General features: G+C 61.2%; 3 protein-coding genes across 32 annotated transcripts in view; all 3 read right to left on the bottom strand.

The window, feature by feature from the left end:
* The window catches only part of INPP5E (inositol polyphosphate-5-phosphatase E), a 23,387-nt gene extending 3,413 nt beyond the window's left edge, over positions 1-19,974 (bottom strand). Inside the window, 5 exon segments of the mRNA XM_058302729.2 lie at positions 188-312; positions 1,792-1,892; positions 3,600-3,723; positions 18,284-19,337; positions 19,908-19,974. Coding sequence (XP_058158712.1) covers positions 188-312; positions 1,792-1,892; positions 3,600-3,723; positions 18,284-19,083 — 1,150 coding nt within the window. The 5' untranslated portion in view covers positions 19,084-19,337; positions 19,908-19,974.
* A 314-nt stretch (positions 19,975-20,288) lies between these two features.
* Positions 20,289-65,857, bottom strand: SEC16A (SEC16 homolog A, endoplasmic reticulum export factor). Of its 30 annotated transcripts, none has more exons than XM_058302725.1 (32): positions 63,883-64,059; positions 57,135-59,651; positions 55,986-56,420; positions 54,105-54,244; positions 51,459-51,556; positions 49,530-49,659; positions 48,843-49,041; positions 48,249-48,423; positions 47,153-47,295; positions 45,946-46,007; positions 45,701-45,839; positions 45,075-45,320; positions 42,258-42,355; positions 35,169-35,250; positions 34,873-34,990; positions 34,583-34,694; positions 34,223-34,328; positions 33,494-33,634; positions 31,368-31,481; positions 30,917-31,085; positions 29,905-30,150; positions 29,298-29,431; positions 27,813-27,935; positions 26,601-26,681; positions 26,340-26,396; positions 26,091-26,202; positions 25,513-25,650; positions 25,088-25,182; positions 24,228-24,302; positions 23,606-23,665; positions 22,641-22,718; positions 20,289-21,985 (listed from the first exon to the last, which is right to left on the bottom strand). In XM_058302725.1, the coding sequence occupies exons 2-32, from the start codon at positions 59,580-59,582 to the stop codon at positions 21,950-21,952; spliced, it is 6,390 nt and encodes a 2,129-aa protein (XP_058158708.1). In that variant the 5' UTR covers positions 59,583-59,651; positions 63,883-64,059; the 3' UTR covers positions 20,289-21,949. The 30 variants fall into 30 exon arrangements, with proteins under 30 accessions (XP_058158708.1, XP_058158690.1, XP_058158683.1 ...); XM_058302707.2 differs by having other exon boundaries at positions 54,105-54,241; positions 63,883-64,029; XM_058302700.2 differs by lacking the exon at positions 63,883-64,059 and adding an exon at positions 65,744-65,857 and having other exon boundaries at positions 55,986-59,651.
* Positions 65,858-75,294: 9,437 nt separating this feature from the next.
* NOTCH1 (notch receptor 1) lies at positions 75,295-118,031 on the bottom strand. The gene is made up of 34 exons (XM_058302697.2): positions 117,935-118,031; positions 116,224-116,305; positions 100,016-100,278; positions 99,297-99,635; positions 97,494-97,616; positions 96,872-97,105; positions 96,459-96,614; positions 95,713-95,898; positions 95,212-95,325; positions 94,453-94,566; positions 94,143-94,376; positions 93,958-94,068; positions 93,593-93,785; positions 92,912-93,057; positions 92,514-92,627; positions 90,985-91,104; positions 90,605-90,757; positions 89,942-90,170; positions 88,444-88,645; positions 87,780-87,933; positions 87,519-87,703; positions 87,117-87,249; positions 86,405-86,662; positions 86,219-86,331; positions 85,127-85,698; positions 84,622-85,023; positions 83,071-83,219; positions 82,259-82,475; positions 81,920-82,007; positions 81,665-81,830; positions 80,912-81,207; positions 79,900-80,047; positions 79,224-79,321; positions 75,295-78,232 (listed from the first exon to the last, which is right to left on the bottom strand). The coding sequence occupies exons 1-34, from the start codon at positions 117,990-117,992 to the stop codon at positions 76,787-76,789; spliced, it is 7,596 nt and encodes a 2,531-aa protein (XP_058158680.1). The 5' UTR covers positions 117,993-118,031; the 3' UTR covers positions 75,295-76,786.
* Between the last annotated feature and the right edge of the window lie 19,684 nt (positions 118,032-137,715).

Below are 137,715 nucleotides of genomic sequence, written 5' to 3'. Positions count from 1 at the left end.
CCATCCCCAGCAGGCCCCGCCCTCCAGCAGGCCCCGCCCTCCCGCAGGCCACACCCTCCCCAGGCCCCCACCCTCCAGCAGGCCACACCCCTCCCACAGGCCCCGCCCTCCTGCAGGCCACACCCACCGGCCCCACCTCTTCCCGCAGGCCCCACCCGCACAGGTCCCGCCCCGCGGCCCCGCCCACCTGAGCAGAACCAGATGAGGTCTCGGCGGATGAACACGGACAGGTAGAGCACGCCGTGCGCCGCCGCGTGCAGCATGACGTAGTGGGGGCCCAGCGTCTCCTGCAGGCGCGTCTCCCACTCCCGCCTGCGGGGGCAGCAGAGCCAGCCTGGGGAGGGGGCTGACCCCAGAGAGCCCTCGGAGGCACGGGGGAGGAGCTCACGGGGGTGCAGGGGAGCCACGGGGTGCAGGGGAGCCCATGGGGTGCAGGTGACCCACGGGGTGCAGGCAAGCCCAAGGGTGCAGGCGAGCCCAGGGGTGCAGGGGAGCCCACAGGGTGCAGGCGAGCCCAGGGGTGCCGGGGAGCCCATGGGGGTGCAGGGAAGCCCAGGGGTGCAGGGGAGCCCAGGGGTGCAGGGCAGCCCACAGAGGTACAGGGCAGCCCACAGGGTGCAGGCGAGCCCAGGGGTGCCGGGGAGCCCATGGGGGTGCAGGGAAGCCCAGGGGTGCAGGGGAGCCCAGGGGTGCAGGGCAGCCCACAGAGGTACAGGGCAGCCCACAGGGTGCAGGCGAGCCCAGGGGTGCCGGGGAGCCCACAGGGTGCAGGCGAGCCCAGGGGTGCCGGGGAGCCCATGGGGGTGCAGGGAAGCCCAGGGGTGCAGGGGAGCCCACAGGGTGCAGGGAAGCCCAGGGGTGCAGGGGAGCCCACAGGGTGCGGGCGAGCCCAGGGGTGCAGGGGAGCCCACAGGGTGCGGGCGAGCCCAGGGGTGCAGGGGAGCCCACAGGGTGTGGGCGAGCCCAGGGGTGCAGGGGAGCCCACAGGGTGCGGGCGAGCCCAGGGGTGCAGGGCAGCCCACAGGGTGCGGGCGAGCCCAGGGGTGCAGGCGAGCCCACGGGGGCACTGCTGGGGTATGAGTGGACAGCCTGCCAGGCCAGGTGGCTGCCAGAAACCTGTGCTCAGTCACAGCGGCAGCTCCAAGTGGGTGGCAGGCTGACGCCCGCCTACTTGAAAAGGTTCTCGTGACAGCCGGCTGGAGCAGATTCCCTGCAGCACCCACCCCCACCCCAGGACACAGACACAGGGAGATGGTGGAGGGGAGTGCACTGGGGGGCAGCCCACGCCTGGCCCTTCCAGGGGCAGCACCTTGTCCCTGGGCCTGGCTCGGCTGGGTCCCCTGCTCTGGCCAGACCCCCAGGACCTGTGCAGCAGGCGGCAGGTGGGAGCTCTCGGAGGTACCTCGGAGCACTGGCCGGGGCCCCAGAGGCACCCCACACTCAGGCCCGAGGGGCAGGCTGCAGCGCGCAGGCGGGGGGCAGCACCTGCTGTGGACCCAGGACGGGTCAGCGGTGCCATGTGGGAATCAGGGCCAGTGTCCTGGGGAGGCACGGTGGCTTCTAACGACAAACTAGAGGTCGCTCTTTGCTGCCTGGAGGCTCTTAAATCACCCGTTGACCGCCCAGGGTTTCAGGTCTATCATTTATTTAAAACCCTCTGGGAGAGGACCAGCGAACTTGCAAGGTTTCTCCGGCCGCTGTCGCAGGGCCAGCCTGCAGCTCGCCGCACGCTTGGACGGAGGCCAGTGTCGGGACTGGGCACACAGGGCGCCGGCGGGGCCCGCAGCCGGCCTACCTGTCGAGCAGCCCTCCTGGACTCCGACCACGTACATGTCCTGCGCGAAGTCGGCCTCGGCGGGCAGCAGCAACTCGTCCAGGTTTGGGGGGAGCTCCTGCGGGGACAGGGGTGCTGGGCAGAGTGGCACGGACGCGGGTGTGGGGGCGCTCACCCGCCCTGGCGGCTCAGACCCCAGGCCAGGCTTCCCGCGGGGCAGCAGGCGCCGTTCCTCAGATGGCCGGGGAGGGCGGTGGTCTGCACGGGAGCCCGCTCCCCCTGGCGGCGCGTCCGCAGTGCGGCATTTCAGCGTCGCTTCGCTCCCGGCGTCGCGCCGGCCTCGCCACCAGCTCTCGCCACCAGCTCTCGCCACGGCGTTTCCATCTCCGCCCGCGCCCGCGTCCCCTCTACTTTCTGTCGCTCTGTGTATTCTGTATCGGGGACGTCGTGCACGGTTCCTGCCCGTCCTTTTTTGCCTGGCTTCTTTCATGCCACACACAGTCCTCAAGCCTCACCCAGGTCGCCGTGTGCACTGGTCCCTTCTTTTCGCGTTCAACACGGTGGTTCCTGTGCCGAACAGGCCGCATTTGGCCAAGGAAGCCCTGTCCACCCGAGGGGCGCCCGGCCGGGAGTGCCCCCAGCCCGTCTCTTTCTCTGAACTCAGCCTGGGCGAGGCTTGCCTCCCAGCCTGCCTCAAGGCCGCCCCTGCCACCTGCCGTGCCCAGGACCGGCCCCCCCAAACCCCCCCGTGCAGCCCCCTGCGCCCCTCCCTCCTCCAGCCAGCCCACTACGTGCCCACCGGCCTCCTTTGGCTGCGTCCAGGCCAGGCCGTGCAGAGTGCTGTGGGATTCGGGGACACCCTCTCGACGGGGCGGGGGGCCCCGCCTGCATCCCTCCTGCCATCAGCCCTGCTGGAGTGGCCGCCACATGCCAGGACAGAGCGTCCTCTGGATGGACGGGGCCCTGCACACCTTCCTCTCATTTGATTCTCTGCCCCCTTGGGCTGCGGTGCCGACCCTGCTGCCCCACCCCAGGCTGGTACCCCGACCACCCTCCTTCCCCCGGGCGTCAGAGCCCTCGTGGGCGCTGCACCAGTGCCTGGAGTCTCCGCAGGAGGACAGGCCCCAGCCTGCCGCGTTCCCGCGTCAACTCCTGCGACCGGCAAGACCGCCGCGACCCCGCCAGCGTCGCAATCCCGGCTGTACCAGGCCACCGAGCTTCTGGAAAAAGCCCAGCCCCAGCTCTCCACAGAAACCAGAACTTTGGGGAGGGGCGGAGGCCCCGCGTGCCCGCCCCTTTCCAGTCCAGGTGGAGAGCACCCCGCGCCCAGCCCCCTACAGCAGCCCAGCGCGCCCGTCCCCACGCGGACCTTCCCTGCCCAGACTGGCCAGAGAAGATCTGGGGGCGGCCCCGGGAGTAAGTTCAAGGGCACATGAACAGTGTCCGGAACAGGTTCCGCGGAAGCCGGTGCCTCCGACAAACGCACGCGGGGGACCCCCGGCCGGGGGGCTTCCCCCGGCCCCCATGCGTGAGGGCAAAAGGCCAGGCCAGTCCCCCGCCGCGAGAGGGCCCCCCGCCAAGAGCGGCGCCCCTGTCATTCCACCAGGAGGGCGCCCTGAGGCCCGGTGGGGGGGCAGGTGGCGCTCCCGAGCTGCCATGGGACGCACGCCAACAGGCACGGGCCGGCTGGGTTGGGAGGAGCCAGCGCAGGGGAGGTGGGCGGGGGGCAGGCGTGTGCTCGGCCAGGCAGGGCTGCGGCGGCCGCGGCGTGGGGGTGACGGGCGGGCCTGGGGCTGACGGAGGGCACCGAGCCTGGGTCTCTTACCTTCTGGCCCTGCATGTTCCAGGTGGCCACGAAGATGGCCACGTTCCGGTCGGGGAAGTAGCGGGCCAGCTCGTCCGCCCCCAGCAAGGCTCCGCTCGCCAGGAGGCTCCCTTCCAGGTAGCTCCTGCGAAGAGGGGGGACACGGCGCAGGAGCGCAGGCTGGAGCGCAGGCCGGAGAGCCCAGGAATCCAATGCTCCCGCCGGGGGGGGTGGGGGTCTTCCTTAAAGAACAAGCCCCAGGGCCCAGGGCCAGGGTCTGGGTGGGGAGGGGCCAGCGGCAGGGACACCCTGTCAGGGCATGACACTGGCGGGTTCGGTCAGTCTGTCCCAAGGCACGAGATGCCTAGCTGGGAAGCTGACCGCTCACGGCCAGGGGCATCTTGCTCCCTGCGCCTCAACTTTCTAGATATGGATCCTGTAGCTTCAAAGATTGGAGCCACTGCTCGGAAAACAAGCTCTGTTCACGGTTCTAGAAACCCCAACGTGAAGTCACTCTTCTCAACTGGGAGAGAAGGCGACACTGTGGCCTGTGTCGCTGGAACCTCTTACGGGGGCAAGGCCCCGGGGAGACCCAGGGAGATGCAGAGGGGTGTCCACACACCCCGAGAAAGACGCCTACGCCGACGCCTACGGGGTGTGACTCAGCCGCGGGGCGGAGTCGAGCGGGCCCTGGGAAACAAGACCCCGAGTGACGGGAGCCAGGCACCAAAGGCCACAGACGTATGATTCCATCGATTTGGAATGTTCGGGCTTGGGCAAATGCTAGACAGGAAGTAGACTGCTGCTTTCCGGGGACGGGAGGAGGGGGCTGGGGGAAAGCAGCTGCCAGTGGGCTTGGGGTTTCTGCTCAGGGCGATAAAAAGGTTCAGGAGTAAACAGTGGTGATGGCTGTATGAACTTGGGAAGGTGAAGAAGTGAATCAAAATGGTGCACAAGGCGGCGGACTTGGCCCAGTGGTTAGGGCGTCCATCTACCACCTGGGAGGTCCGCTGGGAGGTCCGTGGTTCAAACTCCGGGCTTCCTTGACCCGTGTGGAGCTGGCCCATGCGCAGCGCTGATGCGCGCAAGGAGTGCCATGACACACAGGAGTGTCCCCCGCAAAGGGGAGCCCCACGCGCAAGGAATGCACCCTGTAAGGAGAGCCGCCCAGCGTGAAAGAAAGTGCAGCCTGCCCAGGAATGGCGCTGCACACAGGGAGAGCTGACACAGCAAGATGACGCAATGAAAAGAAACACAGATTCCCGTGCCGCTGACGACAACAGAAGCAGACAAAGACGACGCAGCAAATAGACACAGAGAACAGACAACCGGGGTCGAAATAAATAAATAAATAAATAAATAAATAAATAAATAAATAAAAACTTAGATTAAAAAAAAAAAAGATTATTAAAAAAACACACAAAAAAACGGTGTACTACAAAAAGGCAATTCAAAACAAAAAAGGCAGTAATGGAACAAATAGACGTACAGAAAACCAAGAGTTAAATCGCAGAAATCAAGCCTTCCTTCTCAGTTACTACTTTAAATGTTAATGGGTTAAAACTCCCTATTAAAAGGCAGAGAGGGAAGTGGATGTGGCTCAAGTGATAGAGCATCCACCTACCATATGGAGGGTCCAGGGTTCAATACCCAGGGCCTCCTGAACCATGTGGTGAGCTGGCCCATGCGCAGTGTTGCTGTGCAAGGAGTGCCATGCCAGGCAGGGGTGCCCCTGTGTAGGGGTGCCCCATGCACAAGGAGTGCGCCCTGCAAGGAGAGCCGCCACACACATGGAGAGCTGACGCAGCAAGATGATGCAACAAAAAGAGACAGTTTCCCAGTGCCACCTGATAATGCAAGTGGACGCAGAACACACAGCAAATGGACACAGAGAGCAGACAACAGGGGGAAGGGGAGAGAAATAAATAAATCTTAAAAAAAAAAAAAGGCCAGATAATGACAGTACAAGAAAAGAAAATTACAGACCAATATCCCTTATGATTATGGATGCTAAAATCCTCAAGATAATACTGGCAAACTGAGTCCAATGGTATATTAAAAGGATTATACACCATGACCAAGTGGGAGTTATATCAGGAATTCAAGGATGGTTCAACATAAGAAAATCAATCACCATAAAACACCACAGTAATACAGTGAAGTAAAAAAGCACACAGGATCATTTCATTTGATGCAGAAAAGGCATTTGACAAAATCCTACATCCTTTCACAATAAAAACACTCAGGTTAGGAAGAGAACTTTCTAACCATGATAAAGAGCATATGTGAAAAATCCACAGCAAATATCATCTACAACAGAAGACTGAAAGCTTTTCCCCTAAGATCTGAAACAGGACAAGATGTCCATTGCCACCACTGTTACTCAACATTGTACTGAAAGTTCCAGCCAGAGAAATTAGGCAAGAGAAAGAAAGAAAAGGCAACCAGATTGGAAAGGAAGAAATCAAATTATCCCTCTTCTCAGATGACACAACCATATTTATAGAAAATCCTGAAGAATCCAAGGTTTCCAAAGAATCTTGTAGAAAGTTACAAGAATTAATAAACAAATTAAGCACAGTAGCAGGATACAAGATAAACATGGAGGAGTCAGTTGGGTTTCTATACACCAGTAATGAACAATATGGAAAGGACAGCTCCTACACTTTGACTTATTGGACTTACTCCACTCAGCTAACATGGAGTTGAAGAAGGTCAACCACCACAACATGGAGCCTAGAGTGTCTACAACTAGAAGCGGGAAGAGTGCATCCAGTACCCATGTGGAATCTAAGCCCTCACTTGACATAGGTGTGCAATGGACACAACCAATCCAATGTCCACAGAGGAAATGTGGAATGGGTGTGGGAACGGTAGCCATGGGGGCTGCTGGGTGTGGGGAACGGGAGGAAGAGATGAGATGTGGAGGCGTTTTCGGGACGTGGAGTTGTCCTGGATAGTGCTTCACGGACAATTACGGGACACTGTAGATCCCCCCAGGGCCCACTGGATGGAACGTGAGAGAGTCTGGGCTATGATGTGGACCATTGACTATGGGGTGCAGTGATGCTCAGAGATGAACTTACCAGGTGCAATGGATGTATCACGATGATGGGAGAGAGTGTTGCTGTGGGGGGAGTGGGGGGCGGGGGCGGTGGGGTTGAATGGGACCTCATATATTTTTTTTAATGTAATTAAAAAATAATAATAATAAATAAATATTAAAAAAAAAATTTGAGGACAACAGATAAATATAGTATGCCATTTCTGTACAAGTGCTAATACTGAAAATAAAAGTGAAGAAAACAGATTCAACATCCTGGCATCTTGAGCACCAACTCTGTAGAATGGAGTGGGTCAAATTGAGGGGTTTCTATAAGTCAAATTATTAGGTTACTATCCCATTTTATTACTTATGAAAATAACTTTAGAAGCTCTCTTACAAGGCAAAAGGTACCAAGTTAGTAAATATACTGCTTTCCAATATTTCAAAACCTGTATTAAAAATAAACACTTTATATACTTAAAAAAAAAAATATGGAAAGGAAATCAAAGAAACAATTCCATTTATAATAGCATAAAAGAAAAAAATACCTAGGAATAAATTTAACCAAAGAAGAGAAAGACTTGTATGTAGAAAACTATAAAACATTGCTAAGAGAAATTAAAGACCTAAATAAATGGACAGAAATTACATGATTATGGATTAGAAGACTTAATACTGTTAAGATGTCACTACTGCCTAATGTGATCCACAAATTCAATGTCATCTCTATCAAAATTCTAGCAGGGTTTTTTTCCTTTAACAGAAATGGAAAATGTTGATCCTCAAATTCATATGGAACAGGAAAGGTCCCTGAATAACCAAAACAATTTTTTAAAAGATTCATTTATTCTCCCCCTCCCTCCATTGCCTGCTCTCTGTGTCCATTTGCTGTGTGTTTTTCTGCTTGTCTTCTCATTAGGCGGCTCCGGGAACCGATCCTGGGACCCTCTGGAGTGGGAGAGGCGCTCAGTCTCTTGCGCCACCTCAGCCCCCTGGTCTGCTGCGGCTCTCATTGTCTCTCCTCTGCGTCTCTGGAGTGGGAGAGGCGCTCAGTCTCTTGTGCCACCTCAGCCCCCTGGTCTGCCGCGTCTCTCATTGTCTCTCCTCTGCGTCTCTGGAGTGGGAGAGGCGCTCAGTCTCTTGTGCCACCTCAGCCCCCTGGTTGCTGCGTCTCTCATTGTCTCTCCTCTGCGTCTCTGGAGTGGGAGAGGCGCTCAGTCTCTTGTGCCACCTCAGCCCCCTGGTTGCTGCGGCTCTCATTGTCTCTCCTCTGCGTCTCTGGAGTGGGAGAGGCGCTCAGTCTCTTGCGCCACCTCAGCCCCCTGGTCTGCTGCGTCTCTCATTGCCTCTCCTCTGCGTCTCTGGAGTGGGAGAGGCGCTCAGTCTCTTGCGCCACCTCAGCCCCCTGGTCTGCCGCGTCTCTCATTGTCTCTCCTCTGTGTCTCTGGAGTGGGAGAGGCGCTCAGTCTCTTGCGCCACCTCAGCCCCCTGGTCTGCTGCGTCTCTCATTGCCTCTCCTCTGCGTCTCTGGAGTGGGAGAGGCGCTCAGTCTCTTGCGCCACCTCAGCCCCCTGGTCTGCCGCGTCTCTCATTGTCTCTCCTCTGCGTCTCTGGAGTGGGAGAGGCGCTCAGTCTCTTGCGCCACCTCAGCCCCCTGGTCTGCCGCGTCTCTCATTGTCTCTCCTCTGCGTCTCTGGAGTGGGAGAGGCACTCAGTCTCTTGTGCCACCTCAGCCCCCTGGTTGCTGCGGCTCTCATTGTCTCTCCTCTGTGTCTCTTCTGTTGAGCCATCTGGCTGAGTCAGCGCTCCACGTGGGCAGCACTCCGTGCGGGCCGGCTCGCCCTCACCAGGAGGCCCTGGGCATCGAACCTGGACCCCCTATATGGCAGACGGGAGCCCGATCGCTTGAGCCTCATCTGCTTCCCAAAACAATTTTTTTAAGTTGTTAAAAACATTTCTTTCTCTCCGCACTGTGGTTTGCACTTGCTGTTGCTCTGTGTCCCCTCATCTTTCTAGGAGGCGCCAGGAGCCAAACCCAGGGCCTCCCATGTGGGAGTGACGCGCCCACGGGCTTGAGCCGCCTCTGCTCCCGCTTGTTGTGTCTCTCATTGTGTTTCCTCGTTGTGTCACCTTGTTGCACCAGCTCGCTGTGCCAGCTCGTTGTCTTGCTCATCTTCTCTCGGAGGCACTGGGAACCGAACACAGGTCCTCCCGAGTGGTAAGTGAACACCCAACTGCTTGAGCCACATCTGCTTCCCCAAAACAATCTTTTTTTTTTTTTGAAGATACATAGATCACACAAAATGTTCCATTAAAAAATATAAAAGGTTCCCATATAAAACAATCTTGAAGAAGTATGAAATTGGAAGACTCATGCTTTCTGACTTCAAAACTTATTACAGGGAGTGGATGTGGCTCAAGCAGTTGAGTGCCTGCCTCACACATGGGAGGCCCAAGTTTGGATCTCCAGTGCCTCCTAAAGAAAACAAACAGAAAATGAGCAGGCAATGAACAAAAACAACTAGCAGACCACAAGCAAAAAAAAAAACCCAACTTATTACAAAGCCACAGTGATTAAAACAGTGTGGTCCCAGCATAAGGCTAGATATGCAGATTAATGGAATAGGACTGAGAAAATTCCACGCATCTAATGGCCAACTGATTTTCGACAAGGATGCCAAGTCCACCCACTGAGGAAAGAAGAGTCTCCTCAACAAATGGTGCTGGGACAACTTGAAATCCATATGCAAAAAAGAATGAGGGTGGACCCCAACCTCTCACCATATACAGAAATTAATTCAAAATGGATCAATAACCTGAATATGGGAGCTGATAGAAAACTTTTACAATACTACACAAAATATCTTCAGGACCTTGTATAGGCAATGGATTTTTAGATTTTTGCAACAAAAGAAAAAAGATAAAATGAACATCAAAATGAAAAACTTTTGTGCATGAAAGGAGGTTATCAAGGGCTGTGGATGTGGCTCAGGCCCTTGGGAGCCCGCCTACCACATGGGAGGTCCCAGGTTCGGTTCCCAGTGCCTCCCAAAGACAACAAGCAAGACAGTGAGCAGACGCAACGGGCTGGCATGGTGAGCTGATGCAACAAGATGACAACACAACAAGGTAACAATGCAAAAAAGTGATGACGCAACAAGGAGACACAGTGGGAAACACAGCAGGCAGGGAGCGGAGGTAGCTCAAGTAATTGGGTGCCTCCTTCCCAAATGCGAGATCCCAGGTTCGGTTCCTGGTGCATCCTAAAAAAAAAAGGACAATATCAAGAAAGTAAAAAGACAACTGAACTGAATCAGGATGAGAGAAAATATTTGGAAACTCTATCTCTGATAAGGGCTTAATATTCAGAAGAACTCTTCAACACAGCAAAAAACAACTCAGTTTTTAAAATGGGCCAAAAAATAAGCAGAGAAAAAAAAAAGGAACAAGAAAAACAAAACCAAAATGAGCCAAGAATTTGAATAGACACTTCACCAAAGAAGGTATGAAATCACCAATAAGCACATGAAAAGACCCTCAACATCATTAGCCATTAGAGAAATGCAAATTAAAACTACAATGAGATACCAGTCACTGGGATGGCTATTATTTAAAAAACTGAAAATAACAAGTGTTGACAAGGACGTGGAGAATTAAGAACCCTTGTGCCTTGCTGGTGAGAATGTAAAATGGTGCAGCCTCTGTGGAAAAGAGTTTGGTGGTTCCTCACAAGGGCAGGAGCAGAACCACTCTATGGACCTGGAATCTCAGGCCTCGGAGCACACCCCCCCACCCGGCGCCGCGAGCCACGACGCAGACGCTGTCGGCACAGCAGGGCTCCTTGTGGCGTTATTCCCAAGAGCGGAGGAAGAGAGCAACCCAAGTGTCCTGGACAGATGAAGGGAGAAGCCAAAGGCGGGCTGCATGCTGCAGGGGACACCGCAGGGGACGGCATGCCGCAGGGGACGGCACTCAGCGGGGTACGCTGCAGGGGACGGCACGCCGCAGGGGACGGCACTCAGCGGGGTACGCTGCAGGGGACGGCACGCCGCAGGGGATGCCGCAGGGGATGGCGCGCCACAGGGGACGCCAGCACGCCGCAGGGGATGCCGCAGGGGACGCCGCAGGGGACGGCATGCCGCAGGGGACGGCACTCAGCGGGGCACGCTGCAGGGGACGGCACGCCGCAGGGGATGCCGCAGGGGACGCCGCAGGGGATGGCACGCCGCAGGGGATGGCACGCGCTATGACGTGACGGACCTCGACGACATCGCGCCAAGTGAAACGCGCCAGGCCAGGGGGAGGGCTGCCGCGTGCTCCTGCCCCGTGAGGGGCCCCGGGGAAGCGAGTTCACAGAGGAGGCCGCCGCGTCGCCGCCAGCGGTGAGGCGGGATGGGAGCAGCTGCCAAATGGGAGTGAGTTTTGGTGCACGTATTACCAATGCGATTCACGTCCAAGAATTGTTCGCTTAAAAGGCTAAAAAATGACTTTTATGTTATGTACGTTTTACAACCATTTTAAAAATTGAGAGTACGGCGAATTCCTGTGTCCATGTCACCCTTCACCCAGCTTCCCCAACTGCTAACACCGTACGAAGCCCAGCGCAGGGCCGTGGGGACAACCAGGAAGCGCGCCTGGGGTAGGCGGCCCCCCACCCAGCAGGAAGCCCGCCTGGGGTCAGGAGACGCGCCGCCACAGGCCTGTTCTAAGCCAGCCCTGGCAGCCCACCGCTGGCCGCCCCTCAGCGTTCAGGCGTCCTTTCTCCTGGCGCGCGGGCCCCCGTCCTTCCAGGGTGGCTTTACCGCATCTACGAGTGTCCGTGAACATGGCCTTGTCCACGACGTCCTCTCAGCTCCTTCCACCTTCGGCCAAGCCGGGCCCGTTCTGAACACTCCTGCGCTCAGGCCCCTTCCCACGGGGCTGTGACACCTGGGGGCCAAGGCAGGTCTCCTCGCCTCTCCTGGACCCACGTGGGGCCTGGCACGGGCCTGGCATGCAGTCGGGGCTCAGCAAGTGCTCACCGGACAAATGAGAGTGACCAGGCCACGCTGGGCTTCCCGGAGAGGGCGGGCTGGGAGCTTTTCTTTTTACAGGTAGTTTTACTTAAGCATTTCGACCATTCTGAAACACTCTCTACCTCCTGCACCGACTGCCCCTTCCTCACACCCCCTGCAGTGGCCCCCCGCCTCCTCCTGTCTCTACCCACTTGCTGCTTCTAGATGGTTCTTGAGCGGCACCCTCCACGTTTGCCCTTTGGTGTCTGGCTTCGTTCTCCCGACGCGTCGTCTCCAAGGTACGTCAGTGCCGCAGCGCGAAGCTGGACGCCCCTCCTTCCTACGGCTGGAGGGATGGACATTTGCTTCTCCGCTCATCTGTTAACTGACACGCAGGCTGTGCCTACGTTTTGGCTCATGTGGGTAATGCCCAGTATCTGTCCGTGTCCCTGCTTTCCGTTCTTGGGGCTCCACCTAGGAGGGGACTTGCTGGGTCACCCGTAACTCGAGGTTGAACTTTGCAGTGAGCCAGCCCCCAGCGTTGCACAGCGCTCCACCGCCCCGCAGCCTCGCTGACACCTGTCCACGGCTGACTTTCTAGTAAGAGATATCCTGGTGGGAAGGAGGCGCTTCCTCGCTGTGGCGTCGACGTGCGTTTCCCCGAGGGCCATGGGGACAGGTCACCTCGCAGTCAACACAGGCTTGGGTGCTTTTATTCTTATATCCCCGTCACTTTACAGAGGCCGGGAGGGGAGGGGACGGAGTGTACCTGACATCAGTTTCTGGAACCCCCCGAGTAAGTTTTCCAAACCTCTGACAGACTCTTTTCTTTCCATTTTGGTCCTTCATCTTCCAAATAAAGAGGCTGTATTCCTTTGAATGCCACGTGAGCTATGGCTCCCCAGTGAAAATTCCGGCAAGTTCTTAGGAAGTCACACAAGAAGTTCTTCACAAGCCAAGATGCAGAACAAGCGAACACAGGCCAGCGGGAGAGTGCCAGCTCCCGTGCTCGCAGTGGTGGGACGTGGCTGCCCACCACCACTGCCTGGAGAGTGCCAGCTCCGGTGCCCGCGGCGGTGGGACGTGCCTGCCCTCCACCGCCTCGAGAGTGCCAGCGGCAGTGGGACGCGGCTGCCCTCCACCGCTGCCTCACGGGATGAGCCAGGGTCTCCAAGCTGGAGAGCGCTGCGGTCAGTTTACACAGCAACTGCCCAGAGGACCCCGTGGAAGGCAGCACAGAGCGGCACGGGCTATTTCCAGTCGCGGAGCAAGAGTTCTTCCAAGCCATCAGCCAGGCGTGGCGGCTTGAAACTGCGTGTGCCCCAGGACCGAACGCGTCCTGAAGCCCACCCCGTCCTGGCCCGTGCCCGTGGAGAGGGAGGCCTCCGGGGTGACCGCTAAGATGCGGCCCAGGGCGGCCCGGAGGGTCTTGACCCTGTGACTGGAGTCCTTCGTGAGCCGAGTGGAATTGGGAGAGCGAGCCCCGCGCAGCGAGACGCTGAAGGCAATGGACCTCTGCCAGGGAGGGGGAGGCCGCCACGTGCGCAGCTGGGCGACGAAAACGCCAAGGACCAAGGCTCGCCGGCAGCCAGCCCCCCGAGGCCATCGTCCCTGGGAGAAAGCATCGTCGGACTTGTCCAGCCTCAGAACTGGGAGCCGACACATTTCCACCGTTCCTGCAAACCCAACGCGCAGCATTTGCTTTGGCGGCCAGGAAACTAAACATCCAGGCAACAGACCTTGCAATCGGGGCTTGCTCTCGGAATTGGTGCTAGAAGGCTCTCTGCCCTGCCCTACGTGCACTTCTTTTATTTTTTATTTTAATTAAATTTTTTTAATCTTATTCGCTTTTTCTTTTTTTCCTTTTTCTTTTTTGTTATTTTGTTAGTTTTTTTAATTTTTTCCACTATGTGCACTTCAAAACCAAGTGTCATTCTAGAAGAGGGGTCAGTGAGCAATCACCCCCAGGCCTGCCACCTGGCTGTGGACAGCACATGAGCTAAGAATGGGTTTTTTTTTTACTTTTAAAGGGCTTGGGGTGTGTGATGGTCAGGCTATTGTGTCAACTCAGCCAGGTAATTATGCCCAGTTGGTCCAGCACGCTCTGGGCCGACTGTAATACAAGGGCGTTTATGGACTTGAGTCACCACTGACTTTACTGCAGTGGTAAACCATAATCGCTGGTTACAGTGACATCAACCAGGGAGCTGGCCACCAGCAGTGAGTGATGCTCTATCCAATCAGCTGACTGCCCTAGAAGGCGAAGTGATTCCAGCGTCGAGAGAGAAGTTCCCAGCTCAACTTTGGACAGCCAATATCACCCAGAACTCGTCAAGAACCTTCACTGGACTTTCAGTGCAGCCCCTGGTTGCACCTGCCTGCGGAACCTGGACTTGTGCATCCCCACGGCTGCGTGAGAGACTCTTACAGAATCACATACTGTTGACAGATCTCTCTTGTTGATTGTTTCCCTAGAGAACCCTAATACAGAGGGGAATGAAAAAGAGTACTAATTTAAGACACGGAAAGTAGGTAAAAATCAAATTTCAGTGTCCCTAAAAAAGGTTTCATTGGCCAACAGCGACGCCCTTTTGTTTGGGTGTCGCCTGAGGCCAGGTTCCCTCCCAGGGCAGCGGGGACAGGTGCCAGACAGGTGCCAGACGCCGACAGCTCACAAGGCAGAAGCAGCCAGCTACGTGGCTCCACAGAACAAGTTTGCAGCCTGCTGCTCTGGAACCAACGGAACGTCTAGAAACGGCGACTGCAGCAGCAACGCTGGGCTAAGGCGTCTCCTCTACCTCCTGTCTGCGGGTCGTCTGAAGGGGCCTGAGGACCCCTTTTGAGACACGATTCTGTGCCCCTACTAGAGGCGCCTGCGTGATTCCTGAGAGACAGGCCTAAATAAGTTACCTTTGGGTGGGGCTTTGCGGGCTTGAGGGGGGCTAGGGATGGGAGGATGGGTAATATTGCCCAAGAAATTGGGGGGAGGGTGGAGCAACATATGAACAGGAGATTGTCAGGTATTTGGTTGAGAGTATAATGCTGAGAAAACCTTTTCAAAAATATAATAAGGAAAGTTACCTGTTTAAGATGCTTAAAGGGGATAATCTGATGCAGGACATACTCCTAGGGAATATGTGAATGCTCATTTTGCCACAGTGGGTTATATCATTGGATGGAGACCCATATAATGAGAGTGAAGGTATACCCACATCCTGGGGAGGACTGATGCCCTTAAATAGAGGGAATTGTATCTCTCAAGAGAAATGGTGGCTCCCAGTGCATTATGGCAGTTGAGCATGTCAAGCTCTCAACACTGTTGCAAGTATCTCTGAACATGGCCCTTCAAGCAATGAAGACTATCACTGTGGGCCCTAAGGGGAGGGGGAAAGAGGTATTGAACAGATGGAACCAATGTAACTGTGTGGGCAACAGAAGTGTTCCACAAGAGTATGCAAGGATGGATATAAGACATGTAAAATCACACCAAAAATATATAGGGGCTGATAGGCTAAAATGTAAATCATAATGTAAAACATAACATAACTAAAAATTTAGAAAATTGTTTAGTCTAAAATATAAACCACAATGTAAACACAAATGTTACCTTATTTGAAAGCTATTGTCTCAATATCTGTACATCAGTTTCAGTAAATATAGTATGAATATGTACAAAGATTATTGCTGTGGAAGGGAAAAGGTTTTATGTTGGATATGTAGGAGTACTGTATATTGTATATATGAATTACTATGATCTAAAACTCTTGTGAAGATAAGCTTAATAATTAGAAAAAAGAAAAGAAAAAGATAGGATGTAGACAATTTTTTGATACCCCAATTTACTTTTACCGTAATTTTTCCAAATTAATAAGTATTCTATATCTAACCTTTAAACTCATCGCTATGTTCCATTTTACTATTAAGGGAACCTGGAAATATATTGGGCTTCACTTTTGAAGAAGTTTTGGATCACAGAGAGGTTCAACAATGGCAGCAGAGGAATACTGGTGTGGGATGTTAATGACAGGGGACACATGGTTGGCAGGAGTTTTACAGGGCATATATCCAGGGTACATAAAAATGTTTGGATATTTTCATAGTAGCTACAATTAAAAACAACAACTGAGGGAGTGCTGAGTTCCTAGCCAGGGGCACTCTACCACAGTCCCTAAAGGAACAGCAACAATCCCCCAAGTGCAATGGCAAAGACCAAAAAAGAATGAAGGTCCAACAATGAGCCCTTGATACTAACGACTATGCTTGTGAGCCTGTGCACCTGAAATAAGAACAAGGCCTAGAGCTACAGGGTGCCTAAGAGTTACCTCCTGATAGCCTCCATGTTGCTCAAATGTGGCCAGTTTCGAAGCCAAACTCAGCATGTAAATGTGTTGCCTTCCCCCCAGCGTGGGACATGACTCCGGGGGATGAGCCTCCCTGGCGCTGAGGGACTACTACCAAGTACCAGCTGATGATGTAACTAGAAAATGACCTTGAATAAAAGGGTCAACTCGGACCAGCAGAATATCTCAGTCTACATATAATACCAGGAGTTAAAAACACTTTTTGACCTGAATCAAGGGGGAAATGAAAAGGACAAATGAGTTTATATGGCTATGAGTCTCCAAAAAAGAGCTGGGAGGTTATCAGAGGGGTTGCCCTTATGCACACCTCAGTAGAGTCCCAGAGTCAGATAAAGTAGATACAACCCCGGGTATTGGTTCTTCTGAGGGCTACAGAGACCCACAGGCTCTATGGTTATGGCAGATGGAGTTCAGTGCCATGTCAGTTGGCCCTTCTTTGGAGCTTGTGTTTCTTTGTGATGGGGCTGGACTCAGATGTGATCTTTTTTCACAAGCCTCTCCTGTTACTTTTACCAGAATTGTAGTTGGTGCTGGGGTTTAATATATACCCAGGGGATCTGAATCTCTGGACTGACCATATGATAGCCAGGCCCTGAGCCTCAACAGACTTCAGCTCCTACACTCTGGTTTATTGGACTTACCCCACTCAGCTAACATGGAGTTGAAGAAGGTCAACCACCACACCAGGGAACCAAGAGTGCCTACAACTGAAAGCAGGAGGATTGCATCCAGCATCCATGTGGAATCTAAGCCCCTTCTTGACATAGATGTGGAGTGGACACAACCATTCCAAGGTCCACAGAATGGAGGAATAGCATATGGATTAGGGTGGACTTACTGATAATCTATTCGTGAACTATTGTGATTAGTAATCGAAGAAAATGTGGCATTGGTGTGGATAAAGTGGCCATGGTGGCTGCTGGGTGTGGGGAATGGGATGAAGAGATGAGATGTGGAGGCATTTTTGGGACTTGAAGTTGTCCTGGGTGATGTTGCAGGGACAGTTACTGGACATTGTATGTCCTCCCATGGCCCACTGGATGGAACGTGGGAGAGTGTGGGCTATAATGTGGACCATTGACCATGAGGTGCAGCAGTGCTCAGAAGTATTCACCAAATGCAATGAATGTTTCATGATGATGGGGGAGAATGTTGCTATGGGGGTAGGAGTGGGGTGACAGGGGTGGGAGGTATATAGGGACCTCGTATTTTTTTAATGTAATATTAAAAAAATAAAGACAAAAAAAAAAATGGCTGAGGTGAGTTTTATCGTGTATAGTTTACCACAATAAAAAAAAAAGGAAGGAGGGAAAAAGAAAAAGACGTAGGTACCAGATTTATAGAGACTGACAAAGCAAGACAAAGCAAGAAAACTGTGTAGAACATGATCTCTGTATATGCCCAGAACAGGTTGAGTCTTTACTTCTATACATACATCCTGCTCGTAAATGGTACCGAAATAGAGGGAAAGTTCTGGAGAGACATGGAACATGCCAGAAACCACGTGTGGGAATTTGAGATTATTTATGAATTTCAAAAAGAGATTTTGATTACGTTTGTAAACTGGTCTGTTCCTCTGGGTGTGCTCGCCTTTGATTGTATTAGATTCAGCTGAGATGTCTGATTACCTTGTTAAGATTAGGGCTCTGATTCAACCACGTTGTTAGAGTATGACTCAGCGTTGAGTCCCAGCCCCCTCAGGCTGACAAAACAGCCTCTCACCCGAAAGTAGACCGTCAGAGAAGAACACGAGGAAGAGAGACGGGCTCCACAGACACCGCAGGGGCCCCAGGAAGAGAGACAGATGAGCCTGATGGTCTACAGCTGGCCTTGTACACAGAGCAGTGCAGCCGAGCCAAGAGAGGAGTGCCCCCGGGGAAAAAACAAGCCTTATGCCAGCCTACAGCTGAGATCGGAAGAAGGTGGGACCACGGGGCCTTAAGAGGAAGAGAAAGGCTGAGCCCTCGCAGACGTCTCCTGCCATCTTGCTTCAACACATGGCCAAAATGACTTTGGGGAGAAGTACCTCTTATGGTACCTTGAGGTGGACTCTTTAGGGCCTTGTGACTTAAGCTTCTACCCCAAATAAATCCCCTCTATAAAGCCAGCAGAGTTCTGGGCCTTTGACCCAGCACTGCCCTGGCTGGCCAACACAGGACGGTGCTGGGAGCTGAAAAGACACGCTTCCTTCTCCACAATCATGCATCTGAACACAACTTTTTATGAAAGAATATTCACGTGGTCCCTGTGCACCTTGCCCCTCAACGCTAAAGCCAAAACCGGGGGCCACCCCCCAGGTCCTACCTGCTCCGGACGTCCCGGGCGCGCAGGGGCGCCAGCAGGCTGAAGGACCTGGCCGAGCGCAGGGAGCAGTCGTCGCCAGCCAGGGGGCTGCGGGGCCGGCCGGGGCCCAGGCTGCTGTGGGCACGCACCAGCCGGGTCTGCACGCGGTGCGGGAACTCGGCGTGCTCCGCGTCCACCTTGCTTGCCGTCCGCAGGGAGTCGGCGGCGACGTCCAGGCCCGTGGCAGGCAGTGGGTGCGGCCTGCCGGCCAGCCTGGACATGCTCCCCACGGAGGCCACCTCTCTGTGCAGGCGGTCCAGGGAGCCGCCCGCCATCCCCGAGAGGCAGTCGGCCCAGCACGGGGGGCTTGCTCCCGCACTGCCAGAGGCGCTGCTGCGGGGCTGCGGGAGCTCCTGCAGGGAGCTGCGGAGGCCGGGCCGGGCCTGGCTGGGGGTGGGGGGCCCAGGGGCCTCGTCCTGCAGGGAGCCCCTGGAGGGGCTGGCCCCAGCCCGGGCAGCCAGGTCCTCCTGACTGGTTCGGAAACGCCTTCTCCGCCAGCCCTTCTCGTCAAGGGACAGCGCCCGCTGCAGGCGGGGCCTGGCCGGGGGCTTGGGGGTGATGGGTGTGGCCGTTGATGGAGCGTCGTCCGGGCCGACTTTGGCCAGGGAGCTGAAAGGGAGCACAGGGCCTCTCTCGGGGCCCCGATCTTGGGCGGTGGGCGCGGGGCCGGGGATGCCGGCCGCGGGGTCCGGAGGCTGTGCCTTGTGCATTGCACCTTCGCAGGGGGCGGGCTGCTGCCCGAGCAAGGCCTTGGACGGCATGGTCCCGCGGGCCTGCTGCGCCGCCCTCACAGCCAGGGACAGCCTGGCCTGGCCGCCAGAGGCCTCCTCCCTGGGGCACCGGCTCCACTGACCATCGGCCTGAGCCAGGCGGGGGCAGAGTGCCCCGCGGGCAGCACGCGGGAGGCGGCCCGCAGCCGCAGTGGCTCTCCTTCCAGCCAGCGCCGGCCCGAAGAGGCTGGGGTCAGGTGCTGCATGGCGGGGAGCCCTGGAGTCGCCGAGTCGCCCACACGCACCTGATGGGAAAACCGAGCTGCGAGATGCGCCGGGCGCTGCCCGCCGACGAGAAGGCCGGGCGGCCGCGGAGGCCGGGCAGGAAGGGGCGCTGCGGCCGCCGCCCCGCGGGCAGGAGGCGGGGCTGGCCGTCGGCAGGCGGGGCTCCGGCTCCGGGGAGGGGCGGGTGGCCAGCGCCCAGGGGCCGGGCCACCCTCCCCCGCGCGGGCCCGCCCTCCGCTCACCTGCGCGCCCACCACCATCCCTCGCTCGGGGCTGGGCGACCTTGAGCCAACCTCGGCCCTCTCGGTCACTGAGGTTCCCGGCTGTGGCTGGCGACCGAGGCCCGCGTGGAGGACGCCACGAGCCCGGCCCGGCCCCGCGCCCGCGGGCTCCCGCCACGCCGCTCCCGGGGTAACGACCTGCGCGGGGGCGGGGGCTCGGCCCGCACACCCGGCCGCGCGCATCACCCGGCGGCCCCGACCCCGCGCCCGGCCCCGCCCCGGGCCCCGCAGCCCGCGCCCAGAGCCCGCTCCCCGGGCCCCGCCCTTGGCCGCCCGGCCCCGGCCCTGCGCCGACACGGGGCTCCCTACCTCCGGGCACGCCCGCGTGTCCGGCCGCCGGCCCGGTGCCCCGCGCTCGCCGCTCCCTGGCAACGCGCGCTCGGGCGGGCAGCGGCCCCCGGCTCCGGCCGGCCCGCAGCGCCCCTGGCGGCCGGAGGACCGCGCGCCCCACCCCGGGAGGGAGCCGAGGTGGGGTCGCATTCCCCAGCGCCAGGGGCCTCCCCTACACCCTCCGCCTGGAAGCGACTCTACGCCGAGGGCCCTGCTGAGGGAGCGAGCCAAGGCCGGCGAGGCGGCGAATCCAGGGGCTTCCCAGGTGCCCACCACCCACAGGGAGCCAGCAATGCTGGGCTCCAGGCCGCCCACCTGGTAGCTATCTCCAATAAAAAGGAAGTCCAAGGTGAAAGGACCTGAGAGTGCAAAATAGTTTATTTAACAATTTGCAGTGTAACAATTTGCACTTAGGAAAAATAGCAGCTCCCACCCTGGAGCTTCTTGAATCAAAGTTGTTGGCAGTCTACACAATCATCAGGGCTGGCGGGGGCAAGCCCAGGGTGCCTGGACCCCTGCAGGTCCAGAAGTTGCAAGGCGGCGGGCGAGGGGGTGCCTCAGCCACTGCAGACTGCCCCGTGCAACCAGGACTGGCCTTCTCAAAGGAGACAAGAACAAAGGAGCCCACCGTACAGCTCTGTGCAGCTCTGTGAACAAACCGCGGGCCTTGCCCGGGTGGCCCAGCGAGCCAGAAAACGGGAAGGATCTGTGCTAGTTCCTCATTTATATAATTCTACATTTAAATTTAAAATACCAAACAGCTGTTTGTTCCCCCAGAAGAACCTACAGAAATTATGACCTACTGATTTTAAAATATTTAAGTCTTGTCTTTTCTTCACTCTCTTTAGATTTAACAAGAACGTGAACCGTTTTAAGAACAGTAAACAAAGCCCTAAAGCTTTTCAAGTCCAGTACAAGGAGATCTGCCTTACAGTGTAACCTGGCTGGTAGCTACTTAAGGGCAGAAGTATTAGATTCCAGAGGGTCTGTCGAATCATTTTAATCTAGTCTCTTCAAGATATTACCAGCTCCTTCGATGCTATAAACCAGGCGAGAGAAGGCCAGTGCTTGGGTCTGCACAAGAAATCCCTCAAGGGAGGATGGCATCGGCTATTTTGCGAAAGTCAATCCGCACAGTGAAACTAACCAGACTACTTACACACTAAACAGACCCCACACTGGAAGGGTTACCGTCCCAGGTTAACACCGGGCGATCACTCTGGGTCAGCTGTGGTCCTCGAGTCTGAGCCTGCCAGTCACTGTGGATCATAAAGTGTGCCGTGACTTCTGGGTGCCTGGACTGCCCTTTGTGGGTGGCAAAGCCAGTCCTTTTGGTGGCACGAAACCACCTGAGGGTCCTCAGTCGGCCCAGAAAATTCAGCAAAGCTGCAACTGTCTTTGTTGCAGGGGAGAAGAGCTCGTCAGCAACTGGGAGTCCTTCCAAACCTGACCACCTGCACAAATACACCTTGTGCTGCTGTTAAGATGCGGGACAGAGTGTAAGCACCGTAACTCCTCCATCCAGGGTGAGGGAGGGCCTCTGGCCCAGGGGGGTGCTTCCACTCCCCAAGCCAAAGAGGCACCCTTTGCGTGCAACTTAGAGGAAGGGTGGAAGTAATTCACAGTCAGGTCTGGAGATCCCCAGTTACTGGAAGTTCTTCTCTCCTGGGCAAAAACACTCCCAGCTTCAGTTGACGTGGCCTTCAGGTGGTACTAAGAATGGACCTCCTTAAATCCCGCTGGAAGGGTCAAAAATGTAACATTCTTAGTCATTCTTTCACGCAAAAGACCCACTCTTTCCACTGAGCGTTGTAAAGGACTGGTGGAATTCATGTGGCAGTAATTCATCAAGATAGGTGGTGAGGAGGGAATGGGAAAATCCAATCAGCTTCAAATTAATGCTGTCAATTTTGGGGCAGAAGAGAGCTCACAGGCAGTCAGTCCGAATTCTTGGTGGAGAAAACAAATTTCAGGGTTCTAAATGCGACTCTGGAACAGGGAATGCGCTGGTTCAAGGCTGGTTACTTCCTCTGGCCAGTCCTCCCCGTCCTCGAGGCCTGAAACAAAATGGACAGCACTGAGCCTATGTTCACTGCCCTGAGGGCAGGCCACCAGGAACAAACAAGACCACCGCACAGAGACAAACGGGCACTTGGTGTGTTCTGGGTCCCAAAAGCCCACGATAACCGACACCAGAACGAAGCCCAGGCACCGCCTGCAGTGTCCTGAGAGCTCAGAGACAATGGGCCGTCTTACTGCGTCAGGCCAACTTGGCAGTGTTGCTGGTGGCCAGGGCAGCAGCCAGCCCCAGGCCAGCACTCGTGCTCCAGAGCTGCACCCAGCTGAGGGTCCAACGGCCCTGGAGGGAGCTTGTCTCAAAGCTGACAGAAGCGAGGAAAGAATGGTTTCAAAGGCATATGCCACAAGACAAAGGTAATGGGAAAGGAGAAAAACCAGCACTCAGTTTTTGAGGTGGAAAAGCAGACAGCTGGACCAGCGGGAACTCGGGACCCAGCAGTCCTGAGGCAGAGGAGCCAGGCTGTCCTTGTGGAGGCCCAGAGGCAGTCCAAACGGCACCTGAGGCATGTGGTGGGGTGGGAGCTGCAGGCCTAGGGCTGGGGCACCCACCGCCCCACGAAGGAAGGCAGGGTTGCGAGTAAAAGAGACGCAGCTGGAGTGCCCAGCTCTGCTCTGATCGCAGAACGCACTTACTTGAGCGAACTGCGCCGGGTGGTACAAGGGCACTGCTCCTGCAGGGGGGCCCCCTGCAGTGGGGTGGTTGCTTGGAGCCTGGGGGCCGGAGGAGGAATGCATTTAGCAGGACATCACACCACTTTGTGTAATTTGTAAAACACATACAATTTCTAGAGAAGAGTTTAAAATACTTACAAATGAACCACAGAAGCTGACCTAGGATACTTCTTACAACACTGGATTTCATTATTTAACAGTTTATAGGAAGTTTATAAAAACCAAAGCAACATGCAGAGGAAATTCCTTTAAAAAACCAGAACATGCAAAAAGAAGGGGAGCATAGCACTGAGATGTCATGCCAGCAGCAGCTGAAGCAGTTAGTGGACTTTGTGACTTCTCCAGACCTAAAGTGTTTAGCTATAAAATCCAGTGTTTTATGTACGTAAAAATGTCGACCCTTCCTGTTGAGCCTAGTGTAGAAGTTCTTAGCTCCATGATATAAAGGATGAAGCGTTCCTTTATTTCCTGCTAAGACTGCCACAGGAGAGCGTTGCTGTTACACTCTTGCCTGGCTTAAAAATAAACGTTCTAGCTCTTGATCAGAAACAAAAAGTTCTTGTTTCCAAATAAGAGTACCCTGACCTGGACAGGTTTCTGAACACCAGCAAACAAGGGGAGCCCAACCTTAGGCTGAACTGAAACCCCAATTTAGAAAGAGCAGAATTACCAAACCCATTCCCTAGCTACGAACATTTTGGGGTCAGTTTGACCACTGACACATCTGGATATTTAAACAACCAAAACCCTTCAAGCCCATCGAAAGAAAGGAAAACTCCATCCTGCGTGTCTGACGTCTGACGAGACCGAGGACCCCGGGAGTCACGGAGTGCACAGGACAGAGCAGCCCCAGGACTCTCGGCAAGCGGAGGAGACGACGTGAGACCTTCGTGTTAAGTGAGCACTGCCAGCCACTTATCAAGTACCTGATTAAAATGCTGGCTTACTTCATGGGACAATGAGCTCATTGAACTACAGCGCGAAAGCTACAAAACAGCAAGAACACACACAATACAGACAAATAATAAAAATCAGCATGCATGTCACTGCCCCGAGCTCAGTTTTATTTTAAAAAAGCTACATGATGCCACAAGAATCCAAAAAACTTGAATGGGAAAGCCAGAGTTTGCTCCAGGACCCCAGCGTGGCATGCCGGAGCAAAGAGCTCCTATTCTTACGTGCGGTTAAGGAACACCTGTCCACCTGAGGCGGGCCTGGGAGGCTCTGCTCAGCCTGCGCCAGGCCAGCGTCCTCATGAAGTGACACGCAGGGCTTTAGGGAATGGGAGGTGCTAGGCTGAGGGAGAAGAACCTCATTTATGACTGTGAATCAAGCCCGCACGCTGTTGGCGCTCATCAACAATTTTGCTGAAACAGGTAATTTCTTTTAGGAACCCAACAATGCTCGGCCACAAAGGTTTCGAGGCAGTGCTGGGGGGGCTCTAAACTGCCTCCTCCTCCTCGTGAACGCACATCTTGAAGGAAGCAGCCACTTGGACCAAGATGGGCAGGGGTCTCAGGAACCCCGTGCTCTCCTGGCACCCCTTACCTGTCCTCCGTGGGGGCCGTCCACACTGGAGGGCGGGAGCACAGGGTCAGGAGGCGACGGCACACAGCTGAGAGCCTGCCGGGGTGAGGAGGAAATGCAGCTGCTGACCCCGTGCCCCCGGAGTCCTTCTCACGTGGGAGAAGGGCCGCATGGCAGACCTTAGCCCAGGTTTCACTCACGCCCTCCCGTGCAGCATTCCTACTGTGCGCAGGCCTGGAGCTGGCGACTGCGCTACTCTGCAGGTTCCTGGCACCGGTGCACCTGAGGCTGTGGGCACCGCGCAGGGAAGCCCCCCTGCGGCCCAGCGAGCCGGCACTACTGGGACTCCAACATCAAAGCGGAGGGAACTAAGGCTCCGAGAGGTTATGGGACTTTCTCAGACTTGAATAGCTAATTAACAGAGAGCCAGCACTCAAAGGCCAGTCTATATTTCATGATCTCCCCAGAAACATTAAAACACGAGAAATATCTTTGCTGTGATTTCAGTAAGACAAAATGATTATCTGATGGGGAAGCAGATGTGGCTCAAGCAGTTGAGCACCCACCTCCCATATGGGAGGTCCCGGGTTCGATTCCCAGTGATTCCTAAATAAGACAAGCAGACGATGAACAGCCACTGAGCAAAACAGCGAGCAGTGAGGAAACAACGAGCAAACAGGCAAGGGAGCCACGGTGGGGGATAATGTTATGACAAGTAATTCTAATTTGTAACTTTGTAGAGGATATTCAACAGGAAAGAGACCTCCAATTGAAATATTCTGCATACAGTAATGGACGTGGGCATGCTCAGGGTACAGAGCCGCTTTAGTGGGCAGGGGGGAAATTCCCACTGCTTTCCCCTTTCCCGTTGCGCGGCTCACCTTGGTTTCTGAGGCAGGGTCTGGATGGGCCTGGCCCCTGGCCGGCCCCTGTCCCCCGACGCCGGCCCCCCCGGAAGCCTGCGGGGTCTCTGCATCTGTGAACGAGACCAGGAGGGAAGCTATCACCCCGTCCCAAACAGCTCTGCGCCTCATTTTAAAGCCACAGGGAAGGGCTTCGTATTGTGCATTTGTGGAAAGAAGAGGAAACGGACACACAGAGAAACCCCACACACTGGTCAAACCGTTCTTCCCTGTCTGCTTTTCTTTAGGAGGTCCTGGGACCTCCTAAGAGGAGGCCTCGCACGCAGGAAGCAGGTGCTCGACCACTGAGCTACACCTGCTCCCGCAGTCGTTGTTTTTAGAGGAAGATGGTCCAAAGTCAGAAAGGCCGGGGCGAGCTGGGGGCCGGTCCCCGTTCTGCTCACCTGGCTTTGGTACATGGAAGTCGGAAGAAATCTGGATCGGGGCGAGCAGAGCAAAGGAATCCACAGGCGCGAGGACAGGCTCGCTCCGCTGGGTCCCACTCGGGTTTAGAACATCCACGTAGCGAGCTCGGGCTCCGCCTACCAGGGGAGAGGAACCAAGCTCAGGCCGGCGGGCGGGACAGCGGCAGCCCACACGGCCTCCACGATGTACACCCCTGGGCGTTGTGTGGGAACGTGTTTAGGGAGCGGAGCCCCACAGGGGTGCAGACGTGCCAGGCGCCTCCCCAGGGCAGAGGCTCTGGGCTCTCCCGCCAGGCCAGGGCGAGGGCGCCCTCTTGCACTGTAAAGCTATAAAGGGAGCCGTTTCTGACAAGTCATCGGTAACAAATGATCGAAGGAGGAACGTTCTACCGCTCTAGGGAAGTGGATCTTCTCACTCTGTGGACTCATCTGCATGAAACGAATCCTACCTTCTGCCATGTGGAAAACTACATCACATCTGTGTTATCACTGCAAACCCCGGAATAGCCGTAGGACAAATACAACCTCAACTCTCATTGCTGGTTTGACTGGGTTACCTGCTTTTCTAGAAAACATGTTCACAGAGGCTGCAGGAGGCCCTCCAGGGCCAGGGGGGCCAGCTTGAGGAGTCTTGGGAAAGGACGCTGGTGGTGGGGGTGGAGCCTTCTTCTGCAGAGGGAAAGATGGCTTCAGAGAGCCCCTCCAGGAGACCCCGACATCCCCCAGCCGGAGGCGCCCAAAGGCCCGGCTCAGGGCTCCAATGCTTAGCAGCAACAAATCAGGCTTTTCCTAACTTTATAATTTACCTCTTCTTCCGGTTCATTTAAATTCACCCACTGATTTTTCTTTTCATCCCAAACAATCTGCCAAGATTAAACAAAAACAAAAAACAAAAACAAAAAAAGGGGAAAGAAAACAATTAGCAGAACAAAGCGAGAGAATTAGAACGTGATTCATTATGGCACTTTAAAACTTCAGGAAACATCTAGTCAGGGTCACCCTGACTCTGAGGTAGGGAGTGCCCTGTGGGCTGACACAGCAGCGCGCCCCTATCTTACAACTCTTACCGACTTGTTCTTGTCATCTGGCAAGTAAGCTTCTGTCCTTTTCTTCACAGGAAGCCAACGAGAGAACCAGGACTCACCGCTCTAAATACAGAAGTTACCAGAACGATTCGTCTTTAGGAGTGTTTCACTACAGAACACCAGCAAAGGCGCCGTCTCCCCCTCCCTGTCTGAGGTGTGGCGCGCAGACCAGCACCCGCAGCGTCACTCCCTCCCCCGAGGCCACAGGGGCCTCCTGAGCCTGAAGGAAGGGACCCGGCAAGTTCACTTTACTCTTCACACACTGCGCCTCACTTGCTGCCATTGCTAAAAGCAGCCGCCACCACACACGCTCTCCCGTTTCCCAGGAACCCCCACAGCAGAGGAGTGAGGCAGAGTCTGGGAGTCTGTAGCAATCTGTGCGTGAAATTTGTATTTTCATATTTTATCTCAATTCGTGCATGTTCACCTTAAATTTGTGTTTACTTTCAAGACACTGGCCATGGAAGAAAGATGGATAATAAGCAGATGAAAACATGCCCAACATAGCCACTTGTCAGGAGAATGTAAATTAAATGTCCCTCGATATACACCCAAAAGGCTCAAAAGGGTCAGGGCGTGGGTGGGGATGTGGGGCGAGCACCGTGCAGCTGCTGCGGCTGGAATCTGGACGCTGCCTGGGCACTGTGCCAGCAGCTCCTCCAGCTGATCCTGCCCTGAGCCTGAGCTAGGCCCACTCCTCGGTACATCCCCGTGAGGACGCAGACCGGCCCCTCGAGACACAGCAGGCATGCTCACGAGCCTTCTTCATAACACCCCCAAATGAGAAGCACCCACACGTCCCCCGCCGGGAGAGCGGACAACCGTGACCTTGTGGAGGCAGGCGCTAGACATTACCAGGCAGCACGGGGAAGGGCCGAGCTACCCCCCGCCCCCCACGTGGAGCTGGGGAAGCTGGGGCAGAGTCAGGACAGAGCCAGCTCCAGGCTGGCTGACAGCAGCTTCCGGGGCAGGGAAACCACCCAGGACTGACCCGGCTGTTGTTACCACAGGCACCCAGCGGCTCTAGCTCCACACGTCTTACTCTACATCTACTAGACCTCCCGAGAAAGAACCAAAAACGTGTGGTTTAGTGAAAAAAGAAAAGAATGGCTTTGCCTTGCTCGGTCTAGGACGAAAGCTGCCCTGCGGGATCTGTGCCCTGCGTCCTGGCCCCACGGGCACGAGGTGCATTACCTTCTTAGGTTCTTTGCTCTCCGACTTGGGGGCAGCATTCACTGGCCGCTTCACTTCGGGCGTGGAGGTGGATGCAGCTGGGGGAGGGTCAGCGCACTCCCACACCGGAGGCACCTGGGAGTCCTGCTCCAAAGCAAGGGACAGGCTCGCCCGTGTGCTCCTCCGGGACTGGAGGGCAGGCGGGCCACCATCCCAGGGCATCTGGGAGCATCCTGAGAGGTTAGAGCACTCCCAGAACCCAGGGCGAAGGCAGAGCAAAGCAGAGGGAAAAGCAGAGGAAACTTCAGTGATTCTCAAACCGAAAGGGAGGCTCAAAAATCAGCAAGGTCTCCATTTTAGGAATTTCTTTTTTCCATTGACACTGAATTGCAGTCTCTATTAAAATTAAAAGTTATAATACAAATATGAGTGTACTTCTAGGAGCTAGAACAAATGTATACCACTATTACAAAGTGGTAAAAATGGTAATGCATGGGAAAAATACAATTAATGTAATTTATGGACTATAGTTAGCAGCAAAATCGTTATGTTTTTGCATCAGTGTCAAAAAAGGTACTATATCAACGCTAAGCATCAACACTAAGGCGATATGGGATTATCTTTTTTGGACTAAGGAAAATGTTCAATAATTTACTGAAGTGATGACTGCACAACTCTGTTGAAAATGAGACAAAAAAATAAATAAAGACAAAAAAAAAAAAGAAAAGAAAATGAGAGCCTGTGAGTGTACACTCTGGGTAGAATGTCCAAGGCAGGGGACTGCCTGTACAACACAGTGAGCCGCGTGGGCGACGATGGACTGTGGTGAGCACGACAAACGTGAGTGTTCTCTCCCGAACTATAACAGACGTACGTCACTCATCCACGGTGTTAATAATGGGGTGTGCGATAAACATGCCCGTGTGCACCACGGACCCTAGTTAGTGGGGATAATCCTCGACCGTATTCCTTCACCGTCTGTAATGGCGCTCCACAGCAACGCAGGGTGCTGTGCAGGAGGGAGGCATGGGGACTCTGCACATTATGCACTGCTGTTTTAGAAGCTTACAAATCCCCTATTAGGGGAGCTCAGTGGCTGAGCACCTGCCTCCCATGTATGAGCCCCTGGGTTCAACCCCCTGTACCTCCTAAAGAAAAACATACACACAAACAATCTAATAAAAAATACATATATATGGTTAAAAAGTTAACGAGAAGTTTCATTCTATTTAGATATTTCTCCTATGTGGTTAAGGTAATTATTTATACTCTACTGGTGCTCTCTTTCTTCCTCTTCCCTCTTAGAAGAGAGAACCAGCCTTCGTGTTTTAAGGATTAAAGCTGAGACAGGCTTTCTCTTTTAACAAGTAAGTTGAAAGATAATTTCATAATCATTATTCTCTCTCTACTTATAACTGAATAATGAGAAGTTTGGATACCCCACTCAAGGAACTTAATCTCTGGGGAGAAAATTGCTTTAAAAGAAAAAAAAAGCCAGGGGCATACCAGGGTAGCAGCTGCTCGGTCGAAGTGCTCTTCTCCTAGCTCTGAAAGCACCCCGCAGACGGGCGGTTCCTGTGGCACCGTTCCTACTGATGGACAAGAGAGCCGCTGTGATCTCAGGGTGGCCGAGCACCCCGCTGAAGGAACAGGGGCATTTTCAGGAGAATTAAGATACATTTCCAACTTCTTAGCAGACCACTTCTGTGCCAATGTTATTTTCAGAAGCCAAGATTACATATTTCCCCAAATATATGGAAATGCTTATTTTTCAAAGCCAGGCCTACATTTTGCTTCTCTTCAAATGGGCAATGACAGCATAGATTAGGGAGAAGTGCCTAAGCTGGCATCAGGACAGAAGCATTTCCTGGGAATGTGGAAGGGCTTTCGGCAGGCAGAGGCCATGGAGAAGCTCGAGGCCCTTCCTAGCAGGCGAGTTACAGAGGAACCAGTGGGTGCCCTGCGTTCCTCAGTCTGGCTTGTACCTTCTGGAGGTGCTCGTCTAGACTAGTTCAAACGGCTTGCCAGGTTTCTTCCACCCACCGCCTCCTTGAACATAAATAAAACCCAAGCCCGTGAGCCTGATGCCAGAACGGCCACCTGGGCGACCCACCAGGATGCTGCTGTCCAGCCTCCGGGAGCAGGCGCTCACTCCCCTGGAGCGGAAGTGTGCTGACTGGCACACCTGAGCTTGGGTACAGAGCTGCAGGATCAGGCCCAGAGGGTTCCGGAAAGCCGAGGGTAGACACTGGGGGTCTGCAAGCAGGACCGGGCTGGCCAGAGCCTGGGGGTGGCGGCCCAGGGAACAAGGGTGCTCTGGCAGGGTTCGCTGGCTGGCCGTCAGGGAGCATCTGTGGAGCTGCCCGGGGACAAGAGAGAACAAAGTCCAAGTTTACAGAGGCAAGAGCTGCCTGTGGCCACCTGAATAAGCCACGGCTTCAGACCAAGCACGTTCATCCGTGCTCTCTCCGTGCCCACACTGCTTCTGCTCAGCCAACCTCTCTGCACACACTGTGCCTCCTCACAGCTCTGCAGGTCCCTGTGAGGCCGGAGGCCAGGACAGGCCCCCGTTCATCCAACAAGCAACCGTGAGGCCCTGGGCATGGGGGGACCACGGACAAAGCCGGCAGGGGTCCTGCCTTGAGTTCTGAGGGCGGGTGGGGGGAGGTGGAGACAAACCAGGTGGGTGTCTGAGTCTGCGATGGTGGGTGGGGGGACAAGAAGGAAGGTGGCCGGTGCCAACCTCGTGGGTACCCGGAAAAGGGAGCCTGGACAGGGTAGCACATGCCAAGGCCTGTGCCAGGAGTGTCCTGGGGAGGCAGAGCGACAGCAAGAGACTGATGTGGCTGGAGCAGAAAGTGCGGGGGGGGGCAAGAGAGGGCGTCAGAGACAGAGGCAGGGCACAGGCCAAAGCAGGGAGCCTGAGGTCAGGCAAGAGGTGCTGGTGGTGAGGCCGCAGGGCCGGCATGCAGTGGGGGCAATACAGCTCGAGTGTGGCTCTACCCAGAAGGCTAAGTTGAGCAAGGCTTGCTGGGTCACCCCAGAAAAGTTTGGGGAGTGTCCCTAAAGGTGGTACAAAAGGACTCGAGTTGCACGTCGAGCCAGGCCCCAGGGTGTAGGTTCACCTGAGGGTGGCAGCAGCATGCTCCGGCTGGCAGGCTCAGCGCCCGGCAGGGGCAGCGCCAACAGCGGCTGCTCGGCCTCCAGGCCCTCGTCCTGCTCCATCTCAGAGCTCGGGGTGCTGGGGCACTGCTGGGGTAAGGCTCCATCCTGACGCCAAACCACAGCTCCCTCCTGCAGAAAGAGGTCGCCTGTCAGGCGCTGCTGGTGCCCCACATCCGGGCGCACATCTGGCTCCTCAGCCTGCACAGCTTCCCAACCAACCCCTGCTGCTGCTTTGGCAACGCCCTTTTCTGGAAGTCGGGAAATTCTGACAGACATGTTCCCTTGTAAAATTCCATGATTTGTCCTAACAACTTCAGGCTGGAAGCCACAGGGACACAGCTCGCCTCCTCAGCAGTGTCCCCACATGCAGCCCCAGGATGAGGCTGCGCTGGCCTCAGGGCTGGGCCCTACCTTGATCTGCTTCTCCACAAGCTGAAGTTGCACCAGCCAAGCTGGCTCGACAAACCACTCCTCCTCTGGCTTCTCCTTCAGCTGAGGATCAAACAGCCGTAACTGCAAAGCCACCTAGAAACACACGAAAAAAAAGACGCTTACTCCTACCAGGGGATGCCACCAAAATGGCGTTCACAAAACTTACCATAAATGGAATAAACGCACCTTCAACGTGCGGCTGGCACCACTTTTGAGGCGCTACCTTTTTTCGAGGAGTGCTTACAAGAGCCCTTACACGTGCATGAGTGACGCTGGGGGACCAGAGGAGCGCCCCGGCCTCTGGAAGCCCAGGACAACCTAGTCCCTTACCTGACCAACGGGGTCTGCCCAGAACAGCACCTGCCTGTGGGTCCCGATTCAGGCCCTACTCGTGATCAAGAGGTTCCATCTACAAACGTGCATGCAAATAAGCCTTGCTTTATCTCCGGCTCTTCCAGCAAAATCAATGAGAGGAAGTGAGCTGTCAAGGGGCCCTCTCTCATGCCACCGTGGGAGCCTGGCCGCTGCACCCTTCCTGACTGATCTCTCTGCGGCAAGTGCGGGCAGAACTGGTTCTCTCCAGGCCCTCCTGCTCCTGCCACGCTCCGTGCTGCGGCTGCCACACCGCCGGGGAGGACATGCCAGCCGGGAGCGAGGGGGAGCCTGTGGATGGAGGACGAGCCCCTGCTCCTCTGTGAGCTTCCTGTCTGCTCACGGGTCCTGGGAGTAGTCCCTGGTCACCCCAGCAGTGGCAGCTTCCTCCCAAAGCAGCAGGTGAGGCCAGTTTTCCACCAGGTGTGGAACAAGCCCTGACAAGTGCCCCTGGATGCCCCTGCACCAGTAGCACCCTCTGCAGAGGTCTCGGTCAGCCCCACTGGCCTCTCCTCTGTGCTTTTTTTTTTTTAAGGCGGTACCAGGGATTGAACCCAGGACTGCATACATGGGAAGAAGGTGCTCAACCACTGAGCTACATCGACTCCCCAAACGGTGTTGGTTTGTTTGTTGTTTTTAGGAGGTGCCAAGGATCAAACCTGAGACCTCATACATGGGAAGCAGGAACTCAACACTGAGCCACCCCTGCTCCCCTGCTTCTAAGTTTCAATCATTCCAACCTCATCCCTCTGTTCCCTCGGCCCGAGGGGTGGTGGCTGTTTCCTGAAGCTGCATCCTTTGTGATACTCCAGGGTTTCCTTTTTACCCTGAGAACCATCTGGTGAACAATTCTTAATATGGAATTCTGTCTGTCCTAGTACCTGCTGTAGGTTGTGTCTGCTGTCTGGACCCTGAAACCTGGCACGAAGAGCACACACTTTTGCATCTAAGCGTCACACATAAAACAGGAAGCCTGGGATCTGCTTTAAGTACCCCAGCAGGTGAGTGGGGTCCAGATGAAACGAGCTCAGCCACTGTGACCTGAACCATGTCAGCTGTTACAGGTGGAAGCCAGGGACAGAGGACTCATTAATCATTCCCTCTACTTTTGTATACGTCTAATGAGCGTCCGTAATAAGAAAACCTTCACGCACCACATAAGCACATTTTCAAAAATGAAGCTACTGGGGGGAGGGAAGAAAGACCGATACAGCCACTTTAATTTGACGGTCCATTTAAAAACAGTTCTGTGGTCACCGTAACCAACCACGGCAAAGCTGCCTCGTCTCAGGGTGGGCATGGGCCGGCCACCAGCTGAGCGGTCTCTGGGTCTTTTTTCCTCTCACAAAGGCACGCAGGCCCATGATCTCCTGCCTACAGGTGAAGAAACTGAGGCTGATGGTGCTGGAGCTGGGACTCAAATCCAGGCTGCTGGACTCCAAGACCACCCAACTAAATGGCCTCAAAGTAAGAATGAGTTGGGAGGCTGGAGGCTTTCTTATTTTGAACCTTAACACTAAGCATCTGTGCCAACACATGGTACCTGAGCTAGAACACAAAGGTAGAACACCTGCCCCGAACACCGAAGTACTAGAATTCATTCAAGAGAGGCTCGCAGTGCCCACCTGATGACCCTAACTCAGCACCCAAGCCCAGCGACCCAGCCCCCCCCCCCCCCCCCGCCTCTTCCCATCACAGAAGTGCCAGGAAGGCGGGCGCTCTGGGGGCCTCACCTGGACCAGCTGGCTGACCAGCACCGGGGAGAACCTGTGCGGCTCAGGCAGGATGCTCTTGGCGATGACCTCGCAGTAGTGGAAGGCCTGGGTCGCAAGCCCCATCTCAGCCAGTCGGCACGAGTAGATGAACTTGAACACCTGAAAGAAACCACAGCTGCCCTTGGCCTTTCCCCACCTTCGCGAACATGGTAAGGTAGGAATTATAATGGGTGTTTCAGTTATTATCGGATCCCCACCCTCCACCCACAGAGTTCTAGTGTTCCCATGCTGGAATGTACTTTATGCTTCTAAGAAGCGCGCTCTGCTTTCTCCCTCAGCACCTGTAATGCGGTAACCACGAGTGCAGCACACACCGGCAGCTGCCCGTCCCACATTCTCCACAAATGCTTTATTTGTGGAGGCGTGAGCTGCCTGGCCCACATTCTCCACAAATGCTTTATTTTCTGTCTCGTGCACACACGGAGTCAGATAGTAGCTCCCCCACCCCAAGTATTAAAAATGCCTCATATAACAGTATTGGGAACCCAGGACTCAAGGTTTTACTATTTAAACTAAGAATGAACATGCTAAGTCCTTATTTCTTTGTTGGGCAGCATTACGAACCAATTGTCTTCCCCAGGACAAAAAAGGTTTTTTGCATAAGAATTCAACAACTTGAAGCACCCAGACACTTGTAGGCACTGGCCACCCACGTGTGCGAGCTCAGCCGGTGGCACGGCTGCTCACCTGGAAGCTGGGTAAGGGGCAGGTGCGGGCCCCGAGGGACTGGGCGTACTCATAGGCCTCTGTTCTCTGAATAGCTTCGTTGGTGGCAAACTTCAAAAACGGCAAACTGTTGAGGAAAGAAATGATTCTGATCTGAAAAAGCAGCCAGCTCTATGTGTGCTCTATCTGAACAAGTCACCCAGAAGCATGTCACACTGTGACAAAGACACAGAACTGCTTCTTCAGGCACTGAGGTGTGAAGCCCCAAGGAAAGGCAAACACTAGAAAATTCCAGCTGCCATTTTTGGTTTAACAAAGGAGAAGTTTATTCTTTTTTTCATAAAAGGAAAACACACACTGCTACATTACTTGATTCTTTACCTGTGATTCGAGCCAATTAAGACAAGTTTTGTGGTTTTCTTTGTGTAGACCCCAAATCCCACCTGGGCCATGAGGTAGCAGAAGTGGGCGGCATCGAGGAGTCCTTTGGAGGCTGAGGAGACAGAGAAGCAGGTGGGGTCTCAGGGACCGGCGCCCTCACAGAAATCAGTTAATCCTCCCACAAGACACAGAGAGGGCACACTTGGGGAGTGGGCAGCCTGTGGGTCTTGGCATTCCTGCGCCACCCCGTGAGGGCCCGCCTCCAGCGCCCCATTGCAGGGCTGGCTCACCGAGCGTGTCTCCCATCGTAGCCATCGTCCTGGACTCGACGTCCATATTATTGTTCAAGTTGGACAAAACCATGGCAAGATGGGGCCGCCAATCTCCCCACTTCTCATCTCCGCAACACTAGGATAAAAAATAAACGGAGGAGAATGTTTTTATACTTGGAAGACAGTGTCATTTCCCTTATACAGGGGAGCCCCATGAGCATGTTGAGAAAGCAGGAGCGGGGGACACAAGCTCTCGCATCCTCTGTGAGATCCACATACAGACCCAAGCCTGTCATCCAGGCCTCAGCACTCACCGTGGAGGCGGCCGGCATCCGCCCAGACATGAGCTGGTAGACAGTTTGTAAAGGATCGTTGATTGGGAGACTGTTGGCGAACCTACAGAGACATAAAAATAGGGCTGTCCTGTGGCTTGGTTTAGAAACAACATGAGGAGCCCCAGGAAGATGGCAGACTAGACACACACAGGACTCTCTCCTCCAGACGAACGGCTAGAGGACGGCCTGGAGCCACTAGGGTTTAGGACACCAGGAGGGCTGGACACCGCCCAGAGGAGAGAGGGCGAAGGAGGGGAATCGCGACCACAAAACTGAGAGCGGAGCCAGCGGCTGCTGCTGCCAGCCCCTCCCCCACACTAGAGACACCTCCCTCTGTAGTAGCCTGCGGCTACAGACAGGGGACCGGGGACCCACCACCCAGGAAAGGGGAGAGGGACACAGCCTAAGGATGACTAAACTCTTGACAGATCTGGTCTGCTGTGTCCCAGGAGCCTGTCCAGGCCGGACAGGGCCATTGTTTGCCTTGGAGCAGACAAGGGACTAAACAGATGAGACCTCCCCATCTCCTCCTCTACACCCAGGACTGCTAGCCGAGGACTCAGCGGAGTGGAAGTATTTCCTCCTGGGAAAGGGAGGGGGCTGCCAGAGAAGGCTGGGGAACTGCCCCTGAGAAGTCTGCATGACGAGGCTCCCAGCTCCACCCCTGCCGCAGCCACACGCTGAGCCGGCAGAGCTGCCACAGAGCGCCAGCTGCTGGAGCCACGGCAGTGCGCGTGAAAGCCTAAAAAGTTCAAGAGGCTTTTTCTGACCTTTATAGCCTCTCTCCCAAGGCCCCAGGAAGGAGGTCTACTACCCATTACTGAATCTGGGGCCCAGTTTTGAGCAACTTGCAGGGATAATCCTAATGATCCAGGTTGAATCAAGAATCAAAGAGCAACAGTAACACACAGCCTCCTGCCAATAAATCCCTACAGAAGAGAAAGAAATTGAGTACCTGAGTAAACTACATTCTAATCAGATGTCTAGACATCAGCAGAAAAACTACGAGCCATACTAAGAAAACATAAGACATGACCCAAGAAAAGAAATATATCAAAAGCGCCAGAAAAGATGCAGGACTTGAGAGAACTAATTAACAAGATGCACACAAATTTTCAAAATCAAATTAATGAGTTGAAAGACAATATGGTTAAAGAGATGAATGACATCAAGAAGACCCTGAATAGGGTTGGTTGGGGGAAAAATACTTTGGTTAGTAGTAATATTTTGACAATGCTCTTTAATCATTAGTTTAAAAGATTTAACAATGCAAATTATTGGTGGTAGGATAAGTTAAGAGAGTCCTGTATGATGTTATATATGTTTGTCTTGTAAGCTCACAACTTATTACACACTTATTGTCTATGCATGAGTGATATACTTCAATGAATTAATAAAAAATAAATAAAAAATAAAACTTTCACAGGGGTTCCCAGCTTGCTACCTGCCCTTTGGAATTTTAATTTGTTCATCCCCTCTATCACTCAAGTGAGCCAATCTCTATAATAAATACCAAAATATTTACTTTAAAAAAAAAAAAAAAGGCACTGGCAGGCACAAAGATGATTTTGGAATCCTGCATATAAAATAGCAGAGCTCATGGGAAGGAAAGACACAATAGGTAAGAGGAAAAACACATTAGGAGAAGCGGATGTGGCTCAAATGATTGGGTGTCTACCTACCACATGGGAGGTCCCAGGTTTGGTTCCCGGTGCCTCCTGGAGAAGGCTAGCTGGCACAGCAAGCTGACGCAACAAGGTTATGCAACAAAAGAAACATAAAGAACAAAGACAACAAACCAGGGAGCTGGAGTGGCTCAGGTGATTGAACACCTCTCTTCCACATTGGAGGTCCCAGGTTTAGTTCCTGGTGCCTCCTAAAGAGAAGATAAGCACAGAGGGCACATGGCAAATGGACACTGAAAATAGACAATGACCGCAAACAACAAGTCGGGATAAATTAAAAATAAAAACCTTTAAAATTAAAAATATACACACACATCAGAGGCATACAACAGGAAACTCAAAATGAGAGAAGAAAGAATAAGTGATACAGAAGACAGAACAGCTGAAATGGAAGAGGGAAAAGAACAGAGGGAGAAAAGAATGGAAGGAATTGAGCAGGGGCTCAAGGAGTTGAACGACAACACAAAACGCAACAACATGTGTGTCATGAGAGTTCCAGAAGGGGAAGAAAAGAGAAAAGGGGCAGAGAGAGTATGTGAAGAAATAATAGCTAAAAAACCTACATGTCCACACCATACTCCAATCAGAATAAATCTGAATAGACCTACCCCAAGACACATACTTCTCAGAATGTCAAATGTCAAAGACAAAGAGAAAATTCTCAGAGCAGCAAGGGAGAAGCAAAGCATCACGGACAAGGGATGTCCAGTAAGACTCTGCGTGGATTACTCTTCAGAAACCATGGAAGTGAGAAGACAGTGGTATGATACAATTAGGACACTGCAAGAGAAAAACCGCCAGCTGAGAATTCTTTATCCAGCAAAACTGTCCTTCAAATATGAAAGTAAATATAAAATAAACACAAACAGGCACCGAGAGTTTAAAAAAGAACCCACCTTTGCAGAAAATATTAAAGGAAGTCTTCGAGCCTGAAAGAAAAAGACAGGAGAGGCTTGGAGGAGAATACAGAAGAAAGAAAAGCAGAAAGGATACCCAAAAGAGTAAAAAAAACAGATGAAAATATGATATGACATATGAAAACCAAAGAATAAAATGGTGCAAGTAAATAAAGCATTTAGAGTAATTTCAGTGAATGTGAATGGATTAAACTCACCAATCAAAGGATACAGGCTGTCAGAATGGATAAAAAAAACATAAGCCATCCATATGCTGCTTACGAGAGACTGACCTTAGACCCAGGAATACAAACTGGCTGAAAGCGAAAGATTGGAAAAAGATACTCCACACAAACAGTAACCAAAAAAAAGAGCAGGGGTAGCTATATTAATATCGGATAAAACATACTTTAAATGCAAAAAGGTTATGAGATACAGAAGGCTATTATATAGTAATAAAAGGGACAATCCACCAGGAAGTTATAACACTCACAAACATCTATGCACCTAACTAGGGTGCCCCAAAATACATGACACAAACTCTGGGGAAACTGAAGGGACAAACAGACATCTCTATCATAACTGCTGGAGATTTCAACTCCCCACTCACATCATTAGATAGAACAACTAGACAGAAGATCAACAAGGAAACAGAACTTGAACAGTATGATAAACGAGCTAGACCTAAGAGACATATACAGAACACTGTATCCAAACTCAGCGGGTTATACATTCTTCTCAAGCACCCATGGATCCTTCTCAAGGACAGACCACATGTTAGCGCACAATGAAGCTCTCAATAAATATAAAAAGAATGAAATTATACAGAGCACCTTCTCAGATCACAGTGGAGTGAAACTGGAGATCAAAAATACACAGGAAAAAGGTAAATTTGCAAATATGTAGAGGCTCAGCAATACACTCCTAAATAATCAGTGGGTCAAAGAAGAAATTGCAACTGAAAAAGTAAATACACTGAGACAAATGAAAATGAGAACACAACTTATCAAAACTTATGGGATACAGCAAAGGCAGTCTTGAGAGGGAAATTTATAGCCCTAAATGCCAATCTTACAAAAGAACTAAACTCAAAAGATTTAACTAACAATGAGAGAAACTAGAGAAAGAACAAACCAATCCCAAAGCAAGCAGAAGAAATAATAGAAGATTAGAGCAAAAATAAACGAAATTGAGAAAAAAAAAACAAAACAAAACCAAAAGCCAGTTCTTTAAGAAGATCTATAAAATTGACAAACCCCTAGCTAGAGAAACAAAGAAAAAAAGAGAGAAGATGCAAATAAATACAAACAGAAATGAAAGGGGGAAAATTACAACTGACCCCACAGAAATAAAAAGGATCAAAAGAGGATATTATGAGAAAGTGTATGCCAACAAACTAGACAACCTAGATGAAATGGGCAAATTCCTAGAAATGCACAAACAACCTAACTGACACTATAAGAAATACAAGAACTTAACAAACCAGTCACATTTAAAGAAATTGAATCCATCATTAAAAATTCCCCAGGGAAGGAGATTTGGCTCAATGGATTCAGCGTCCACCTACCACACGGAAGGTCCAGGGTTCAACCCCAGGGCTCCCTGACCTGTGTGATAAGCTGGCCCACGCACAGTGCTGATGTGCACAAGGAGTGCCATACCATGCAGGGGTGTCCCCCGAGTAGGGGAGCCCCATGCAAAAGGGTGTGCACCCCATAAGGAGAGCTGCCCTGTGCAAAGAAAGCACAGCCTGCCCAGGTGTGGCGCCACACACATGGAGAGGTGATGCAGCAAGATGACGCAACCAAAGGAGACACAGATTCCCGGTGCCACTGACAAGAATACAAGCGGACATAGAAGAACACACAGTGAATGGACACAGAGAGCAGACAATTGGGGGGGGAGGGGAGAGAAATAAATAAAAAATAAATCATTAAAAATAAATAAAGAGAGAACCACAAGTGTTGGAGAGGATGTGGAGAGATTGGAACACCTATTTGCTGTTGGTGGGAATGCAGAATGAGGCAGCCACTGTGGAGGACTGTTCAGCAGTTACTAAAGAGGTTGAATATAGACTTGCCACGTGACCCTGCAATCCCACTACTGGGTATATACCCAGAAGGACTGAGAGCAGTGACACGAACAGTCACCTGCACACCGATGTTCACAGCAGCATTATTCACAATTGCCCAAAGTTGGAAATAACCCAGGTGTCTACTAACTGATGAACGGACAAACTGTGGTGTATTCACATGATGGACTATTACGCAGCGGTAAGAAGAAATGAGTTCGTAAAGCACATGACAACATGGACGAACCTGGAGGACATTATGTTGCATGAAGCAAGCCAGACACAAAGGACAATACGGTATGAGAGTACTACTATGAACCAAACATATTGTATAACATATTGTATGATTCCATTTATATAAAACGTAAATACAAGCCAATTTATAAGGGGGGAAAAAAAAGTAATTGTGCAAGAATAGCCAGAACCAGGAGATGTGGACAGCAGGGGAAGTATAGAGAGATGGAGAGGAGATGGATTTTCTTGTTTGTTCTTTTTTTACTACTATTATTGAAATAATGAAGGGGAAGCGGATATGGCTCAAGTGATTGGGCACCCTTCTATCATATAGGAGGATCAGGATTTGATTCCCGGGGCTTCCTGGTGAAGGCAAGGTGGCCTGCCCGGTGAGCTGGCCTGAGTGGAGAGCTGGCCCACACCGAGTGCTAGCCCGCACAGGAGCGCACGTTAAGATAACTAACAAAAAGAGACAGAGAGAGACAGTAAGAGACACAGCAGATCAGGGAACTGAGGTGGCACAGGTGATTGAGCACCTCTCTCCCACTCTGGAAGGTCCCAAGATGGGTTCCCAGTGCTGCCTAAAGAGAAGACAGACAGACACAGAAGAACACACAGAGCAGACCAGGAGTGCAAACAACGGGGGGTGGGGTGGGAATAAATAAGTAAATACATATTAAAAAAAAAAAAAAAAGAATGAAAATGCTCTGATGGTGATTGAGGTAATGAATGCACAACTAAGTGATTGTGCAGAATACAACCGATTGTGCACTTGGACAGACTGCATGCTTTGTTGACATGTACCAATAAAACTGATTTTTTTTTTTAAAGAAAGAAACATTTAAGTCTGATCTCAAGCCTTTTTATTTAATGATCATTTGGATATTCTCATCCCAGGCAGCTTGCGCATACCTTGACATTAGGGAAAAAAAGAGACAAAGACTAAGGAATTCACAAGCATTTTATAGGAAATATTAAAAACCAAGCAGTTAAGAAAAAAAAATCCAGCCCTGATGTGGCAGTTTGGAATTGTTCAGAGGTTTCACTTTTGCTTGATTAAATTATAATTAAGGATTTGATTGGGCCACATCAGTTGGATGTTGAGTCCCCACCCACCAAGGGGGAGGGGACTCAAAGAGAAAATGACAGGGTAGAGGAGACAGTTGCAGTTTTGATCCTGGAGTCCAGGAGGCAAGCACACAGAGAAGCAGATACGGAGGAAAGATAGAAGGTTCCATGAAACATGGCAGAGGCCCTGGGAAGAGAGACGAGCTGTTTGCCTGAGAGTTTACAGCTGGCCTTGTGCAGAGGGCAGAGCAGCTGAGCCCCGAGAGAAAGGAGACCCAGGAGGGAGACAAGGCTTGTCCCAGCCACAGCCGAGATTGGAAGAAGCTGAGGCCATGAGCCTTGGGAGGAGGAAGCCTGAACCCTCGCAGACATCACCCGCCATCTTGAGTCTACACATGGCAAAAGATTCTTGGTGAGACAGTACCTCTTATGGTACCTTGAGCTGGACTCTTTAGGGCCTTGTGACTGTAAGCTTCTATCCCCCAAAAATACCTTTATAAAAACCAACTGATAGTTGGGATTTTGCCTTGGAAGGAAAGGGTTAGGTTTAGTTTTCACACAAAAGCGTCCTGGAAAGCCTCCGGAAAGGCCTCATGGTCTATTGTCTCAGCCAGGTTCAAAACTATCTCAAACTGGCTCTGTGGTTAGAAGCGGGGGAGGCCTCTAACGTAAGCTCAAGATTGCCGCCAATTTCATACGTGAGTGAAGGCCAGGGTCACCAGAATGTGGGGAACAGGATTCGCGCGGGTTAGTAAGACCTCTCAGATAGGCTGTAACCTCTGAAGTACCCAGCCAATGGAAAACTGGGAGGAATCTGTGTGCTAGGCTTAGGAAATAAATTTTGCTGCGTTCTGCTGTTCGATGCGCCAGCCAGCCATCATGCTTTGGCTGCATGCCCACTCTTGCAAGATCGTAAAATTCTTTTCTCCTCCACAATCAGGTGAGCGTTTATTCTCTTTCAGGTACAGCTTTCTTTCTAACAGCATTAGCACCCCTTTGTCTGGCTAATACACCTGGGAAGTGGCCAAGTATGCACCAATGTGCAACAGCCCCAGGCACCAGGAGATCTCCCCACTGTCAGTGGGGAGCGCAAAGCTCACACACGGTCCCATACCTGGTCATGACTCGTGCATGCGTCCGGCTGTCCATCTTGCTTGCGAGTAACAGAGCGTGACCCCACAAGGCATTTTTCATCGCAGACTCGAGAGCATCCTGCAAAGCATTTCAGTGGTTTCTAACCTGGGGGACACCCTTGCTTCCTAGAACGTACGTAACAGAAGTGATCAGAAACAACGGACGGTGTGCCACTACCCACGGACGGCAAAGTCCTTACCTGCATGTTAGAGCAAAACCAAACCCAAGGCGCCCAAAACACATCATTCACAGCAGAAACACAAGGAAGGTCAATTTTTCATTATTTTCCTTAGTTCCAAAGGCCCTATGATAGTGGCTTTTGTCTATGTGCACTGGTTTTATTATTTTTAAAAGACCAAAGTAGTAATTTGATAGTTTATGAACTGCAAAAATAGGTATTGGATTTTGTTTGTGAGCTGGCCTGTTCCTCTGGGCATATTAGACTGGATTGGATTCAGAGGTTTTAATTTTAACTTGATTAAATAATGACTGAGTCTTTGACCGGGCCATGTCAGTAGAACATGGAGTCCCAGGCCTCTTGGTGGGCGGGACTCAGAGAAAATGACACAGCAGAGGAGAAAGTTGGAATTTTGACCCTGGAGCCCGAGAAGCAAGCAGAGAAGCAGATCTGTGAGTCAGGACAGAAGGCTCCAGGGGACACAGCAGAGGCCCCGGAAGAGAGTCAAGCCGTTTGCTGAGAGTCTCCAGCTGGCCTTGTGGAGCGAGCAGAGCAGCTGAGCCTGGAGAGAAACCAGCCCTGGAAAGAGACAGACTTATCCCAACCTAGAGCTGATACTGGAAGAAGCTGGGATCACGGGGCCTTCGGAGGGGGAAGAAGCCTGAGCCCTGGCAGATGTCAGCAGCCTTCTTGCTCCAACACATGGCAACAGACTTTGGTGAGGGAAGTAACTTATGTTTTACAGCCTGGTAACTGTACGCTTCTACCCCCAAATAATTACCCTTGATAAAAGCCAACAGATTTCTGGTATTTTGTATCAGCACCCCGTATGGCCAACATAGTCAATATTCCATGATTTTCCCTAGTTTCAGAGTTCCTACCATAGTGGTTTTTGTCTATGCTCTGGTTTTATCATTATTTTTAAAAAGCCAGCACAAGGTGCAAGCACACCAATTCAGGAATAGGCGCAGCAGGGAAAAGGCCCCGTTCCAAAGCTCCCCTTTCCACTGTGTAAGGTGTAGCAGTTTGATATGGTTATGAATTCCAAAAATAGATACTGGATTATGTTTGTAATCTGGTCTGTGCCTAGGCATGATTAAGTTATGATTAGGGCTTTGATTGGGCCACGTCATTAGGGCACTGGGTCCCCACCCCTTGGTGGGCAGGGACTCACAGATAAAAGGCATGGCAAAGGACAGAGTTGGAGGTTTTTGCTGTTGGAGTTTTGATGCTGGAGTCTTGAGCTGGAGCCCCAGGAAGTAAGCTCACAGAGGAAAGAGAAGCAAGACCATGTAAGAGAGGAGCCCTGAGCCCAGGAAAAAGCAAGCCCTGGGAAGAGAGGAACCCTGAATCCAGGGAGAAGTAAGACCCTTGGAAGGGAGGAACCCAGGAAGCCTGAACCCTCACAGACATTGGCAGCCATCTTGCTCCAATATGTGGAAATAGACTTCGGTGAGGGAACTTATACTTCATGGCCTGGAATCTGTAAGCCCCAACCCCAAATAAATACCCTTTATAAAAACCAGCCAGTTTCTGGTGTTTTGCATCAGCACCCCTTTGGCTGACTAATACACAAGGACACATGAACTTTACCTCCCGATTCCAGATACACAAGCCTCCCCAAAATATCTCCTAAGCACAGGTAGTGCCTTTACTAACCCAAAGTAACTGGTGATATGATATGAACTTCTGACTGAGCAGTTCAGATGTGAATCAAATCTAACGGGCTACATGACTTGAACTAGTTGCAGTTTCAGTATTTAATACTTATCAAACATCAGGTTTCTCAGCTTGTCATATCACTAAGGCCCACGTCAGCCCCTTGGCACTCACCACACTGCCAGCTGACCCCCGGGGGGACATCCTGCAGGTGCTGCCCACTAAGCTCGGTCAAGAGGGCACCTTGCAGCCTGGAGCCACCTTCCTATGCGCCCCAGCTCAGGGTCTCTGCCGGGTCTCTCTGGCCTGGCACCCGCCCATGCCCCTAACAGTGGCCCTGCCTTCAGCTCTCCACCATGAGTGTGCAGACCTCACGAGGCCACTTCTGCCAGGTCCCAGGAGGAGGGTGCCAATGTCCCAGGTGGCCTCAGGGCTTGGGGATCCTCCACCTGGGCCTGCTCCTCTCTGTGTTCCCTCTTGGCTGCATCTCCCCAGCTCCCAAAACACGCGTGCCCTCTTGACTGCAGGCCCCTGTGGATGCCGAGCCCTCTAACTAGGTCCTGCTCCATAGGCCGTACCTCTCCTCCCCAGCAGCCAGCACCCATGTCGCTTAAAGGTTGTAAATTTCTCTTTAACTCCTTGGGAATAGATTTCTGTCCTGAGCATGTTTTTACCCCTGAGACTTCCACGCAGCAGGTGGCAGCCCAGGCTCACATGTACTCATCTGCCAATGACTGAAAACTGATGCCCCCACCTAGAAGAGACTAGCGACACCCCCAGAATGACGACCAGCAAGCTGTCAACACATCCAGAGCAGCTGGCCCATGGCAGCACTGGAGGGGCCACACTCCAGGCACAGAGAAGCTGACCCTCTCCCACAGCTGCAGCCCCGGCCCCTAAGCCAGGCACATGGACACTCAAGGCCGACCTCCGGATCCCACGAGGGCAGTGGCCACTCACCTTCTTACGGCCGTAGAGAAGCAGCTCTCGGAACCGCTCGGTCTCCTTTTCAAGGCTGCTGGTGGCAGCGGTCTGGCTGTCGGTGAGGAACGAGAGTTGGGCCTCACCCGACTCCTCCTCCTCCGCCTGCTCCACAGCCTCGTTGGTGAAATCGATCAGATTGGCTTCGTTGGGGGACTTCCCGGGAAGCCACACTGTCTTGTGGTCTCTTAACAAAAGTTCCGCAATGTCCGTTCCCACCACAGTCTGAGGAGGTGAGCAGAGGACAGGAAGGAAAGCAACAAGGGTTAACATGGACTCAGCTCCTGCAGGGCTAAGGTGAAGTCACAGCACCAGGCAGGCGAGGGTCCCAGGTCTCCCCAGGTGGTGCATGTCCAACCCCTGCTGGATACGGAGGTAGCACAGCAGACAGATCCCCAGACCCCCAGACTCCCAGGCAGGTTCACGATGCTGGCCAGGTCCCCACTTCCCCACAAAGCCCATGTGCACTCCAACCTCCTGAGGCAGCGCCTTCGTGGCACACTGCCCATGGCACGTGCATAAATCCAGCCCAGTTCCTTCAGAGGGGACTGAGGAGGCCCACAGCAAAGGCCAACAAAGGAAAGCTTCTAAAAGAAAAGACATACCCCATTCTGTCTGCATAACAGAACAATAAAATTCCAAAGAAGACTTGCAGACTCCTTGTCAATTAAATTTTCATTCTGGAAACACTTTGTAGCTTTGTTCTGTGCAAAATTAATCACATCCACTTTATGGGTGTCCTCTCTGGAAAAAGAACAGACACTCAGTGTGGCAGGAGCAACTGTGCCTGAGAGGCCAACCCATGTCTGACACTGGCTCCACCCCAGGAGACCTGCTGATGAGGACGTACTTGCCGAGAGGCCCTGGGAATGACCGCATCTCCTCCTGCTCAGGGGTGTGCTGCAACAAGGTCTGAAACAAGAGGGGGACAGGGAGCACAGCTTGCACAAGGCCAGGTGCACGGTAGTGCCCGACTGTGTCTGCCGGGCGGCTATAGATGAGTCGCAGACACTGAGCACACACCTGCACCCACAGGAGGCTGCGGGGCGGGCACGGGGCATGGAGGACCTGTTTTCAGCAGTGACTTACAAACTATCTTAAGCAGGGAGACCCAGTTTTTCCCCCAAAATTCTGTAACAGGTCCTGATGTATGCAGCAGAAGAGGCTGCTGGGGTTGCAGCTGGGATGCAGAACAGAGGCACAGCACCCCAAACCCCCATCTTGCCACAAGAATGTGAATGAAGTATTTCCACCCACTGGTATTAATGGACTGTTCCTCATTACGACATTATTGAAAAACACCAAGAGGGAAGCGGATTTGGCTCAAATGGCAGGGCATCCATCTACCACACGGGAGGTCCAAGGTTCAAACCCAGGGCTTCCTGACCCATGTGATGAGCTGGCCCATGCGCAGTGCTGATGCGTGCAAGGAGTGCCCTGCCATGCAGGGGTGACCCCCGCGTAGGGGAGCCCCACATGCAAGGAGTGTGCCCCTCAAGGAGAACCACGCCCACATGAAAAAAGCGCAGCCTGCCCAGGAGTGGCGCCGCACACAATGGAGAGCTGATGCAGTAAGATGGTGCAACAAAAAGAGACAAAGATTCCCAGTGCCACTGATAAGAATGCAGGCAGATGAAGAACAGCGGCAAATGGACAGAGAGAGCAGACAATGGGGGGGGGGAGGAGAAAAAGAAATAAAAACACCAAGAAAATGAACATGAATAGGATCTTCTACCCAAAATTTGAAAATAAAAAGAAAACAAAAATGCAATATATGTATATAAAACTGAATCTGACATACTACTTGGTGCAGGTGCTTAAAATGCGGATTTCTGGGAGGAAAAAGAGGTGATAGAACAAAATTTGGGAAATGAAGATTCCTGGGAACACAGCAAGTTTCAAAGTCTTGTTAAGAAACAATGACTCACGAGTTGAAGAAGATAAATCACAAAGCACAGAAAGACTGGGGGGCAGCTGGCACCACAAGGACAGGGGCTGTGGGAGCACTGAAGGGATGGGGATGGGGGAGGGGCTCCGTGGCTCCCAGCTGCCCGTACCTCCATGCTGTGGACCTCCACCAAGGCGGGCTGACCTTCCGAAGGCAGGTTTGGAATCACCTTGATGAGCTGCCCGCCAGGACCAAACCTGGCACAGATGTGAGGTACTGAGAACTTTTCAGGAGACGTTGGTCTTGATGGAGCTACAGTTAAAGTGAAAAAGAAACGTTCAGCTTGTGTTTTAATGCTTCTCAACGAGACCAAGAGCTTGGATTTTCAAGGTGCCCATACATCTGAAATCAGAGTTAGAAAGGTCACGTTTATCGTGGGAAATCGACTATCAACTGAAAAGCAAGAATTAACTTATCTGAGAGTAGAACTTCAATAAATCTCAGCAATATGCTTAAATCATTAAAAATGAGAACCATCCTAAAATGAAAAAGCACCTTGGAAAAAAAAACTGTAAAGCCCTTTGTGTCTGTGCATGTGGCTGCGCCTCCCACGGCTCGGTCCCCACTGGCAGCCCAGGGCCCAGAGCTTGTGCTCACAGACTTGGCCTCGGCTGTGACGGTCACGAAGCACCCCAGGAAAACGAGCAGGGGTGAAGCGCCTCCAATAGAAGGGAAGACAGGTTTTTATTTGAAATAGTACTTTAGCTTGAAAAGGAAACCCACTGATGTATTTTACAACTTTACACATTATTTTTGCAGTTTTTCAAAAAAGAGCATTTGAATGAACACTTTAGAAGGGAAGATGGAACATGGCCCTTTGTGAGGAGACTAGGACAGGAGTTTTGCAAGCAGAACAACAAGTTTCCTTCCCACACTGCTTACCCCCCAGACTGTGGGGGTGGATACATGAGGCCCGCCCAAGACCTGGGTGTGAGACCATACCCCGCGACACTCAACAGGCGTGCCTGACGCTGAGGCACAGCAGCTACTGGCCTGCAGAAAGGGAGGAGGACAGCCCATCACCCAGCAGGACGGTGAGCTGTGACGGGCTGTCTTCACTCTGCAGGGAGCCTCGGGCCAAGGCCGCTGCAGATGCAGGGCCTGGGACCGCCCTGTGCCCAACGCCCAGGCCTGCGCGGCGCCCTCCTGGCCCTGGAGCCCCATGCTGCCAACTGCGGTCTCCCCGCAGGCTCACTGACACGCACCTTGCTGCGCGGCAGGCCAGCCGGTGTCGGCGGCGTAGCCATACTCCGAGAAGCCCTGGGCAGGGCTGAAGTTGCCACCGTAAGTGCCGTAGGCGTAATCGCCCTGAAAGGAGCCTGGTGGGGCCGGGACTTCACAGGAGCTGGCAGGCATGTGGTGGCTTCTATAAATCCGACTCTTAAACACAAGCACAAAAGAGAAAGGAGAAGTCAGTTCTCCACGAACACCGGCAGAGAAAAACTGGCTCTAAAGAGAAACAGTTCCACACATTTCTTAATAAATAAAAATTTCTTAATAAATTCTTTTTTTTTTTAGGAGGTACAGGGGACTGAAGCTGGGACCTTGTATGTTGTAAGCAGGTGCTCAGTCACTGAGCAACACGAGTTTCCCAACTAATTTTTTTTTTCCCAACTAATTTTTAAAATAAATCTTCCCCAAGACCTTGCTCATATCAAACTTTCTGTTGAATGTCAGCTGCGTCTCGGCAAAGTTGTTAAATTTCAACTTAAATGAAGGATTATGTGGGTTCAGGCCTCACTTGAGAGGCACCAGGGCAGGGAGTGAGCGGGCCGAGGGAAGGGGCCTGGCGGGCACACCTGGTGGGAGTGGGAGCTGAAGCTGCTGCGGCGGCTCTGCAGGCTGCGGGTGCTGCGTAGACTGTGCGCTGAGTGCTCGCTGTGGACACTGCGCCTGTCCCCCTCGTCCCCATACGGGTCTCTGGGAGGCTCAGGGTCGTCATCGAAGCTCCCAGTGAAGCGCGGGTCGTACCTCCAGCGGCCCTCATCACTCTCAGGCCTAGAGGGACAGGCATCCGGCATGCTCCCGGGCAGTGGTGCGCAGCCAGAGCCCAGCAGGTGCCTGCTCCCAGTCCTCCCGCCATTCCTAAGCCTGCCCTTGCGGGTGCCCGCAACACAAATCCTGTTCTTGCAAAGCCGAAGCTGAGCTACCTTTAAGTCACGATTTTCCAAACCAAGAATCAGGCTCGGTTAACTTCCAGTTTTGGACATACAAACTACAATTCCCCTTTAGCGGGACTTATCCTTGGCTGCAGGGCGCAACTTCCCCATGCAGAGGCGACGACAAGAGAGAACTGGGATTCCCCGTTCTCCACAGCAGCCCAAGGGCTAGAAAAGACCAAGGGTCTGCTTCATCTTCCCTCTTCCGACACCGACTAGGAAACCGGTAGTTGCTCACCAGGAACCCAGAACTACCACCACTGTTGGACAAATGACAGACATGTGGAGTCACTACTCCTCTCTGCCACCAAGGGGCACCTGACCCACCTGTCGCCACCATAAGCAAAGAGTTCCTTCCTGTACGGGTCATCGTCTGCGCCATACCAGTACCTCCGGTCAGAGGAGCGCGGGTCCCTGAATCTAGAGTCATAGTGGTAACGATCCCAGCGACTTGGATCTGTGAGCCAGGAATCCATGGATTAGTACATGGGCCACGCCGTAGGCTAGTCACGCCCCGCCAAGGCCACGCTCGAGTCCTAACCCCCGTTCCACGGACATCCATCCAGCTGCACTCAGGACCTTTGAGGATGTGGTCAGCGAGCGGTGGGCCTTAGCCAGCATGACTGAAGCCTCGGATGCAGGTGTGGGAGACGGACGCCTGAGGAGGCAGTCTGAGCAGCAGGGCCAGCCGCCTGCCACCAGAGCACTGCAGACCTCAGGGAGCAGGGCCTGCCAGCACTGGGAGTTTTGACCTGAAGCCTCTGGAACTGAGAGACATCCAGCTCCTGTTACCAAAGGCCCCGTCTGTGGTGCTTTGTTGCAGTAGCCCAGGCAGACCAGGAAGTACACAAAGGAGAGGCCTCAGAATTTCACTGAAGGTACACAACCCCAGGACTGAAGAGTACTTCGAGGACCCCTAGAAAAGCCGAGATTTCTTCTAGAACATTCACACAACACTAGGGGATGCTAAGTATGAGTGGCTGGAGGATCTGCCATGTCTCATCTATATGGGTGAGATCTAACAGCCACTGGCTGTAGTTTCTTTCCATACACGGGTGTTGTTTTTTTAATTATTAAAAAGAAAAAAACACAAAAAAACGCTCCAGTTATCTTGGTTCCTAGCCACTCCTCACAGCTCATCCACAGCTGAGCATTACCGCTCTCCTCCCCTCAGCTGAGATATAAGGGTTCACGGCAACGTGAAGGGCTGCTTCTCCAGGGCCCAGGAGCACACCAGACCGTGTGGCCTGAGGCCAGGTGGGCACCACAGCAGAGGGGAGAAGGGCTGGCTGCGGGCACCGCCAGCTCTCCTGGGGACACCACTGCTACGCTGCACATGCTACGTCACAGAGGCACTGTCCTGTCCAGCAGAGCTGTCTGAGCAGATGGCCTTGTCCGATGTGGGGCCACTGGCCACATGTGGCTTCTGAGCACTTAAAACACACCAGTGAGGCTGAGTGGCCAATGTTCAATTTTATTCTACTTTAATTGGTTTACATTTAAACAGTCACATGAAACCACTGGCTCCAGTGCTGGGAAGGGTGGCTCTAGAACTGACAATTAGCTCTGTTTTGCTAGAAAATCAATGAAACCTACTAATATGATAAAGGTTCATGGTGCTATGACCAAGATTTAATTCCTCAATGAAAATAATTACTGTAGTTATTTCAAAATGCTGATGACTTGTGACTACTTTGGCATTTAGATAATGACGTAAAGAAGGGACCAAGAAGGAAGTGGTTGTGGCTCAAATGATAGAGCATCCGCCTACCACATGGAGGGTCCAAGTGTTTAATATCCAAGGCCTCCGGACCCGTGTGGTGAGCTGGCCTATGTGCAGTGCTGCCATGCACAAGGAGTGCTGTGCCACACAGGGTGCCCCTGTTTAGGGTAGTCCCACACACAAGGAGTGTGCCCCATAAGGAGAGGCGCCCCAGCGCGAAAAAAAGTACAGCCCACCCCAGGAGTAGCACTGCACACACGAAGAGCTGATGCAGCAAGATGACGCAACAAAAAGAAACACAGATTCCCAGTGCCACTTACAAGAATGCAAGCGGACACAGAAGAACGCACAGCGAATGGACACAAAGAGCAGACAACAGAGGGGAAGGGGAGAGAAATAAATATATCTTTAAAAAAAAAAAGGAAGGGACCAAGGAAAGGGAAGTTCCCTAAACAGTCTCAGCTCTGCTCCGCGCAGGCGGCTCACACGCCGACACCTGCCAGCCGCTGGCCTTTTTACAGTTCTAGACATACCTCCGTAATCGTACTGGCTGGAGTAATAATTTGCATAGTAGTCACTCTGACTGCTCCATCCACCTTTGGCGTTATAATATCCATCAGGAAACGCTTGCCTGAAGAAAACAAGGTGCTGTTAACAAACGGATAACCCAGGTCTTGCCAATCCAAGCGTACCCACAGATGCAGGTCCTCACCCAAGCATTTTGGCCATGAAATGTCTGACTGGAAGACCCCAAAATGTAACAAAGAGGAGATTAGCGACCGCCCCACCATTTGGCCAATTACAGCGTAATAACTATCTATGAACTGTTTAACATGAGACTGGACCTTCTTTGCACTCTTAGTGCGTATCCCATAAAGGTCAATGCTAAAGTAGACCCTAAAGCGCTGGACATCATGCTTAGGAGAGCCAAGCACGACGAACACTGAAGCCCACCAGAAGTAGAAACCCAGCCTTTCACAGTCCCAGCAGGCTGCTGGGCTATGCGTCTGTTCCCTGCACCCCTCTCCAAAGCCGCTCCGGCTCCTTGGAGGGCGGGGACAGTGACAGCCCGGGCACTGCTGGGCCCCGGAGCCCAACATGGTGTCACACACAGGATAGGAGAAGACTTAATGTCAGCTCAATAAATGAAAAGCTGAGCATTGTCAACAGAGACCAGACTATTTGGTAGAGTTGATACCTAAAAGGGCAGGAGGGTATTTGTTTTTATCAGCAAGCTCTGCCCATCATTTTATCTTTCAAATGCAAGTTTTCTCCTGCCCCTTCAGGAAGGGCCAAGCAGCTCTCAGCTCCCTTGGCCAGACACTAGCTGCCTGGCCAGCCAGCGGGGCCTGCCACCCAGCAGGCAGCAGGACCTGCACCCATGCCTGACCTACACACCATGCCTGCTGGTGACGCAACACCTGCGGGCTCTGAAGGCCTGGAAGGTCACCAGGTGAGGTCACATTAGTCTCTGCAGAGGGAAAATTCCCACATACGCCATAGGGGAGGGGGCCTGGGCATGGAAAACAATCTATCCTAAAAACCAGACTGTTGTGCCAACCCCGTCTGTCAGGGAAGACCCCATCGTAAATATAAAAGGTTTCCACCTCAAGTGGTTTCTACGATTGTTTCATCGCTGAGCCTGGGAATGGCAAGCTAACACTTAAGGTCAGTGTGAGGACACACGCACACACTCAACATGTACCCTCTCACACACACCCCACCGTAGCAGGGAAGGAGAAAGTAGAGACTCCTCTCTGGAGCTGTCCCAGTGGGGTAACTGCACCCAGGGATCAAAGCAGCTGAAGGAAGGAACTGCAGCTAGTTACAAAACCCCACCCACAGCGCCTAGCCGAGCCGGCGGGTGGCCTTCGCAGTATCAGGTGCCATCTTTGGCCTCCTGATATTAATTCCGACCTTCAGCTGCAGATCGGCAAGGAAGAAACTGGAATGGCTAGAAGAGTGCCTTGGGCCCTGCCCTCCTCCGGGCTCCTGCGTCACAGGGACTCAAGATGCCAAGTGCCCGTGGCTTTGAGTCTGAACTTCACACCCAGCTTCCCAGCTGGTGTGGTGCTCTAAGCAGTTATTCCTACAACACTGGGAACGTCCTGACATTGGAGTTTCTTGAGAGACAGAGACCTCACGGCACCTGGAGATTCAGGAAGAATGCTCGGCTATGCACACGTTCAGCGTGCACCCCTGACGAGACACACCATGCCAACTCCCTGGGGAAGCTCGGCAAGGACAAAGCTGTTTGCCGTTGGGTGTGCCACTCGAGTCAGAGCCACAGAAGGAGCAGGCGGTCCTGGGGGGGAAGCATGCGTGCCAGGGCTCCTGTTGCTGGGGTGTCTCTGCACCATGATGGGGAGCGGCGGCACACCGGGCTTTTTCCACCATTTAATGGCAAGCCTGCGGGCAGAGGCGCTGCCTGGCAGGCGGAGCTGAGGATGGCAGCTCCCTTCCAACTCTCCCACTTTCTCTGAGGGGAAGTGAAGAGCAAAACGAGTTTTCCCCCTCCAGGAGCGCAGGACAACTCTGACCTGGCTTAAACTCTTGCTCAGCTCAACATGTGACATCAACAGTTTTCTCTAAATCCCTTTTCACAAGACCTGCTGGTTGGTGTGAGAAACAGGACAGCTGGCTCCCTTGAATTCCCACTGGAGGCCACATCGCGGGCCTGGTCGGCCTGCACACCCTGACTTCCTGGCCTCAGAGAATCTCCTCCCCACAGCCAGTCCTCCCAGGCACGGGCCAAGGCAGGGGAGGAGCCCACGCCAGTCAATGGCTGCCACAGGCTGATCACTGGACATTTCACAGCAAACTGCCTGCCACAGCAGCAGGTGCATCTGGATGGAGCCGCTGCTTTCTCCAGTAAAGTGCAAAAGCACGCCGCCGCTCCTGTGCACCCCTGTGTGGGGTCTACCTAGACCTGGGGCTGAGTCCAACGCTCATCTGAACGGCACAGCAACCAATACCTGTGGCAGTGTGTTAGCTCAATTTTAAAACGTGGCCTGCAGCTAAGCACACTACCAAAACTTACACATACGTTCACTAGGTTTGAATAACTTTTTTTAAAAAATACGGTGCTTTTCAAATCACCAAGTTACCACCACAGCTGGCAATAGAGAAACCCATGTGCCTGTAAGAAAGCAACAGCAGAGGTGGGACAAAGCACCAACCGGGGAGGCGGGCGGTCTGAGCTGTGACTTGCTCGGGAGCTGGGCCGCTCTGGCTCAGGATAGCGGTAGTTCTCGGCGTAGGCGGATGCAGAACCATCATAGGGCCGGTACCGAGGCTCGTACAGGCCGTAGACATCCTGCTGGAGGGAGAGTTTGTGCACTGTTAGACACCCATCAAGAGCAAACCTACCAAGCAGCTAGCCCGAGCACAAAGCACGAGAGACGGCCACTCTGCAACCTGGGGTCTCCTCTGGGTGAATACAACACAGACCCTACAAAGCGAAGCCCCTGTCACCAGGCAGGCAGTGAGGTCTTCCCACAACAATCCGCGGCCCTGCCCTGCACAGGAGAGCCCTGGAACTGTCCGACTGCAGCGTCAGCAGGCAGCAGGCAACGGCTGTGGCCCCTTCACGGGGCACTGTGAGGCTTTTACTGCTGATCCCTCAAATGTGCAGGTGCCAAGAGCTGAGTCACTGGTATATCTCACTTCAGACACCACCTCAGTCGTGGAAAGGGACTTCTACTGACCAGGACTGAGCTGAAATGTGCCAAAGCTCCGGCTGCCTCAACCTGGTAACCACAGCTCACTCTCAGGAGGCTTTCACCCCACCACAGCCCTACTGACCTCAGCAGGGCAGCCGGAGCACACGGGCTCAGGGGCAGGCAGAGGGCAAGGGGGCCCAGGCACGAGTGAGAGTACGCTCTTCTGGGCCTAAAAGCTGATGCTCTGCCATTACCTGAACGTGAAATCAAATAAAAACCTAACTATTCTTGACCACTGCTAGAGACCACAACAGTAAAATGAAAAGGCAGAAGAAAACACCCTCAGATAGAATAGGTAAGCCCAGGCTCAAAAGCTCAAAAATGGAATGTGCCGGAAAGGAAGGAGCTGTGGGAAGGAGTGGGGTGGCCATGCCGCCGTGTTCATTTGTTGTCCTGTGCCCACACCAGGGCTCCTGCTCCTTCTAAGGAAATAAAACCCCCAGACCGCTTTCAGAACTCAGACCCGCGGACCCCGGCAGCGCGATGTGCGACCTCTGCTGGCGTGGACGGTGTCGGTGTCGGTGTCGGTGCGGGCCTCCCTCCCCTGGCAGCGGGTCCCATCCCCGACCCCAGGCAGCCCCTGCACTTGGCCGGATCCCGCAGCCCTGTGGACTGTGGACACAGCAGGACAGTGGTTTTCAAACTTCACATTCCTCCACCTTTTGACCTTGGGTGACAGAGGACCAGAGAACAATCAGCACAACCCCTGGACTGTCCTTTCAAACTACAGCCAGATCAAACAGGACAGAGTTTAAACAGCGTTCGTGAGCTGCATCAAGTGAGAAAGGGCATTCAAGTTTCCACTAGGCTTCCTGACTCACCACGTACTTGAGAAAGCGTACCGAACTCATTTCTCTTAGCTGTTTCACTGGGATTCTTCCTCTACGTATTTCTATTCTGAAGAAGGGTTTTAAGACTCTACAGTTCCTCATGTTGCTTCTTATGCTAGCTTTTGATGTAAAACCACACAAAAGCACCAGAAGGATACGCCAGTATCCCGAGTGTGCGAGCGTAAGCTCTGCTTTTGGCAGCAAGCCGACTGGTATTCCAGAAGTGAGGCTCTTATCACCTCACCTGGGGGTGCTGGGTTAGACACAGAGGAAGCAGGCAGCGTAAGCAAGTCAACACGCCCTGTGGGACGTCAACCTCCAGGGGCGGTCGTGCCAGCAGAGCAGGCTCTGTGGCCAGAGGGCACTCTTGTCATGAAGTACTGCCCAGAGCTGGTGTGCTACGAGGCACAGTGCTGCAGGACTGCGGATTCCTCTAGAACAAAATGGAACACACCAAAGAACGCAAGGAGAGGGAAGCGGGCTAAACACCAGGAAAACTCTACTCTACCTGGTAATAGAGGGATGCCGTCCCTGGATCCGACAGGTACAGCGAAGGGTACTGAGCTGTGTACGCATCGTAGAGGGGCCTATAATAGTAGTAGGACAGGTCCTGGGGTGGGTGGCCCAGCGCACTTGAAGGTGTCAGGTGCTGCCACGGCTGCTCTGACCGCCCAGCGGCCTGGCTCGAGCCAGTTGACACGACCGATGCGCTAGATGACCGAGGAGGCCGAGACAGCAGCTGCTGACTGGTGTCGGCCGGGGCTGGGCTTGCTGGCGGCCGGGCCGAGCTCTGGGACTGTCCTTGTGCTGGTGGACTTGCTGGGTCTGAAGCTTCCGAGCACGTGGCTTGGGGCACGTGCGGGGCCGAAGCCTGCTGCTGAAGAGGCTCTGAGTCTTGCCGGGCCCTCTCGAGGCCCTTCTGATCCTGCATGTCTTTTGTCACCTGTGGGTAGAAATGGCCCGGGTCATGCACCCCAGGCCCCGCTTGTCTGGGGTGACCAGTGACGGTCTGGTGAGTGGCAGCTGGGCCATCAGAATGGGGTGGGCTATACATTCTTACAGGATTCTCCAAAGTCTGATTTGATAAAAAGTCTATAGCTCCAGAAATCTCTTCCCGAGTGCCGGAGTGGCTTGCCTTATCGACAGGCACAGAGGCAGTATTCACGGGCGGCACTAGCACTACCCCTGTGCCTCCAGCAGGGCTGGTGACAAACTCAGGAAGAATGTTCTCCGCACTGTGACTCTTCTGACTCTTTGGCACCAAGTTCACTGGAACCGGGTGAGACGGTGGTTGAACCAGCAGACTGGCAGGCTGATTAGAAACCACTTCAGAAGTACCAGAAGCTTGAGGAAAATTACTTTGAGCAAGAGTACTGGACAAAGGCAAACTGATGAGTGGGCCAGCTGGATTCCCAGACAAAGGTGCTTTCTCCCCAGGGTCACCACCGGGGGCCCGACCACTCAGCGTAGGGTTGTCCCCCCCAACCAGAACATCTTTCCAGGACCGACTCTTCTCGTTATGATGTGACAAGGACATAGAAAAGTTAATGGGCTGAGCCAAATTATAGCTTTGATCAGGCTGGGCAATCAGGACTGGTTGATTTTGCAGAGACTCAGTAGGCGGTGAGGACAATAAACTTGCATAACCAGAACTTGCCTGAGACTGAAGGGCCTCCTCTTCGCCCAGCTTGGGAGGATTCTCGAGATTTTCAGAAGCACCAAGGCCATCCTGGTTCTGAAGAGGGGGCACGGAGCCTGGCTTCTGCAGCTGGTGACTGGACGCTCCCTCATCTGGAGGCTGAATCACTTCAGAGGGCTGAGGTTTCGCAGGTACATAAAGCGCAGGAGCAGCTGGGGCGAGAAGGACGTTGCCTCCGAAATCAGGCAGCTCGTTCTGCGCCCACAGAGTCGTGGCTGGGCTCTCACACTTCGCAGCCCCCTGGGCCCGGGCAGGGGGCCTCTTCTCAGGCGCTGGAAGCACAGTTTCCAGAGGTGGGCCTGCAGTGTGCAGAGCCGCGGCAGGAGGCAGAGCACACAGCTGGGGCGTGAAGAGGGTCTCCATGTTGTCTGGGGGCTGCTCCAGGTTACCGGGGGAGGCATCAGGCGGCACGGCAACTGGTTTTCGCTTCTTCTGCCGGGCGCGGGTCCCCCTCACTTCGCCCACCACATTGGCACGATCTGCCTCAATTGGTTTTACTCCAACTAAGTGGGATTTCACTGGTTCGAAAGAACTATTTGCACTGGTCTGGAATATTCCAATGGGTTTCGGAGGGCTTGGGGTCGAGGGCTGGGACAGGCAATGGCGGTAATTAGGGCTCGCTGTGGTCTCATCTGCCTCGCCTCCTATAGGAGAAGAATCGATCTGCTTAAAAAAACTACCTGAAACGTCTTCTTCAGGTTTTCCCACTTCTTGCTGAATAAACGTGCCAAGCAATTCTTGGGGTCTGGTTGAACTTGAAAGACCCCTGTGGTTTTTACTACCGTAGCTGGATGACACACTATCGGACCGCACAGGCTGTGGCGCCACGTCGGGGGCCTCGAGGTTTGTGCCGCCCCCTCCGGCCAGGTTCCCGGCACCATGCTTGGCAGCAGGCAGCCCGGGTTCTGGCCCAGATCTGAACGGCTCGCTCAGGGAGGAAGAGTTCACACCCAGGGGTTCACTTGGCAGAACCTCCTGGTTCTGAAGAAATTCTAAGTTCTCGATGTTCTCATGGTGGGGGCCGATGGCATCATGCACCCCTGCACTAGCCGTGTCCCCCCACATATCGACAGCAGCGTTTTTAGGGACTTGTCTGTCATGGCGGCTCCCTGCAGGCTGAGGAAAATATGGTTGCATGTCCCCTCCCTGCTGCGTGGCCTCGCTGCTGGAACCTTTAAGAAGGGCCTGGTAAATGCCACCTGCTCCCACGGGTGGAGGTGGCAGGGGATGGCCAACTCCAAGGCTGGGCGGGAAGGCTTCAAAGTCAGATTTACTGGCCAAGCCTGTCTTTTCTGATGGAAGAGTCTCCTCATTTTCTGTCTCCCCACCTTGGAAAAACACTGACAGGGATCCTAACCCCGCCTCCGGCTGGGCACAGCTGGCCCCGGCCCCCAGGGGGTAGTGCAAATGGTTTTCTGGGCTATTTCCCTGAGCAAGGGCAGTCACAGGAGCGGGCTCGGGCAAGTGCTCCTGGTTCACTCCTGGATTCTGCCTCAACTCCTGGCCTGCCCATGGGTTACCAACTGTGGGAGTCTGTCCAAATGGGTTGTCAGGCTCGAAGCCCTTCGCCAAGTGGCTTCCGCTTTGCAGGTAGGTTGCCTCGTTTCTCTCGTCACTGGCCCAGGGTCCTGGTAAAGAAACTAGGGGGTTGTGCTGCTGGTAGCCAGGAGTCTGATGCACGGCGGGCTGAGGGGGAACGTGAGGAATGCCAGGTGCGAGGGGCACTGCGTTTTGAACAGCTCCGTCCGGGCAGGGTGGGTACTGCTGCCCAGAGGGCTGTGGACTTCCCTGAACTGGCCCCCACAGGTCTGGCATTTGCTGATGAGGCTGAGGGAAGAACGAGGAGGCTGCTGGAGCCGCAGCGCCTCTGGGTGGGTGCTGCCTCCTGAGGGGCCCATCAGGCCCGGGCATACCCCCGTGAGGATGGCCGCCATGAGAACCATCAGGACCCACTCCTGGAATGTGCTGAACAGGATGCGGCGTCGGCTGCACGTCTGGCCCTGAGCTGGGACCTGTGTCTGAGTTGCTGTTCCTCACAGGCCAGGGTGGACTGGCATCCGGTCTAGGCTGTGAAAAAGGTCTCGGCAAAGGCTCACGTGGTCCTCGAGAGGGATCCCTGGCATCTGTGTGAGGCGCAGGCAGACCTGGGTGCTGAGAAAGTGCTGGGCCTTGCATAATGGGTGGGCTGCTTTTGGACAAACCACCTAGCGATGTATTTTGGAGCACCTGCCTGCTGAAAGCAAATGGATCTGTCACTGGCTGCAACGGGCCAGTTACAGGAGCCACAGGTGTGCTGCCGTTCACCCGTCTTCTATAGGTGCTGTTAGACCAAAACACGTTCTGAGGATTTCCCACTGGGGGTGGTCCAACCACTCCTGATGGTGCGGCCTGGGGTGGTGGCTGCATGATTTACTTCTTGCAAAATGAGATGCTGCTCACAGAAAGAAGCAGGATTCAGGTTTTCCTTAATTTGAACTTAAAAAAAGAAGAAAAAAAAGGAAAAATTAGCATAAAGCCCATATATTCAAAGTCCCACCTGCAATGAGAAAAATTAAGAAAAAAGAAAGACTTAAAACAGTTCTGAGTCATTTAAAGGTTGAGGGAAACAGCCACGCACAAAGCATCTCCCCACTAACTCTAGCAGAGGACGTCTGTCCTTGAGTTGTCCCAGGGAGCACAGCGAGGGAGGAGGCAGGATGAGAACGAGGGTGGGGAAGCAAAAGCTGGCCAGGCCACGGGGTGGCTGAGGGACTTGGACAAGTCACTGTCCCTCTGTGGGATTTAGCGATGCAACCCTTCCAGGTCCCTCCGTGGCGCACCCTCACCAACACAACAGGGGGAAAGCCGAGCCTGACGACAGGCTAGTGCACGACCACATATACAGAGCTCCATGAATCTCCCTGCAAATGTTCACCAGAGCCAGAAAGATCCAGCTCCTCTAGTAAGATAGAAACATTGCATATCACGCTTTTCAGTTTAATTTTAAATCTTTGAAGGGAAACAAAAGCTTAAAACTCACTCTTCCATGTTCTTTAATGAAACAACATTATAGAACACAAACTAATGAAAGCTGCAAAATACATATCTGGAATAAAATGCCTTCTATCCCACCATGCGAAATGTCTCTTTTTTGAGCGGTGACTAGTTTAAGGTTTGAAAACTCCACTAGCAAAATAAAGTTGTCCCTGACCACAGAAGTTGTAATAATTATACTTGGAATGAAAATCCCAAGTAAACTTAGAGCAGCTTTGAAACTGACTGACTCGCAGCATAATTCACAATGGCCATAAAGCTGAGGCCACCCAAGTACCTGTTAACAGATGAACGGCCAACAGAATATGATACACGCAATGCACTATTTTCAGCCTTAACAAGAAGTGAAGTGCTGGTTCACGCTATGCATGTGAACAAATAAGTCGGACACAACGGAAAACTATGATATGATTTCTCTTATATTTCTAAGTATTCCAACTGAGAGCCAGCAAATTCATAGAAGCAGAAAGCAGAACAGTGCTTATCAGGGATGGCAGGAGGGGGAATGGGTAGATGCTATGTGAGTGTAAGTTTGAGTTTGGAATAATGAAAAGTCTGCAAATGGCCAGGGAAGTTACACATACTGCCACTGTACTTGATGTCAAAGAACTGTTCACTTCTAACAGTTAAAATGATTTTTGTTATGTACACTTTACAATTAAAAATAAATAAAATTAATTTTTTAAAAAACCAACTGCCTGAGGTGATGTTAAAAATTTTACATTAGGTCAAATGCCAACAGAACTTTTATAAAAAACAAAGGGGCAAAATCCTCATTATAGCGTTTGTTGTTTGTTTCATAAAATGCAACAAGAGCAATCTCCAACAGTGAACCTATACTTTTAAGGCAAGTCCAAGTACTCTATCTTTAAAAAGTCCTTTTTTAATATCAGTCCTTTGCCTCCCTAAGTACCACCCACACAAGCCATCAAAGAGAAAAGCAAGCACCAAGGAGGAACTTGCAGGAAGGACCCAGGCGTTTAAACTACACAATTTTGCAGATATATGCTTTCTTATCCTTCTGGTATCAGATAAAGGAAGAAAACCTTTATGAGGGTTATTTTTAGTGAAGCTATTTCCAAATGAAGGTTCCTATCCCTACCTGAGGACTCACTGCAGGAACATGCTAACTGGCTACCATCACAGCCCAGGCATGCCCCATTTCAGGCCACCACGGGATTCTCCCCCACTGCCAAGCACCCTAAAATCCACTCGCTTGCACTGGGTTCTATTAAGAATGGTATCGGAGGCCTTCTTGTGGTCTTACCTGACATTTCAAAACAAAGAGCTCGGTTTCACCAGGATCTGAAGTGGGGCAAGCAGAGCCCTGCCCTGAAACCTGCTCCCTGGCATCCTGCTCCACTCCGGGACTGGCTACAGCAGCACGGCTGGATACAGCGGACGTCTCCGCCCATGCCAACTGTCAGGAAAAGCTGCCGGACACTTCCCTAGAAGCACGGCCACCAGGAGAAATGGAGGCCTCCAAGGAAGCCATGCAGGATGTGGCCTGCCTCCTGGGAAGCTTCGGTGGAGGACTCTCCACCATTCCAAGTAGCTTTTTAAAAATTTGAAGACAACGACCACAGAGGAGTGTAGGATTTGTTCATCCAGGTGTCTCCAGGAGAAATGGCTCACAAGACTGGGAGTCACGCTGAGGGACTTGGGGTATGTTGCTACTCTTTTGGAGACTCAGTTTCTTCAATTATAAAATGAAAGAATCAGCGAGGATTTTCCTAAAGTCTGTTCTGGGTTCAATCTTCTAAGATTCTATTTGCAGTGGACTCTGGGATGCCCTAATTCCAACTGCTGTTTAATAGTTAAATCTTAACAGAATCTAAATTTCACAGGTTTCTTGTAGAAACTTTGTTAAAATTACTTTTTTTTTCACTCTACTAAACTAAAAACTGTTTCATAAACAAACACTATCACTTAACTACAAAGTAGCATCCTTTCCCCCAGCCCCCAATGGAGAGATTTTTTTTTTAAAGCAATATGGCAATTTCAATTGGAACAATCTTGTAACTTGCACATACCTTTGCTCCTTGTTCTCTACTCACCAGCAGAAAAACAATGTAATTGCATATCATTTATATCGTGACTATAGGGAATTTTATTTATTCTGTAGAATAACTCATTCTGTAGCCTCTAGTCATCCAACTTTGAATAAGGCGGCTGTTTCAAAGAGACCAGCTTTCTTGAAGATACATCATTCATAAACCTAGCTCTTCAATTAAAGACTGCCTTGTATCTATGTGACATACGTAAGCACAACTTGTTTTCAATATAAATTTCTGGCTAGTGAACTGAGATATGTGAAACACCCAGCGCCACTGCCCTCAAGCTGCCACAGAATCTTTCGGAGGCTGACTACCAAAGGGACACCATCATTAGACTACTGGATACTTGGACAAGTGGCAGACTCAAAAATAACATAAATTCCGGATCGACATGTTTAGATGCCCCAAAGGACACCCTGACATCCATGAACGATGTTTATAGAAGAAAAGGCTGTATTAAAATTGACACACTATCTTAAAGAAAACTTGCTATGCAAATTTGAGAATTGCTCATTAAGGTAAAGGAGCCCAAGAAAGAAGAAAGAAAAACTATTTTGTCTTTTGTCTTATCAGAATCCTAAGAAAGGACAGAGTTAAGAAAGGAGGGAGAGAGGAAAGGAAGGAGAAAGGAAAGGAAAGGAAAAAAGAGAAAAGAGCAGGGAAGCTGTATAAACTTGCAAAATTATCCATCTAGGGACGACTGTGATCTCTCAAACTAGTGAGAGCGGGTAAAAACCACCTCTGGTTAACACCTGTATCACACATACTCAAAAGGAAATCCCAGTAAACAATCTATGCCCAATCTACAAGTCATTTAAAGTGTTAAGTGAAGCAACAAACGCTGAGATTAAAATGGCTTCGATGTCTGACTTACACATGCCCTCCCCATAAAAAACGTAGGCATCTTGCTCTGTTGCAACATGCTGCCCACACTGTCAAGAAATTATAAACGGCTACAACAGTGCTGCTTCGTGGTTCAAACGGACACACCTCGGCACCAGCACTGCAAACCCAGGAGGGCAAAACATCTTCAGAGCCTATTTAAAGCCAAAGATACACTAACTACTAAATAAATTTCTTAAGCGTTTCTACTTTTTTAAAAGTTGCAGGTTTCCTACGGGATGTCTGGTTTACTTTCCAGCAATTCTGACAGGAGCTACATAGAGGCCACCGTCGCTAAGACAACCGTCAAGACTGCTGAGCTGACAAGCACTGGCCCAAAACCCGGTAGTACAACTGAGTTCCACGTCAGTCTGTGACGGGGCCTCTGCAAGGCCGTGCCCTCCAGCTCCCTCGGGAGGGAAGAGTGTCAACACAGGTGCAGAGGGCCGAGGCCGGGCGCCACGGGCACCTGCGCGGGGCACCTGACCCAGCGGCTGCCCCCGGGAAGGGCCTCGCCCGCGACCGAACGTCGCCGGGCCGCTCGGCCTCGCCGCCGCCCCGGCAGGCCTAGCCCCGCGGAGCCCCGGGACCCTCGCCCGACCCGCTCCCCCGGCGGCCGCCGGCTCGGGCCCCTCCGCCGGGCGCCTCCCCTCAGCCCGGCCCGGCCCCGCCGCTCCGCAGCCCCGCGCCGGCCCGCGGGCCGCCGTCCGCCCTACCCGCGCCTGCCGCCTCACCCGCTCCGCGCAGGACCGCCGGGGCCCGCGCCTCAGCAGCCCCGAGGGCCGGGCCCTCAGCAGCCGCGGGGCAAAGTCCCCTAGGCGGTTGCCACCGGCGCAGACACGGCAGCCGCAGCAGCCATCTTGGCACATCCGGCTCCGGCCGCCGCGACCGCCGCGTCGCCGACGTGTCCCGCACCACGTCACGCGCACCACGCCCTCGCCCCGCCCCCCTGCCTGCCCCGCCCCCGCCGCCAGCTGACCCCCACCGCCGAACCCTCCGCGCGGCTCTTCGCCCCGCCCCATTCTTTCGTCCTCCGACGTCACACCGCCCCGCCCTTCACCTTACACCCGTCTGTCAAAGCCCCGCACCCTTCACCCGCCCCCGTCGTCACGCCGCCCCGCCCCTCGCCTTGGACCCGTCTGCCACCGCCCCGCCCCTTCGCTCGCCCCCGTCGTCACGCCGTCACGCCCCTCGCCTTGGACCAGTCCCTCGCCGCCCCGCCCCTCGTCTTGGACCCGCCCCTCGTCTTGGACCCGCCCCTCGCCGCCCCGCCCTCGGCCCCGCCCCCGCTGCCAGGTCGCCCCGCCCCCGCCGCCGGGCCGCCCCGCCCCTCGCCCCTCTGGTCCTTCGCTCTGCTCCTCGCCCACCTGCCCGCGCCGGGAGGGTCGGGGCTGCCCCGGGACGTCGTCCGGCTCCGCCTGCTCTTTCGTCGAGGCTTTCGTCCCTTTAAGGTGAGCGAAGAGACCCCAAGGAGCGAGTCATCCCGGAACGACCGACACCAGTAGGTTCACCGAGAACGGCTCCTCCCGACCAACCCGAGAACCTCGGTGGGGGCCATGACGCAGGCGCGTTCCTTCGAGTCTTCCGTTAGAATCGAACGCTCGGACCGTCGGGAAGGAAACGCGCATGCGCCGCACCCGCCGCGCTCCTGGGACAATTGAAGGCGGCGGCGTCCGTCGCACATGCGCACTGCGCCGGTGGGCGCGCGTTAGTTACCTGTTACCGTGGTTCCGGGCTTCCAGTCCCTGTGTCGGCCTGGGAAGTTCGTCAAACAACTAACTTTTGTAAAGCGTCTTGCGGTTGACTAAACGCATTCCCATGCGGCACTTCATTTGTCCCTCAAAATCCTGGAATCCACCCCCCCACCCCCCACCCCCCGCTTACAGACACCCTGCAGTCTTCTCAAACGCAGCGGGTCCCATCGGAGCCCCCGGCTTCCCGACGCACCCCACCAGCCTCCTTGCTCTCCCTCAGTCACAACGAGGCGTCCCTAAACTGTCCCGCCGGCCTCCTCGCTCGGTCTCCCAGCCACTACCTCTGCTCATGTTCCCCGCCCCCCATCTGTCTACTTACCTCCCCACCTGCAGCCTTCAGGTCGGGCCAGACCAGCCCGCCGGCTGCCTCCCTGTGCCCCTCACCCAGGGCGGCCCCTTCCAGGCCTTCCCCTCACTCCCACCACCTCCCCTGCAGCCTTCCAGTGGCCTGGCCCTTCCAAAGCGAGGAGCGGCCCTCCGTGCCCCCACACGGCCTCAGGCACGCCCCAGTCACGCCCCCGCCACCCGCGGTTTCGCCATCACCTGTGCCCTACAGCAGAGCACAGTGAGGAGGCTGCCTCCCAACACTTCCCGAGTGTCTGACCAAGTGTTTGTGTTGAACGGGCACAGAGGGCTCAAGCCACCCCGGGGGTAGCCAGTGCCCAGGCAAACAGCAAGGGCAGTACCCAGCGCCCATCCCCAGTGCCGACAGGCCGGGTACCCCTGTGGCCTCCCGCGTTGTGTCTTGGTGAAGAGATGAGAATTGCAATTCGTATCCTCACTTCCCAGCTGAGGAAACGCAGGCTTGGCGCGTGCGACACGGCCAACCCGGCCCACTCACCTGCACACCTGCCCGTCCGGGCTTGTACCCTCCTCCGTGCAGAGGGCAGGAAGGGCGGCCAGCTTGCCCATCCAAATGCATCACCCTGCAGCCGTCCTCCCTGGTGGTGGTGGCAGCCGAGCCCCCCTCACCCCGGGCAGGAAGGCGCCTCGTTGCAGGTGTGACCCCGAGGCGGCGGGAGCAGGGAGGAGTATGCCCAGTGGCAGGGCTGGCGAGGGAGCCGCCACGCTGTCAGAGCCCTGGGCGGGTGCGGGCAGGGCTTCCGCCCACCTGACGTGGCGCCACGGGCCACTCTGCTAAACTAACATTTGCCTTTCAGGAATCAGCCCCCACCTGTTTCAACACAGAGTCAGGGAGCTCGTGGGAGGACCCGGTCCTGGCCCACAGCAACGTCCGGGAAGGGAAACCACCTCCCCGCAGCTGTCGACCCCGCGGTAACCAGAGCTCGGTCAGTAGCTGACAGCTCCCCTCATTCAACTTAGGGCCGCCCGGGGAAGGCCAAGTGTGCCCTTAACCCATCACCCGGGAGGCTCCACTTCAGTCAGCCGCCCCCAGCCTCCCAGCAGGGCACACCTGAGGGCTGCCCTTGTCCGTGGGACGCTTCTCGCTCCCCCGCCTGCCTTCATGTCGGCAGGGTCTCCCCTGCCGTAGCGGTTCCGTGCTGGTTGGGGCGCCTTGGACTCTTCCTCTACTGAGCCCCAGAGCGCTCTCCTCTGCTCTCGGGTTGGTGGAGAGCCCAAGAGCAGGGGCCTCTGTTGTCCAGCTGCGTCCCCCCGGTCCCCGGCCTCCACATGGCCTTCTCCACCCTGCTCCATCGGGGCCCCGTCCTAGCCAGCACACCTTCACAGACCCTGTTTCATGGGGTCGGGGGTGAGGACTTGGATTTCTCTTCTGGGGAGACACAGTTCCACCCTGACAGCTGGTCTAGGCAGTGGTTGGCTCCTGCTGTGTCCAGCTGACCTGTGAGACCCCCGAGACCCCTGAGGCCACCCCCAGAAGAGGGAGTGGTGGACAGGCACCCCTGTAGCCCCTGCCTCCTCCAAGAGCTTCCTGGTGCCATCCCACGGGACGGCCTGGACCAAGTCCAGGAGCTAGGCCAAGCCCCTCTCGGCCAGCCAGGCTCCGTGTCCCTGTCCTCAGCACGAATGTGGAGCTGCCTTTGCATCTCCAGGGTCTCCAGAGGGGGCTTGAATGCGCCTGAGTCACCACGCCAGGTACCAACCCCAGAAGGCAGGAGGTGGGCTGCACGAGGTGGGTGTTGAGGTCACACAGCCTGGGGGCCACAGGTGACGGTATGGCCAGAAGAACTCCGTAACATCCGCCCGCCGCAGCAGGCCTGGGAGGACCCGGGAGCCCTCCACACAGCCCCCCTCACGCCAGGCACTGCCACCAGGGCTGGGTACCACGGGGGGACACAGGCGCCACCCCCACCCCGAGGAGAGGGTGGTCTTGGGCTGGGGTGGACAGCAGGCAGCTGCAAGTGGGTGCAGTGCAGGGCAGGGGGCGGGGAGTGCCTGCTGGACCCCACCTGCTGAGGGAGTGGGGCTGGAGAGGGCTGAGAGCAGCCTCCGTGCACTTGAAGGGGCCAAAATACAGAAACGGGGCGATGGTGTGCGGCCCCGGGGCGGGGGGGCGGGGTTGCAGTCCCCCTTAGGGGTTTGCTGGGCTCCGAAAGCAAGGGAAGCCACGGGGGCTTTGCAGACAAGGGACCACACGGTCGGTTTACCTGCCCCCAGGTGTCTCTGGCGCCCTCACGGTGAGAGGCGAACCCTAGAGTGTCCACCTGAGAGCAGGGCCCCCGGCTGCACCCCCAGCCCCTGGCACAGCACAGGCACCCCACAAACACCAGTGGAGTGAATGGCCCTGACAGGAGGGCCAGCGCCCTGGCGCCAGGCGGAGAGCCCCAGGCGGGCAGCGTGGATCCCGCAGCCTGGGGGGGTCTGGAGTGGGCGCGGGTTGTGGATTGGGAAGGGACAGGGTCTGGGGTACGAGGGGAAGGGTGCCAGCAGGCTGGCAGCGACCACAGCCCTTCCCCGAGTACCTGTTCCCTCTTCTGGGAAGGGCAGCACTTACAGCCCTGGGAGGAGAGGCCGCGGGGGGCTGTGAGCCTGAAGCTGGGGTCCCACGCCCCCGGGGTCTCAAACCTGGAGCCACAGCTCCCCCCTCGGTGAAACAGGAGCTTCGGGGAGGTGTAAGTGGAAGGCGGGGGCCTCACCTGGCCCAGGCAGTCCCCTGGGAAGCCGGGCGGGGCGCAGCCGGCAGGGGGAGACAGAGAGCCGCGTCCCCGCAGCCCTGCGCGCCAGCGCTCACTGGGTGGGGACGCTGCTGGGGCGGGGACGCTCCTGCGTAAGACGACCTGTCCCCAGTGCCCCCTCCAGCCCTGCGCCCCCCGCACCACTGAGGCAGGCAGCCAGGTGCCAACGGGCCACGGTCCCTGCAGCGCAGCCCCCACCTTGTCCCCTCCCCTTTCACAGGTAAGGATGCCGGGGTTGGGAGAGTAAGTAACTTACTTCAGTTCTGAGACTTGTTAAAATGAAGAAATTCCAGAGCAGGGTGACAAAAGCTAGAGTACAGTGGAGATGTTTGCCTTGAACCAGGGAACCCTTTTACCACAAAACTCGATGCCACATAGCTGGAGACGTGTGTGTACACATGGACACACACATGATGGCGTGTCAGTGGGGCTATGAACATGAATGTTTATGTATATATATATATGTGCATATGTGTTCTCCATAGAGAGTCACATGAATATGAATCAGTAGGAAGTTATGGGCTCCTAATCAACGTGGGCCAGGCACCCCGTGATCCTGGGAACCAGCCTCAGGTCCAAGATCGTGTGAGGAGCCTGGCGGGGTCTCTGCAAGGCTGCCCCTGAGGTCCCTGGCACATGGTCCCTGCTGTGCTCTGTCTGCGTGATGCCTCGGTTGTGCAGGCACACAGCCCTGAGCCGCACGCTTCACCCTTAACTATGCGGGGATAAGAGCAGCCACTGACGAGGTACACAAAAAAGGCAGTTTTTGTTGTTGTTGTTGTTGTTGTTTTTTAAATAGGTAAGTGGTAGTTTATAGAAATATCATGCAGAAAATAGAGTTCCTGTATACCTGCCCTCGTGGTTGACATCTTGCAATTGGTTACAATTGGTGAGGGAATATTATCATTGTACATAAGTGTGTTTACATTAGGGTTCACTGTGTTATACAGTCCTGTGGTTCTTTTAAAAAATTTTATTCCACTCATATATATACCACCTGAAATTCCCCCCCTTTAATCACATTCGGATATATGTCAGTGGTGTAAATTACTGTCATCGTCACCCATTACCAAGATTTTCCATGACCCCAAACAGAAATTTTGTACCAATTAAGCAAAGAATGCAATTTTTCAAAGATTTGTTTCTCCCCCCTGCCATCCCCTTCTTCCCCCCGTTGTCTGCTCTTTCTGTCCATTCACTGTATGTTCCTTTGTGTCTGCTTGTCTTCTCATTAGGCGGCTCCGGGAACCAATCCTGGGACCTTCCAGAGCAGGAGAGAGGCGATTGCTCTCTTGTGCCACCTCGGCTACCCTGTTCTGTACGTCTTATTTTCTCCTCTGTGTCTCTCGTTGCGTCTTCTTGCTGCCCCAGCTCTCTGCGTCAGCCGGCTCTCCTGTACGGGGTGGCCTTCCTACGCAGGTTGGTATTCCCATGCAGGGCGGCACTCCTGCGCGGGGCCGCATTCCCGCATGGGCCGGCACTCCGCATGGGCCAGCTCACCACATGGGCCAGTTTACTTTCACCAGGAAGCCCTGGGCATCGAACCCTGGACCTCCTGTATGATAGACAGGAGCCCAATTGGTTGAGCCATATCCGTTTCCCAGAACGCAATTTTTAAAATTCCTAACAATAAGAGCAACAACTGCTTTTGGGTCTTTACTGACATGCCTGGCCCCGTGCCAGGAGCTGTAAATTTGTGACCTGACGGAATCTACACCCATCACGTGAGGATCCGAGTTGCTGAATCACCAGCCCACAGCCCAACAGCCACCCAGTGGGGGGAGGAAAAGGAAACAAAAAATCAGGAGGCACAGCTGGACAGCGTGATACCACTTTGCCATCTTCTGTGAAATGGAGATGCGTGCAACGGCATTTCCCAAAATGTGCACGACCGACCGGGCCTTGATCTGCAAAATAAGGGTCTGGGTGAACTGGCTTGGGAAACGCTGCCCACGCTGCCCACTCGGAGAGAAAGGCACACATGCAGGCATTTTAAAGTCTGACTCCTGCAAAGAGGAGCCTGCTCCGCTCTGACCCGGGCTTCCCGAGCCCCCCGTCTCCCTGGAAACACCGCGGTTTTGGCGTCAGTATGCCCCGGCTCCAAGCGGGGCCACCGGGGAGCCTCCCACCTGCTTGGGTCCCTTGTTGGAAAACTCTTCCAGAGTCACAGCGTGGGTGACCGCACTCTGAGAACTGCCGAGGACAGCTCTGTCCCCTCCAGTGTCGCCCGCAGGCTGGCTGGTCCGCAAACAATTTGTTACTCGTGGACTACGAGGTTAGGAGTCAGGAGCCCCGGTCGAGGGACGTGCAGCCGAGGCCCACAGGCGTTCTTTCAAGGCCAGCCTTTCTTGGCCATTAGCAAAGGGGCAGAATGATGAATGGTTTAAAGCAAGCCCCAAGCTCTTTTGCTCTCTTGCCTTCGCCCTTTCCCAGTGCTTGTCCCGGGCTGATCCGTGTGTCTGTTCCTGCCTTCTGTGTCCTGCTCTCGCTGTTTTTCGCCTGCCTTGGTCACCGTGCAAGTAAAGCCAGGACATTTATCATCTATAACGGGGAATTGTAGCCTATAAATCAGCCCACTTTATCCCTTTTCAGCCCCTTCCTCTCTACCTGGGACCCATGAGCTGTTATTTTCTCCCATTTCTCTTACCTCCCTACTTTTATAAAATACTGGCCTAACTCACACACACACAGACAAAGCCAGGCTTTCCTGAAGAAGGAAGCAGCGGGGCCGTTTAACTCCACAGGCACCGACGCTGTCCCTCCTGCGCGCTGGGCCCCTTCTCGTGCCCCGGCCTGAGCCTGCGAAGCTGCATTTGAGGCCTTCGCTGGCGGCAGTGCAGCGTGAGATGCACCTTGCTTTTCTTTTCTTTTTTTTTTTTTTTTAAAGATTTATTTTTATTTATTTAATTCCCCTCCCCTCCCCCGGTTGTCTGTTTTCTGTGTCTTTTTGCTGTGTCTTGTTTCTTGTTTCTTTGTCCGCTTCTGTTGTCGTCAGTGGCACGGGAAGTGTGGACGGCGCCATTCCTGGGCAGGCTGCACTTTCTTTCACGCTGGGCGGCTCTCCTTACGGGGCGCACTCCTTGCGCGTGGGGCTCCCCTACGCGGGGGACACCCTGCGTGGCGCGGCACTCCTTGCGCGCATCAGCACTGCGCGTGGGCCAGCTCCACACGGGTCAAGGAGGCCCGGGGCTTGAACCGCGGGCCTCCCATGTGGTAGACGGACGCCCTAACCACTGGGCCAAAGTCCGTTTCCCACACCTTGCTTTTCTGTGCCACCAAGAGAACGCCCCGCGGTCTCTGTGCCCCCCCCATGAAGCCCGCATCTGTGCTGCGCAGCGTGGCAGCCGCGAGCCACTGGTGGGCATTACACACGTGACATGTGGAGAGCGTGAGGCACACATCGGGTTTTGGAGATGCAGTACAGTAAGCGCATAAAGTATCCCACTTGCCTTTCAGATGAGCGACACATGAAAATGATGCATATACTGGGCGAAATAAGATGTGTGACTTTTTATTTGTTAATGTGGCAACTGTAAAGTTTAAAATATGTTTGTGGGGACCGGATGTGGCTCAAGCAGTTGAGCACCCGCCTCCCTCGCAGGAGGTCCTGATTGTTGTTCCTGGTACCTCCTGACAACAAAAACAACAAGCACCGTGTCAATTGGCCCTACTTTGGAGTTTGTGTTTCTGTGTGATGGAGCTGGACTCAGATGTGATCTTTGTTCACAAGCCTCTCCTGTCACTTTTACCAGATCTGTAGTTGGTGCTGGGGTTTAGTGTATACCCAGGGGACCTGAATCTCCGGACTGACCATGTGATAGCCAGGCCCTGAGCCTCAACAGACTTCAGCTCCTACACTCTGGCTTATTGGACTTACCCCACTCATCTAACATGGAGGTGAAGAAGGTCAACCACCACACCAGGGAGCCAAGAGTGCCTACAACTGAAAGCAGGAGAATTGCATCCAGCATCCATGTGGAATCTAAGGCCCCTCTTGATATAGATGTGGAGTGGACATGGCCATTCCAGGGTCCACAGGATGGAGGAATAGAGTATGGATTAGAGTGGACTTACTGATATTCTATTCGTGAACTATTGTGATTAGTAATCGAAGAAAATGTGGCATTGGTGTGGAGAAAGTGGCCAAGGTGGCTGCTGGGGGTAGGGAGTGGGAGGAAGAGATGTGATGTGGGGGCATTTCTGGGACTTGGAGTTGTCCTGGGTGGTGCTGCAGGGACAGTTACCGGACATTGCATGTCCTCCCATGGCCCACTGGGTGGACTGGGGGAGAGTGTGGGCTATGGTGTGGACCATTGACCATGAGGTGCAGCGGTGCTCAGAGATGTATTCACCAAGTGCAGTGAATGTCCCATGATGATGGAGGAGGTTGTGGATATGGGGGGAGGAGTGGGGTGAGGGGGGTGGGGGGTATATGGGGACCTCATATTTTTTGAGTGTAACATTTAAAAAATAAAGACAAAAACAACAACAAAAACACACAAGCAAACAAATGAAAAAGCCAACTTAGGGGAGCCGATGTGGCTCAGTGGCTGAGTGCTGGCTTCCCACATCAAGGTTCTGCATTCAATCCCTGGCCCCCAGTACCTCAAAAAACAAAGCAGGGGAAACGGCCTTGGCCCAGTGGTTAGGGCGTCCGTCTGCCACATGGGAGGTCCGCGGTTCAAACCCCGGGCCTCCTTGACTCGTGTGGAGCTGGCCCATGCGCAGTGCTGATGCGCGCAAGGAGTGCCCTGCCATGCAGGGGTGTCCCGCGTAGGGGAGCCCCACACGCAAGGAGTGCGCCCCGTAAGGAGAGCCGCCCAGCGCGAAAGAAAGTGCAGCCTGCCCAGGAATGGTGCCGCCCACACTTCCCGTGCCGCTGACGACAACAGAAGTGGACAAAGAAACAAGATGCAGCAAAAAGACACAGAGAACAGACAACTGGGGGGGGGGGGGGAGATTAAATAAATAAATAAATCTTTAAAAAAAAACAACAAAGCAAAACACATTTGTGGGTCACAGCATTTCTACTGGCCAGCACTGCTGGGGTCAGAGGTCAGACTGGGAGCACTGAGGAAAGTTCCTGCTCTTCCAAGAGAGGCTGGAATCCCTCCCCTGCCCCCACCCCACCTTCTCTCCCGCGCCCTCCACCCACCCCACCCCCACAGACACCAGGAAGACCTCTTTGGGAGGCGGGGTGGCACTTGTGCCTTTGTGTGTTCCGAGTGTTGAAAGCACAGGCCCCTGGGACGTGACACCGAGGAGGAAAAGGGCCTTATCTGAGGTGCCGTGGGCCAGACTGGTGCTTCTGGAGCCCAGGGCCCCCCAGGAGGTGGCTCCTGAGAGGCCAGGGGGCTGGGCTGAGCTTCACCCGGAGGGACTGGCCGCGTCTTTCCGGGGGGCCCGTGGGTGGCCGGGCAGAGCAGGCAGTCCCCGCTGTGCCGCCCACGGGATAGACGGGAGAGCGGGTGTGAAGGGCGGCGGGGAGCGGCTCTGGGCCCCCCCTTCCGGGCTGCGGTCCTGCCCCCCCCGCCCCTGCAGGGACCCGGGCAGCCGAACCAGTGCTTCCAGGCCTGGGTGCTGGGTGGGAGTGGGTGGCGGAGGCCTGCAGGAGGGCAGGGCGCGGGGGGGGGTCCCTGCGGCCACGGGCCGGCCTTGCCCTCGGGCGCGCTGCCCACTGTGGAAGGAACGCGCGCCCACAGAGGCCGTCCAAGCCAGTGGCAGCTGCTGTGACAAGTGCCATGTGGTGGGCGGCCACGGTCCCCCAGTCTGGAGGCCCCACGAGCTCCCTGGCGGCAGCGCAGCCCCCACGCCGGGGGTGGCGGGGCTCTGTCTGCCTGTGCCCCCGCTCGTTGCTCCCTGCCTGCACCCGCGCCTCCTCGCTGGCATGTTCGCCAGGCGCAAGTGCGCGCGGCCCGCTCTGGCCCGTGGGGCCCTGTCCTAACCGGGTCTCTGAGGACCCCTTTCGTGGCCGAGTCCACACCCACGGGACCAGGAGCCGGGGCTTGAAGGTGCTGCGTGGGGGACACGCCGCCCCACCCGCGCCCACCTGCCCACACGCTCGTGCCTGCGCACTGCCCAGCGCCCGCCCTCTCTGCCTGGGGCGGCCCGTGCCCAGGTGGAGGACCAGGAGGGGCTGGCGAGCATGCCGCCCTCCTCCATGGGTGCCTACTGGCCACCGGGCACCCGAGACTCCGGGGGCAGAGGGGTTCTCTCAGGGAAAGCCGCAGGCCGCGTGGAGGCCACCCAACTCCCCCGGGACCCCTGGGGCCGACATGACCCCTCGGAGGTTCAGACACCGCCGAGGGCCCTTGGGCAGAATTCAGGCCGGAGACGAGGGTCTGGCCACCTAACACAGCACCAGATCCCCCCAGGGACTTCTCACCCCACCCAGGGATCCCGGGGCCCAGCGTCGAGCTGGGCGAGGGCAGGTGAGGCCAGGCAAGGCCAGGCAGCGTGCCCTTGGCAGCCGAGGTGTGAGACCACAGGCCCGCCCCCAAGGCAGGGGCCCACGGGAGGGGACGGTGGGGAGGCGGGGAGGCGGGGGCGCAGGCGGGCCGGGAGGGGGCCCCACCTGCCGAGCCCTGGGGCGCAGGCCCCGGCCACCCTGCTGCCACGCCTTTCTCCCCAGCATCTCCCCGACTGGCCCCTGCGCTCCCCATGTCGCCTGAGATGGCGACCACGGCCGGGGACAGAGCCCAGGGCGCTGCCCCAGCGCATCACCACGGAGGGGCCTGGCGGGAGGGCGAGCCTCCGCGGTTGGCCAACTAGACGTAAGGGTGACTCTCTGGAGGCCTGAGGGTGTGCCAAGGTCTCCGGAGAAGGCCTCTGCCGTGAGACAACACCGCCGGCTGGCGCCAGCCTTCGGCCGAGCCCGTCTCTCCCGCTGGCCAGCGCCTGTGATCGCGGGAGCCCAGCCCTTAAAATAAATCTCTGATGTTGCACACGTCGATCCTGCCTTTCTCCGGAGACCCCAGGCCGATAGCCCCCGCCACTGCCCGGCCAGGCCTGCCCCCTGCCCCCTCCTGCAGGCCACTGGAAGGAGGGACAAGCGGTGCCATCGCCTGACACTCCAGGCAGGTGCCACACAGCCGTGGGCCCTACAGCCGAGAGTCCCCGCCAGGGGCCCAGGCAGTCTGCAGGGTCTTATTCTAGCATCTTCTAGCAACTTCGGAGCCCCTTCAGGTCAGCTACTCCCCACAAAGTCCCACCCAGGCTGCCCGGGAGGCGGGCAGGGTCCCCCGTTCCCCCTCCCCAAGGCGGCGAGCCCCACGGCCGAGCTTAGCGACACCCAGGCGACCAGCAACATCATTTTTATTGCAAATCAGTTAACAAAAAAAAAGAGGAAAAAAATACATCATCTTCATCACTTACAGTTTTGCATGTAACATAATTTTTTTAAAAAATTTTTTGCCTTTTTTTTTGTAAACTACACACTATTTTATAAAACAGTAACAATCACCACCTTAGGACGTGTCTGCCCCCACCCACTCAGGGGTGTCGAAGTTACAGCACGGCCCCTGGGCTGGGGTGGGGGGAGCCCCAGAAGCGAGGCCCCCACTCGGGGCCGGGTGGACCTGGCAGGGGCTCCGAGCCAAGGTGGCCCACGACAGACTCTTCCACTGAGATTTTTGAAACAAAATCTACCTTTAAAAACGTATTTACAGACATTTGCTCTGCCACAGGCTTATACACGACACTGCAAGAATCTGCCTCTCCCCCCGACAGGCAACCCCACACAGAGCAGCCTGGCGGCGCCCACACGCCCAAGGCTGGACACGGTGTAGCCCTCCCCCTGCAGACGGGGCCACCACGAGGGGCCCGGACGAGCAGCCCTTGCGCCAGAGGTCGGCGCCCGCAAGAGGCGAGCGCCCTTGAAGTCCAACTCTGTGAGCCATGCAGCGCCGCGCAGGGCACGCAGGCCTGTGCGGGGCCAGCCAGGCAGCCGAGTCCTGGCGTGGCGTCCCGAGGCGGGCACCCGTCCCCGCAGACACGCACGGTGGACTGAACGCGGCGCACCGCACGATGCTTGCGTGTCGACCGGGGGGATCCAGGGAGGGAAGGAACAGGAACTTGCAAGACCAACTGGACCACTAGGTAATACTGACCCCCAAACAAAGATTCATGATCCGCACCGCGACGGGGCCTCGGACGGCCCGAGAACACGTCTTCAGGAGCATTTGTAAGAAGTCGTTAAAAACAAGCCCCGCAAAACACACGCTTCTTTCTAGGGTCCACGTGTGGCCCCCTCTCCCGCGGCAGCTCCTCCCGGGCAGCAGCGTGGTGGTTGTGCTTCTCGGGATTCCAGGGCAGGGTCCCAGGCAGCGTTCGCCGGCGAGGGCCTGGGTCGTCGCCGCAGCCTCGGAACCTCAGGAGCTTTTTGGACGACGCTGGGTTAAACCTCCCTCCTCCTACCTCGCCTCTTTTTTTGGATTTTGAAAACAATCACAACAAAATCAATAAATAAATGGCATTTATACATCATGAATCTTTGTTTATATTTTACAAACACGTAAGAATCTCTGTTCTATGCAGGGAAATCACGTCTCAGAGTTTATTTACTTAAAACGGAGGAAAAAAAGTCTACCCGGCGCCCTAAAAAATAGCGCGCATAAATAAACAGGCAGTGTTTCCATGTCAAAGAGAAGTACATAAATAAATACTAAAAAAAAAAGACAAAAACCCTCCCTTCTCTTCTTATCTTGTACAAAAACGTCTCTTCCACAGGCTCAGAGCCCAGGGTCCGCGCAGTGCAGTGAGGCCGCGCGCGTCCCGCCGGGGCCGGCCGCTCACTTGAATGGCTCGGGGACGTGCACCACCGGGGCGTGCACGCTGGCGGGCGGGCTGGACACACCCTCGGACCAGTCGGACATGTTGGAGTGCGGCGACGAGCTGGACCACTGGTCCGGAGACTCGGGGGACGGCGTGAGGAAGGGGTGCTCGGGCACCTGCAGCTGGTGGCTGGGGGTGTTGTCCACGGGCGACGACGAGTAGCTGTGCTGGGAGGGCGGGGTCAGGAACTGGGCGGTGGTCATGGGCGGGGCCAGCGAGGCGGGCAGGACCTGGCCGTCCGGCGGCAGGACGGTGTGCACGGCCAGGCCGCCGGGGCCCAGCGGCTGCACGTCCGCCTGGCTCGGCTCCCCGCCCAGGAAGCCCCGGCCCAGGAGGCCGCCGGCCGCCGGGCTCACGCCGAGGTGCGGTGGCGGCTGCAGGCTCGGCTGCTGCGGCTGCAGGTTTGGCTGCACCTGCAGGGCTGGTTGCGGCTGCACCTGCGGCAGCTGGTGCGCCTGCGCCAGGTGGGGCTGGGCAGCCAGCCGCGTGCCCGGCAGGCCCTGGTAGCTCATGATCTGGGCCAGCGCCGTGGCCGGCAGGCCGCCGTGCAGCGGCCCCACGATGCCGTGCTGGAGGGCGGGTGCCTGCGCGCTCAGGGTGCCCGCGGCCCCCCGCAGCGGGTTGTACTGGCTCGGCCCCATGCCCTTCTGCAGCCGGGACATCCACTCGCACTGCCCGGTCAAGGCTGCCGCCGGCCCCCCGCCCACGGCGAAGTTCAAGCCCCCTCCGCCGCCGGCGCCCAGGACGGCACTGGTGCCGGGGGCCACAGGCAGGTGGGACAGGCGCGGTGGGCCGGCCTCGAAGGCCAGCCGGCTGCCTGTCCCCAGCGCCGCCATCTCGGGCTTGGCTGCCATGCCCAGGTGGGCGTCGGCCACCGCAGGCAGGTGGCTCAGGGGCAGGGACGGGGACTGCTGGAACGGCGAGGGTAGCAGGGGTGGCGAGGCCACGTCCGACAGGTAACCATGGGGCGACTCGAGGGAGTCCGCGGGCGACAGCGCGCCCGAGCCGTCCAGGAGGCAGCCCTTGCTGTCCGGGGTCTTCTTGCGGCGCGCCTTGAGGTCCTTGGCGTCCTTGCCGCAGCCGGCCAGGCCCTTAGTGCTGGGCTTGCGCGCCTTCTTGCCCTGCGCGGCCGGCTTGAGGTTGCCCAGGTAGCCGTTGGGTGAGCAGAGCGGGGGCGAGAGGGTGGGCGCGCCCCCCAGGGCGGCGCCATGCAGCGGAGGGCTGCGCACCAGGTTGTACTCGTCCAGCAGGCGCACGATGTCATGGTGCATGCGCTCCTGCGCGATGTCGCGTGGCAGGCGGTCCATGTGGTCGGTGATGTCGCGGTTGGCGAAGTGGTCCAGCAGCACCTTGGCCGTCTCGTAGCTGCCCTCGCGGGCGGCCAGGAACAGCGGCGTCTCCTCCTGGCGGGCGGGCGTGGTGAGGAGTGGGGTTGGTGGGGCGTGGGGAGCCCGACGGCTCACCTCTTCCCGGGGGCACGCACGCTGCCCCGGGCCCCCTCGGTCCCCCTTCTGACACCCTCTCTGGAGGCCAGAGAACCCGCCAGAGAGCCGATGACCACTGCCCTTCCCCTCCCCACGACACGGAAGGGAGAGGGCGCGGCGGTTCCAGGGGCTCGGGGGCACCCTGGAGCACGTGCTGGGTGCTCCTGACAAGCCCCGAGTAACCCCGGCGCTTTCCTCGGCTTCCCTCGATCTCGTGTTCCCGTGGCCCGATGGTGGCAGCAGAGAAACAGTGACGAGGGTTGGCGAGGGGCTGGGCACACACGCCAGGTGGGGTTGCGCTGCGGGCCCGGAGGAGCCCAGGTCAGCACCCACCCCGCACCCACCGCCTGCTGTGTCCCCTCACCTAGGGGGTGAGGCCCTGCTTGGATGAGCACGGGGCAGGGGCTGGGAGGGGACGTGGGGATGGACACGGGGCGGGGAGCGTGAGAGGGCCGAGGGTCCAAGTTCTGCACCCAAACACCCAAAGGACCCTGACAGCAGGATGGCCAGGGCCTCGGGAGCAGGGCTGGGGTCTCCCCTGAGGAGGAGGAGGGGTCAGCATGACCACGGCCGAGAGGCTCCCCAACCTCGCAGGGCGGGCGCGGCGGGGCCGGGTCCTCGAGGAGGCGGCGGCCGCTCACCGCCCTGGGCCCCCCACGGTCTCTGCCGCCCCCCAGCGGCCGAGCGGCGAGCATGAGGACCAGGCGTCAGGCGAGGGGGCGACGCGGCGACGCGGCGTGCCCAGGCCCCCTCCTGGGGACGGGTGTCGGCTGGGGCGGGCTTTGCAGATGAGGAAACTGAGGCCTGGGTGTTCTGGGCTCCTGCTTGGGCACCGCCCTGGCCCCCGTGGCCCCCCGGACAGGACCCCCTCCCGCTCCTCCACCCGCCCAGTCCGACGCCGCGCACCCACCTTGTTGTTCTGCATGTCCTTGTTGGCGCCGTTCTTCAGGAGCACGACCGCCGCATCCACGTTGTTCACGGCGGCGGCCCAGTGCAGGGCAGACTTGCCTGGGGGCAGCGGGGGTGGGCGGGTGGGTGGGGCAGGCCAGGAGGTGGGGGGCAGTGGTGGGGCAGGCCGCGGGGGGGAGGAGGGGCAGGTGGGGCAGTGGACAGGCCAGGTGGCGGGCGGGGCAGTGGGCGGGGCAGGCCGGGCAGTGGGGGGTCAGGTAGGGTAGTGGGCAGGCCAGGTGGTGGGCGGGGCAGGCCAGAAAATGGGGCAGTGGGCGGGGCAGGCCGGGCAGTGGGGTGTCAGGTAGGGTAGTGGGCAGGCCGGGTGGTGGGCAGGGCAAGCCAGGAGATGGGGGGCAGTGGGCAGTGGGCGGGGCAGGCCACGGGACAGGCAGGGCAGTGGACAGGTCAGGTGGGGGGCAAGGCAGGGGCAGGCCAGGAGATGGGGGGCAGGTGGGACGAGGCAGGCCAGGCAGTGGGTGGGGCAGGCCACGAGACAAGCAGGGCAGTGGACAGGTCAGGTGGTGGGCAAGGCAGGGGCAGGCCAGGAAATGGGGGGCAGTGGGCAGTGGGTGGGGCAGGCTGGGCGGCGGGTGGCGGGCAGCAGCCCGGGCCCTTGCTGGCGGGCGCGGCCTTACCCAGGTCGTCCACGGCGTTGACGTCGGCATGGGAGTTGATGAGGTCCTCCAGCATGCCCTCCACGGCCAGGCGCGCAGCCAGAATCAGCGGCGTGGTGCCGTCGTGCATGCGGGCGTCCAGGTCGGTGGCGCGGTTCCGGATCAGGATCTGGGCGAGGGCGGGAGCTCAGGCCCGGGGCCGCCAGGAGGGAGTGCCTGAGCACCTGCGGGCGCCCCCTGGCCCTGCTTGGTCCTGGCCGCCTGCGCCGCCCCGGAGCACAGGGTAGTCAAGCCCCACCCAGCGCCCACGCCCCGGGTGTGAAGCACACCAGGCGACGCTGAGCCGCGCTCTGGACGGGCACGCTCCGCTACGGCCCCCAGGCCCACGGCGGGACGGCCAGGCAGCAGGACGGGGCCGAGGCCCCCGTGCAGGGCCAGCGCCCACCAAAGCGCCCTAGGAAACTCACGCCCCGCGTGCACGAGGGCACACGCCAACACGGACGGGGCCTGCCTCGGGGGTCGCCACGGCCCTGCCCTCAAGGCCAGTGCTGTGTCGTCTGCACCTGGCGCCCCAGGGGGACAGGGTGAAAAGCTTTAGGCCTGCTGCCCAGGCCTGTCTGTGGAGACACAGATCCGTGCAGGGTGAGGCCGGGCCTGGCAGCGGGGACCGCCGGCTGGCTGCTCACAGAGGCGCCTCCCTGTGGACGTTTCCCAGAGCCCCCGGCGTTCCAATCCCTCAATCCACTGGCCAGGGGCTCCCCGCACGTCCGTGCCTAGCTCTGCAGGCAGCCGCGGACGCCAAGCCCTCCTGCCAGCGCCACGGGCGATGCCTCCAGCCGAGGCCGCTGCCTCCCGGGAAGGGGAGCCGGGGAGGCCGCTGGAGCAGGGCGGCATGCAAGGCCACGCTGCGGGCGGGGGCCGTCCTCGGGGACAGGGGCTGGCCCTGTCACATCCCAAGGCCCCGGGGCTCCTTCTGGACTGCTCAGCCCTGGCCGAGAGCAGAGGTGCTCCCCAGCCCCGGCCCGCCGCCCACCTGGAAGACGCCCTGCGCGTCGGCGGACACGGCCGCGTGCAGCGGCGTGCGCCCCATGTTGTCCTGGATGTTGGCGTCGGCGCTGGCCTCCAGCAGGCGCTTGGCGGCGTCGGAGCGCGAGTAGCGGGCGGCCAGGTGCAGCGCGGTCTCGCCGGTGCGGTCCGTCTGGTTGTGCAGGCTGGCGCCCTGGTAGATGAAGTCCGAGATGACAGCCGGCGCGTCCTCCTCCTCCTCGCTGACGCCCGTCTCCAGGCCCCCGCCGCTGCACGAGGCGATCATGAGGGGCGTGAAGCCGTCTGCGGGAGGGTGGGGGGTCAGGCCGGCCGCAGGCACATGCTGCCCGGCCCGTGCCGGCCTCCTACGCTGGACAGGCGGAAGCCCACGCCCCACTGCCCCCGTGGCGTCCGGCCAAGGGACCGGGCTTTGCTTCCAGGGTGGCCGAGCACCCTCGCCGAGCACCCGCCCAGGAGGACGGCGGTGTGAGAAACACGCCGGCAGGAGAGCAACGCCCGGCCGTCTCCACAGCGTTTGAAGGAGAGGAGACTGCTGGGGTGGGGCGAGCCTGGGTGACCGCTGGGGAGGGGGCTGGCCAAGGGGCCAGGGGGCCCGTCCCAAGGACTTGAGGAGACGGCTCTGTGCCCCCATTTGGCTCTGAGCTTCCAGAAAATGAGCCCGGGGTGGGGAAGCACAGCTGCTGGACGAGGGGGCCCAGTCCCCCGGGTCGGTGCCGCAGGCGAGGCCGGGGCCGCTCACCAGGCCCGCGGACGTTGACGTCCACGCAGTCGGTATCGGCTTCGCCCTGGGGTGGCGTGGGGGCCATGGCGGACGCGCGCAGGTCAGCGGCGTCCAGGTGCTGCTGCGTCCACTGCCGGTGGTCTGTCTGGTCGGCCAGCTCTGGCAGGACCACGTGCTCCTCGAACTGGGGGGGTGAGCAGAGCCGCGTCACGGCGGGGCCCGGCGGGGCCCGGCGAGGGGGGCGCCCGGGGGGCCCGGGACCGCCGGACTCACCCGGAACTTCTTGGTCTCCAGGTCCTCGTCCCCCCACTCGTTCTGGTTGTCGTCCATGAGGGCGCCGTCCGAGGCGTTCTTCAGGGGCCTGGGGGCGGCCGACAGTGAGGAGGGCGCCCGGGACCCCGCCCCCCAGGCCCAGGCCCACGGCGTCACCCGCAGGCCCTGGGCCGGGAGGACGGGCTCCAGGGACGGGGCGGCTAAGTGGGTCTGCAGGAGGGCCGGGCGGGACTGTGGGCCCGGAGGGGTTCCGAGGCCGCGAGGGGGGTCTGGTGAGTCTGGGGAGGGCCCCCCAGCCCGGCACACCCCCCCGCCGAGATGCGGACGGCGGCCGCTTACTTGAGGCCCACGGAGTCCTCCCCCAGGGGCTCGCGCCGCTTCTTCTTGCTGGCCTCCGACACCTTGAAGCCCTCGGGGAACCAGAGCTGGCCATGCTGCCGCCGCCGCTTGCGGGAGAGGAGCACGCCGCAGCCCACGAAGAAGAGCAGCGCGAAGGCGGCCACGGCCACGTACATGAAGTGCAGCTGCGACGGCGGCGGTGGCTCCACGGTCTCGCCTGCGGGCGCAGGGCCACGGCAGCGCCGGACGTCAGCGGCGGCAGGACTGGCTCTGCGCCCGGCACCGCCCCCGCGCGCCTCCGTCCCGCCCCCCAAAATAAGGTCATTTTCCACGCTATTCATCAGAATTGCAAACTACCGCTAAATTCTCTCCTGCACCGGCCGGCCGCCTGGAGACGGCGCGCACCTTCTCCTCCACGGGAGGAGGATTAGCCAACTTCAAATCGCCGCGCTCGCATCGAGCCGTTAAGACACGGGATTTAGTGGGATTTTCGAGATACAAACTTCAACACTTCACATGACACCGATCAATGCTTCCCTCCCTCTCTCTCTTTTTGAAAGAGAGCCGTAATGATTTTGAAATAATACCCGGCAGAGAGAACGCGGCGGGAAGGGGCGGGCGGAGGAGACCCCCGCTCTCTGGCAGGCGCCCGCCCTGGGATGGCCTCGCCAGCTGCCATCACCTCGGGTAGGACGTGCCCCCCGGGGACCCCAAAACCCCGCCCCGAGCTCCCGACGGCTGGACCCCGGGGCGGCATTGGCCCGGAGCGCAGGGGCGCTGCGGGGTGCGGGGTAGCAGGGGGCCCCACTCACTCTGCACGGCCTCGATCTTGTAAGGGATGTGCAGGCCCCCCAGCGAGGCCAGCGCCCCCAGGAAGGCGGCCACATCGCTGGCGCTCTGGAAGCACTGGGAGGACGACTGGACGCACTGCCGGTTATCGATCTCCAAGTACACGATGGACCTGGGGGACAGGACGGTCAGGGGCGGGGCGGGAGAGGCCGGGGGCCACCGCCCCGGGGACCCGAGCCCGCTCTAGCCCGAAGCCATTGTCCCGATCGGGGGTGGGGGCAGAGAAGGAGCCGCCAGGACCCGAGGGGGTGTCTCAGGCCCCTGCGTGCCCAAGTGCCGGCAGCGTCCACCCTCAGGGCTGCTGCCACAACGCCCAGCAGGCAGGACTCACGGAAGAGACTAGAAACGCAGGGGCGCAGGGCTAGTGAGGGGGTCACCCCTCGGACCAGGAGGCGGGCCCGAGCTTGCACGCCGGGGGCACCTGAGCTGGCCTTGTGCCAAGCAGGACGTCTCCAGGCCACCGGGACAGTGGGCACCAGATCCCCCGTCAGGGGCCTCGCGTGCCCACCAGGCTAATCTGTCCCGTGGGTCACAGGAGAGGGGACAGGGAAGCGGGCAGGGGCCAGACAACAGGGGACAGCAGAGCAGGCGGGGGCTGCAGGAGGGGACTTCAGAGCAGGCAGGGCCACAGGAGAGGGGACGGCCGAGCAGGCGGGGGCGACAGGAGGGGACGGAGGAACAGGCGGGGGTCACAGGACAGGGGACGGCGGAGTGGGCAGGGGTCTGGCTGGACCTGCACAGACACGGAGGACGAAGGGGCCTGCGCCTCCCGCCTCCCCCACCCTGCGCCTCCTGCCCCCCCGCCCCTGCCCCCGCTCCTCAAAGGCTACCCAGCCCCAGCACCCGCTCCCCGTGGCGGCCCCACGGCCAGGCCTTTGCCTCAGCCCCCATCCTGGGGCCCAGGGCCGAGCAGCTCTCAAACTGTCCACCGGCCAAGTGGACAGAGCGGGACCCTGCCTGCCCCGGGGTGAAGATGTGCCCCAAGTCCACGCCATCCCAGGACCTCAGGACGCGGCCTTCGTTGGAAACACGGTGTCAAGGGTTGCGCCGTGCTCCCCAAAAGACACGGCCAAGCCCCGCCCCTGGCCAGCGAGCGGCCCTGTCTGGAAAGAGGGCCCCTAAAGACCTGACCGGCTGAGACGCAGCCATGCCGGGCGGGGGGCCTGATTCAACGTGGCAGGCGGCCTTGCAAGGTGAGGAATTTGGTCTCAGATAGACCGGCCAGATGGCCACATGGTGGAGGCAGAGACTGAGGAGGCCACGGGCCATGGACGGACGGCCAGTGCAAGGACCCGACGGGCCGAGGGCGCGCGGCCCTGCCCGCACTTTGCTGTCGGGCTTCCGGCCTCCAGAACCGGGACCCCAAGCCATTTCCTAAGACCCCCCGGGCTGGCGGGCTCTGTGAAGGCAGCCCCCGCAGCCTCGTGCCCAGAGCCGGGTCCTGTCGGAACCTCGGTCTCCTTCACCGTGAAGAGAGGGGGAGAACACCACCCGGCCCGGGGCCACCGGCTCACCCGCGGACGTCCATGGGGTCGAGCTCCCTGCGCCGGCGCCCGCCCCCGGAGAGCAGGGCGCCAGGCGCGGAGGCCCAGCCCTCGGCGGCGCGCCTGATGGGGTGCTTGCGCAGCTCCTCCTCGCGGCCGTAGTAGGGGAAGATCATGTGCTCGCCGCGGGCGTCGCGCTTGAAGACCACGTTGGTGTGCAGCACGCGGCTGAGCTCGCGCAGGAAGTGGAAGGAGCTGTTGCGCAGGCGCGCCGGCGGCATCAGCACCACCACCACCAGCGTGCCGGCGGCCAGCAGCTCGGGCACGTGCTCGGCGCAGTCCAGCCCGTCCCACTCGCACGCGGCGCTGTTGCAACCCTGGTCGCAGTGCCCGTCGCTGAAGTGGTCCTTGCAGTACTGGTCGTACAGGGGGCTGCGGGCGGGCGGGCGCGCTCAGGCCCCGTCCGCGCCGGGGTCCCACCGAGGGCCACCCCCCAGCCCAGGCCCCCCGGGCGCGGCGGCGCGGGCGCGCTCACTTGCACTGGTCCTCGAGGCGCTGGCAGTCGAAGCCGTCGAAGAGGCAGCCGGCCGAGCTGCACTGGCTGTCGCAGCGGCCGTTGTTGAAGTACTTCCAGCACTGCAGCGACTGCGAGCAGTTCTTCCAGGGGTCGTCGAAGTTGAGCGAGCAGTCGCCGCCGTCCCAGCCGCAGGCGTGGTTGTTGCACTGGACGCTGCAGACCTTGTTGCCCGCGTCCCGCCGGCACTCGGGCACCTCGCAGGCCTCCTGCACGGGAGGCGGGGCGATGTCGCGCCCGGCACCGCCGCCGAAGCCGTAGTCCAGGATGTGGCACAGGAGCCCGTTGAACTTGGGGGGGCACAGGCAGCGGTAGAAGGGGCTCTCGGCGGTGGGCTCGCAGCTGCCCTGGTTGTAGCAGGGGTTGGCACCCGCGCAGGGGCTGCTGGCCGGGAACTGGCACTCGGGGCCCGTGAAGGGGCCCAGGCACAGGCAGGTGGGGCTGCGTGGCCCCGACAGGCAGGTGCCGCCGTTGAGGCAGTGCAGCGTGCCGCAGGTGCGCGCGTCATTCTCGCAGGTGGCGCCCTCGAAGCCCTGCGGGGCAAGGGCAGGGTCAGGGGGCTCCGCCTGCTTTCCCACGGGGCGCCCGAGACCCGCGAGTGGCGGCGGGAGGACACCGTAGACTCAGGAACGTGGCCATGGTCCCACTCCCGTGCCGGGGCTCCCCGCCCAGTCCCAGGGCGTCCCCTCGTGCACTCAACATGGTCCAGTGACCCCTGGCAGCTGCTGGAGAACACCCCCAAACGGCAGAACCCTCAGCATGGAGGAAGGCCGGAGCAAGAGGCCCTGCCAGGCCTGCACCCAGCAGCCCACGCCAGCCCCCGAGGACCCAGGGTGCCCACCCCAGGCTGACCATGCGGGGAGGGCCTGCGACCTGCTGTGCAGGCGACAGGTGCCGCCTCTCTCCCTCTCTGCTCCAGGCACTCGGCCCTGAGCAGCACACGGGGCTGCGTCCCCCGCCACGCGGCCCAGATCCAGAACGCCTCCTGCAGGCCGCCCAGGCCACGTGGCTGTGGACCCCGGAGCTCCCCGGTGCCTCAGCCCCAGCACCCACCGCCGGGCACTTGCAGATGAAGCCTCGGGCGGTGTTGGCGGCCACGGCACAGCTGCCCCCATTCCGGCACGGCCCGTCCCTGCAGCCGTTGACGACGGCCTCGCAGCGGCGCCCTGCGCGGGGACAGGCACGGTGAGGGGCGCCCCGGGCCCGGCCCCCGCCACCCCCGCCCGCGCCGGCACCCACCGGTGTGGCCCGGCCGGCACTCGCAGTGGAAGTCGTTGACGCGCTGCACGCAGTTCTGGGTGCCGCGGGCGTCACAGGGGTTGGACAGGCACTCGTTCACGTCGCCCTCGCAGCGCTCGCCCACGAAGCCGGGCGGGCAGGCGCAGCGGTAGCCGCCCACCTGGTCCACGCAGGTGCCGCCGTTGAAGCACTTGGGGCTCCGGGAGGCGGGGTCCGCAGCCGGGGCGCAGTCGTCCACGTTGACCTCACAGTGCACGCCTGCGGGGACGTGGCGCGTCAGGGGCCGCGAGGGGCTGTGCCTGGGGCCTCCTGGGGGGGGGAGGGTCTCGGCAGGACCCCTCACTGAGGGGTCGGGCTAGGGGCCACACAGATGGTCGGCAAAGACAGGAGTTTGGCAGGTGACAGTCCCGTCCCTGCATGCCCCGCCCCTCACCTTGCATGCCCTGCCCACCCTGGCCCCGCCCCTCACCCTGTGTGCCCCGCCCCTCGCCTTGCGTGCCCCCACCCTCCCTGGCCCCGCCCCTCACCCTGCATGCCCTGCCCCTTTCCCTGCAGGCCCCGACCCTAGCCTTGTGTGCCCCCCGCCCCTCGCCCTGCATGCCCCGCCCCACCCCTTGCCTTGTGTACCCCCACCCATTCTGGTCCCACCCCTCGCCCTGCATGCCCCGCCCCTCACCCTGTGGGCCCCGCCCGCCGCAGCCCTGCCCCTCACCCTGTGTGCCCCGGGGGCAGGAGCACTTGTAGGTGTTGGCCAGGTCGATGCAGGTGCCCCCGTTCTGGCACGGGTGGGACAGGCACTCGTCAATCTCCTCAGAGCAGTTCACGCCATGGTAGCCGGCCACGCACTGTGCAGGGGACGCGGGCCGGCTCAGCTGGCGGCCGGGTACAGTGCCCCACCCCCGCTTGCTGCCCCCTCAGACCACCATCGGGGGCCCACACCTGGCCATGGGGCAGAGGCGGGGGCCTCGGGGCTGCTCCCGGCTGAGTCCCCACCACCTCCTCAGGAGGCGAGGTCCTGCTGCTCAGAGGCTGCCTCCCCCAGGCAGCCCGCCCCGGTCGCCCGGCCCTCCTGCCAGCGCCCAGCCCGCGCACCCCTCCCCATGACGGGCCCCACCTCGCAGGAGTAGCCGCCCAGGTAGTCGGTGCAGGTGGCGCCGTTCTGGCAGGGGCTGGGCAGGCACTCGTCCACCTGGTCCTCGCAGTAGCTGCCCGTGTAGCCGGCCGGGCAGCGGCAGTGGTGCGTGGTGTGCGTGTCCACACAGAGTCCCCCGTTGCGGCACAGGTGGGCCACGTCACGGTCTGCAGGCGGCGTGGTGGTGAGGCCGGGGCTCCCCACACCCCGGGCCACCCCCGCTGGCCCCAGGCCGGGTGTCACCTTGCAGCTGCGCGGCCACCTCACAGGACACACTGGGCACGTCGCAGTAGAGCCCGGTCCAGCCGCTGGGGCACTCGCAGCGGTACAGTGCGTTCGTCTGCCAGCACTTGCCGCCGTTCTTGCAGGGGGACGAGTCGCACCAGCGCACCAGGTTCTGGTGGAGGGGCAGGGTCAGCACGCACTGCCCGGCAGCGCGGGGCGCAAGGCCGCCGTGGGGCCTCGCGCCCACTCCACCCCGGGCACGCCAAGGCCCACGGGCTCCCTGCCACGCCGAGCGGCCTGGGACTCTCGCGCTCACGGCCCACCGGTCGCCTTCCCTTCACGTCCTTTTAAAATAAACAATCGCCGGACGCTTTGTAACGGTCGCTTTGCGGGAAATTCTTCAACAGCCGCGCCAGCTGCGTTCTTGCGCGTTTAAGTTTACGTAAACATTGCTTTTTGACTCCTTCCTCTGAACTGCCTGCCTCCAGCCCCCACCCCACAAGTACCCATCTCAGTGGCCTCTCGGGCACTTCGTCCCTCCATCTCTCCGCCCGCCGCCGGGCAGCTCGGCCCGGAACGCTGGGACCAGGCTCTGACGCTGACCCGGGGGACACCGGGCTGGGGCTGGCCCCTCCCCCCAGGCCTTGCCCGCCCCACGTCCACGGCCCGAGCGGCCACTCACCTGGCAGTTGAGGCCAGTGTAGCCCTGGGGACAGGTGCACCTGTAGGTGCCGTAGCTGTCCTGGCAGGTGCCGCCGTGCTGGCAGGGCCTCGAGTCGCACTCGTTGACGTCGTGCTGGCAGTAGCTGCCCGTGAAGCCGGGTGGGCACAGGCAGGTGAAGGAGTCAATGCCGTCCACGCAGGTGCCGCCGTTAAAGCACGAACTGGGGGAACGGGCGGGGGGCGCAGGGTGAGCGGGCGCGGCCCCCCAAGGCCCCACCTCCCCTCGAGCACCTGCTATGGACACGTCCAGGGGCCCTGAGACCCTGACAGGTCAGAGACACCCTGACCGGCCTCAAGGAGGCCGAAGGGAGCCCAGTGCCCAGGACACAGACTTTCCAGTCACATCACGCCTTGCCCTGATCCCGTGACAACACAGGCCGAGCGTCCTGGACAACGGAGGGGCTCTGGATGCCCACAGGTAGGCAGCGGGTAAAATAAGATGATGGTGGGGATGAGGCTGGGGCTCAATCAGATGGGCTCCCGCCTATCATATGGGAGGCCCTGGGTTCGCATCCTGGGGCCTTCTTGTGAAGGCAGGCTTGTCCGCACGCCACGGAGAGCCGACTCAGCAAGGTGACGCGACAAAAGAGAGGGAGACAAGCAAGAACACAGAAAAGCGCTCAGTGAATGGACACAGAACAGACAACAAACAGGCCGCAAAGGGGGGGGGCCAATACATAAAAATAAACACAGACACAGAAGAACACACAGCGTATGGACACAGAGAACAGACAGTAAGCCAGCTGCAAGGGGGTGGGTAAAAAAAACTACAATAGGGAAGCGGACTTGGCCCAGTGGTTAGGGCATCCGTCTACCACATGGGAGGTCCGCGGTTCAAACCCCGGGCCTCCCTGACCAGTGTGGCGCTGGCCCATGCGCAGTGCTGATGTGCGCAAGGAGTGCCCTGCCACACAGGGGTGTCCCCCGCGTAGGGGAGCCCTGCGTACAAGTATGCCCCGTAAGGAGAGCCGCCCAGCATGAAAGAAATTTCAGCCTGCCCAGGAATGGCGCCACACACACGGAGAGCTGACACAACAAGGTGACATAACAAAAGGAGACACAGATACCCGTGCCGCTGACAACAACAGAAGTGGACAAAGAAGACGCAGCAAATAGACACAGAGAACAGACAACTGGGGCGGGGGGGGGAAGGGGAGAGAAATAATCTTTAAAAAAAAAAAAAGCACTTGGGCTTTGTTAAAAGCAAACTTTAAAAAAGTAAAATAAATTAAAAAAATATAAAACGATGGGAAAACTGAAGCAGGCACAGGAAGCGTGGAAAACAATTACGACAAGCAGCAAAGGTGAGCTTGCCCTTTAGTGCCAGGATAAGAAACTAGACGGGTCGGGAAGCCCCAGCTGCGTGACAAGGAGGCACGCCGGCTCTTCGGGCTCCACCACGCGCCTCTGAGTCCTGTGCCCGGGGCCCCCGTGCCCGTGCCCGGCGCCGCCCGCACCTCTCCGTGCAGTCCGGCGTGTTGTTCTCGCAGTGGATGCCACTGAAGCCGGCGGGGCAGGTGCAGGTGTAGCTGTCCACGCAGTCGGTGCAGGTGGCGCCGTTGCGGCAGGGGCTGCTGGCGCACTCGTTGACGTCGTCCTCGCAGAAGGCGCCCTGGAACCCCGGCAGGCACTGGCAGAAGGCCGCGGCGACGCCGTCCGAGCAGGAGCCGCCGTTGTGGCAGGGGTCTGGGGGCAGAGGGCGGGCCTGAGGGGCGGGACCCAGACGCGCCCAGCTCCGAGGGCCCTCCACCCTGCCTGTCACCCCGCTCCCCTCGAGCCTGGGGGTCTCGGCGCGCAGGCTCGAGAGCCGGAAGCCATCGAGGCTTGACCACGGCTTGTCTCCCACTCGTGGGGGGCAGTGGGCGAGACCCCGGGCGCCCCTACGTCTCAGCCGGGGCTCCGAAGGGCTTCCCGGGACAGCCCGCACCGTGCGGACCCCTGTGCCGTCCAGCGGGGGCTGTGGGACAGACACAGGGTGGACAAACGAGCCCCAGAGCCTGCAGTGCCCGCTGGCGCCGCCACCAGCCGCCACGCCCAGGCCTTGCTCGGGTGACCCGGCCGAAGGGTGGCCAGGCCGGGCGGGCCACCGTGGGGGGCTCCCACAGCACCGCCCCACTCACTGGGCTGGCAGTCGTCGATGTCCGTCTCGCAGTCGCGGCCTGTGTAGCCAGCCAGGCAGTGGCAGCGGTAGCCGCCGTTGGAGTTCTGGCAGGAGGCGCCGTGCCGGCACGGGCTCTTCACGCACTCGTTGATGTCGACCTCGCAGGTCTGTCCTGCGGGGGCGGGCAGACAGCCATCAGCCCCCCATCCTCACCCCCGGGGGCCTCACGCCCCGGGCCGGTCGGGGGCCAAGCTGGGCACAGGACCTGGGGTGGGAGGGGCTCTCCGAGGCCAGCCTTGGTTCTAGAACCTCCCCGCCGAGCACTGCCCGGTCTCGACCCCCGGCCTGGAGCGGCTGTGCCGCAGGGGCTCCCCCTGTGCCCGGGCCCGGTGGCCCCACCTTGCCAGCCCGCGGGGCAGCTGCAGGAGAAACTCTCGTAGTCCTCGGCCTCCCGGCACTCGCCGCCGTTCCTGCAGGGGCTGGGGGCACATGGGGCCAGCACCACCTCGCACGCGGCTCCTGGGGGGCAGAGACACACTGAGCTCCCTGGAGCCCCTGCCCCGAGGGTCGGCGCCAGCCCCGCTCGGGGACGTGGTGGCAACCACCTGGGCGAAGGCCGCGTGGCCGCCACCTTTCCCTGCCCCCTGCCATGGCACCTTCGACCTGGCCCGGGGCAGGCAGGCAGCGGCGCACCTGGCCCCCAGGTGAGCCCCTGTGAGAGGAGACCACCTGGCTCTGATGCTGCCTCATGCCTCCCGTGGGCCATGGGCCCGTCCCGGCCCCTCCAGGACCACCCAGGAACAAGGATGGCTGAATCAGCAGCACCAGCCCGTGCGGGCACCGCGCTCTGCCCGGGAAGCCGTGCCAGCCTCGGTCCCTGGGCAGACCCTACCACAGGGGCCCAGGAAGGAGTTCTCGCTGACAGGCCTTTGGGAAACGAGCCAATGGGGGGACGGTCTCTCCATTAACCCCCGGTGGACACTTCCTGTTTACGGCCGCGGGGGCTGACTCGCGAGGAAGCAGGGCCGCGCTATCTTCCCAGCCGCCCGCTATCTCCCCGGCCGGCCGGGGCCGCCTTCCAGCGCCTCCTTCTATCGGTTTCCACGGCGACCCGGGCAGGCAGGAAGTTCGCCAGAGTTTCCGACAATTGTGCGAGGGGAAGCAGGAAGGGGCAGCAGGAAGGAGAGGTCAGCGCGGGCGGCCCCGCCCGCTGGGCCTGCCAGGCCCTGCGATAGCGACGCGTCCAGAGGGGACCCGGGGCTCGGCCCAGGTGTGGCGGGCCCCTCGGCGGCTGCCGCTGACGTGGGAGAGAAAACCCAGGGCCTCGGTCGAAGAAAACACAGCTCTGACCCCGGCCGCCCCATGTTGGGTGTCCCAGGCAGGGCCCCTGCCCGGCCGGCGCCCCCCTCGGGGACCGCGGCGTCACGGGCAGTGCAGGGCCCACGCCCAGAGGGGCTCGCTCCCCGGTGGAGCCCACTGGTGCCCGCTGCGGCCCTTCAGTTTGTAAGTGCCCCGCAAGCCTCTTCTACGGAAAGGCCGTCGCCGTTCCCCGGCCCGGCCGGACGCAGGGCTGGGGTGCCCAGAGAGCCGCCTCCCGCCCTGCTCGGCCCACACAGAGGGCTCCTTGTTGCTCCTCGAACAAAGAGGCGTTGCGCCAACAGCCTCCCTCGGGCCCGGCCGGCGCGGGGAGGGCGCTGAGCCCCGGAGGCCTGGCAGAGTGGGTGCGCGGCGCAGGCCCAGGGCCAGCTCGCCCCGGGGACGCCACCAGGTGCAGAGCGGGGCGCTCCTGCGCCAGGGTGAGGGGTCTCCCGGGCTAGACCTGGCCGTCGACCCTGGGGCAGAGCCGGAAGCCGCGGGGCCTGGGCCTCACACGGCAGCTGCACCCGCGGACGTGCCTGTCGCCCCGTGGACAAGGCCCCGCCCCTTACCCGTGTAGGGCAGCAGGCAGCTGCACTTGTACCCGGCGACGTCGTCGATGCACGTGCCCTGGTTGAGACACGGGCTGGACGCGCACTCGTTGACGTTAGTCTGGCAGTTGGGGCCTGCGGCGAGGAGACTCGCCGTCAAGCCCACCGCCCCGAGGGCCGCCAAGGGACCCCGGGGCCCGCCCCCGGCTCCCCGGCCTCACACACTTCCCTGGAAGAGCCTGACCTGAGCCAGGAGGCCGGGAGCTCGCCCCACAGGCTGAGACAGGTATGAGCTCCCCGTCACGGGAAGCAAAGCAAGGAAGGGGGAAGGCCGGGGGCCCCAAACGTGCGGTGGAGCCCCGTGGGCTGGAGCAAGGCTCAGCCTGGGTCTCGACCCCAGACCCCGGGGCCCCCCTCACCGCTGAAGCCTTGCCGGCACGTGCACACGTAGCCTCCAGTCATGTCCTTGCAGGTGCCGCCGTTGACGCAGGGGTTCGACTCGCACTCGTTGTTGTTGACGTCGCAGTTGGTCCCGCTCCAGCCGGGGTCACAGGTGCACTTGTACCTGGGGTGACGGCACCACGGCTCGGGTGAGGCCGGGCCGCGCAGGGCAGGCCGGGCTGCAGCCCTGCTGTCCCGCTGCAAGGAGACGCTGGTCCACTCTGACCCTCAGAACCTCATCTTTAAAGTGGGGGCGACAGCGCCCACCTGGCCCTAAGCTGTAACAGGGGCTCAGTTCAGTTCGACTTGGGGCTACACCCAGCATGGAACAGGGGAGCAGCGGGTGAGCAGACCGCAAGGCCTCGAGCAAGGAACTGGCCTCCTCTGTGCAGAACGAGAGCACGGCAACCCCTGCCCGTTTCCGGGGCGCAGGCGAGCTGCTGTCACTTTAGGACGTGTGCCCGGCGGGCCTGAGGCAAGGAGGAGCACGCTGCCTCGTGGTCCGTGGCCACCTCGGAGCTCAGGCCGGTGCCCGACCGCGCGAGGGCGGAGGGCGGGCGTGGCGGCGGGTCTGCGCGAGGGGCGCCCCTGCCTGCCCTGGCCCGCGTCCCCCGCGGGTGCCTCTGCCCGGGCTGGAGGAGGGGGCCCGCGCGGCGTACCCGTTGAGGCTGTCCAGGCAGGCCCCGTGGACGCAGGGGCTGCTGTTGCACTCGTTGACCTCGGACAGGCAGGTGGGGTCGTGGTAGCCCTCGGGGCAGCGGCAGGTGAAGCCGTTGACGCCATCCTCGCAGGTGCCCCCGTTGTGGCAGGGGCTGCCGGCGCACTCGTCGATGTTGATGCTGCACATGCTGCCTGCGGCCCAGGCCAGACGCGGGGGCCGTCAGCGCGACCCCGGGCCGTGGAGCCCCGAGCCCGTGTCCCCCAGCAGCCCCGGGACAGGGACCCACTCCCCGCCCCTGCACCGGCTACCAAGACCCCAGGCCCAGGCAGATGGGGCCAGCCCGCGCCCCAGGGCGCCGCGCACCTGTGTAGCCTGGCTCGCACGCGCACTCGTAGCCGTCGATCTTGTCCAGGCACGTGCCCGAGTCGCAGGGGTTGCTGGCGCAGTCGTCCAGGTTGACCTCGCAGTTGGGCCCTGGGGTGGGCGCGGGCGGGGGTCAGCACCGTCCCCCCGCGGGCCCGCCCCGCCGGCCCCGCCGCCCGCCCCACCTGTGGTCCCCTTGAGGCAGAAGCAGAGGTAGCCATTGTCGCGGTCCTGGCAGGTGCCGCCGTGGCGGCAGGGCTGGCTGTGGCACTCGTTGACGTTGGTCTCGCAGCGGTGGCCGGTGTAGCCGGGCCGGCACAGGCAGGTGAAGGCGGCCAGGCCGTCCTTGCAGGTGCCGTAGTGGCAGGGGTCGGGGTCACACTCGTCGATGTCCACCTCGCAGTGGGTGCCTGTGTAGCCTGCGGCGCGGATGGGGGGGCTCAGCGCCGGCCCCAGCCGGTCCCCCCAGTTTCCCTCCCCGGCCGAGGCCCACACCTTCTGCGCACACGCAGCTGTAGGCGCTGGGCCCGTCCAGGCACTTGGCGCCGTTCCTGCAGGGCGTGCTGGCACACTCGTCCACGTCATACTGGCACAGGTGGCCTGTGAAGCCTGTGGACCGGGGGGGGGGGACACGGTCACTCGGGCAGGTGCCCCCTGGGCAGCTCCAGCCGATGGGGCCCCGGGGGCACCCGCCTCCTGCCGCCCCACGCTGGGCGCTCCCCAGGACCACCTCCGCCCGGCCAGGGCCCCCCGGCTCCCTCTAGGCCCCCCCTTCTCTGTCTGGTCTCCTCCCACCTGCTGCCGGGGAGCTGCCCCCTCGGCCCCCAACGCGAGGCCCTTCTGCCAGAGGCCTCCCAGTCTCCATGGCGACAGCTGGGCGATGCACGGGGGGGCCCCCTCACTGGGCAGCCGATTTGCATCTGGGGGCCGGCACTCCGGCCCGCGCCACTTTCCCAGCTCGCCCCCGCCGGCCTCGGCCATCCTCCCCGGCCCCCCAGGAGCTGCCCGCCTGGCTCCGGCTCTCGGGCAGCATGTGTGCCGGCGGGCCGGGCACAGCGGAGGCTGCAGCCCATGGAGAGCTGGCAGGGCGGGGGGTCCGGGGAGCACACTGCTGTCTGCGCCCTTCTCTACGCGGAGGCCGAGCGGCTCGGGCTGGGAGGGGCACCCTGCACCCCCATGCACCCCAGGGCGCCGTCCCTGCTCTCCTGTCTCCCGGCCGGGCAGGGACCACCTGGGGCCCGGGGCCAGCCTCACCCGTGGGGCACTCGCACAGGAACTCGTTGATCTTGTCCAGGCAGTGGCCGCCGTGCAGGCAGGGGCTGCTGGCGCACTCGTCCGTGTTGAGCTCGCAGTAAACGCCCTCGTAGCCTGGGGAGGGCGGCGGTGAGGGCAGCGGGGCCGGGTGGGCCGGGGCAGACCCCCTCCAGCCCCGCTTGCTGGCCCTGGCCCAGCCAGGGGGCTCAGGGGGGCCCAAAGAGACATCCCTGCTCCCACACCAGGCAGGGGCGACGCCCCGGCCCCCATGCCTGCCCACAGCGGGCCCGCCTGCCTGGGTAGCATGCGCCCCTTGAGCTGGTCCACCCACCCCGCTGCGACCCTGACCTCTCCCGTGCCCAAATGCCTGGCCTCAGTTTCCCCAGATGTCCTGCAGAAGCCGGGGCCAGGGTTGGCGGGAGGCTGGGGGAGCGGACAGGGGCAGGGGTGCTCCTGGGGCCGCCCGCCCCCCTCGGTCTCCAGGGACCCCGGCCGACGCACCAGGCATGCAGATGCACTGGAACTCCCCGATCTGGTCCAGGCAGGTGGCGTCGTTCTGGCACGGGTTTGAGACACACTCGTTGACGTCGATCTCGCAGCGCGGGCCCGTGTAGCCCTGCAAGCACTGGCACTCAAAGGAGCCCAGCGTGTTGATGCACTTGCCTGCGTGCTCACAGGGGTTGGCGCCTGCGGGGGGCCGCGCGGGTGAGACGCGCTCCAGGCCGGGGTCACGACCCCCAGCCGGGACCCCCTCCCAAGGCCCATCTACGTCCAACGGGCTGCCACCCCACGCCCCGCATACCCAGCGAGCACTCGCCCACGTCCTGGCTCAGACTGGCCCTGCGTGCTCCTCCTGTGTCCCCACGCCCCCTCCTGCGCCCCCATGCCCCACGTACCCAGCAAGCACTCATCCGTGTCCTGGCTCAGACTGGCCCTGCGTGCTCCTCCTGTGTCCCCACGCCCCCTCCTGGACCCCCGCACCCTCCCGCGCCCCCCCCCTCCCCCATGCCCCACGTACCCAGCGAGCACTCATCCTTGTCCTGGCTCAGACTGGCCCTGCTCCTCCTGTGCCCCCACACCCTCTCCTGTCCAATCCCCCTCCAGCGCCCCCATGCCCGGTGTACCCAGTGAGCATTTGCCCATGCCCTGGCTTGGACTAGGCCTGCATGTCCCCTCCTGCACCCCCATGCCCCTGTGCCCCCTCCCTCACTCCCGTGCCCCCTCCCTCGCCCCCATGCCCTGCGCACCCAGCGAGCACTCGTCCACGTCCTGGCTGCAGGCCGGCCCGGTGTACCCCGAGGGGCAGGTGCAGATGGCCTTGCCGTTGACGGGGTTGGTGTCGCAGTTGGAGCCCTCGTTGCAGGGGTTGCTGATGCAGGCGTCGTTGAGGTGACACAGCAGACCTGGCGGGGGCGGGCGTCAGCGGGCACGGCCCACCCGGGGGGCCGAGGCGGGGGCACGCTTCCCCCACCGAAGACGCTCAGGCTGCGCCAGGAGGCGCTCGGCCAGGGGGCCAGCCACGGGCTCTGCTCCCTGTCACCCACAGCCCAGAGACCCCCGGGCGGCCCTCAGGGGTGCCGGGAAGCGGCAGCCTGCACGGACATGAGGCCCCTCCCGCCAGCGGCCCGCCCGCCGCCGCGCCCCCCGCGCCCGCGCTCACCCGTGCGGCCGTGGGGGCACTCGCAGTAGAAGGAGGCCACGCGGTCATGGCACGTGGCGCCCTGGAAGCAGGCGGCGTTGGCGCAGTCGTCGATGTTCTCGCTGCAGTCCTCGCCGGTCCAGCCGTTGACGCACACGCAGTTGTAGCCGCCGTGGCTGTTGTGGCAGGTGCCGCCGTTCTGGCAGGCGTTGGGCATGAGCTGGCACTCGTCCACGTCCTCCGTGCAGTACTGGCCTGCGGCGAGCGCAGAGGGGGCCGTCAGCCTGCACCCGGGCCGGTGCACTGCCACCTCCGGGAGGCTGCCGCGCGCTGGACGCTCCACCCCGGCCGGCCGAGCCAGCCTCCGCGCCCCCAGGCCCGGCGTGGCCTCCTCTGCCAACGGAGGACGGCTCCGTGTCGGGGTCCGTGCCCGCCCGCCACGCGTGCAGGCGGAAGCCCGTCCCCAGCAAGTCTGGCCTGCACAGGGCCGGGAACCTGAGCCGGGGACAGTGGCGTCGGCACTGACCCGAGCTGGGGGTCATCGGACCTGGGTCATGGGGGTCATGCCTGCCCCTCCCCGCAGCCGCCCTCCCCCGCTGCACACGGCCCTCCCTGCCAGCGACCCCCTCGCCCCAGCGCGTGCCTGTCCACTCTGGCGGGCAGCGGCAGTTGTACGTGTTCACACCGTCCACGCAGGTGCCCCCGTTCTTGCAGTCGTTGCCCGGGCAGTCATCAACGTTCTCCTCGCAGTTCTGGCCGGTGAAGCCTGCAGGGACAGAGGTCAGCCCTCCGGGGACGCAGTGGGGAGGCAGCGGCCCCGCCGAGCCAGGGCCCCGGGCCCACCCACCTGCTCGCCGGGCTCGGCCCCTCCCAGGGCTGGGGCTGGCATCCCCTTTCCCGGCGAGACCCTGATACCCTGCTCCAGACAGAAAAGCTCCCCTGCCCCCTCCCCAGCCCCGCTCTTTGGGGCCTGCCGTGCAGCCCCCAGTGTCTGTCCCGTGACCAGGCCTGGCATAGCAGCCTGCAGGCCAAGTGGTCCTTCCCGGAGGCAGCTTGTCAGTGGCCAGCCGGGCAGATGCTGCTTGGAGCACACGGCTCCAGAAGGTTCTATCCTAACCGAGGTCCCAAGGGCTCCCAGGATTGGATGCCGCCTGCTCTCTCCAACAGCCCAGCGGGTGGACGTGGAGGCCTGGGGGTGGCCCCTGAGCTGGAAACTGGAGGCAGGGCCCCGCTGGGGTGGGTCTTGCCCCAGCAGCTCTGGTGTGGGGGGGGGGCGGGGACGAGGCCCGCGGGCCCCTGGAACGAGGCGCAGGACCAGGGCCCCTCCCCGTGGTGTCGCTCACAGCCGGCCAATTAGCCATTAACCCACCAGGCTCCCGCCGGCTCAATGATCAACCCGGCAGGTGCGTCTGCGCCGCCGGCGTCCAACCGCAGCCCCGCCCAGGTGCCTTTGCACCCAGCCTGCCCTGGAGCCTTGCCCTGCCCTCTGAGACCCCCACAGACCCTGAAGCAGGTGGGGGGCCCCGGCCCAGACCCCGTGCCCCCGGGGCTCCCAGATGGGTCCCCCTGGGGGGCGGGTTTTGAACCCGTAGCCCGAGGCCAGCCTAGAAGGGGAGGGGCGCCCTCGGGCCCACAGTCAGCCCCCTCGGCCGGTGACACACAGGAAACGGGAGCGCCAGCTTCCCCTCCGCAGGGGCCGGCCAGGGCGGGGCATGGGTGGCGGCCGGGGTGGGGTGCGCAGCCTTCGGGTCACCCCAGGGTCACAGCGGCTCGGCAGGGGCCCTGGCTCCCTCCCGCCCCTCCCCACCTCGTGCCTTCCCCGACCCCACCAGGGTGCCCCTTCATGGTGACGATGGCGGCGGTGACTTAGAGCAACAGAAAAAGTGACTCAGAGAGAAACTGCGGTGGCAGGGCTGGGCCCCGGCGGGGGGCAGGGCTGGGGGCGGGGGCGGGGGCTGGAGGAAGGGCCCCTGCGGGGGAAGTGACGGCGCGGCTAGGGCCGCGCGGGGAAGTCCCGGGTGCACGCAGCAGGGAGCCCCTGGCAGGGGGCAGGCCTGCGAGCGGCACGTGGCTGCCAGTGGGCATGGGACCAGGGCGGCTGGGAAGCGGCTTCCAAGGTGGCCTGGGCTCACCAGGGGCCCCGGGCAGGGTCGGGGTCTCAGAGGCCCACCAGCTGTGGACAGGGGGTGGCCTGCCCCAGGAGACCACCCTGGGGGCTGCAGAGCCCCTGGCTCCCCCACCGCAGGAAGGAGGCCGGGAGTCAGGAGGCCCCTGCAATGGGCAGGTGGGGGGGGCTGGCCAGCGGTGCTGCACTGGGACCCTCCCCAGTGGCTACTCAGATCCCAGACCTGCCCTCGGCCCACAACCAGGGGGGCGTCCTGGTTCCGGGCCCTGGCGAGTGCCCCAGCCAGGAGTGGCGCGAGGGCACGGCGGGTGGCGGCGGTACCTGGCAGGCAGGCGCACTCGTGCGTGGTGTCGCCCGTGGGGCGGCAGGTGCCCCCGTTCTGGCAGGGCGAGGGGCTGCAGGGCACGTAGGGCAGCTCGCAGTGGGGGCCGGTGTGCGTGGGGCGGCAGGCGCAGCGGTAGGAGCCGACCTCGTTGTGGCAGGTGCCACCGTGGAGGCAGGGCCCGGGGCTCTGGCTGCACTCGTTGACGTCCTGCCTGCAGGTGGGGCCGTGGAAGCCGGGCGGGCAGCCGCAGATGTACGAGGCCTCGAAGGGCAGGCACTGGCCGCCGTTGGCGCAGGGGTTGGAGGCGCAGGGGTCGGCCTGCTGGCACGTCTTCCCTGGGGGGCGGGTGCATGGTCACGCCGGGCCCCCGAGCCGGGGCAGCCGGGCAAAGCGGCCAAGCCAAGGGCACGCAGCCCTCGGCCGGCAGAGGCCAGGCCTGTCCGCCCCCCCCCAGCCCCTCGATGTTCCTCCTGTCTCCTACCGCAGCCCCTCGGCTCATGCCCGGGGACCGGGGCACCTCAAATTGGGGTCAAGGGCCAACACTGCCATGAGACCCCCTCACAGTCTCAGGGAGCATGAGGGGTGGGGGTCTGGATGGAAGGAAGGGGCTGGGAATGCCTCGGACCCCCTCCAGGCTACGCAGCCCTAATGGGTACCTGCCGAGCACACCGGGTGCCGTGGGCATCGGGGATGGGGGCGCCGGCTAAGGCCTCACCTGACCAGCCCGGGGGGCAGCGGCACTTGTACTCCGAGAGCGTGAGCAGGTCGCAGGAGCCGCCGTTGCGGCAGGGGTTGGTAACGCAGGCGTGGCCCTGGGGCGTCAGGCAGAGTGGGCCCAAGAAGCCCAGGCGGCAGGAGCAGGCGTAGTCCAGCACACCGCCGCGCTCCACGGCGTGGCATGTGCCCGCATTCTGGCAGGGGGCGCTGAGGCAGGGGTTGGGCGCCTGGCATCGCTGGCCCCCGAAGGCCCCGCTGCAGCTGTCGGGCAGAAACGCCGGGACGGTTAGCTCCCGCCACGCGCCAACCGCCGCTGCCACTCAGCACCGGGCACCTGTCCCCGCAGCTGTCCCCGCCGGGGCGCCAGCGCCCGCGGGGCAGCCCCCTCCCCGGCTGCGGCGGCTGCCGGGTACCGGCCTCGAAGGAGGAAACCGGGGCTGCTGGGGTGGCCACCGTGTCTTGGGGCCAGAACGGAGACTGCCGCACGGGTGTGTGAACGCGGCAAACGCTCCTGAACCGCCACTTTACACAGGTGAACGTGACCTTGTGGGAATCTCATCTCATCCAAGACCAAAGGGAAATAAAGGTGCTGCTAACCGGCAGCCACGGGCTCCCTGGATTTGAAAACACGCGCAGGTGCACGCGGCCGCGGCCGTGGCGAGACCCCAAGAAGGCGCGACACAGGCCAGGGCGGTTCTCGGGGTGGCAGCTGTCTGGGGGCTCGCCTGTCTTTATTCCTCTATTTCTCTGTAACAAGGTGTGTTACTGGGGTAATAAAAACAATCTTTTACTCAATCAAACAGCAACACGCAGAGAACAGACACGATGAAGCCCCGAGTGGGAATTTGCTTCCAGCTTCCTTTTCCACACAGGACGCTTTCTGTGAGAGGGTCTCCCACCGTGGGGGTCCCACCCCCACGGTGCTTGGCACCCACTCACTGCCCATTCCTCCCGTCTGCTGCGCATCGCAAGGACAGACACCCGGCCGTGCCATCCACGCAGGAGCGCCCGTTTCGGCGCTGGGGGAGCCGGGGTGCCGCCATGGGCCAGCGTTGACCCTGCAAAAGCGGGCGGTGGGCTGCAGGGGCGGGCCTCCAGCCTGGCAGGTCCGTCCCCGCCCCCAGAACACGGAGTCCAGGCGCAGGAAGAAGCGGCTGAGCTCGGAGGGGCGGCTCCTCTGCCCAGGCCGGCCCTGCGGGGACCCCCAGCAGGCCCCCATCACCTGCTGCCCGGCTTCCAGAGGCCAGGCTTGAGCGTGGCACTGGACACGGGGGACCTGGCTCCCGGGAACGCTCCGTGGGAGGCGCTGGGACCGGCCGGGCGGCCCGCTTCCCAGCCACAGCGCCTCTCAGGCAGAACGTGCCCCGGCGCGGCCCCCGCCCGGCAGCCTGGGAAGGCCGTCCCCACGCTGCTCCCCGGCCCCGGCGCCCCTCAGCAGCTCTGCGCCCCGTGAGGCGTGGCCTCCTCCCTCCTGGCGGCCAGCCCCGGGTCCCCTGGACGGAAAGGGGGCTCACGCCAGCCCGGGCCAGTCCGCCTCAGGGTGCCCGAATCTGCAGCTACGCCAGCTCTCCCTAAAAGCCGGCCCACCTTGCCCTCCTGGCTCCCCTTGCAGCTGCACGGGGGCTGACACCAGCCCGCCCAGGGCTGGCAGTTTAGGGCCAGGCTCCGGGCACTTCTCAACAGCTGGCCCACGCCCCTGTCCCAGCGGCCCTGAGGCATCTGTCTTCCCTGAAGGCTTTTATCTGGGGCCACGGCGTGGAGAGGTGACCGGGGAGGACGCAGGATGGCCCCTCAGACCCACCATCTGTTGCCAGAAGCCAAATGCCCCAGACCAAGTGGCCTAAAGAAAATAAAGCACCCCCTGCTCTGCTGGGGGCCCGGGGCAGTTAGCAGGGACCCGGGCTCATTCAGGGCCCCCACCAGCCCACTGGGGCAAACAAGGAGGCAGACCCCCGCCCCCGCCCAGCGATGGCCAGCCTCCCCAGGCTGCCATGGGCGCCAGAGTGGCCGCTGGAGCCCCGCCACCGCCTCCCCTCCCCGCGTGCGGGTCAGTTACAGACAGATCTGAGTGGCCGCAGGGAACCGGGCACGGTGGGGGCGGGGCCGCGCGAGAGGCAGCGCCGCCTCGTCAATGCCCCCCATTGTCAGGCCGCAGCTTGGCCCCCGATCTCGCTCGCTTAGAAAAGGCTCTTTTTTCCTCCCCAGCCGCTGACAAAGTTGGACAGAGGCACCTCCGCATCAAAGCCGGCCCCCGCCTGCCTCCCGGGCACACAGTCTGGGCCCCTCTGGCCCCAGCGGAGCCGCGCAGGGGAGGAGACCCAGCCACGCGGGCGCGCGAGCAGGGCAGGGCCACCCTCCAGGCTGCCGGGTGCACCCTGGCGTGGCCCAGAGCTCCGCTGACCAGTCCAGGCTGGGACTAACAGCACTTAGAGCAGTGCTCAGGGCGCAGCCCACGGCGATGGCCCCCGCGGGTCCCCGCGTGGACCAGGGGCCCTGCCCACTGCCCCCAGCCCTCCAGCCACGGGGCCCCCCCTCCAGCCACGGGGCCCCCCCTGACACAAGACCCCGATGCGGGGTCGCTCCCTCCGGCCCGAGCGCACCCCGGCCAAGGCGGCCGCCCCAGGACCACGGCGACGGCGGGTGGGCCCAGGGCGCGGGAGCAGGTGCGCGGGGCGGGACGCGGTGGCAGCTGCTGCGGCGGGCGGGGTGGGCGGGCGGCGGCTGTGAGAGGGCCCTTTGTCCTCCCTCCCTGTCCTCCCTCCCGCGGCGCTCGGACCCGGCTGCGGGGGCACCCTGCCCACCCAGGGAGGACGGCCGTGCAGGTGGGGTGGCTGCGGCAGGTGCCCCGGGGGGAGCCCCGGTGTGGGGTGAAGTCGGCGTAGGCGCCTGGCCAGGGGGCCTCGGCGCGGCCAGAGGGGGCTTGGTGCAGCTTCGTCCCCCAGGTCGCACCCTCCCCTGGGGGCTGGGGTGCCCTCTCCTGCCACGCGCCCTGGCTCTCCACCTGGCCAGGGCTCAGGGGCCATGGAGCGGGGACCTCCCGGGACCGGACCCCTGCCACCTCCACTCCTCAGCGCCCCGAGCTGGGGGAAGCTGGACAAGACCCACCCTGTGGCCGCACGCCAGCCTCCCCCTCTGCGCGCTGGGTCTCCACCGCCGTCACGTCTGGCCCGTGCAGGTGAGGGACAGCGGGCGGGGCTTGGGGGCAGGGCCGGCTTCCTCCCGCCGCCCGCGCGTCCCCGGCTCCCCGCTGCCCGCCCCCGCCACCCGCGCTGGCCCTGTGCTTTGTTCCCCGAGCTCAGTATTTCCACTGTGCCCGCTCCCGCGCCAGCCAGCGCCGCTCCATAGAAATGCGAGTCCAGGGACATCCGGAGGCAGATGGTGCCGTGACCTTTCACCGGGACGAATTCTAAACTGCGCTGTTTTCCTTCCTAAGCCAAGAAGCCATCTGCCACCCCAGGGGACAGATGACAGCTCCCTCCACCCCAAAACGAAGGCGAGGGAGGCCCGGGGCGGGGCCCAGAACTCACCGGAGGCGGAGTCCGCTCATTCCCGCCCTCGAGGAGTTTACGGTCAAGTTGGACAAGAGACAGGGCCATGAGGGGGCAGGGGAGCGGCGGCCTCCTGCCCCCCCGGCCAGCAGACCCAGGCGCGGGCCGCAAGCCTGCCGGAGGGCAGCAATGAGGCGGCCTGGGGGGTGCTCCCAGGGGGCTCCACGGGCGGAGAGGAAAGTGGGTTCAACCAGAGGAACTTTGGGGGGCGGAGGAGAGCTTCTGCAGAGGGGCACAGGGAGGGACTCAGAGCAGGGCCCCCGCCCCGCTCCACCCCCAATAAGGCCTTGTCTCTTCTCGGCCTCAGTTTCCCATCAGTGCAGCGGGGTGAGTGAGCATGCACCTGCTGGGGTACCAGAGGTGTCGGCCAAGGGGACCTGGTGGTGGCGCCAAGGCTGGACTCGACTGACCAACGGAGGCCGCGTGACCGGTCCCTGAGATCACGTGTGCTGCAGAAAGGGCTGGTGCCTGTCCGAGGAAGGCCACCTCGGGGTACAGCCAGGCTCGGCCAGCGTGCTTGGGGGACCCAGGATGGCAGGGGATGGCGCCAGGGTGGAGGACAGACACAGCTTCCCGGGCCCAGCCCAGGCCACCTGGTCCCTTCCCGCCACAGCACCACAGCCCGCAACCGCCAAAGTCCAGTTTCCGCAGGCGGCGGCATGGCTGCTCGTGGGGCAAGCAAGGGGGTGGCCGCCTCGTCCTGCCCAGGAGCCCCTCACGACTGCGGCGGGGCCCTGGGGTGCACCCCGGTCTCTCCCCCCCCTCCCCGTGGGCCCTGGTCCAGCCCCAAGCTGGAGCTCCTGCTGCCCCAGTGCAACTCAACAGGTGTCAACCAAGCAGTGTCACCGAAGGTCTTGGGCCTGGAGGGCTGGGGGCACGGCCACTCGGGCACCCCCACTCTCCTCCCCAGAGGCGAGCCCCGCAGATGAAGCCAGGGTGCAGCATGGCCCACTGCCCCCCACCCAACCTGCAGACACTAGCCGCGAACCAGGGACCACCGCCCACGGGCAGCCCCCACAGCCCTGGGCTCCTCGAGCCGGGAGGTTCTGCACCTTCTGGCCCTGGAGGATGGGCAGGGGGGCACGGTACCCCCTTGCTGAGCAGGTGACAGCGGTGGGGCCAGGACGGTGCTGGGGGTGACAGCCTTCTGCTGAAGCCAGGGTGCAGGGTGGGCTTCAGCTGGGGACCCTGGGGCTTCCGGGAGGAGAGGGGTCGGGGACCCCCAGCGCCCCTCTGCAGAAAAGCCGGGGAGCCAAGCCCCCAGGACATGTGGGACGTGGGCGAGCCGGCCCTGGGCTCCTTTCCCCCACCACCCCAGGCCTCCTTCCCGCAGCCCCTGGGGCACCAGCCGCCTCGGGAGGGTCCCCAGGTGCCCTCCGGCCCTGCCAGAGCCTGTGCAGGCAGCATGCTCTTCTGTCCGAGAGGCGCGGGGAGCCAGCCCCCGAGACTCCCGTCACCCCCTTCCTGCCTCCCTCTACCTCCCCCTCGGAGCAGGGGAGGAGCAGCGCCGGCAGCTGGCGGAGCGGAGCAAGCGGGGGTCGCCAGCCCTGCCCACTGTCAGGACCCAGAACCAAGGGTGGGGGCTGTGGTGCCCACCGACCACCGCCTGTGGTGCCCCCCCGGCCCAGGGCTGCGCCCGGCTCTGGGAAGCCCTCCCTGCCTCCCCATGCACGGGCTCCCTCCAGCCCCGGCTCTGCAGGCGCTGGGCCGCTCAAGCCGCCCGGGGCCTGCCCCTGCTCCCAGGGCCAACGCGAGGAGGGAAGCGGCTGCTCAGCACAGGAAAGCAGGGGCCAGATGAAGGCTGGCACAGGCAGGCCAGGGCTGCTGGGGGGCACGGCCGGGGATACTGGGGGGCACGGCCAGGGCTGCTGGAGGGGCACAGCCAGGGCTGCTGGAGGGGCACGGCCAGGGCTGCTGGGGGGGCACGGCCAGGGCTGCTGGAGGGGCACGGCCAGGGCTGCTGGGGGGGCATGGCCAGGGCTGCTGGGGGGGCAAGGCCAGGGCTGCTGGGGGGACATGGCCAGGGCTGCTGGGGGGGGGCACGGTCAGGGCTGCTGGGGGGGGGCACGGTCAGGGCTGCTGGAGGGGCACGGCCAGGGCTGCTGGGGGGGCATGGCCAGGGCTGCTGGGGGCACGGTCAGGACTGCTGGGGGGGCACGGCCAGGGCTGCTGGGGGGGCATGGCCAGGGCTGCTGGGGGGGGGCACGGTCAGGGCTGCTGGGGGGGGGCACGGCCAGGGCTGTTGGGGGGGGGCACGGTCAGGGCTGCTGGGGGGGCACGGCCAGGGTCACTGGCAGGGGAAGGGCATGCCCAAGGCCTGTTGGGGGGCATGCCCAGGACCTGCTGCCGGGGAGGGCGGGGAGCATGCCCAGGGCCTGCTGCTGGGGGGCACGCCCAGGGCTCACCGTGGGGGTGAAAGCGTGCACCTGCCGGGCTGGGTCAGGGCTGGTCTGAGCCCTCCCCGCCCTGGCCCCTTCCCGGGTCTCATCCTGGGGTGGCCTCGAGTGTGCTGGGAAGAGGAAGCGCAGGAAGCGTGACCGCTTCCTTCCCGGCTCCGGGGAAGCCCTTTGTGTGGGCCTGGAAGGACCCTGCCCGCGCAGGAAGCCACCTTTCCCACGGCGGAACAATGCCCGCCGCCGCCCATTGTCCCCGCGTCGCGGGAGCCACTCGCCCCGACCCCAGCCGCTTCAACGTGGCAAGCGCCAGCCCTTAGTGCAGGGGGCAGCGGGGCCCAGGGGTCAAGTGACTTCCCGGAGACGGCCCAGCCGGGGGGAGCGGGGCACCCAAGGCGGGGCAAGGAGCTGCGCAAGGCCTGGGCCGGCAGGCTGGGGCTCACCCAAGGCCCCCGCCTTGCTCTGTCCTCCGGAGATTTTCTACCCAGTCCCCCCAAAAGAGAGCCCCAAACTGGGGACAAGCATGGGTGCCCTCCGCCAGGCTCCATCCCAAACGGCCTCTGGGGACCCCTGTGGCTGACGCCCTCAGCCGCCCCCTCCCCACGGCCCCCGGGGCTTCTGCTCCCCAGCAGGACAGAGCCCGCCCCGCACCCTCCAAGGCCGCTCGGCGGCACGTGGGTGCTGGGAGAGCTGGGTGGGCTCAGCCCACAGCTCGATGGACGCAGGCCAACGCTGCAGGCCCAGTTCCTCCAGCCAGAGCCAACGAGCAACCGGCAACCCCCACACCTGCTCTTGGGGGGCGGCGTGACAGGGAAAGGGCTCCCACGGGCACACCTGTGGCCTCGTGGCTGCCCCTCGTGGCCCGAGGAGGCCACCCCACGGGCCAAGAGCTGACCCTCGGGTGGTCTCAGGCCCGTCCAGCCGTCCTCGTCGGGAATGCAGTGGGAGGGATACCCAGGCCCCCCTCCTGCCTCCCCCTGGCACGAGTGCGAAGCGCGAAGCCCCGCCCCTCCCTCCATGCACCTGCGGGGCATGTCCAGAGCCCGGCCGAGGACTGACCCCGGTCCCCGGGTCCTCAGGCCCATGTTAGCCGAGAAACCCGGGGCTCACGGTCACGTCCATGGCCACTGAGGGGTCACCGGCCGCCGGCCACCCGGGGTGCTGTCAGAACAAGCAGGCCGGCCCCGCCCCCAGGCTACTCAGGAGGTGGGGGGTCTCCCTGGGAAAGAAGGGGGGCGAGGCGGCCCCCCCGGCCTGGATTTCACGCCTGACCGCCTGATCTCCCCAGACGGCGGACAATGCACCCTCACATCGCGCCGGCTCTGGCTGAAACACAACACCCCTGGGGCAGGCGCAGCCAGGAGGGGGGGCCGGGCAGCGGGCCCCGGCCGGGATTTCCGTAGGCCCCTCCTGCCCACCCGGCACCCGGGCCCTGACACCCAGGCCCTGACACCCACCTCACCGGCGGGGCCATGGGGCCTTCCCGCCGTCCCTCGGCGCCGGAGGACGAGGGACGGCGCACCCCAAGGCCGCGCCGCCCGACAGCCTCCCGGCGGGGGCGGCATCGGCACGGCACACAAAGGCGGCGGGGAGGTAGCCCTCTCGCATTCCTCCCCTGGGCGCCCTGGAAACCCGCCTGCAAAGGAGCATCTGCGGGGCCAGGCCCCGAGCTGGCGCAGCGTGGGCCGCCCACCCCAACGGTGGTCCTGGGGCAGGGTCAGCAGGCCCAGGCCACCCCCACCTTGCAACTGCCACCAGCTCCTTTCTCCGGGCCGGACAGTGGGCAGGAGGGGCTGCTGCTCCCCAGAACGGGCTCCCCCGAGGGCTGCGGGGTGCCGGCCCCCCCGGGCGAGGCGGCAAAGCACCTGTGCAGAGGCACCTGTGTCCTGGTCCACTGCAGGGCCAGCGCTTCCATGCAGCGTGCAAGTGGGCGGGGCTGGCGCTTCCCCCCCCCCCCAGCAGCCTCAGAGGAGTCCAGCCACCCGGAAGGGCCCAGAGTGCTGCACCCAGCCCGCGAGGGGGCCACGTGGGGAGGGGCCGGCAGCCTCACGCCTCGGGCCAGCGTGGGGGTGAGGCTGGCGGTCTAGAGACGCCTGGCGGGGGGTCAGCTGGGCTGGCAACGCTAGGTCCCAGGACCTCTGCCCCCAGGACACTAAACCCATGAGGACTTCACCCAAACCCTGTGGTGGGGGCTGCTCTCTACACCCTGCCGGGTGAGACCCCAGGGCGGCAGCAACGGGCTCCAGGTGGAGTCCAAGTCACGTGACACGCCCTCCCCCGGGGCACCGCGCTGCCCCCCCAGCCACGAGGCTGTCCACGGAAAGCACTGGGTAAAAACGAAGTGCGGGAGGGAGCGGGTGGAGGGGGAGCGGTTGAGGACCTGTTTCCCACGTACGAGGTTCTGGGCTCAGCCCCTGCACGCTCGCAAAAACAAAACAAACACAGCAAAACAAACCGACGACCGCAGGACAGCACGAAAAAACATCCTGCTAAACCTAGAAACACAAAACAAACAGTAAAAGAAAAGTGCAAGAGACACACGGGGGTGGCACACTCACCCCCCAAGAGCCTCGCGGCCTCCACGTGCCCTCGTGGAGGCCGGGTTTCCAACGTGCCCAGGACAGCAGGTGCGCGAGCCACCCGCGGTCGCACGGCCAGCGCGGGGGCACCACCCCGGGCCGATGGGGACGGGGCGCCGGAAGGAGCTACACCAGAACCAGAGGGCAGGTCCAGCCCCCCCGCGGGCTGGAAGCCAGACCTCCCAGAGCCCGCTGCCACCCGCCGGCCTCCACTCCCGGCTCCAGCAGCCGCCGCTCTCTGCGAGTGCTTCACCCCACCCCCGCTGGCCCGACCCCTGCCCTGGGGAAGCCCCAGCCCGGGCTGGAAGCTGGACACAGCCCACCCGGTCCACACTCAGCCACCACCTGCTTCTCCCCCGCATCGGGGAAGGAGGGCAGGAGACCCCCATGGGGCTGCCCCCAGGCGCTGGAGCCCACCCTGGCTGCCTCGAAGACTCCAGAGGCTGAGGCAGGAGGCACAGAAGTGTCACCGCCCCTCCCCCAGGCGCCCAGGAGCACCGGGGCCAGAGGCGCAGGGAGGCGGAAGTGTGGCGGGGGCCCCCCCAACCCCCTGCCCCGCCCCCAGCCCTGCTCAGCACCTTACTGAAAAGCCGTCAGGAAAAACACGCACAATCAAAGCTCTGCCTTCACCGCCCCCTGCACCTCTCGTTTCCAGTAACTGCGCAGTTTCCGCTCATCAACGACCAAAACCAAGAGGAAATGGTGGGAGGCCAGGGCCCCGGGCCCCGCGACACCGTCCCGGCCGCTGGACGGATCTCTCCGGGGGCTGCGGGCAGCCAGTGCTCACCGCCACCCCCTCACCTGGAGGCCCTCTCGCCCGACGGGGCTGGGCGCTGGCCGCCCCTGCGCCGTGCTGGCCGGCCTGACCTCCACGAGGGTGGCCCAGCTCCTAGCTCCCCGCGTCCCGCCAACCGCCCCCGTCTGTCTCGTCAGCAAACGGGGTACCCACCACCCCATCAGGGCCTGGCGCTCTGAATGGGCGCCGTGACCGCAGGTCCAAGCCTGTCGAGGAATGGGGGGGGGGCGCGGCGGGGGCACGCGGGCTGAACCTCCACGCCCCCCCAGGGGCCACGTGCCCTGACCGGAGAAGCCTGCTCCGGGGAGAGTAGCTGAGGGGCAGCTTCCCTGCGACGTCGTCAAGCACGAAGGCTTCGCTCACGGAGCCTGGCCCACCCCCACGGCGGGGCGGCTCCCCGAGAAATGCCTGCAGCCCGGGCTGTGACTCACGCCGGTGCGGGCGCGGGGCGAAGACGGGCGGCCAGGAGCTGGGTGCGCCCCAAGGCCGCTCACCACGCACGAGGACCAGAGGCCAGGCTCCCACGGGCGGGGGAGGCCTGGGGGGAGAAGGGGACCTCAGGAGCCCCGTGCCCGCCCCCCATGCCCCCAGCGTGCGCCCACGAGGACGCGCTCCACACCGCGGGACGGGCGGGGCCTGCCTCTAGGCCACCTGCGGGGGGCGTGTGCTGGGCCAGCCAGCGGGGTCACCTGGACCAGGGCTGGAGCAGCCAGTGGCAGCGCTGCGGGCGCCTTCTGCTGGGCCTGGCGCCGCGTGTCCGCTGGCGTTTCTGTCATTAGAGAAGAAACTAAACCCTCCGCTTCCAAGAGAGGGCGCGGCTCGAGGGCTGGGCCCGGGGCTCCTGGTGGACCCTGGAGGAGGGCTAAAACCTGGGGGGGATGGTCGCGAGCCCGGTGGGGGGCTCCCCCGCACTGGCTGAGCAGCCGCCGCCATCCCGAGGTCACAGGCAGGGACGGGAGTCGCGCGCAGGTGTGCCCACGGACGCCCAGCATCAGGCGAGGCCGGAACCTTCCGGGAGCACGAGGCCAGGGTGGGGCGGCTGAGCCAGCCTCCCGTGTGGGGGCAGGTGGACAACTCAGACCCCCTGGGACCACCCAGCCGCCCTTGGCGGGAGTGGGGGCAGGGCCTCCCACCTGGGCCCACCTGTCCGAAGGCTCTGGGCAGCAGGGCCGGGGGAGCAGCCAAGCTGAGGCAGGTGGCCTGCGGTCAGCGCCGCTGCCCCCGCAGTGACCGGGGAGGCCTGGGGGCTCCCGGGTTTGGGAGCCACAAGTATGGGTGCCAGAGGCCTCCCAGTGCCCCCCTTCGCCCCCACTGCTCCTGTGGCCCACTGGAAACCCAGACCCCAGATGCTCTTTCCAGAAAACTGCAGATGCCAGTGGGCCTTGGACACAGGCCCCCACCCCCACCCCAAAAAGAGCCCAAGACTCCCCTCACCAGAGCTTTCCAAACGGTCCCAGCAAGGCAGGAGGAGGTAAGTGGGCCCCCTGGCAAGAGAGCCGGCCCCTTCGGGCTGTCACCCCAAAGCAGCAGCTGTGTATCTGGGAGGGGTGGGAGCAGGGAGGGCAGCCCTTAACCCAACTAATTCACACTAAAGTGTTAGTGGCAGGCAAGGGGGACGGAAGGGGACGCTTAGGCCACCCCCCCTCCCCAGGCATCCATCCCAGAGGCAGTGGGTCTGGGGTCAGCAGCAGGGGCAGAGGGCCGGGCCACTCCAGCGGAGCAGGGCATTGGGGAGGGGGCTCCCTCGGCCTGGGGGTGCCGGGACGAAGCCCCCGCGGCCCCTGGGATGGGCAGGTGTCCAGGTGCTAAAGCTCTCAGGAGGGGAGGGCACCCGGCAGCCGCAGCCCGGACCCCCGCTGAGGGGCCCTGTGGGGGACTGGCGCTCCCCCGAGGCCAGAAAACTCAGGGGGTCCCCGTTTGTGTGTAAGCGCGAGCAGCCAGCCCCCCAGACCCCCTGGCCTCTCAGGGCTGAGTCCCCTCCCCCAGGGGCGGGCCCAGAAGCGCAGCACTGACCCCCACCAGCCACACAGCCCCCCACCCCCAGGCAGGGAAAGGCCTGGAAAGAGATGGCAGTTCCCACCTTGCCCCTGGCGCCTGCCTCTCACTTCCTAGCTCCGCGGCCAGCCATGCTGCCACTCCAGCCGGACCCTCTGCCCGCTGCCCCCGTCTCTGCCAGTTTAGAGGCCCTGTGCCCCCGGCGGGGTGTTCCCGTCGCATGGCCTCGTATGCAGTTGGCGACTAAAACTGACCGGGACTGGCCCTCGTCTCGTGACCTGCCCCCGTCAGCACTGATGTCCACAGCTTGCATGGGGGCCGCCTTGCCCACCCCCCACCGGCACCTACCCTGGGCCAGGGGGGCTGCTGCCACGGGGGGACACGGCCGAGAGCCTGCTGTGGGCGCCGAGCAGAGCGGGGCCGCGGGTAGCAGTGCCACCCTCGCCGGCCCGGGAGTTAGTCCAGTTCCTCCAGGAAGCCCTCCTGCACGCACCCCCCCACGCCCACCTCCTCTGGACAATGGCCAACCGACTGCCCGATGGCGTGAACGCTTGTGGCCCGCCTTCGGCTAACCCCCGAGGGCTAACCCCCGAGGGATTCAGGCGTGTAAAAGCGCGCCCCTCTCCCTCGCGTGCTCTGCGGACGGCGCCGGGTGCCTTGCCACCCACCCCGGGGCCCTCGGCTGGGCCCGGAGGAGAAGCCTGGAGAAACCGCCCTGCAGAAGCCGCACTCCTCTCCCTCCCGCCCCTCCTGGGGGCCTGTCGCTCGCTGTCCCTTCCCCAGCAGGTGCACCCCCAGCCCGGGCACCTGGCCCCAGACCGGCAGAACCGGCCCCGCTGCATTGCCCAGCCTGACCACTGGGCGCCCCCACCCCCGCTCGCTGCTGCCCACCACCAGGGCCCCGCTCGGACACAGCTGGAAGGGGCTTTGGGGGCCACAATTACAGAGGAGAAACTGAGGCACGGCAGGTCAGCATCCAAGCCGGCCTGGTTCCGGCCGGGATAGAATCGCCCCGCTCGGCAGCCACACCTCCCGGGAGAGACGGCCCCGTCCCGCCTGGGTGGACGTTCATTAGCGGGAAGCTTCCGGAAGACCAAACACGTCCCGGCACAGTGACGGCGCCCAGAGCCAGGGCTCGTTAAAGCTGCTGACGCGTCCCTCAGCCCGCCAGCCTCGGGGAGGGTGCTCGAAGTCCCGGATGTACTGAGGGCTGACGCCAGCTGGCCTCCCATTCCCACCCCCTCCCTCGGCCTCAGTTTTCCCACCCGTAAAATGGGATAAAAACAGCACAGCCACCGGGGCGTGGCCAAGGGGACGAAGTAAAACGGCCGCCAGGGGCCTCGATGACGCGGGATGAAAGCCCCGTCCGCGCGCTGAGCGGTCGTTACGCAATTGAGGAAAGCCATCTAGACGGGCCACCGCCTCGCCAAGCCACATCCTCTCGCCATTTATAGGCGCGATCGAGAGGCAGGAGCCATCTCTCCGACGGGCCAGCCCGACGCGGGTGCCGCGCGCGAGGGAAGGCGTGAGGCCTGGCCGTGGAGCTCCGGGCACCCAGCTCCGAGCCCCCCACCCCCAGCAGCCCCAGCTCAGGCGTCCCCCTCAAGTTTCCTCCTCCTGGCTGAACCCCTGCTCCACCCTCTTCCTGCAAGGCCCCAGTTTTCTTTCTTTTATTATTTTTTCAATGGGAAAAGGTTGGCTGTGGCTCAGGGGCCGGCCTGCCCCCAGCAGGCCGCTTCCTTCCCAGGGAGCCGGGAGCCTGCCAGTTTCAACAGGCAGGTGCGACTGTCCCCTCTGACACTAGCTGTTTTCCTAACCCCGGTGTCCTTTAAGAACAGAGGAAGTCCCTAGCCAGGCTTCGCCCAGGCGGGGAGGGGGAGCCCGCCCCGCCCCACCCACACCCAAGACGCAGCAGGGAACTACAAAACGGAAAATGGAAACGGCAGGAGAGGCAGAAGCCACGCCCCTCCCAGCCTCAGCCACAGCCTCTTCCTCCTCGAGAGAGGCTGGGGGGGCGGCGCGGGGCCCAGTCCTGACCTCTGCGCCTGTGGCCTCCCGCCACCCCGCGCCATGCCGTGTTTGGGGCTGGGCACCCTGCGCTCACCACCGGCTGGCGTGGCGCCCATGTGTGTCGCTGCCTCTCCTGCCCCCACACCAGAGGGCTGACCCTGGGTGGGGGCAGGGGATCAGCCCGTCCCCCACTATGTCCCGAGTGCCTCGAGCAGACCAGAGCAGACAGCAGGTGCTCATGAGTGTCTGTTGTGGGAAGGAGAGAGGGCTACGCTGGGGCTGTCGTCGAAGGAAGCAGCCGGGCATCCACGAACGAGGACCTCGAAACCAGTGCCAGCAGCACTAGAGGAGCCGGCAGGGGGCTGCTGGCCGCTGCCCAGTGCCTCTGACACCCGGACACAACCCTGTGGGACCGTTTACAGACGACGAAGGCAAGGTCCAGGTGACACGGCGCCCCGAGGTCACCGAGCACCAAACGCAGGGTCACCCAAACCTCCAGAAAGCCCCCAACAATGCTGAGACGAACCCTGACTTCTGCGCCCACATGGAAGATGCCCCCCTAACGTTGTGATGGTCTCACCGGCATGGGCAGCGTCTTGGTCATCCTAGGGGCCCAGAGAGGCGCACCCCGATAAACCCAAGCCTACGATATCCCTTCAGCCCCCCCCAGCCCCTCCTCCAATCAAAAGACTCCCCTCCTAGCACTGAGGGTGTGTGGGGGGAAGGCTGGAGAGGGGGTGGGGGGCCCACAAGGAGCCCCCTGGCCTGCCCGCCAGGCCACTGCTCGGCAGCCGCCCAGAGGGCACAGGGGTTCTCGGCGGCTCCCCGACTTCCCCTGGGAAGCCAGGCCGCCCGCGGGAACCCCTTCTCCAACCCTGCGCCCTGCGGCCGCCTGCCTGGCGGCTTCGGGGGAAGGCTCCTCGTCCCTGGGGTGGAAACGGGTGACCTGCCAGCGTGAGTGCGTTCCTCAGGCCCCTTGCACAGGGGAGCAGGCCGGCCCAGGGCACCAAGCACTTTCCAGGGGTCGCGGCTGGACGCCATGGAGCTGGGATTCAGAAGCTCGGGGGTCGGCGGGCTGGACACGCCGGAAGCACGGGGCCTCTGCCTCCGCGAGCCCCGCCAAGCCCCCAGCGTGGAGCCCTGTGAGGTCGGAGGTCCCCGGGGCCCTGACCAGGCACGGCAGCAGCGCCCCCCTCCCTTTGCACCGTGAGCCCCCGCACCGGGCCCCTGCCTGGCTGTGGCCCCGTCGCTGCCTCTGACCCGGCGCCCTCAAGCCCAGGGCCGCCCAGAGGGGGGAGCCTTGCTCTTCCGTTCCGAACGGGGCGCGTGGGGGTACACAATGGCGTCTGTATGGGCTGAACCCGGGCAAGTGCCAGGACAGGCTGGGGGCGGCTTCCCGCCAAGGAGGAGGGCGACGCCAGAGCCCATAGGAGGGGCGAAGCAGGCCCCCAAATCCCCATCAGTGTGCTGGCTTTGCGGGCGGGGGCTCCCGAGACCCCAGGTTTGGGGGATGGCGGAGAGGGTCCCCTTTTAGAGAGCCTCTGCCCGGAGACCAGGGTTGGGGGCTGGGGGGCAGCACGAGGGCACGAGCTCCCCGACAAGCGGCCCGCCTCTGCAGCCTCCGCGCCAAGCCTCCTGCACCCCCGGGGGTCACGGGGGAGAGCTGGCCCCCACGTCCCCCGACAGCATTCTTCCATCCCTCTCCCAGTCTTCTGCAGAAGTAATGAGATTCTCGTCGCCTCTTGTAGGGGAGGCGGGGGGCTTCAAGGGGCAAAGTCAGAGCAGGAGCGGCCGGCGGGAGGAGGCGCGCTGCCCGTTCTGGGAAGCCACGCATAATTAATCACCCAGCCTTAATCCGCCTTCCCCAACAATAGGCCCTGCGCTGCCACTGAATCCCAGCTGTCGGTCTCTGAATGAAAGGAAACAAGATTTAGGGCAGCAAGCGTCGGCAAGGCTTCTGCAGGGGGAGAAAAGGCCCCAAAAAGCAAAAAAAAAAAAAAAAGCAGAAAAAAGTAGTGTGCATTCATTAGGGTCCCACAAAGGCCGGCCCGCTTCGTCCATTAAACTGCTCACAGGCCTGCCTAATTGGCTTGAGTTCAGGGAGGGCGGGGGGCTGCGGGGCAGGGGGCTGTCAAGGGACGGGGCCCCCGGACAGTTGGAACAAGGGCACGTCGGCTGGGCCCAGAGCCATGTCTTCATCTGCAGCCTCCGGGGGGAGGAGAACGGACTTTTTCTCCAGCTGCCAAAGCCTCTCCAAACTTCCCATCAGGGACAAACTCAAGTTGAAGGGCAACGGCACAGAGCAGAAGCTTTGCGGAGGCCGAGCAGCGCTCCAGGGCAGCTCGGTTCCCCCACCCACCCACCCATGCCCACCTGACAGCCAAGGAGGCGGAGCTCACGTGGTCGGGAGTTTGCAGGTGCCGAAAGGGAAAGCAAACTTTCCCAGGGCTCCTTTCCCCCACCCAGGCCAGGAAGAAGCGCCCTGGGAAGGGCAGACAGCCCAGGAGGGTGGGTGTTGTTTAGAAATACTCCATTTCCTGCTGACAGGTTCACCTGCCCAGAGAAGGCATCACCTGCCTGGAGGAGGTGCACCTCTCTGTGAGTACTCCTGAGCTCCCTGGCCGGCCCACGGTTCCCCAGAGAAACAGGGTGCCGGGGATTCCCACCCAGGGCCCAGCGGCGCAGAGGGAGTGCTGGAACCCGGGCCCAGCTCCGCATGCAGCATAATTGCCGGCGATTAAGTAATTGCCAGACTTTGTCCAATAAAAGTCAGCACGTGACCACGCCCAGCCTTCTGGGCCATCGTGGCCAGACAATGGGCCAGTGTTCCGTCTGGGCTCCCGCTCCCAACAAAGCAACAGGACCCGCGGGGGGCGCATACTCACACGCAGGCCTCTGTGCCGTTGGCAAACACTTCACACTTGCCGCCATTCAGGCAGGACTCGCCGGGCTGGGAACAGCGCAGGCCTGGGGGGGGGCGGAGACAAGGGGTCAGCGCCGCCGAGCCCGCCCCCCCCAGCGACCCACCCCCAGGGACGGGCAGCCCACCCTGACGCTCAGGGGGGCTGGGGGCACCGTCGGCCCCTCACTTGGGAGGCTCTCCACCGGGGTCGAGGAAGGGACCACCGGGGGCCCCCCCGCGGGAAATCTCAGGGCGTCCTGCTGGCAGGTGGACGTGGGGCGGGGCGGCCTGGACTGTGCCGGAGAAGAGCCGAGCGGACCCCGGGCCGCTCTCCAACGTGTGCGCCACCCCCCCCATTCATCGTCGGGGAGCCCCGCCGGCTCCGGGACGCCGTCCCCACCCGGTCACCGCCATTGGCTCACTGTTCAAACGCGCTGGCGAGGGGGGCGGCAGGCCAGGGGATGGCCACACTGGGCTCCCCGCTCGTGGGAAAATGCGACAGCTGCGCGGCCCCGAGCCCCGCCCGCCCACAAAGCCGCAGAATCAGAGCAGTTCATTGTCGCCAGGGCCGCCTCCTGGGGCACGGGGACCACCCCCCCACCTGGCCCCGCCTCCGCGGACACCCAATACCTGCTCCGGCAGGCGGGCATCTCCAGGGGCTGCCCCCGCACACCCGGGGAGGGGGGGGCTTCCCCATTCGGAAAGAATTCAACCCCATTTCTGGGAAGGGACCAATAAATGGAGGCTCTCCCTCCCCTCCCAGGCAGGGGGAGAGAAGGCCTGGGGGGGAGAGACCGCACAGGACCTGGAGCTCTGCTTTCTGGGGGCAGGAAGACAACTCTCACTGCCAGCTTTTCGGGAAGATAGGGATTAGTGGCCACTGGATTCCCAGGGGAACTCCTCCGCTGTGAGGGGCGGGAGGAGACAGTGCCCCCCTCTCCACCACCCCCCCACCCACAAACTCTGCAAACTTGAACTCTCTAAATCTAAGCGAAACCCAGTCCTGCCAGGGCGCCGCGGAGTCTCTGCCCACCGCCGCCCCTCTAGAAGTTTGGGAGTCAGGCTGGGGGGCAGGCGAGGTGGGTGGGGGTGGTGGGATGGGCGGATGGAGCCCAGGGACCCAACAGCCTCTGCCGCTTTCCTACAGGGTCGGGAAACCAAGCGGGTGCTGGCCCCCGCTCCCCGCGGTGCCCCGCAGCCGCCCCGGGAGCGCCCAAGTGGACCCCACACCCCGCGCCCCGACATCCGCCCCGGCTCGGGCCAGGGGTGGAAGGGAAAGATAAATGGCCCTGCGAAGCAACAGGAAACCCAAACCGACTCGACTCAAACCGAAAAGTCGTGGGCTGCCCGCCCGCCCCGGCTGCGAGCCCCACGCGCCGCTGCCGAGGGCGACCAGGGGCCCCCGGCCGGCCACACCCGGCTCCGACGCCGGCTCCGGGCGCGACCCCCGAGGCGGAGGGGCACGGGTGCTCCCCGCGGGAAGGGGGGATGGCCACCCCTCTCCGACCCGCCCTCCCCCGCCTTCCCGGTACCCCCCACTGCCTCGGGCCGCCCAGGGCCCCCTCCCGACCCCGGTGACCCCAACCGCGAGCCGCTCGGGCTGCCCCCTCCCCAGCGCGGAGCGCGCGCGCGGGGCGCCGCCGAAGTTTGCCGAGGGCGCGGGAAGTTGCGGGCCCGGCGGCGCGGACGCCTACCTCGTGCGGCGAGCGCGGGCAGCAGCGCCAGGCAGAGCAGCGGCGCCAGGGGCGGCATGCCTGCCCGCCCGCCGCCCGCTGCGCCCGGGGCGGCCTCCTGCGCGGGGCCGGCCGGGCTGGGGCGCACTCGCGCTCCGGAGGGGCCCCCGGGCGGCCCCGCCTCTCCTCTCCTCCCGGCCGGCGGGCGCGCTGCGCTCCGAGGCCCCCGGCTGCCCGCTCGGCGGCCGGCCCGTCCCTCCGCTCTGGCGCGCCCCGCGGCCTGCGCTCCCTCCCGCGGCCGAGGCACGAGTGAGGCGCGGGCCGGCCGTGCGCTCCGCCCCCGCCGCGCGCCCCGCCCCGGCCCCGCCCCGCCGCCCCGGCCCCTCCCCGCCGATCCCTCCGCGCCCGCGCCCCTCGCGCCCCCGGCCGGCCCCGCGCCCCCTCGGGCCGGGCACGTCGGGGGACGCCGGGACTCCCGCGCGGGGCCCGGGCGGCGGGAGGGAGCGGGGCCGGCCGGGGGACTACTACTTCTTCGAAAGTTTCCCAAGGCCCAAAGTTGGGTCCCGGGCCGCGGAAGGATCCGCTCTGGTGGCCTTCGCGCGCGGCGACAATGGATACATTTGCATCTCAATGGCCGGGGAGGCGCGGGGGCCGGGCCCGGAGGGGCGCCGGGCCGGGGAGGTGGGCCGAGGCCAAGTTAGGGAGATCCCGGGATCCGGGCTCAAGGAGGAGGCTCGTCCACGCCGCCGTGGGTGCGCTCCGAACCGCGTGGCTCCTTTCCCGAGCGCCGCGGGGCTGCGGCTGTTAAGCCCGGGGGGCTGGGGACCCAGCCTGGAGCACTTGACCCTAAGGGATTGTGGCGCTGCGCTCCGGTCCTCTGGGGCGGGGGTGCGGGCGCCCCCAGGGAGCAACCCGGGGCTACTGCCTCGCGGGGCGGCGAATGCATCCGCTCGTCGGGATGGGAGGTCGTGCCCCTTTCCCGGGCGTCGCCTGCCTAAAGTGGCCCCGGAAAGCTCGCGGGGACCGGGCAGCCCCGCCGCCAGCGCCGGCGTGCCCTGGGGCCCCTCCCATGTGCTCCTTCCGGGTGGCTTCTTTCTCCCTGGGCAGCCTGTGCCAAGTTTGCTTGAGCGCTGGGCGCCCCAAATGCCTGTCTCGTCTCTGCACAACCGGGGTTCAAGGGCCAGCGCCGCCCCCATCACGCCCCGGGGGTCTGAGGGCAATGGCAGGAGGCGCACGGCCCCAGCCGGTGTCCGGGCGGCCTTGCTGGAGGAAGCGCGGCCGCGGCCGGGGTGTCAAGGCTGGGTGGGGGCTTGGCCCGGCGCGGCGCGCTGGAGGCGGGAGACGCCGGCCGGGCAGAGATGCCGCGGGCGCCCGAGGAGGCGGCCGCCCGGAGCCAGCGCCCCGCCTGCCTTGGCACACCTGTTGCAGGACAGTGGCGGCAGCTGCCAGCCTGCGCCGCGCGCGCTCCCGCAGCCTCCCAGGCCCCCGCAGTTGCGGCGGGAGGCCTCCCCCTCCGCCTCCTACCGGAAGCTGGCGGCGCCTCTTGGAGCCGCGGGGTAACTGCGCGGGGCGCAGCGCCCCGGGAGGAGGCGCCTGGAGGCGGCCGAGATGTTTATATCGCAGCGGCCCGACTGCGGGGCCGCCTGGAGAAGCAGGTTTTCCCCTAGAAGGAAGAGCAGGGCTGCGCAGGCCCCTCCCCTGCCCCCACCCCTGTCCAGACTCAGTACTGGGGCTCCCCAGGCCCCTCTGCTCCCCAGGGAGGGCCTGGAGCCCACTGCGGCCTGCGTGCCCTCCATGGGAGCCCCGCGCCACCGAAGTCCTCCAGCTTCACCCATCTCAGGTCTGGCCAAGGCTGGGGATGGGGAGCACTGGACCCGAAGTCCCTCCAGGGTCTGGGCCCAGCTGTAGCCACAGCCCCTTCACTCTAGCCCTCAGCTGAGCGCACAGGTCCCCGCCGCCAGGGGTCTGAGCCGTCTGGGGGGTACGCCAGAGAGCTGGGGGCCACCCAGGAAAGGCAGAAGTGCCTGGAGCTGGAGAGAGGACACGGCCAAGGTGGGGGTGGCCTGGCGAGTGGGTGAGAAGCTTTTTCATTCACAGGTCAGGCCTGAGAATTCTGTTGCCCCCCCCCCCGCCAGGGGTTTGGGGGCAAGGGGGTCCTGATCAAGCAGGGGTGAGGCCAGGACGGCCTAAGAAGAAACGGGAGAGCGGAACCCAGGGGAGTGGGCCAACAAGAGGCAAAACGGGGGATCCCTGCTGTGGCGCTGGGAGCCGAGCCCATTTCCCAAGGACACCCCCTGAATGGCTGGGGAACCCGGGTCTGTGGGGCCTGGTTTGCGGGCAGCGGCCTGGGGCGGCTCGCGTTCTTCTCGGGGCGCAGGGAAGACAGGGGTGACCCGGGCCCATTCCTGCCCCCAGAGCCAGCCCCCTCCTCCTCCCACCGGCCGCAGGGCCGCAGCTAGCACCTGGAAGGGCAGCGTCCGCTCCTGGAAGATCAAGAGGGGTCTGGTCCCAGGCTCTGGCAGTTATGAGGCACCTGCTGTGTGCTCCGGGGCACGCGGTCCCTGGCGGGGTGTTGCACTTGCCCAGGCCAGCAGTACACACACCAGGCCACCTCCAGCCCACGTGGCCTGGTTTGCCGGCAGGGGTGGGGGTGCCGGGGTGTCAGCGGCGCCCCAGAAGTCTCCCGGGTGCAGCCAGGACTGAGAACCACGGGGTACAGCCCCTTTTGTTCCTGCAGCCGCTTCACCGGGAGCTTCAGGGGCAGCCTGGGCAGGGAGGGCAGCACGGTGCTCCCCGATTTCCAGGTGGGGAAGCTGAGGCTCGGGCCTTCGGCAGTGTCCGGCCGCCAGGACAGAGGCCCCCACAGGCTGCGGTGGGCTGTGTGGCGGCGCTGGGGAGACAGGCTCGCGGTGGTCCCAGTGTGGGGGGCAGCAGGCTGCATTTAGGGTATAAGGAGAGGACCGCTGGGGAGGGGTGTGGGGGGGTGCTGGCCGGCTGGGGACTTGCCGGGAGATTCTAGAAAACCCAGGGGTAAGCGGTGGATTGCAGTTGATGCTCCGCCCTGGGCCCGCACGCTGGCCTGGCTCAGGCGCCGAGTCTCCTGGGGGCCGTCCACGCACGCGCTCAGGCCCCCGGGGGCTCTGCTTTCCCCTCTATCACGTGACTTCTGAAGTCCTGGCCGCCTTTTTCCTCTTAGAAACACCCTCGGGCGTTTCCCAAGGCTCCACGTCTTTCTGGAAGGTGGTTCCCGTGGTTGCCTGGCAGTGCTGCAGGTGGACGGGCGAGGTGTCCTCCTCCGAGATGGCCTCCCGTTGTCCCCGCATGGCTTCTGGGTTTTCACCTCCTCCAGGAAGCCGTCCCCAAGTCCTGGGGCCCCTGGCCCTGCTCGCAGCGCATGGCTTAGTCGCCGCTCGGGCTGCTGCCCTCCGGCTCCCACACATGCGGCTCCTGGAAGGTTGGCTCCCTGAGTGGGTGCCTGCGGGGAGAGCCCGCAAGAAGCAGGATGTCCAGCAGGTCCGCCGGCTCGGCACCCGGGCCCTCCGGCCGGACGTTCACCAGCCCCCTCGGGCCCCGCACGGTGCTGGGGGCCCTGCACCGGGGCGGGTCTCTGGAGGCGGCCCCGGCCGGCCCCTCCGTGCAGACGCCCTTGCCGCGTGCTGCCCGGGCATGTCCCCCGGCGGTCCCCTGCCTCCCGGTGGGTGCTGGGCTTTCCGCGCGGCCAGGCAGCCGCAGGCCCCGGCTGGCACCTTCCGTCCGAGAAGGGGGGCTGCTGCGGAGGGAGACCTGCCCTCCTGGGCTTTCCCCGTGGCCCAGGGCCAAGGCCACCACGTGTCCCCCGGTGGATGACCAGAGCGTGGACCCCAGCGGGAGCTCAGAGCGGATGCCTGTGGCCCCGAGAAGGAGAGGTCCGGCTCGGACCCGTCCAGGCTCCCAGGCCCCCTCAGGAGAGGCCAGCCGAGGAGCGAGCGCTGGGCGGGGGTTCTCAGGGGCTCACGGGGGTGGGGGTGTTGCCGAGAGAAGAGCCCAGGCTTGACCCGGTCCGTGGGGGGCTGTGAAGGAGGAGCGCAGGGGCGGGGGCCCAGAGGGGGCGGGTCGAGGGGTCAGGGGGCTGTGTGACCGCCCCCTTCCTAGGTGAGGACGTCAGGCTCTGAGGGCTGTTTCGGGGTCCCGCTGGCTCCACCCAGCAGGAGTGACCCTCACGCCCACTGTCCAGCACCGGAGCTGGGCCCGAGGACCCTTGCCGAGCCGGCGGAGGTGAGGGTGGCCTGGAAGAGAACCCCCCTGCCTTCCCCTGCGAGTGGCAGCTTAGAACTTTCTCTCAAAAAGAAAGGGCTCCGGGGCACGAAACTTCTCGGCCCGCCCCTTGGGCTCCAAACACCCAGAGCCTCCTGCGGGCTGAGTCACCGCAGAGCAGAGCCGCAGTCCCCTGTCTCCCATGCCCCCCCCACTCTTCTTTCCTCCCTTTTTTTCCAAAGGTGAAAATAGCTGGAAATATCTTTTTGTTAAATACATTTTAATTTGTACAGGGAAGCCCTGGCTTTGCCAAACGGGGCCCTTCAGCCCCGGCAGGAGCGGCCTCCGCCCCCCAAGGCGGCCTCTGCCCCCCCCCAAGGCGGCCTCTGCCCGCCCCCCCCAAGGCGGCCTCTGCCCCCCCCACGAAGGACCCTGAGCCGCCAGGGAGCGTTTCTTCCCATTTGCTCCAAACACATTTTAACATGTTTAGAACTTCCGCTGCCCACCCCCCCACGCCCCCACGGCCCTCGTTAAAGAGAAAATGGGCCTGCACGCCGGGCTTGGGTTACCGGCCTGGGTTACCGGCGGGAAGCACCTCCGCGAAATCAGCGGAGCACAAACATCAGCAGATATGGTACATCTGTGAGTTATTTTCGTGCCTCTAGGGGAAGGGGAAAAAAAAAACAAACCATCGATTCTTAAGTAAGACCAGAATTCGTCTATATTTTTTGCTTGACAGCTAAAGAAAAAACTTGCCAAAAGCCAGAGGCGCTGCTGAGTGTTGGCGTGGGAATGTTAGTTTAGTCAGAGATTTGCTCTGGGCCATTTAAATAAAAACCAGGCTCTTCAGTGGCAAACGCCAGTCAGGAGTGAAGGCGGCCAGAGCCTCTGGGGCCCAAGAAACAGGTCCTGGAGCCTGCGTGGCCCTCGGCTCTTCTCGGCCCCCCCAGGCGCCCCGTCACCACCGGCGCGTCCCTGGTAAACAGCGGGGCAGTGATGTCAAGAGCGGCAGGAGAAGCCCGCCTTGCCGTGGCCGTGGCTGCTTCCACCGGAGGAGGAGGGGCCCAAGGAGGCTGGGCCGCTCCAGGGTCTTTGCACGACATAAATCATGGAGGCTGTCCCGGGGAGGAGGATAAAAATACCTGCAGGATGGGAACGCCAAGGCCGAGAGGGGCCGGGCTGCAGGTTCCCAGTGCCGCGCAGGGAAGCCGAGGGGCCTGGGCCCCCCACCCCTGCAGCCCCCGGGGGGGCAGCGCTTGCCCGAGGGTCCCCACGCGGGCCCCGCATTTGGGGCTGTGCCTGCCCAGGGTGGTGACCGAGTGCCGGCTACCTGAGGGGTGCGGGCGTCTCACTCCCGGGGCCTCATTTAGGATTTGGGGGACCCCATAGAGCCCAGAGGCGAGGGGCCCTGGGAGAGCCAGGTGGAATTTGTGGTTTGTTTGTTCATTTCACTCTTTGGGTCCCACCTGGGGAGGAAAGCAGGGGCCTCTGCAGGTGGGATGGGCTGGGGGTCCCAGACCCAGGCCCCCAGGGAAGCCACCGCTCCTCTGCTGCTGGGGGTACCCCGGTACCTTGGGCAAGCCCCTCAGGACCCCCCTCAGGACCCCCCTCAGGCAGGGGGCAGGAGGCGGACAAATCTGCCTGCCGCCGGGGGTCTCGTGGGGGGACAGCCCCCCCTTCCTCCAAGCTGGGGTCCTGAGCGTGCCGTGATGGCCCCCACTTAGAGCAGGCAGCCCTGGGGCGAGTGCAGGAGAAGTGGGGAGCCATGCAGAGGCTGTCTGCCTGGAGACCCCAGCCTGGTGGCCCGGGGCAGCTCTGGGAGCAGGGACGCTGGCAGCTCTGGGCGGGACATCTGTCAGTCAGCGTGTGGCCCCCTCGCAGGGCTGCAGCCCCAGGTCGCGTGCTCACAGATGTGGGGTTCTCCCATCGACTGAGCTTAGACGCCAGCCCCCCGCTGACCCCAGCCCTGGGCCCAGCCTGGGAAAATGAAACGGTGCGAGGCAATCCGCGGGAGGGTCCCCTGGAGATCTGCTTGGTGAAGAGAGCAGGGGCCAGGGGTGTCCAGGGCTCGTCCATGGACTCAGAGCGTGTGTCCCCAGCCGCTTTCTCACCGGGGCGTGGCGGGGACCGAGGATCCTTGGAGCTCGTGTGCTGGTGAAAGGAGGAAGTCGGAAAACCCAGATGGACAGATGGGGGTCTGTCGGGGACGAGGGACGAGAAGGAAGTGAGGGGACAGAGGGCTGGGCCACTTAGGTAGGAAGGAGGCCTCTCTGAGGAGGTGACATTGGAGCAGAGACCAAAGGAAACGAGGGAAGGGGCCGTGCAGGTATCTGGGAAGAACCTTCTGGAAGAAGGGGCTGCAGGCGTGCACGCTGCCGCCTCTCCCTGCTTCTCTGCTTCCGCGGGGCCCGTGGAGATGACAGCGTGTCGCCAGCAGGTCGCCCTCTCCTGTGCCCGTAGCTTCGGCAGCCCCCACCCGCGGGCTTGCCATCCCAGGTCCCCGGCCCTGACCTCCGCGGCTGCCCCCTCACCTGGGCTCTGCCTTACCCCCAGGGGAGGGTCCTGGCTTGCCGTTTCCTGCTCATGGGGAAACAGGAATTTTAATGCAAAGAAAGATGGGTTTTAAACCTCACACGCTTTGCAGGTCTCCTCTGGGACTGGCGTGGGAGGGAGGGGCCGGGGGGCAGCAGGGGTCTGCTCCTGAGCACTCGAGAGGCACCCGAGGTGGGCGAGAGGCGCCGGCGCTGGCGCGCGTGGGCACGGCTGGCCTCTCCAGGGGGGAGCCTCATGCACGGCCCCCGCGGCGGGTAAACGAAGGCCGCGGGCCCTCCCCAGGCCCGGGGTCTCTGCAGTCTGTGTAGACGGCCCCCTCCGGGTACAGAGAGGGCAGGTGCCACGACGGTCTTGTGCCAGACCCTGAGGACGCTGGAACTTTAACTCGCTCCGGACATGGAGCCCCGATGGGCCATCCGGAGACCGCAAGGTGATGGCGGAAGCGCTTGGGGCCCCGGGTCCAGTTTTCTCGATGCGACGACAGACCCCCACCCTTCCCCGGGCATGGACCAGATAGCCCGAAAGGACTGGTTCTGGTCAAAACGCCCCGAGTGGGCTTTAAATCGGGGGCTGCTCAAGTGCCCTGCGCTTGGGGCGCACAGGCTGGCCGGCGTCCCCTTCCTTCCGTGCCGGGGGTGGGGGCTGGGGGTGGGGGGCAGGGCAGCCGCGCTTCCTTTTTCCACGGAATGAGGAAAACTGGTTTCTTGACCCTTCGTGAGCCAGACCCCTGGAAAGCCCGGCGCAGGCTGCCCCGCGTCCCCCGCTGACGGCGGCGCCCTCCCGCTGCCTTAGCTCCTGGGGCTGCCGGTGCAAGCCGGGTGTCCCAGTCCTGAAGGCCAGAAGCCGGACATTGGGTGACCAGGCTGCTCCCCACTCCCCTCTGCGGGGGGCCTCCTGCTGGCCTCTGCCAGCTCCTGGGGGTTCCCGGGGACCCCCGGATGCCCCTCGGCTGGCGGCTGCGCGCCTCCAGACTCAGCCTCCGGCCTCCCACGGCCGGCTCCCCCGTGGGGGTCTCCCTCCCCTTCATCTGCGGACCCCAGGTCAGGCCCCCCGATCTAGTTTGAGCCCACCTTAACTAATCCCACCTTCTAATCCCTGTTTCCACATGAGGCCGCTTTCACGGGCCGGGGGGCAGGACTTGAACGCCCCAGTTTGGGGAACCCTGTCACCCCTTAATGCTAATTTTCCTGGTTTCGTTGAATTTAGTAGGAAGGTTGGATGCGTTTGCTCTTCGCTGTAGCAGGGCTCTGGTTAGAGGCAAAGTCAGGAGCGGGATCTGAGCGTGTGCGCAGACGCCCGGGCAGCCCGCTGGCACTAAAGCGGCCTCGGCCGTGGACCCACGAGGGGCGGCTCACCCAGCCTCCCTAACCTGCCTGCGCACCGGCTCCACCTTGAGCGCCGGGACCCCGCACACCTGGCTGCAGGTCACCGGCCCCCATCCTGAAAAAGTCCTCCACTCCGGACCCCACTTCCATTCGTGGGCAGAGAGATGATGAGGACGGGGTGACCGAGAGCTCCTGCTGGACGACCGGGGCGGCGAGTGGACGGCACTATGGCCTCTCGCCGGCAGGGCCCGCCTGGCACATCAGCCTCCTCCTGCCACCTCTGCTTCTTAGCCCCAGAGAGAGCACAAGGAGGGCCGCTGGAGACGTCTACCCATGTTGGCGAATCCCCTAAAATGGCAACTGACCCGAACCCCTCACCGTCTTGCACGAAAGGGTGGGATGGGGCTCCAGGTACGAATCCCACCCACAGGGAGACACAGCCCGGGAGGCCAGGGAGGGGTCAGGCTCGGGGGCCTGAGGCTGTCCAGCCTGGAGGAACCCCCGCCCCCTGCTCACGGCTGCAGGCCTTGGGTGACACACCTTTCCCAGATCCCCTCATATCCCTGGAGAGGGGGTCCCATGGTAGTTCCTACTGCCTATGGCTGCTGGGAGGAGACCCTGGGGCCATTACTGCAAAGCCCCCAGGTGATGGTGGGATGAGTGTTCCCCCAGTGGAGACCCCAGGCCCTGAGGGACTGGCCTGAGCTGGACCAGCTTCCCTCTGGCCCTGGGTGCCCATCTCCCAGGCAGGCACTTGCTGTGCCCCCTCCATCACTGACTCAGCCTCCACTGCAGGTGTGACCCAGAGCTGGGCCATGGCAAGAGACAGACAGATGTGCACTGGGTCCCTAAGAGACTCCCCGAAGAAGGACAGTCCTGTCTCGGCTCGTGCTGCTGCTAGGGGGACAGGCTTGCCACCACTGATCCTCCCAATGGGACAGACCTGTCTCCTGCTTGAGGCACCATTTACTGTGCAGTCAGTGAGATCCTGCTGAGATGTGCATAAGTTTAACCTCTGAAATGACCTCCTGACTCATTTTGAAATCTCTTAGCCATAAAAATGGTCAAGGTCTTTTTCCAGATACGTTGCTAGTTGGTGATAATCCCTTGGTGCCAGGGGGCTCACTCCCAAGAGTCATGTCCCATGCCAGGGTAGGGAAGCACCTTTTTCAATTTTTTCACTTCATTTTTTTATTACAAAAGTTCAAACCAAACCAGTATAGAGAAGAAAGTTAAAATTGCCTACAATCCCAAAGCAGGATGGGCCTTGTCTCAAATGGAATGGCGGCATCTCTTTATTCCTTGACTTTCTAAACCTGTAGGGTAGCGTGGATAGTCCCACGACTGAGGGTGTCTGCTTCAAGGGTAGAGGCGTGCTGGTGGGCAGTCTAACTTCTCTTTTCCTTCAGCTCACAGGTCTCTCCTGGGGAGCCTTCCAAACAAGCCTCTCACCCCAGACTGCTAGGACCTCCATTATGGCTTGAAAGTACAGTTTTTGTTTTTTATTTAAAAATTTTGTTTTATTTGCCACCCCCTCCTCGTTTTGTTGTTTGATCTCCTCACCTGCTCATCGTGTGCTCGTCATCTTCTTTTTCCTTTTTTTTTTTAGGAGACATGGGGAACAGGACCCAGGACCTCCCATGTGGGAGGGAGGTGCCCCATCGCTGGAGCCACCTCCGCTCCCTGCTTCTTGTGTCTCTCATTGCGTTTCCTCTTTGCTGCGTCATCTTGTTGTGTCAGCTTGTCTGCTTTAGGAGGCACTGGGAACTGAACCGGGACCTCCCCTGTACTAGATGGGCGCCCAACTGCTTGAGCCACATTTGCTTCCCAGTATAGTTATTTTTGTAATTCTTCATTCATTGCCCTTTATTCCCACTAGACCAGGAGCTGCTCCAGAGGGCAGGATTGGATGCATCCAGTTCACCACTGAGTCTGCAGTGCCTGCTCGGAGCAGATGCTCAGTCCGTGGATGAATGGGCGAATGAATACCGGTGTGGGCATATTTGACCTGAGGCAGCACACGGGCAGCTTTCCCATCCTCCACCCTGCAATCAGCTCTCTGGCAGGAGGGCAGACGACGCCCACAGCGTCCTGCCCGGGTGTCTCCCTCCAGCTCCTGGTTCCTTCAGATCTCAAGTCAGCAGGGCTGGCTGTGGGTGGGCAGGGAGCCGTGTGCCCAGATCTGCACGACGGAATCAAGGTGGAATGGAAATTAAGCCAAGACAAGCTCCATCCCAAAAGACACTTGCGTCCTCTGGGATATCCTTTGGCCTGGCGGTCAGGGAGCCCTCTGTGGGCTGGAGGTGGCCGCAGTCAGGGTCCCTGTGGCCAGTGCAAGGGCGAGCATTTGCTGGAGAGTGGCATTATTTTCTCTGGACAGTGTTGGGAGCTCATCAGAGACTCTGTGACCGCCTGGAACTGGCCTGAGATAAGAGGCTTCCTGGTGGAGAGGAGGAGGGAGCTGGCAGAGGCTGGGGGGGGCCCCACGGCCCATAGCTCACAGCCCCTCTGCCCTTCCCTGGCCCTCCAGCTCCTCTATTCCAGCTTCTCCCACCTTTCGTCCCAGGGACAGGGACTTCTGAGAGCTTCACCCTGCGGTGGCCGGGAGCAGAGGAGTGGGGGGCACCCCTCCAGGGCTGTAGTCCCCGTGACTGTCCAACGAAACATCCTGCTCCTCCAACATCTGTCCAGTCCAGGGGTGGCACATGCCCCAGGCTGGCCCAGACAGGGAGGTCTGGGGCTCGCGCAGCCCGACTTCCATGGGAGCTGCTGAGCTGGGGAGTGGGAGGGCACGTCAGGCTGCTGTTGTCACGCCAGCGGGGAGGACCCACACCAAGGGCAGGGAGTCCAGCGATGGGCAGCGATGGGGTCTAGAGGACGCCTCTGGAGCCCCTGGAGCCAGCCGTACCTGCCAGGGGCTGGACGAGACCGCCTGGCCCTGCAAGACTGTGAGGAAACAGAGGCCCAAGGGGGAAAGACGGAGAAGCTGGTCGTGCAGGGAGCTGAGGCTGAGGCAGGGTGAGATACCCCCTGGCTGCCGACACCCCCTGGCTGGGGCGAGCGGGCGAAAGACCTGCTTCCTGGACTGACTCTAAATCGGCCAGGGCTGGGGAGGCCTGGCTCCCAAACAGCAGCCAGAGACCCCTGCACGCGGCCCGCCCGCCCCTGCCCTCCGCTCGCTGCCAAGCCAGCCCGAGGAAGCCACGCAAGCTGCATGGAGCCCCTGGCGCCGCGTCACCCCCTCCCCTCCCAGGTCACCGCAGCGTGCCGCCTTGTCCAGAGCCCCCTCCCCCCGAGCCAGCAATGAGCACGTCCCCTGTGGCCGCGGAGCCTCCACTGCCGCCGAGGGACGGTCTTGGAGAGGGTGTTAGCACCACTTGGGACGTGTCCGACCCGCATGTTTTCCCACGTGCTGAGCTGTCCCCCCTTCCGGGAAGGGACAGTCATTTCCACACGGGGGGGCTCCGGGCCACTTAGGGCCTCGCAGGGGGCACCAGAGGCCCGTCCACATCACGTGATGTTTATTCTTTTTTCTTTTTGAGATTTATTCACTCCCCCCCACCCACTCCCCCTGTTGTCTGCTCTGTGTCCATTCGCTGTGTGTTCTTTTCTGTCTGCTTGTGTTCTCACTAGGCGGGTCCGGGAACCGATCCTGGGACCTTCCACAGTGGCAGAGAGGCGACTGCTCTCTCGCGCCACCTCAGCTCCCTGTTCTGCTACATCTTCTTGTTTTCTCTCCTCTGTGTCTCTTGCTACGCCAGCTCTCTGCGTCAGCTGGCATTCCTGCGTGGGGCGGCACTCCTGTGCAGGGCGGCGTTCCCATGGAGGGGGCACCTCTGCACGGGGCAGCGCTCCCGCACAGGGTGGCTCTCCTGCGTGGGCCAGCACTCCACGTGGACCAGCTTGCCCTCACCAGGAGGCCCCGGGCATCGAACCCTGGACCTCCTATATGGCAGGCGGGAGCCCAGCTGCTCAAGCCACATCTGTGACATTGACTCTTGTTAGCAGGAAGTGCCCGTCCACCTCAGAGGAGCCGAGCAGTGGCATGTGCCGTACCGGGCGCTGGCAGGGGAGAGGCCAGACCAGGGCCCAGCCCTCGGCGATCCAGCCTGGGGGGCACGGCCTGGCCCGGGTCTCTGCGCCAATGTCGTGAAGGGGCAAGGCACCTGGCTTGGGGGCTGCGGAGGGGGCTTCTCACCACGCCACACCCGCAGGTGTCGTTCTCTCTGTAAAATGGGGCCCCGGATGCCCCCGCCGAGAGCCACAGTGCGGGCTGCCCTGCAGGGGTGCCACAGCGTCACCTGCTCCCCCAGGGCCACCTGGTCGGCAGCCTCCAGGGGTGGGAGGGGGGCTTGCCCAGGCCAGGCGCTGCGGGCCCTGCCGGAACGTGGCGCTCCCATCCCCCCCAGGCCCGGGCCGGGAGCCCTAGAGGCCACAGGTGCCGAGGGGAGAAAGCCCCCCCGGAAAGGGGTCCGGGCTGCCCCTCTGAGCACGGGGAGCCCCCACAGAGGCCCCCTCCCGCCTCAAGAGCTGCCGAGAGCCGCCGGCCCCGGAGACACAGCCCAGGGTCAAGGTCAGGCCCTGCTGCTGACCCCAGTGGCCTCGGGCCTCAGTTTTCTGTGCACGTGGCTCCAGGTGGGGAGGCGGGGACCGGGGGGCTTCACCTCTTCAGTGCCCCACCCTGAGGTCCCAACAGATCCCACGGATCTCCAGAATTGTTCCCCCAAAAATCCCACCTTATCACCTGTGGGGCAGGAGGCACCGATCAGGAAAGCTGTGGAGGTGGGAGGGCCGGGGCGGGGGGCACCCAGGCAGGGCCGGGGGTGGGGCCTGGGGGGCAGTACGACCTGAGTGTGGGCGACAGGGGCTCTGCCGTACCGGAGGGGGCAGACACGGGCCACAGAGGACTGGGAGCCGGGGCACCGGGGGGCTGCCGGCCTCACCTGGGGGCGTCGGCTCCGGCAGCGGGCCGCAGGGGTCCCTCGGGCAGGTACCGCAGCTTCCTGCCTCACTGCCCCAGAAGGGCTGCCCCCGCTCCAGGTGCATCACCCGTTTGCGTGGCAGGAAGGAGGTTGCCTCCCAGGATATCAGGCCAAGCCTCCCAGGGTGGGAAACGGCCCCCAACGGGCTGCCACCACCCCACAGGAGGAGCACTTGCTCTGCCGCTCGCTAGCTTTGGAGCCTTGGACAAGTTCCCTCGTCTTTCTGAGTCTTGCTTTCCTCCACTGAGAAATGGGAAAACCTACTCTGCTTGCCACGTAGGGTTGGCCACAAATCGAGAAAGATGGCCTGAGGCGAAGATGCTGGATAAATTGGAACGGTTTAGAGGATTCCAGCCAGGTCATCTGTGCTGCCAGCAACCACGGGCCTCCTGTGGTAATTCACAAGACCAGGCCAGCACGCTACAGTGTCCACACTTCTTCCCGGGCCCTTTTCCCTAGACTACCCCAATCCGTCTTCGACATCACCCCCCAGTCTGGGCTCTTCCTGGAGTTTAGGGTGTCACTGTCCTGTCCCCACATCAAACCGGCTGCTTGGAAATGTGTTCATCAGAACCCAAGGGGTTTTCTCCTAGCATCCCTGGGTTCCAAGATGCTTTGCTCGGAGTCGGATTTCACGAGCAGCTACTGAATGCCCGCTCTGAGCCCGGGCCCTGCAGGTTTTGGGCCTCAGGAGTCCACTTTGCTGGGACCATGGGCAGCAGACCCCTCCTCCACGGCCGCTGGGTTTGGGGGCCACTTCCTGCAGGAGGGATGGTGGAGGCATGACCGATGGGGACAGGGCAGGGGGTGTCCAAGAAGGGGCAGCAAGGGCCGTGACCCGGAGCCTGGGCTCAGATCCGACCACTGGGGCGAGGACCCTGTCCCACGCCCCCCAGCCCAGCTGCCCGGCGGCCCGGGGACCTGTGGACCTGAGGTTGAAAATGCAATTTGGCAATTCTTTCTGGAACTAGCCCCAGCCAAGGTCAAGGGCAGACTCTGGGGGGCAGTAAACAGGAAAATCCATGGGGGCCTGGGGCCGCCGCAAGCAAGGAAAGGGCTGGGCCGAGCGTTTCACAAAAGGTTTAAGATCTGCAGGAAGTGGCGCTTCTGAATGTCTGAGTCCACCCCAGGCGGCCACGCCGGCAACAGCGGCCCCTGGGGGCGCGGCTCGTGGGAATTTCCCGCAGCCCACAGCTGCAGCCCGGCTCCAACGCTCCAGACCAAGCCCCGCCTCGGGGGTCCCTCCGTGGAGCCCCCCGGTCCCCACCATCTACCCAGCAGGATCCAAGTGCAGGGAAACTGAGGCCCACAGTCACCCTGGGGTTGGGGGCAGAGGCCTGCTAGAGCCCTCACGCCCGGGACGCAGACCCGGCCCCGCGCGTCTCCCGTGGGAGAACTATTTGCAAAGGGGGGCGCGGTCACCGTGCTGGATCAAACAGGGCCCCCCAAATCCGTGCCCACACGGAACCGGAGAACGTGGCCTCGTTTGGAAACTCGGACTTTGCAGGGGGCGGGGTCAGCGAAGGGTCTCGCGCCGCGTTCTTCCTGGAGAGCCCTGCAGGGCCCCCAACCCACGGCCGCTTCCTTACGGGGAGGGGCCGGGGGCGGGGGGGGGGGGGTGACGGGAGGGCTGTGGCCCTGCCCCCGCTGACGCTGGCCTCCAGCCGAGGGGCCCTGTCGCCCGAGGCCCCGGTCTGTGGTCACTTGGTGGGCGGCCCCCAGACGCAGGTGGCGTAACTTCCTGCAGACCGCAGCCTGACCGGCCGGAAGCCGTCACCCCCGAGGACGGCGGTGGCCGTGTGGGTGATGGTCCCCGGGCGAGCGTGCCTTCCTTGGGAAGTCGCCGGACCAGGGAGTGGCCCAGCGGAGGGGCCCTGAACGACCCGGGGTCAAGTCCCCAGTGGGCCCCGATGAGGGCGCGGCGCGAGAGAGTGCCGGCTTCTCTGGCCCCGCGCTTCCACGCGTGGGGGTTTCTCCCGAGGAAAGAGCGGGGGCCCAGAGGGCCCGCGCGGGGGCCCGGGCTGCGTTATTTATAGCCGGGAGCCTGGCCGCGGCCCAGGCGCGGGGGGTGGCGGCGCGGCCGTCTGTGCGGTTGAGGAATGTGCAGCTGCCCAAGCGCTGTCTGGAACGTTCTCACGCCGTGGGAAACTCCGGGCCCGGGCCCGGAGGTGCGCGCCCGCCGCCCGTGGGGAGGGGCGCCCTAGCTCCCCAGGCGCGCCCGGGGCGGGCTCGGGCCTGGCTCTGCCCGCACCGTGGCCCGCGGGGACCGGCGTGCTAAACCGTGCGCCTGTGTCCTGGACCCGAGACCCTCCCCGTGGCGCTGCGACCCGGGGCCCGTCCCCAGGTCCGGGCTGCGGTGGGGGGGTTCGGGGAGGGGCTCCGGCCCCACGCCTCGGGCTCTGCTTGTGTTCACGCGACCAGGGATCCCCCTGGGACAACTGGGGGGCTTTCTCCTTTAGGGTCCGTGGATGAGGGGCCCCTCCCAGTGAAATGGGGATGGGTGGGGGTTGAGCTGCGGGGGGTGGGGGCTCACCCCCTAAGCGAAGAGCCAGGCAGCCCACTCTCGGGGGCTAGAGCCCCCTCCTCGGAGACCCCCAAACCTCCATCCCTCCCTGGCCGCCGACCCCCACCCCGACCCACCCACCACCAGCTCCTCAGAAGCCTGGGGGCTTCGTGCCGTGAGCTGGCCCTGGCGTCCCTGCCCTGGGGCGAGCCGGCGCTCAGAAGGGGCTCTGGGAACGTTTGGGTAAACTGAGAGAACGAGGAGGAAACTCGACCCTTGGCCCAGGACGTCAGACAGGGCATGGGGTGGGGGGGGGCGGGCAGGAGCCCCCCGGGGACCACAGGGAGGAGCCCGAATTCCAGGCCCGGCTGGGGGCACCTTCCCAGCGCTGCCCGGGGGCTCCGGGGGGCACAGGCTTCTGCCCCCGTCCGCAGCACCGGGCTCGCCCGCGGACCAGAGGGCAGGGGGGTGCCGGGGGCTGGACAGGGAAGGGGCGCCCCTGTTACGGGCTGGGCTGTTTGGAAACGGGGCTCGGCAGGTGTGGTCAGTTAAGGAGGACGGTCCCTCGGAGAAGGGGGGACCTGCACGCTGACAGGTGGGCGCAGGTGAAGCCGAGGACGGAGGCGGGAGGGTGCGGTCCCCCGCGCGTGTGCAGGACGGCGCGGCCCCTCGAGGCCTCTGGCCATGGAGCCGCGGGGATGAGCCTGCGTTCCATGCCGCCTGGTTTGTGGCTGTGGTCCGGCCGCCCCGGGAAAGGCAGGCAGCCCCCCACCCCAACCACGCGCCAGCCCTGGGGGCGCTGGGGCCGGGCGGGCATGGGCCGGGGCCGGGGGGCGTCCAGGGGGCCAGACCCTTTGGGGGCCCCAGGCCGAGTCGCCCTGACTGGCCGTCTCCACCTGGGCGGCTTCGGGTCTGGGGGGGCGGGCCCTCTGGCCCCTGGTGGGGGTCCGGGGGGGGGGCAGGGGTGGTGGGCAGGGGCTGGGGGCGCCCCGACGGGTGCTGCTATTTTTTCTAACGCATTGTCACAACCACCCTGCGAGGCCACTCAGTTTACGACAGGGAAACTGAGTCACAGGTGAGGGGAGGGCAGAGGCGAGCCTGGACCCCGGCTCCCGGCCACACCCCCCAAGCTGCTGGGCGCCCCTGGGGGCATGAGAGCACCCGGGCTTATGCAGTTTTGAGCTTCTGGGAATCTTTCTGGGGAGGCGCTCCCAGCTTCACCCCCAAATCCCCCAGGACCGTGCAGAGCTGGGCCCCTCCCTGCCCAGAGGCCTGGACACCCCGGGTGGGCCGCGCCCTCCTGCCGCCCCAGGGGACAGTGGCAGCCCCTCCCTTCAGGAGCCCCAGGGTCCTCGAGGTCCTGCCCAGTGCCCCTTGGCTGGGGGAGGAGCGGGGAGGGTGCCCACCCCTGAGAGCCCCCACCCCCAAGAGCCCTGCCATTCAGGGTCCCCCACCCTCCAGAGACCCCCATCCTGTAGAGACCCCCGCCCCCGAGAGCCCTCCATCATCCAGAGTACCCCATCCCTGACAGCACCTGCCCTCCAGAGCCTCACTGTGCAGAGACTCCCGCCTTCCAGGCCCCCCACCCTCCAGAGCCGCCCACCTGAGGCCCACCCAGGGAGGAGCCCAGCTCTGTAGACAATGTCTGTTCATCTCCTTGGTGATTCTTGTGGCAAAATGGAGACAAAACCGAGCTGGAAAAGCCAGAGTGTCGGCCACGGGCCGAGCCGGAGCGTGGCGTGGGCGCCTCTCGTGCCTCACCATGTGGCTTGAGGCCACGCGTGATCCCGGGCGAGCGTGGGGGCCGGGTGGGCGGGATGTCCGGGCTAGCCTCCCCCAGGCCGGGCACCCGCCCTCGGGTCCCTGGGGCCCCCAGCCGGACGCTCAGGCCTGGAGCTCGGGCCCCGGGCGGGAACGGGGCGCGGTGGTGGCGGACGGGTCCACGCAGGCCCCTGGGCACGGCCGTCCCCTCCTCCAGGTCAGCGTGGGCCGGGTTGGAACCCGAGGGCCAGCAGACGAGAACCCCTGCCTCGGCGTGAACAAATGAACCGGGAAGAAACGACGACACCGGACGAGGGCTCGCGCCGCGCCTGGGACACGACGGGTGGAGGAGCAGGGCACGGGCCACGTTCTGTGGCGTCGTCCCTGGGGAATGTCCAGGGCAGCAGCCGGACACGGAAAGGGATTCGCGTTGCCGGGGCGGGGGCAGACGGGGAGCCGCCCCTTAACGGGGGTGGGGGCAGGCAGGGAGCCACCCCTTAACGGGGGGTGGGGGGGCTTCTCTGGGGAGTGATGAGGATGGTTGGGATTAGACGGAGCTGGTGGTTGAACAAATGGCCGACTGTGCTAAAATGGCTCGTGTTGGGAAGCGGACTTGGCCCAGTGGTTAGGGCATCCGCCTACCACATGGGAGTCCACGGTTCAAACCCCGGGCCTCCTTGACCCGCGTGGAGCTGGCCCATGCGCAGTGCTGATGTGCACAAGGAGTGCCCTGCCACGCAGGGGTGTCCCCCGTGTAGTGGAGCCCCACACGCAAGGAGTGCACCCCGTAAGGAGAGCCGCCCAGCGCGTGAGAAATTGCAGCCTGGCCAGGAATGGCACCGCACACGCGGAGAGCTGACACAGCAAGATGACGCAACAAAAAGAAACACAGATTCCCGTGCCGCTGACAACAACAGAAGCGGACAAAGAAGATGCAGCAAATAGACACAGAGAACAGACAACCTGGTGGGGGGGAAGGGGAGAGAAATTTTTTTTTAAATCTTAAAAAAAAAAAAAGTGTTGCGTGGCGTGTGTCCTCTCCCCGTGGAGTCCCGTGGGGCCACCCCAACACACGGGCCCTCAAACAGCACAACCGCGTTCTCTGGGCTCTGGAGGCCCCGCGTCCGGGGCCGCGCTCCTGCCGCAGGCCCTGGGGCTCCCCTGTCTCCCGGGGACCCCCGGCGCAGGGCCGCAGCGCTCCGACCTGCTGCCGTTATCGCCACTCGGGCGTCTTCTCCCTGGCTCCTTCTCGTCCCTTCTAGGGTCACCAGTCACCCTGGATTCAGGACCCCTGCACCCTTGTGGAGACCGAGCACACCTGCAGAGACCCCACTTCCACGCGAGGTCCTGTCGCGGGGGCCCGGGGTCCGACTTCAACCCGCGAAGCCTCAGTTAAAATAAAGAGGGGCCGGCCTGGTGGGGAGCCCCGAAGCTGTCCCACCTCCTAGGAGACGGCGCGGGACCTGCCGGGGGCAGGCGGCCGGTGGGGGGGGGGGAGGCGGAACCCCGGGCTCCAGTTGCGAAGCGGACGTGCCAAGGAGGCACCCTGCCTCAGTTTCCCCTTCCGGAACCCAGGCCTGGGGTGTGGGGAAGGGTCTGGTCCGGTTCTGGGGGCCGGGCCTGCCCTGCGCGTGGACCCGGCCCGGGCCTCCCCTCGCTTCCGGGCCCTCACACGGGGCCAGGTCTCGCCTCACCTGCGCTGCCCAGCTGGAGCCGGGGGCGGGCGAGGGGGCCGGGGCGGCCAGGCAGGACCCGCCTCGGGGCAGCGGAGACGTCCCCCTGGTGCTTGGAGCCTGCCGTGCCGTCTGCACTGCTCGGGGCGATGCGGAGAGCCTGCGGTTCGGGGGCCGGGGGGCAGTGAGAGCCTTAGGGCGTCTTCTGCTCTGCTCCTCACTGGCACCCTCTCATCACCCCACTTAACCGAGGACCGGGGGGGCGGGCAGGGGCCCGTGGGGGAGGTCTGTGGGGCAGACGCTGGCCACAGCACCCGGCACCCCACGCGGCAGCCCCCACCTGCCCGCGTGGCTCCCCGCCTCTCCCCCTCTCAGCCTTAGTAGAGTTCCCTCCCCCGGCACCCCCCACCGGCGGCTGAAAGCAGGACAGGCGTCCTCGGTCCCCTTTCACAGCTGAGCCCACGGCGGCTGACAAGGACCCTGCCCAGCCACCCAGGCGACGGTGCTCCCGGGAGCTGCGCGCTTGGCGGCCCTCGGCCACTCCTGCTTGGCCCCCAACGTGCTCAGCACCCTGGCCAATCCCCGCCCTCCCTAGGCCCTGCCCGGGCAGGTGTGGGCGACTGAGAAGCCCCAGCAGCTTTGGCAGGGGTGCGCGGGGCTGGCCGGGGACACGCTCTCCGGGCAGCGGGCGGCCGCATTCCTGGGATGCCTGTGCCCCTCTCAGCTATGCAGCACCCTGGCCCCGCAGCAAGCCCGCTGCCCCGCCCCCACC

Source organism: Dasypus novemcinctus, chromosome 8 (genome assembly GCF_030445035.2).
Source record: "Dasypus novemcinctus isolate mDasNov1 chromosome 8, mDasNov1.1.hap2, whole genome shotgun sequence".
NCBI classification, from domain to species: domain Eukaryota; kingdom Metazoa; phylum Chordata; class Mammalia; order Cingulata; family Dasypodidae; genus Dasypus; species Dasypus novemcinctus.
This window is presented reverse-complemented; position numbering and strand designations above follow the sequence as displayed.

What these genes read in the sequence shown, in the direction of transcription:
- SEC16A (XM_058302700.2), bottom strand. Translation starts at nt 59,582, where the DNA reads ATGCAGCCACCACCCCAGGCCGCACCATCAGGAGTGGTTGGACCACCC. An exon ending in CGGCATCCCTCTATTACCAG is followed by an intron (nt 54,245 to 55,985) that starts GTAGAGTAGAGT and finishes CTCTCCCTCCAG; the next exon opens with CAGGATGTCTACGGCCTGTA. An exon ending in GGCTGGACAGCAGCATCCTG is followed by an intron (nt 29,432 to 29,904) that starts GTGGGTCGCCCA and finishes CTGTTCCTTCAG; the next exon opens with CGGGGTGCTCGGCCACCCTG.
- NOTCH1 (XM_058302697.2), bottom strand. Translation starts at nt 117,992, where the DNA reads ATGCCGCCCCTGGCGCCGCTGCTCTGCCTGGCGCTGCTGCCCGCGCTC. An exon ending in CTGCCTCAAGGGGACCACAG is followed by an intron (nt 94,069 to 94,142) that starts GTGGGGCGGGCG and finishes CGCCCACCCCAG; the next exon opens with GGCCCAACTGCGAGGTCAAC. An exon ending in CTGCCCCGCGGGCTGGCAAG is followed by an intron (nt 90,758 to 90,984) that starts GTGGGGCCACCG and finishes CCGCCCCCGCAG; the next exon opens with GACAGACCTGCGAGGTCGAC.